The sequence below is a fragment of the Phalacrocorax aristotelis genome, chromosome 4 (genome assembly GCF_949628215.1).
Source record: "Phalacrocorax aristotelis chromosome 4, bGulAri2.1, whole genome shotgun sequence".
Classification (NCBI taxonomy): domain Eukaryota; kingdom Metazoa; phylum Chordata; class Aves; order Suliformes; family Phalacrocoracidae; genus Phalacrocorax; species Phalacrocorax aristotelis.
Genome location: NC_134279.1, coordinates 1,061,148 through 1,177,762, shown reverse-complemented (window position 1 = coordinate 1,177,762; position 116,615 = coordinate 1,061,148). Strand labels below are relative to the sequence as shown.

Genomic DNA, 116,615 nt, shown 5'->3' with positions numbered 1-116,615 from the left:
GACTGTTTGGTTAAACATGATCGAAAGGAAAGTTTGTTTCAAGGCTACAGTTTAGCAGGAGACTTAAGAGTAAAATACTTTTTCCAGTTTGCTTTCTGGTGTAAGGCAGCTTTGAAAGGGCTGCCAGTATAAGTTTGCTGAGAGTTTGCTGCTGCTGGAAGAAAAGCTCAAGCGTGAAACTCTAGATGAGTCTGTGCCATGCAAAATGAGACTTTGTGTAAGGGCAGGATGAGAATAAAATAGAAAGACAAAGATAGGAAGAAGGAAGGAAAAGGAGATCTGTGAGTTATTTTAGTTTTCTAAGCAGTGTCTGGAGGCTTCTGGAAGTCTGTTCCTCTACCTGGGTGCTGTACGCCCTTCGTGCTGAAGCACAACCTCAGACCGGGTTACCAGCTTCTTAGACGTCCGAGGCTGGTGGTACCAACACAGATGACAGCTTTCTCCATCAGTCTGCAGTGTTAACAGGCTGTAGCCCGTGTGAGAGAAGAGTGTTGTCATTGCAGTTTTAAGGGATTTCATCAGGCCCAGGCTGTGTTTGAGGCATCACTGCACAAATGAATCACTCTGCTGTTTGATGCAGTGACCTGGCTGAGAAAGTCTGCATTGCCTCAGATAACTTCGTGGAGTCAGCCGTGCTGAGCCCTGCCTTGATAAGTGACAGATGCTACTGGGCCAGTATGGTGTGTTGGTGCTTACAGGGCTGAATTTCCTGCAGAACTGGCCTGTCAGAGGATCAGGATTATCTTTCCTGGCTCATTTATCAGGCTCAGGCTCCTTCTGTAATGGCATAATTAACAGGGTCAAGCTTCTGCTTCCTATCAGCTGCACGTGCCAAAACCTGTCATTTCAAGAGGAGACCCTGTGTTTGTGTGGCTTTCAGGCAGACCTGCATCAGCTTGGTTGGGGCACCCCCTCAGCAGGGCCAAGAGGAAGGTCTTAAAGACTGGGACATGCTTTTCCGAAGGACAGAGCGCTTGCCCTGCGTATGATTGTGGCTGGTGGAACCACACTGGCTTTTCGTGCAGCGCATCTCTCCAGCCTAGTTGCCCTTAAGCCACCCAGCCCTCCGCCTGTTTCACTGGCACCTGCAGTCACCGTGCAGGTGTACTTTGTTAATGCTTGGCTCCAACTTGAATCCCTCCCCTGAATTCAACACCCATTTTCTACTGAAGCGCATGGGTGGCCTGCAGTTTGCCTGAACCCAGCAAGGTCTGTTGAAAATGACGAGATGCAAGCCTGTGGAAAAGATGACTGTCCTTTCAAAATACTCCTTTTAATCTTGGAAAGAAGTGTAAGGAAGTGTACCTGTTGAATAACAGTGATGCCCGTGGTGGCATAGGGCTGATTCAGCAATCTGAGCTGTGAGGGCAAAGGAGCAGCCAGGCTGCTAGCCCATCTGGTCCGATAGCCAGCCAGTGACTGCAGACAGTGCCAGAGTCTCCTGAAGAAAGTCTTAGAGGCCTGGTGGGAGGCAGGCAGGTAGGAGACAGTTTTCCCTCAGAGAATGTTTTCTCTATTCTCAGTAACCGAGAGTATGTTTTGCATAATAACACAACAGCGTTTCTGGTCGTTCCCACTTCTTATGGCAACCCAGCTTCTTCTAGTGCATATTAAAAGTGAAAAATGGGTATGTGCTCGCATGGCTAGCACAAAGCTAACTAGCCTACGGTCTGAGTGTAACTATGGGGCTGTGTCCTCAGGACTAGCTGTGAAACTGGTTACTTGCTAGTGACTCTGGGCTTTATGAAAAAAAAAAAAAAAAAAAAAAAGACCCAAAAAACCCAAACCAAACAAACAAAAGTCAACCCCCCTGAAACCATATGGCTCTCAGCAAACATTTTTATTTTATAACTTTAAAAATGTTCTAGCTTTGTCATTCTTTACACCCATTATCTGTTTTGTTTAATTTCTGGACCATGACATACACTTTAGCTATAGCTGGAAAAGCGTTCCACAAGGAGAAGGCTAACTTGGCAAAATCATTGATGTAGTAATTAAAGTTCAGAATAGCTTCCATGACTCCTGAATCTTGAAGTCCTTAATGGTTTTGTCTTTAAAGGATCCCAAGGAAGCAAGGCAGTGCTTTGGGGATGGTGTGTTGGGGAGAGCTAGGACAGGGAGGGGTTAACGTCACTTGAAGGAGAGGCATCTAACTTTTCAAACCTGCTCATAGCACTGTAGCCGATAGATTATTCTTCTGCTCCTTGGACTTATTTTAAGAAATTTGTCTGTAGTAGATGGGTAACATGCTAGCGGTACTGAGAGAGGCGAAAGAGGGGGCAGTCGTAGTAAAATGAAAGTTTGATGGCAAACAGCAAGAGTTTCTTTTTCAGTAATTACTTCAACTCTATATTTTTTATTATGTGAGTGCAATTTTTTCTGTTTGAACTTTTGGAGCTATTCAGATAAGTATCCTGACAAAATATTAGTATTTAAAATCAGACAATTTGCATGATATAGCTAAAGAATCTGAAGGCTGTATTCAGTCAACGCCAGCCCATCACAGGGAGAGTCCTCAGTAGCTCTGCTTGTTTCATTAACACTGCATGGAACCGAACAGCTTCATGGCAGTGGGGTAGCTGGATTCAGCCTGTAGAAACAGAAGCTTGAAAAATACGGAGTGGGGAAAAACGCACTGGTTACGGCTTGCATTTGAAGGTATCTCTCCGGTGGCCTGAAGATTCCTGTGTGCACCTTGACCTGCTGAGTGAAAGGCTGAAAGTTTTCTCTGCACAGCTTGGTGCTTTGAGGTCTCTCTGTGTTGCAGGGCTCTGACGGCATCTGCAGTGATGAATGGCTGCTTGTTAGCATCATGTTACCTTGCTGGGAGGAGGGAAAGGCCTGTAGAGGTCCCTGTTGTACAATAAATCCAGGAAATTATTTGGGACTCCTTCTTTAAGACCCAGTTAACAAACAAACAAAAAAAAAGTGCAGGTACTCATTAAAAGCTCAGTTTAAGTAGTCATTAATTATCGTGCCAGCAATAAAATCTTGTACTATGACTAGACTTTGGGCTGCTCCTACTCTCGCTGAATTGAATGGGAGCAAGAGCAGGCGCTGTAAGCAGCAGCTCTTGGCAAGCTGAAGGAGGTGCCACAGGACAGCCAACACCAGAGATTGGTGCAGAAGAGGAAAATGTTTATTGTGCTATTGCTGCGAGCACTGTTATGCCAGGCCCCTTTTGCTGGTTGCTGTGCGGATGGGAAAAGCATGCTGTCACGTGACTGCTGGGGTTAGAAGCTAGGGCATAGGCTGGTTTTGGTCGAGAGTGGAGTTTGACTCAGTATGTAAGGCCATTGCCTGTGTAGGCAGGCCTCTAAATGAGAGGTTAGATAACTACAGGGAGAAGAGGTGAATGCCTCCGTTGTAGGAAGCTGGGTGAAATGATGCAAGAGGAAACATAGGCACAGGAAAGGGCAAGCTGCTTTATCTGAGTCAAATGAAGCCAGTTATTTGTGTAGATTCTGGGCCTTTGGCCTACCCATCCAGGATCTAGGTGACTGCTGGTCTCCTGTTTGCAGACCGACATTTTGCCTGTACGTTTAAAGGAAACAGCAGAGGTCTAAGGCCTAGAAAGATAGCCACGTTGTCGTTGGCTGGATTTGGTGGATTTATTGTTAGTGGAAGGATAGAAATTGGTAGCACCAAGGTCTAAATCTTTTTGTCCATGCTGCTGGAGCTTTGAATTGATAAATGCTCATATAGAAAAGGAAGTCAAAATGTAAGCAGTGAGCGACACACAAAAATCGGCATGATACTCAGGCAACTTCTGTCATGGAGTTTTCAGAGTAGCTGATTTCTTAAAGATCGGTTACGGCCCGTGCCCTGCTATCAAGTCTACACAGAAGCAACAGTTCACATCCCAACATCGAGGCTGTTGTATATAGCCGGTCCAAACCAATTATTAGGTTGTCTGAGTCAAATTAAAATTCTAACCTCAGTTCTTTAAAATATAAACATAAACATAGTCTGTGAGACTAAATGTCACAGACAAATTAGGTTAAAAACTCTTTGAATGCTCATTGACTGGGGCAGCTTAAGATGAGCTGAATTTGGGAGTCAAGACGTGTCTTGCAGAGCCATTTTGGGGGAGTTTCCCATCTGATGGTTTGGGGTGGGTGTGTGCTATTGTGGAAATAAGGCCACCTGTAAAAGTGAGCTGTAACTTGGGGCTCAGTTTTCCACTTCATAAAAAGGGCAGAGGTGTCCAAATACAAGGCTTTGATTCCACGTCTTACATTGAGTCACTTAAATCCAATATGAAGTTTTAGTTAAAAATTAGTGTTTATCTGATGAATGTTGGCAACAAGTTCCCTTGTAAAGATTCCCTAGTGACATTTCTTTTTACAGTGTGTTGGCCTTTAATAAGCAAAAGTATGGTTTGCTGTACTTTGAATATCTGATAATCTAATGTCAAGCTGTGTTTCCTGGTGACGGCTGACCAAAATGCAGCATGGTGGCATTGCTGTTGGCTGATTAGGGACAGGCTGATGGAGAGCCAGCCTGAGGTTCCAGCGTGGGAAAGCTTCCTAGGCAGGGTTTGTCTGTGAGCCCGGAGTTGAGTGCTCACAGCTCCTGCCTCACACCTGAATTGCTCCTGGAAGTCCAGTCTTTGGAGTAGCTGTTGCTGTTTGCAAATTGATTTGCTGTCACCTTCAGCTTCCCAAGCCTAGGAGCCACATTACAGTCAAGGGACGGGAGCGTTAGAGCTTTGTCACTGTCACTCCATGAAATATGTTATGTTCTTTGCTTTTTTCTTTTTGGATTGTTGTTTGAGGTTTTTTTTGGTGGGGGCAGTGCCGTGGGAATGCAAGAACCCTTCCTCTGTTTTCCATGCTCAATACTGGTGTGTAAAGTTGCCTCTCCATAGCTCCATCTGACAAATAGTACAACCAGGGTTGAGACATGAGAGGACAGGACCGTGATTTGCAAGAGCATCTGACTAACTTGGGCAAAGCTAATTTGTTTGACATCATTTCTACACGTAAGACTAAGTCTGTTTGTGTCCCATTGTTATGGCAAACCCCATGATGAACTGTGTTTTATTGACTTCTGCTGGCCATTTGACAGAGCCCAGCAGCAGATTTGAATATGAGCGCAGTTCCAGGAAGCTGTCTTAATAGATACTAATTCAGAATTTAAAGGTTGCGGGGCAACAGATCGGCCTCGCAGGTAGCTGTGACAGCTTTATGTAACAGGGAGGGCCTGGGCACTTCGGCATCCCTGCTTTGCGAGCCTGGCAGCCCAGCAGCCGCCCATTGGGTGGGTGAAGCAGGCTGAGATGAGTCAGCGGCAGGCAGGGACAGCAAGGGGGGATGCTGAGTTACAGGCCATGCCACGTACCTAGAACATGCAGGCTAATAGTTTTGTGCTTTCTCCCCTCTTTTCAAGGCTACAGCATCACATGTTCATGTGTGTTGATCAGAGGGTTGCTCTTCAGGAAGAGAAACACAAGGAGGGCCCCCAACTGGCCTTATCTGTGTTTGTGATTTTTGGAAATTCTTAGCATCTATGGTGTTAACTCTGTTGGGCACAAGTCTTGGTAGCTGTGGCATGACACTCAGTGGACTCTGGCAGCTTAATTTGCCTTCTGTCTTTAGCAGTGCAAGCACTGAAGCTCGCCAAGCTGGGATTTATCATCACTGTAGATATGGGCAGGGGAGGAAGAGGAGCTGCTGGCAAGAGTGGGAAGGCAGATGCTGCATCTGGACTTCTGAACGGGACATTGTCTGCCCTGTCCAGATGAACAGGACTTATGTACGTGTTGGTGCCAATCTTGGGTGCTTTCAACGAATGCAGCCTTATTGATGTTCGGCAACCCTGCTAACAGCTAGAAGTTAAAGCATCGTGTTTTCTCATTTTCCAGCTAGAAGTAATTTTATAGGTTTAGCTGCCCATGGATGACTTCTGTGGTGTCTGCTGCCACTCTCAGAGCAGTACCCTTTCAGGCTGTCAGGTGTACCAGAGTGAACCGGCACACTAAAATGCAGGAAGGATTCCTGAGGAGCTGAAAGACAGGAAATTCTCCTGCCCTTTCCCCTTGCCCTGTTAATACTTCTCTTGACTTTTTTGGTCGCACATTCACGCTTTCTCACGTGCAAATATAATTGAAAGTTCTCCTCCCTCAGGCACTTCTCAGCCATCTCCTGAATTCCTTCCTCCATCGCTAACTACTTTTTCCATCTAGATTACAGAAGCAAAAAATTGTTCTCTATGGGCTAGGTGCTCCCTTGTGCATGAAAAATGTGTGCAGGAGCCAAGATACACCAGGAGTTTTTTCCTGATTGTTCCCAAGAAGAATGGGGAGTGACACAGGCAAAGGGCATGATCTTACATGACGCACATACGCTCTGAGGCCTGCACAGAAATGGCCATGACCTCAGCAAAAGAGTAAGGGGTTTGGGGGTGGTCGGACTGAGTTGTGTGGTCCCTCACGTTCTGCCATTGCCCTTTCCTTCTGGTCCAGGGCAGTTCCTTTCAGGTTTGTCCTTCCTAGCGTCCCCAAAGCAGGTGTTCCCTCTTCCCACCAAAAGCAAGTCCCTAGCTGCAGAAGGAAAATACTTAAGTTTACTCTGTAGTGATGATCCCCTTGAACGGGGCACTGGGGAGAGCTGTGAAGGTGCATTTTAACCCTGGTTCTGAGCTCTGCCAAGGGTTGCTCAGGTTCACCCACTGAGAATGAACTCTGAGAGGCCTCACGGGGTTGGGAGGAAAGATGGAGCCTGCTGTCCTTGCTTTCCCCTCCTGTTACTCAGGGCACATTTGCAGTGGTTTGACCTCCTCGGTTCTTTTAGGCAGAGGGAGGATACCCCCTCCAGTCCAGTGCCCTTTTGTAATTCAGGTGCCATAGTCAAACTGCAGCCTGGAAGGTCTTTAAAGGGGTGTTTAAGATGATTCCAAGTAGGGTTAGTTTGAGTGTTTTTTAAGCCATTAAGTATTCGTGCAATGTAGCAATTGAGTGCCTCCAGTTGAAGGCTTTTCAAGAGAATTCATTGTCAAGTAGGGATCTATGATTTTTCCCAGTTAGCTCTGGCCTAACTCCAAGTGTTGCTGCAGGCTGTAGTAAAACATCTGTTGACTTAAGTGGATGCAGACTTAGGCTGCTTGCACCATCTGAGTCCTTGGGTATTTAGGCACTTCTGTATTTTGGGTGCCGTGGGATTCTTAACAGTTGCCATTTGTGGTGGTTACTTTAGTAAGAAGTACCATGATATACAAGAAGAGCAAGGAAGGAGATACAAGCCAATGTGCTAGTCAGTAACAGCAACTTGTAAATATAAGTGTGCTTTGAATATTACTAGAAGGTTGAAGAACCCTGGGTGGAGGAGAAAACTTGGGGGCACTTGACTCTGCAGGGGCACAGTTTGGATAGAGCCTGTTGAAATCCTGGGTGTTTTTCCATCGACTTCATTAGGCTTTGGAGCAGACTGCGAGGGGCTCGTGGTTCCTGTGACACAGGAGAATCTGGGGGCATCTGTCACGTTTGGGCCCCGGCCTCTCCTCTTAGTGCAGATGAAACTGTAGCAGAATTAACTTTGTCAATTTTGAGCAGTGATTTGTGAAGTAACACTGGCAGCAGTTGGAATTAGACGTTTTGTATTTTCATAGGATTTTTATAACAGCTGTCCACCAGTTCTCAATGCCTGCCACGGGACTTCTGAGACTGCATTATTCATAATTTAAGTGAATTAAAGTGAGAGTGCTTCTTTCCTTCAATACAAATGGTTGTAGCTATTCGTATTGAAAGAAAATACGAGTGGCAGTGATAGGTTAGCGGTTGGACTCGATGATCTTAAGGGTGTTTTCCGACCTTAATGATTCTATGATTCTATGAAAATATGGTGCAGCTAGGAGCCAAACGCCCTTTGTCTTCAAAACATTGAAATAGGTTTGTTGAAGAATGTGCATTGCTTAATTATTTGCTCATTCCCCTTTCAGCACTTTAGCTGTGTGCTGCTACACGCAGAATTTCTGTTATGCCGAATGATATTTTTTGTGATTAATGCCTAGTTCACATCAAAATATATAGTCAAATGTTGATAAAGCTGCCCTGCGCGTAGGATAGACAATCTCTGGCTTCCATGTGCATGCCATACCTCGTGCTGATGCAGAGCTGTGGCTCTGACTTAGATTTCAGGTGTTTTTGTAATGTTGAACAGCAAGTTTGTCTTTTATTTCTCATAAGAATAATCTTCATTAACCTACAACTTGGGTTCATGCAGATCTGTACATGTGCAGAAAGCCCTACAGAAAACATCCCATTGTCCTTGAAAGAACTTGGTTAGGGAAAAACCCAACTAAACAAACCCAAAACCCAGCAATGTGGGTGAGAGTTGGATCCCCTGTGCCTGCTGCTGTGTCCCTCCCGAGCCCCATAGGAGTGTTTGGAGTGGAGGGCTCTGCAGTGGAGCAGTGGCAGATCTGCATGCAAAAAGGTGCAGGTCAGGGCCTGCACGATCTTTATATTCAGCACAAAAATCTTCAGTCTAGTCCCTTCCACTCATTAAGTTCCCCCAAGGTTTACGGTCCTACGCAGAATGCAAAAATGCTATTTAATAGGAATAATGCCAAATTACAATTCCATATGATTTAATGCAAGTCACTGCCAAAGAAATCCAAGCAAAGGTTTCCACATGTCACGAGGAAATAGGTGGTGCAAAAGCAACTTACGTTTGCTTCAGGAGGCCTGTTAGTTCAGAAGCTTGAGCTCAAATACGGGTCTGTCTCATACTGTAGACCTTCTAAATACATCTTTTCTTGTAAAGCAACAAGCTACCTGGTACAAGACATGAGCTAAAAGTTTATTTGGCTTGTGCAAAGTGTGAGGAAGCAGCAACAGGTAAAACGTATGGGCTGATTCGCTGAGACCACTGTGCACCGGATCTGGCATGTCCCTGCTTGCAGAATAAATAGGCCCAAGGGAGAAAGTAGTTGTCACATTTGAACCTGACAGTTTTACCACTGTTGAATATCATTCCCTGGTCAGCTTTAAATTGTCATTCTGTGGCAGGATGGATCGAGGATCAGGAAAAGGAGTCCGGGGACCAGCCAGTGCTGCTCCGTCTCACCGTCCACAGACGAAGCAGTCTGTGAGAAGGGCAGGAGTCTGGATGGCAGGAGGTGCAGGTACGAGTCTGCCTCTGCACGTGCATTTGATAAGTTGCGGATGCTGGACGTGCCTCAGTGCTGCCATCAGAGGAGTATCAGAATAGCTACAGGGATGAAAGCATTACAGGCTGCGAAGGTAGTTCGTAGGTGCTGGGGGATGGTAAACCAATACGTAGTCCTTAAGTAACACCTTGCATCTGTAGACCAAAAACCGGTCTCACCCTCAGCGTGCACTGTGGGGGAAACAGGGAGCATTTCAGCAGCCAGCTGAAATTATACAGAGACTCCCCTGGCCTGTCACACTGCAGAGAAAGGGAAAGCTTCGCCGTCTCTTCTTCAGCTTTTGCCGCTTGCCTCCTTCAGCCGTGCCATCCATAAACAACTGGGGGGAGTTTCGGGTGTTATTAATTTTAATAAAGTGGTTTTAGGAATGCTTTGCCTCTCTGGAGCTTTCATAACATATACTAATAGAGGCTTTTGGCAAAAGCAGTAAAGCAAATTGCTCCCTCCCTCTCTTCGCATGTGGTAAGCAGTCTCTATCCCAGCAGCCACGTGACTGAAAGTCTGAATGCAGCACAGCACCTGGTAAGCTGGGAATGCCCTGGTGAGGCACCCAGGCTACTCTGTCCAGCACAGAAGCGCCAGCCTCTGCCCTCCCACGCTCGCTTTGCCCGTGATCTCTGCCAACTCGTGCAGTTCTCCAGAGCTGCTTATTTTTGAGCCAATGGGGAATGTTCTGTCATTGGGGTTGCACATCCTTGCACCATGGTTGTCTCTAAGCCTTAATTCCCTTTTCTTCTGAGGGCTTGCATCAGACTTTCAGGCACTATTGAACAGAGACATTTGTGTTTATCTGCTTACCTGGTAAGGGAAAGGTAAGCAATTTTTATGCTTTAAATGCCTCTCATATCTCCCCAAGGGCATTTAGTTATCTCATTCCTTTGCTGTAGATACACTTCTAGTGGGTGTAAGTTACAGTTTCCTCCTGCTTTATCTGCAAAGCAATCTGAAGCCCAGCTGGGTTCATAGTGCAGTACACAGTGATTTGCCTTAGAACAAGTAGCGTCAGGACTTCACACAGCTGCCTTTTCCGCATTTTTTTAAAGTAAAGAAAAATTTATAATCATTTTGTTCACAGCGAATGCGTTTTTCGGATGCAGCTGGCTGTGTTCAGGTGGTGCTAATGATGGGTTAGAGGTATGAAAAACAGGCCCGACGTTTCCCACTTGTGGTGGCAGCAGGAATTACACCAGAGCAGCCTGTGCCCCCACATCGGTACAGCCAAGGAAGCTCTTGAAGCCAGAGCAAAGGCTTCTCTCAGTGGCTCGGAGTATGTCAGGAGCAGTGTCTCCTGCCCTCCCGTTCCTTTCACCCAATGGACTGGCACAGGAGAAGAGGAAAGGAAAATGGGGTCCTCTCTAAGAAGGTTTTGGTGACACCGGCCCCACTGAGGGTATCCTGGGAATCAGACTGAAATGCGGCATGTTCGAGCTGTTTCTTGCTTGTGACACAATATATGACTCGTGTCCTTTTTACCAAAGTCTGGGGGAAGTGTGCGTGCGGGGGGAAGACGTGCAGAATGCCAAGGTCATGACACATGGGAAAGATTATCGCAGTCCCCCCTGGAGTTTTGTGCACCATTGACAAGACTAGCAAGTCCAGTGCCTTTTTCTGATAAATACTGAGGACTGTTGGGAAGAAAAACCGTTGCAAGACCACCAGGTGCCAGTGTGTATTTTGTGCTGGGCAACCTTGGCTTTACGCACTGCCATCCTCCCCAGTTGCCGGTGAGGGTTGTGATCAGACAAAGCAGCAACTGAGGGTGATGGCTGAAGGGGACTGGAATGGAGAGATGGGAGGGCATGGAAAGGTGCTGATGACGTAAAAGATTTGGCTGGGAGATGAGCTGTGCAGCATCCAGCTGGAAGCAAAGGGAAGAGAAAGGCTGGGTTTTAGAGCGGACCCAGCTAGTAGCCAGCAAGGATTGCTCCATGCCACATATGCCGGTAGAGGAATGGCACTGCTTTGTGAAGGAAGAGCCCATAAAGCTGGGGAATAAAATACAGCCATATTTCAGGGACAGAGACGTAGCTAAAGGGCTCTCGTGGCCCTTGTAAAGAGGCCAGGATAGTAAGCTGTGTGCACTTTACCTTCAGAATGATCTTCAGTGAGGGCAGTGAGCTGGACTGGCTTGGACATGGCCCTTGTAAAGAGGCCAGGATAGTAAGCTGTGTGCACTTTACCTTCAGAATGATCTTCAGTGAGGGCAGTGAGCTGGACTGGCTTGGACACACAGCTTTTCCTGCACTGCACGGCTTGACTGAGTATCTCTGTGTGGGAGGTAGCATCTCGGTTGGGAGGCCTTGTATGTTCTCTGGTCAAGGGTACGACAGAGGTAGGGGTGTGGTAGCTGGGGGAAATCAGCTTGACTCAGAGAAGCATTGAAGTCCATGGGACAGTGTTAGGATCTGTTAAGTGCAGACCCCGGGGGTTTGGAAAGAAATACTCTTATCTTCAAAGGGCAACAGGTAGCTGAGACAAGATCTCTTTCAGGTGCAACGCATTTGGAGGTAGCAACAGCATATGTTCTTATGAGAACTCTCTCACCTGCCCAAATAGTATTTAAGGTTGGGTCAACTGTTATTTCCTTAATGCTTTGCTGGCATCTGACCTTACGGTAGCACAGTTGTGGTCTGGCATTACACTTCTTGAAGGCGCTTATTTCGGAGCTGAGGACGTACTGTCGGACTGCTTTGCATCAGCACACTCCCAGTAGCGGGGTGTTCACATGTGGATCAGGAATGACACAGCTTGGTGATTCTAATTCTCCTATGCCAAGGGTCCTTACTGTTGTTGTTAGGTTTGCTTGCAAGCTGCAGTTTCCCTCTGCGGGAAGGCAACTCCTTTGTCCCACAGAGCTAGCTACCTAGTCAGTTAAATACATGCCAGCTGGCGTAGGCGTGCATGGCCCTTAATACAGCGTTTACCTTGGAAGGAACTTTTGGCCTCTCTGTAACTCTGCTGAGAGGCTGTGTCCTGAGGTGGACTGCTAAAACATGAGAGGTTAGTGTTACAACTTCTTTTTGAAAGGTATTTTTAGATTTAATGAAGAAAACTTGCAGACTTATAGACAGGTGTCTAATTATTGACCACCAAAACACCCTATTTTGCAACACTGAAGGAATTCCTAAGAAAATTTTAGATTCTTCTGTGTGCGTGTGTCTGTGTGTGCACATGTGTGTTACCATCTTCATTCAGCTGGAGTGGAAGTTTATATGGAAAGAAAAAAAAACTTAGGTAAGAGGTAGCAACAAGAATTCAGAGCAGCGTAATTCCCTTGCTTTCTCTACCCAAATGTGCGCCATGCAGCGTAAGCCTATGGAAAATTATGACAACAGTTACGTATCATTTTCTTTGATTTATAGTTCCCCAGAAAATGCTCCAAAGATGTACCAATTTCACAAACAATTTGTAGCAGTTGTGAAGTAGAAGCATTGGTGCAAACAATTAGAGGTAATTGTTGTGGTCAGTAACAGTTGTGCAATGTTACCAGTGAGGTTTTAGTAGAGAGACTTACTACATATGTAAGACTGGTCTATTGTGAGCTTGCAAGTACAGCTGAGTGATTTCCAACGGGATACTTATAAATTATTAATATCCTGTTTATGAAAACTATGTAAACAAGCAAAGGCCATTGCCCAAAGGCTCCAGTGATATTTATATCTACGCAAAAGACAAGTCCAACATTTGCAAGGCAGTCAGCAACCCGGACGATATGTGACACGGCAATCAAAGTTGCCCCGATGTAATGAAATGCATGCAGCAGTGCGCAGCACGTTGCATAAGAATGCTCTCGGGGAGAGGGGAGAGAGACGTGCTTGGAGACCTTTTTTAGTTTAGTTAACCTATGCGCCCTTTAAAGTGGTGGATTTGGAAAGATGGGTAATTAGCTTTGTGTACAGCAGTCCTTCCTGGAAATCTTTCTCCTGGTTCACATAGGGGAATGTTACAGGAACAAAACGGGGGAAGGGTTGAGAAACTGGGATGGAGACTAAAGAGCAGGGCCATGTTCTGCGTGGGCTCTCGTGCCTGGCATGTTTCACCTAAGGTGGGCCATCTCCTATGCTACCTGAATGGTCTTGGTTGTGGTTGATGTCAGGCTGCTTGTGTGCTTGGTTTGGCAGGGTACCTTCGCCTGGACATGCAGCTGGAATGTGAGTGTGTTACGTGTGAAGGTGTGACTTCTGCTGTAGGCGTGCTGCAAGTCCGTGGCCAAAAGTGCCTCGTCCTGAGCATCTCATGTGCAGCCTTTGTTTGGACTCACAGGAAAAAATAGTTTTCAGGGGTGCCTCTTTCCTTTGCAAGTACTGTGGAGAGACTGTTATTTTGAGGAGTTTAACCAGATTTGGAGATCTAACTGGTCTTTGGCTGCTTTGGCTAATTGACCCTTACCCATAGCCCTTTTTTTCACGTATGAAGGACAAAGACCATGGGTGCAGGAGTATTGATCAAAAACTACCAGCCCTAGCTTGGTGTTGGTTTTAATTTAATAACTGACACCAATCTCATTAAGCACAGCCTTGGCCTTTTTCCTGTCCCACTTGCTTTACACACATGCGCTCCAAGTGTCATAAAGGAAACATTCTCCATCTCTTAAATAACATCAAGCTGCAGGAATGAGGATGAGGGGGTGGATGTGTAGATACCATGCAGAGGTGTTATCTGTGGAAGTGTCGCAGTTGGCTGCCCGGCTGCTGGCGCCTCTCCCCCAGGACACGCAGTTGCAGATTGCCCTCCTCGTACCATCTCCCATGCACGCAGTAGGAGACCAGCACCCTCCCCACCTATGGGTGGAGAGGTAGGGATGATGAGTTCCTGGGGGGTATGCCTAGGCCTTTGCCTCTTCTCGGCCCTCGTGCAAACTGACAGCTCCTTGCTGAGAGAGCAGAGAAATATGCAGGGTCTGAATGCACTTTGTTTTGCTTTTTAGTCAGGGAGGAGTCTGGGCTGTGCTCCTGAGACGGGTTGGGGAACACCGGCTCTGACCAGAAGACTGGGGTCTGTCTCCTTTCCCTGTGGCTGATAGTGGCCAGACCTGCATATGTGGGAGGAAAAATCAATGTTGCAGGCAGACGGTTTCCACCTGTGCGGGAGTTGTGTCTATGCCTGTCTCAGCCCCAGAGAGGCTTACAGTCTTTCCCTGGGGCCCCCGGTTGGTACCCAGGCTGCAGCTAAACTGGCTTATCCATTTCTTAGGTCTATGACCTAGGAACGGTGTCTAGGGAGGCTTGGATACATGAGGTGATGTTCAGACCATGGATGGGAGGAGAAGGTGACTAGAAGATGAGTTCACATAGCCTTGGTCATTCCCAAAACAAACCCTAGAGGTTTCCGCATACCATGTGACTCACGGTTGGCTCTCGGGAATTGGTGGTACTAAATTCACTGGAGATCAAAGAATATGGAGTTTTATAGCAGGTTGGGCCCAGACAGCGAAAACATAGGATGGGAGCATCTTGTTGAGTGTTGTGACCCCCAGGTATTCCTCATCAGCTTCTTTCCCTTCTAGGTGCATCTCAGCAGAAAAGAGAGCATGATACAAACAGCCTGGCTCTGAGCTGATGTGAGCCGGAGGGAGTGCCGTGGCTTATTTTTGCTCAAGTTGTAGGGGAGCTTCATTGTGGACCACAGTGCCCTAGTTTGAAATATGACTAGTGATGAATTGGGCACCCGTGTTTATAGGTTCCCTGGGGCAAGCTGTCTCATCACCTCTGCGTAACAATAGCCAGCACAATAAAGGCCTGATCCTGACAGCTTTTTTTTTGGTCACTTCAGTAATAGTAATGATTAACAGTAATTATCAGAACAGTAATGGGAGTGTCCCATAATGCTAGTGGATGGGGGAATTCCACTAAGTGCATCTGCTTCCATGCCTAGCGCTAGTTACCAGGCCAAACAAATACACCGTGCACCCGTGCCTCTTTCCTAGATTTGGTTTCTGGAATGTGTGCTGGCTAAGCTGGTTTCAGCTGAATTGCTGTTTACTCTATCATCCCTAATGACATATTCTTCGTGGCGAGGGTGCCCCAGCTCCCCGTGCGCATGGCTGGCATGCAGGTGACAGTTACCGCTGAGTCGCAGCCAAAGCGTGGAGTCTGTGGGTGGCTGAAGCCCCAGTGGCCGCACAGGTCCTGATGCACAGGGCGAGCCCCAGCTCAACGCAGCTGCTTCCTATTCAGCAGGCCATGCACAGGAGCTCTGAGGCTGGGAAACAGACCGCAAGTCAGCATTTCCTCTGCTCTTGCCCTCCTTTTATCCCCTTACCCGCTACTGCAGTGGAATGGGCAAAATATGCTTGCAAAAGGGATTGAGGCCGTAGCTGAGGCCTGCGTAACCGCTCAGCTGCCTGCCAAGGTTCCCAATGGAGCAGGCAAAAGGCAGAGGGCTCTGCTGATTACATGCGTGCATCGCGTATTGTTAAGCTTTAGCGCAGGCCTTAGGGGCTGACTGTGCTCCAGCCCAAGGCATGTCTTTCGTTCCCTCTGATAGTGGCTCTCATATACAGAGTGTCTTCGTCTTGTCTTCCCCATGCTAGTGCGAGCTGGCCAGATGGAATATACAGGAGAGTGATGGAAGGTAGCGGTGGAGAGCTTGTAGCTGGGACTGTGAGCTGTGGTGAGGACCAACAGGAGCTGGTGAGTGCCTGCTGAGACACGCCAGTCCCCACAGTGGTGGCTCTTGCTGTCATTGCACTGTCCTGAGACAGATGTTGCTCTCGGGGCAGAGCTATCAAGCAGATGTGCCACATGGTTAGCCACCAGGAACACGCTTTCACATAATGATTTCAGTTATATTGGCCACTGGTCAGGGGTCTAAATGCTGCACCCGTGTGTACACATGGTGAACCATCAGAGAGGGCAGTCTTCATATTTGCATGTGTTCTAGCTGTCAGTGGCTAACTCTTATCTTCCTGGAGAATGAAAAATACTTTATGAACTCAGAGGAGGTGCTGAGGGACAGAACAGCACGCAGGATTGATGGGTAGGGCGCTGTGTTCTCCCAGATTGGTTGCAACCTGCTACGTGCTGTGGGGAAAATCACTTTTCTTCCGCCTTGGTCTTTCTCATATTCTTAACAGATCACTTGGAACACAGAGAAACAACTACCAGATAGATGGGCAATGATATGAGAGGGACAGAGTCCCCTGGGAGGCAGTCCTGAAGGGCAAAGGAAGGCTGGACAGCCTTCAATAAGGAAATCTTAAAGGCACAGGAGGAGCAGGCCGTTACCATGTGCTGAAAGACAGGCTGGCAGGGAAGAAGGCCTGCCTGGCTGAACAGAGAGCTTTGGCTGGAACTCAGGAAAAAAAGGAGTTTATGATCTCTGGAAGAAGGGGCAGGCAATTCAGGAGGACTACAAGGATATTGTGAGGTTATGCAGGGAGAAAATTAGAAGGGCCAAAGCCCAGCTAGAACTTAATCTGGCTACTGCTGTAAAAGACAATAAAAAATGTTTCTATAAATACATTAGAAACAAAAGGAGGGCTAAGGAGAATCTCCATCCTTTACTGGATGCAGGGGGGAAACATAGTGATAAAGGATGAGGAAGAGGCTGAGGTACTTAATGCCTTCCGTGCCTCAGTTCTTAACAGTAAGACCAGTTGTTCTTGGGGTACCCAGCCCCCTGAGCTGAAAGACAGGGAGGGGGAGCAGAATGAAGACCCATAATCCATGGGGAAGTGGACACACAGAAGTCCATGGGGCAGGATGGGATTGATCCAAGGATACTGAGGAGCTGATAGAAGTGCTGACTAAGCCACTTTCCATCCTTTATCGGCAGTCCTGGCTAACCAGGGGGCTCCCAGACAACTGGACGTTAGCAAATCTGATGCCCATCTACAAGGGCTGGAAAGAGGATCTGGGAAACTACAGGCCTGTCAGTCTGACCTCGGTGCTGGGGGAAGTTACGGAGAAGATATTCTTGAGTGCCATCACGTGGCATGTACAGGACACCCAGGTGATTAGGCCTATCCAGCATGGGTTTATGAAATGCAGGTCTTGCCTGACTAACCTGATCTCCTTCTATGACAAGGTGACCCGCTTAGTAAATGAGCAAAAAGCTGTGGATGTTGTCTACCTGGGCTTCAGTAAAGTCTTTTGACACTGCCTCCCATAGCATTCGCCTGGAGAAGCTGGTGGCTCATGGCTTGGACGGGCATACTCTGCTGGGTAAAAACTGGCTGGGTGCCCGGGCCCAAAGCACTGTGGTGAACAGAGCTAAACCCAGCTGGTGGCCGGGCACGAGCAGGGTTCCCCAGGGCTCAGTGTTGGGGCCAGTCTTGTTTGATGTCTTTATCAATGACCTGGATGAGGGGATGGAGTGCGCCCTCCGTAAGCTTGCAGATGACACCAAGCTGGGCGGGAGTGTCGATCTGCTCGAGGGCAGGAAGGCTCTGCAGAGGGGCCTGGACAGGCTGGATCCATGGGCCGAGGCCAGCTGTGTGAGATTTAACAAGGCCAAGTGCCGGGTCCTGCCCTTGGGTCACACCAACCCCAGGCAACGCTGCAGGCCTGGGGCAGAGGGGCTGGAAAGTGCCCGGCAGAGAAGGCCCTGGGGGTGCTGGCTGACAGCCGGCTGGGCATGAGCCAGCAGTGCCCGGGTGGCCAAGGAGGCCACCAGCCCCCGGGCTTGTGTCAGCACTGGTGTGGCCAGCAGGAGCCAGGCAGGGATGGTGCCCTGTGCTCGGCCCTGGTGAGGCCCCACCTCGAATGCCGGGCTCAGGTTTGGGCCCCTTGGGGCAAGAAGGCCCTGGAGGTGCTGGAGCGTGTCCAGAGAAGGGCAACGGAGCTGGGGCAGGGTCTGGAGCACAAGTGTGCTGGGGGGCGGCTGAGGGAGCTGGGGGGGTTTAGCCTGGAGAAGAGGAGGCTGAGTGGAGACCACCTTGCTCTCTGCAGCTGCCTGAGAGGGGCTGGAGTGAGGGGGGGGTTTGGCCTCTTCTCCCAAGTAACACCTGATAGGACGAGCGGAAATGGCCTCAAGCTGCGTTAGGGGAGGTTTAGATCAGATATTAGGAAAAATGTCTTTACTGAAAGGGTTGTCAAGCATTGGAACAGGCTGCCCAGAAGGGTGGTGGAGTCACCATCCCTGGGGGTATTTAAAAGACGTGTAGACATGGTGCTCAGGGACATGGTTTAGGGTGGACTTGCAGTGTTAGCTTCAGAGTTGGACTTGATCTTCGAGGTCGTTTCCAACCTAAACAATTCTGTTCTATGATTCTGTGACTTGGTTGATAACAGCCTTTACAAGGGTACAAATGAAATGCTTGCACAGGTTTGTAGCAGCAAGTGAAGGCAGAAGCCTTGAAAAGACTCCACTAATGAAAAAACCTACAAACCCCTCGGAGGCTAAGAAATCATTTAGCATGGAGCACTGAGCTGTAATTAGGAAAGGGAAAACACCAGCTGAGCATTATGAAGCTCTTCCTGCCAGTGAGATGTGTTGAGCCATTCAGGAGTTGCCCAGGGAGAGTAATGGAAATGTCATACAAGCGAGAAGAATGAAGCTTTAAAAACCGCCCTGTAGGGAGCAATCTGGCATGAACTGGCAGATCTGTCCGCCTTTTCATCTCCCATCTTCTGAGACACATCGAGATGGATGGGAATTAGCTGTTGGTGGTTTTTTTCTTCCGTTTTTAAATTGCTAGTTAGTGCTGACCCAAGAAGTTGGCTAAGAAATCAGTGAATTTGGGGGATTGTTTTTTGTTTTGGTTTTTCTTTTTTTAAAAAAAAAACAGCAAAACATCTGTGTTGTCCTGTAGCTTTGACCTCACCCTGCATTTACAGGAAGATGCATCAGCCACTTTCAGCCTTGGGGACAGTGTTTTGAACTCTGATAGTTTATAGGAAAAGCCTGGTTGTTTAAGAACATTTGACCTAATTCATCCCTCACATACATGGCAGATTTCAAACTGACCTTTATATGGAGTAAGTTTGGCTCAAGGTTTTTTTCTTACTCCATTTTCTCCAGACTATCTCATCTATGCATCCCAGTTAAATACATGCCCTTCTTAGGGCATTTGTGCTCACATGTGAGCCCCATGCTTTTTACCACTCATGATTTTCATACTTGATCTTCTGTAGTTGAAATGAAAATGCTGTCAAAGGAGCTGCACTCCGATTAGCAGTCTGATCTTTTCAGAGTATTTCTTGAGGATCTCTCCAGCTGTGCAATGAAAATAAGAGAGTCTTACACGCATACCGACGTACACACTCGTGCTGTTTTCAAAAATGCTGGCCGATTTTTCCCAAGAACTTATGAAAACGCAGCTTTTTGTTACTTTGTGTGTTTAACAGTGCCAAGTGTTTCAGAGCTAGGCTAGGAATGATTTCCTTCAGTTTCAAAAATGCTTTCTAACAAAAAAATGTTGACTTAGCGAATAGGTCTTATTCTCGACAGACAAAAACAATGCTGATCCATACCCATAAAGGCAATGCGTAAAACTGGATGCAAATCCTACAGAAAGCAGGGAAGATAACTAGGGTAGTCATTTGTCATGTATGGTATTAGCTATGTAGAAACACATACATAAAGTGGCAGTTCGCTGCTTGAACTTCACTAAGTTCGAGCAATGAACTTAATTCATATAATAATCGAATAAGGAAGGTTATTCTCTGAATATCCAATTCATAGAGTAAGGAAGTTCATTGCATGAACACATGTATTCTTCTGCAGCAAATCACCATAAGGAAAAATATTTCTCAAGCACAGAAAAATGTACATTTAACTTGTGTTTTTTCCACTCTAAATTGAAAAGGGTATGAGGTTTGTAGAAAATCCTTTGTGTCGTCAGTGGTAGATAAACTAACAGACAAAGCTCAACCGATACCCTTTAAATGATCACCGCTATCAATCTGTTGCTCCGTCCACAAAGAATAGAGATGACTACCTGTGATATTGAAACAGGATTAAGCACAACATGGTCTCGAGCTGAGCCTGTGTACTTTGTAAATAGAGAATTTCTTTAAAGAGGGTTATTAAGCCATGGCAAAGTAAGAAAAGCAATGAAGTCTTTTGCGTGAGTTCTTAAGGTATTTTCTCGTATTCTTGTTAGACTTTGTAAAGAAGGAAATCCGGAGATGTCAAAGCATTCTGGGGACTAAAGGCTGGTCCAATGCCAAGTGACATGAATCCATTGTTGGCTTGACTTGGGCATGCCACTTCACCCCCGCTGAAATTGAGGCCACTAGCTGAAATGCACCCGTGATTCTCTGTTGCCCAATCAGTGCTCCCTCTCAGCATGTACAGCCGTGTCACTCCCTACTCAGATGTGTGGGGTGCAATCAATTGACCATACAAAGAACCTACCGGTGCAGGAAGGCACTACTCCATGTGAATAGCCTCTTGGAAACTTGGCTTTTAAGGCGTGTGTCAACCTTATTCCAGGAGGCAGCCTCCACGTGGAAGAGATGGTGAAAGCCGCAAGCAGGGATGCCAGATGTGGGATGGCATGCAGTGAGACAAAGAACAATACAGAAAGATGAAACAAAGATGTGTGTATGATACTTGTTTTCCATGTATTCAAATCTGAAAGAGGAAATTCCAATGAACTGCTTCAGTTGTGTCAGTGTTACTTGGTATCTGGATACCGGTACAAGACTATAATTAAATGCTGTCTTTCAGAGGATAAATCATGCAGGAATTTAAGGGTGAAATTAATTATAAAGTGGAAGTTCTATGGTGATGGTGTTTTTTAACGCATCTGCATGCCCACACGCAGAAATGCTTTACTAATCATTGCAATTCCTGCCTTTACTCAATATTATCCTGGAAAGAGCAGCCAATAAAATCCTTTAATTAGGGGGATCAGGCCAAATTAAAGGGGCAACAAAACCAGTCATGTGGCATCAAAAAAAGCTACCATCTGCTAATCTTCAAGTGGTACACTGATGGGGGGGGGGGGGTAAGCCATGACCCTAATGCTAGGGCGGGGCAAAACGGGACGCAGAAAAAGATTCTGGCTATTTTGTGTCCCACTCACTTGTGGAGGACAAACTTCTGAATGCTACTTTCACGCTGATCTTTACTACATTTATTTTGCCAACCCTCATACTGTTTGGATGATTAATAAATGGTGCTGACATACAGTTCTGTAGTAACATGTTGGCTTTTTTCATTTCAGCATTTCCACAGTTCTGTAGACTTGAGAAAACCCTCCCAAAATCAGCAGTATGATTTGTAAGTACCAGGTCTATTCCAGCTCCCTGAGTTAAGGTGTTTATTACTTTTAACTGCAGTCTGAATATGGAGATGTAGTATATCGTATTCTGCAGTATCTTCTACAATTCACTCTCTTGTATCAATAAGCATTTATAAAATGGAAAAACTGTGGGTACTTGAGTCATCAGCTGTTAAACTGCACCTCACTGTCAATATTCAAATTCCTTACGCTGCGAGATAGGCTTATCAGTTCTGCAGTAAATTGGGTATCACCTTGCCTTTTTTGACAATGGAAACTCATAAGGCAGGGGCAGAAGTTTTTTCCTTTAAAAGGAAAAAAAATAACCACTGTTGTTGAGCGGCTTGTTTAGATAAAATACATTTTGTATTTCAAGCAAATGCATGTAGTAGGGATTCAGGGGTGGGGTATCCCTCAGCTATCTGATGATGGGATGTAAGTGCCGAAGGAGGCTTTGCGACACAGTGACGGGGCGCGGGGGTTTCAACAGGAATTTTTTAAAAAGTAGCTGTAACCAGTAAACTGCTGTCCAAGTAACTGGACGATCTGTTGATATCACAGACTGCCCTGCTGCAGGGCTGCGAGAAGGCCAAAGGCCAGAGGGGCAATGTGGCGCAAGCACCCGCTGACCTTGAGACCGTGGCAGCCGGTTCAGGGGCTGGGTGAGGTCCTGGCATTCCTGGGGCCTGTGCTGTAACTTAATAGAGCATTTCTGCCCCTAGCATCGAGGCTTCCTGGTCACAGCACCTCTGCACCGAGGGTCGCTGCAGAAATGCCTGGAGCTGGGAGATGAAGGAAGGCAGCAGGTTTCTGGCTGACCGCCCTGCGGTATTTTGCGAACACTGGTCTACAGGCAAGCAGTGTTCGTGGCACTGCAGTGGCCCAGCTGTCCTTCGTGCGTGGCTGAGCCCACCCGCGCGGCGGTTGGCGCTGGGTCCATGCTTCAGCGGCAAGGTCTCATGCCCGTATGCCTCGCACCGATACGTGGAGGGCAAGCAGAAGGCAGCGGGGCCAGGGCTGTGCAGTCAGCTGTGGGCATCTGTGGGGCAGGCCTGGGCATTGCTGCCTTGCCCAGATTGCTCAGAGGGGATGGGCACTTTTACGACCCCACGTCCTATTTGCACAAATGCTTGCTAACATCAGGAAAAACAAATGTCCCCGGAGAGCGGCCAAGGGCGGGAGATGTTGGGGGGAACGCCTGGGGCCAGGCCGGCCCTTCTCTCCCGGCTGGGCCGGGAGGGCCCCTGCCCCGCCGGGCTCGGCTCGGCTCGGCCGGGGGCGGCGGGGCAGGAAGCGAGGAGGCCGGAGCTGGGCACCTGCCCGAGCCGAGCCCGGGGTTTCATCACCGGCGAGCCGCGCCCCGCCTCCCCGCCGCACCATAAAGTCCGGAGCGGCGCGGCCGGCACCCACACCGCTCCCGCCGCCGCCGCCTCTTCCTCCCCTGCCGCCTCCTCCTCTTCCCGGGGACGCGAGGGCGATGGACGCCGGCTGCCCGCGGGCCCGGAGCTTGTTGCTGTTCCTGGGTGAGTGCCGCCGCCATGCCCCGCGAGTGGGCGACTGTGGGGGGCCAGCGCCCTGCTCCCACGGGCGGGGGCTCCGCGGCAGGCGGGAGGGGATCGGGCGCGGAGGTGGGGGGCTGGCGCCTTCTCTCGCTGCTAGAAAAGCTCTGGCTGTGGCATGAAGCTTAGTCTGCCTTTGAGTGAAGCTGACACGTTTTTTCTCCAAGACGAAGTTGCAGGCAGGGATGCGCGTACTTGGTATGAGTCGAGGAGCAGAGCACACAGATCTTACTCGGTGGTGTGTTGTTATGGGACGCTTTGTTGCTTGTGTGACGCCCAGGTGCTCCCTGTGACTGAGTGAAGGTGAACGTTTGTTCCCCTTCTCCATAACTCTGCTCGCAGGGCGGTCTGCTCGAGGCACAGAATCAGAGTGGTTTAGGGTGAAAAGGACCTTTAAGATCATCGAGTTCAACTGTAAGCCTAACACTGCCAAGCCCACTACTAAACTGTGTCCTGGCAAAAAGGCAATGCTATCTGTTCTCTTCCACCTTGACCTTTCTTGTTTGTAGTCCGGTCCTGCTGCCTTCACATGGGCCATGCTCAGGGTGAGCTCAGCAGGTGAATCCCCACAGCAGCAGAGACTTCCTTATGGTAACAAAACAGGTTGTGGCCTCCTGCTTGACACTTCTCCACTGGGAGTGTGTTACTCTATTGCATGACATAAGCTACCTGAAAGTCCAAAGTGAACACGTGTATCCTCAGAGCATCAAGAGTCCTGGAGCCTGGGTGCGCTGTGAAGCAACAATTCATCCTTGCCACACACCTCCACTGGGCGCTGGCAGTGACAGGCAGCGACTGCCAAGAGCTGACCCTGTGTGGTGACTTGAACTGTGTGGGCAGCAAACGTTTGAGGCAGGATCGCGACCTGGCCCGCTCACACGTCTCTTTAATGACAAGGCATATTCTTGCGCTTGTGATGTTGGGCTCGGGGTCGCAGCTGATGGGGAAGCTCAGTTCCCAAGTCTTCTCTTTTGGGGCAGATGTTCTCTCATCTGGTAAGCCCGCCGCAGCGTGAGTTTCTGTTTCTCATCTTGGCCAGGTGTTTCCATAGCAGCTTATGGATTAGCTGCTGCAAATCATCTTGCTTGCCAGTACAGCGGGCTAAACATTTTGTAGCCTGTGACTCAGCCACGCTTTGCACTAAATTGGCACTGGAAGGAACTGGTATGTCTTCATGGATTTGTATACAGATTTATTTATTTCCGGGGCAGGCACAAAATTCTAATAGTAAGGGGATAGATTAGTCATAGCTGGATGGCATCATAACAAGTGGTACAAGCACTTTACTGCCATTCCCTCCCAGGTCAGTAGTGTAAGCAGAACTCGGTGATACTGGTAGAAGCTGGGCAGACTGTCTGTAGCTGATGTTATGCCAGACTTTAAAAGGTTCCCTGCTGAATGGCTGATGCCTAACTGAAGTGACAGGCTTTGTCAGCTTCATATCCTGGCTATTGTGGTCTTGGTGACTGCACAGCAGAAAGGCAGTGGTGGGAGAGAGCCGTTGCTCACCCCTGAGGACCCACAGTGTCATGCCAGCCACACAGTGATGTGGCAGTGATGGAGCCAATCCCACGCCCTGCCTTTTCCGTGAGTTACTGCAGGAGCCTTGGCACCGGTCTCCTTGCAGTCGCTAATGGCCACTCGGTGGGGAAGGCCGGCCTCGGATCTTCAGGCTCACTGGACAGTTTCAGCAGCTGCTGACATTATGTTTTCCTGCACGTTTTTCTGGCCATCGTCAAGTGGGCTGAACATAAAGGTCACTGAGACAGGAGATGCAAAGGATGTCAGTGGCAAATGTGTCTGGCTGGAAGCAGTAATAGAGTTCTGCTTCTTCTGTGGTGTAGGGACGTCTGGCCCCCATGCCTGTGGTGGAAAGCAGAGTGGCCCAGGCACAGGGGTAGCATGTGAATATGGTCACTGGTGTGTAGGTCTCCTCAGGGGTGGATGCAGCACTGAAATGACTGGATGCACATAGTGCGTAATTACCTGCATTGTCTCTGCTTAGGGGTAAGTCCTGGCACAATGCTGAAGATGATCATGTGGGCCTGTAGCAGTTTTGGAGCTCTAGTTGTCTTGTACAAGCTGTTGTTGCCAGGGCTACCTTAGAGCTGCTCTGGCCTGGTCCTGGGCATCCATGACATTGAGACAGCAGTTGTGAAGTCATGGGTACAAAACGTGAGATGGGGAAGCCTGGATGGTACTTCCCAGAAGCACGTATGGACACTTTTGTTCAGGTGCCCTAAGGGTAATTTATTTGAGCCTATTTTTTCTCATTGCTGTCACATCTGGTGCCTCCATTTGGACAACAGGCCAAACACAGACAGACCACCGTGGCTTGCGGGGTGGAAAGGGCTGATAGCACTTCCTTTACTAGGTGAGAAGAGCAACGTGCACATGTTGTATGTCTCATCTCAGAGAGAGGAGTGTTGGGCACCTGCCCTGATGGGCATGGCCAGGCAAGTAGGCACTAGGTACATCCTACATCAAGGATCATCAAGAAGAAGCCAGATAAAGTACCCTGAGTGCAAGGATGGGTGGGTGTGCTCTGGTCTGAGGTGCTCTGTCTGAGGTGGCTTGCCCTTTCCCAGGAAAAGATGCTCAGCCTGCATGGATAACCTAAACTCTAGAGATGCTGTAGTTGATGTGAGCAAGGGGTGTAGCTGCACAGCCAACTGTTCAGTGAGTAAGCTGTTTGCAAGGCTTTCCTGGCTAACTCTACGTTTTTGTGATCCTCATCTAAAGGACAATCAGCCACCTAGCCTTTATTGCCAGAGGTGCTTGCTTTGTCTGAGGTGGCCTGCAAACGTCTGTGGCTAGCTAGGGAGGTTAGCAGCGGAGAGGCATGGAAGGCGATGCACTAGAGTAAAATGGTGGTAGAGTTAAATGGCAGTAGTAGCGGTGCTCACAAAGCCAATAGGACAATTCCATGTTTTCCACTTAGTCTACAGAAAGAAGGCCTTAGACAGTCAGACGTGTTCTGGGTGTCCAAAACCAGGTGACAGGGATCCACCTTGATCTGTCTCTAGAGTTAAAATGGGCACATCTGTGCTTGGCATTGCTTTGAAAGTGCAACCCATGTGAAAAGTGTAGGCACTACCGCTGTGGCAGAGATGCCAAATGTCAAGTGGCATCATGGGGTCTTCTTCAGATGAACTAGTACAAGACTAGCGACCTCAGTCACAGGCAAAGCCAGCTCAGATGATGACTGGCAGAAACCTGACAATTCCCCTTTAAAATGAGTGTAAATCTTGCAAAGAGACTAATTCTCAGTTACATGTATTCTGTATGTGCATCCTTCATCCTTAGCAGTCATCCTCTAACTGGAAACTATAGCTAGCTTTCAGTGGACAAACTGATAGTTAGCCCTTGTGTGTCATCCCTGATGAAGGCTGCTCGAAGCTAAGGCAGCCAGACTCTGTCCCTCGTTTTCTTTTCGTCCTTCGTGGAAGGACAAGTAAAAGCAGCATTACTCCCATGCCAGTAACAGCCACTGCTGTCAGCGTTAACCTTACAGGAACACCTGCAATACCAGGCGCGTGCATGCTAGTGGCGTAGCGATAAGTGCAGCCCTCACATTCCTGCAAGGCACACGTGAATATCTACCATCTCATTCCTGTTTTCTTGTACTCTGTAGAGTATTTGCTTAGTGAACAGCGAAGGAATAAAATGTAGCTACCTCTCCCAGGTCCTATGTTTGGTATACCTCATCTGATAATTATTCTGGGAAAGGCTCTCCTTTGCCGTTGCGGCGTGTGGGTCCCTTATCCTGCCGCAGGATCCCCCTCCCATTGATGTCAGAGCAGAAATATGTGCATGGGGGAAATGGCAAAATGTAACAGTGGAGAGCAGGAAGAACTTTGCCCTAATGCAGAAAATACTGCTGGGTGTCAGCAAATATTCATACTTGCACTGAAGCGTTTCCAGCCTGTGTGTCTGCAGTCAGGCAGAGGAGGCTATCGGTTGTTGCACATGGCTGGAATGGGGCAAGCCTTTGCTTGGTGTTGTAGAAGGAGGTTATTTCTAATTTGTCCCTCACAGGTGTCTGAGTTCTGGGCTTTCCTCTAGCTGGAAAGCACTGCCTCCTTCCGGAGCAAACAGAAGAGCTGACCCATCTCTTTCACGTACCTAGGTTTGAGTTTCTCAAATACAAAAGCCAGGTTCTGGTAACTCTCAAACTGGGAATGTTAGATTAAAAAGCAACTACTCAGATTACACTCGGATCAAGGAAGTATGCAAGCTGAAACAGAAATATGTAGGCTAAAGGAGATCATCAGCTGGCTTAATCGGTCTACTTACCTAAGTATGAGAGAAGTGGCTATCTCAGGTACCTCTTAGCGTATTTTGACTTGACTTACGTTCGTTACTGTCATAGGGCCCCCAGACCAAATCTTGCCATAGCAAGTCACACAGAGATGATAGCAGTAGTATGTGGGGAACAGGAGGGAGCCTCAGGTCACTAACTCTGACTAGTCTCAGGATTTCAGCATCCTTCTTGCAATGACGTGGTGTATACTTAGTGGGACAGAGCTGTCCTGTGCCACAGCTGCTCCCTGCCGAGGGAGCAGCTTAGTCCATGGAGCACTCCTGAAATGTTCCTCTGCTTCTTGGGAAGGACTGCCTTGGTAAATCTTCTTTTCCCAGCACCATTTGGGATACTGGGTCCCTGGCTCTAGCTCTAAGCCTGCTGTTCTAGCAGTTACTGAGCTGCCACCATTTGTCAGCTGATGGTCCCATCCTTCAAACACTTTAACTTTCTTTAACTTTCTGTCATGGCAATTCAAATTGGCCTTACAGAAGTGTTAAACTGCTTCTCCTGATGAAACCTATAGTGAGCACAGCAGTGTTTAAAAAAAAAAAAGAAACCAAAAAACCAGACATCCCACCCTGAAAGTAAACTTGCTGGTCCTGCCCCACTGGAGTGAAAGGCAGGTCCTGCTGAGTCACACAAGCAGGCACAGATGTCTCCAGCTTACCCTCCTGTACCAGTCAAGATTCTGGCATCGTTGGTCTGTTGCTGTGGCTCTCACTTGGGCACACCTAGTCTTTGTTCTTTCTTCTAAAGCTTGGTGGAAACTTGGTTTATGAGCTTTGCAAGAAGTGTGGCAGGGAGGAAGGCAAGGAGAAGGAATGGTGTTTTTAAAGAAACACAAAGAAACACACAAAACCCCCTGTCCCTCTAAGATGGATGTTCCTGCTGTTCTTGTATTTGTCTGGAATAAAGCTTAAAGGAAGCCTACTATTCACCCAGAAATAGATGAGCTGCAAGAAATCCATAAATCACTACTAGATTTAACTCTGAGATGTAATGAAACTTTCTAATAACTGGAGTTGAATTAGAGTGATCAAGAAATTATGAAGGCACACTCCCTCCATTAGACATGCATGACCTGACAAGTTAATAGAGGCAAACAGCCCAAAGACACAAATTACAGACTTCTGTGGAATGGGGCTGATGACTAAGCAGTTCATGAGCAGGTTAGTTTGTGACCACAGCAGGAGTGTTAGTCAAGTGCATTTGATGGCCAGCTGGGGCAAACATTGGCTGCTCCTCATGGGCTAGCCAGGAAGCTACAAGTACTTGTGTTGGCCTTCAAATCCTGTCTGGAAATGTTCATTTAACTAGCGGAATACCTGAAAGCTGTGCCCATGCAGCGCTACACAGCCCAAAAGCCGTCAAAATGCTTTATAGGCTGAATCTCAGAGAAGAGGGAAGGAGGGCCCTTGCTTCCCAGGGAAATGCAGCCACCACTCCGGTAGCGGAACTCCTCAGCCTGCCTGTTGCAGTCTTCTGTTATGTCTCATACCCACACCAGACCTGCTGAGCTGCAGGTTTTTTTAGTGTGGATAGTGAAGGAAGGACAGAAGTGTACCTGTTTTCTTCTGGGGTTCTGCTGAGATAGGTAACAGTGGCCCAGGATCCTTAAAGTGGTCAGTATCCTCTCCAACCCAGTGACCAGATGAAGAGGGTTTGGTTTCTTGTGTTAGCTGTCTTTGTGAGTGGGCTTTTAACTGAAAAACTCCAACACAAGAGTGGGTGTTAGGGCAGGAACTGTCCAGCCTTTCAGACTGGTTACAGCAAGTAGACAGCTGAGGAGCTCTTTGCTGCTCAGGAGCAGCTTTCGTGTTAAGCCTACCTCGAGCATTATGTGGTCTCTGAATCCAGTGGTGGGGTGCTGAGCCTGGCTCAGCACTGCCCTGGTGTGCTGAGTCACCAGCTGTTGCTGGACTTGCTGAATCCTAGGAAATTCTCTCCCCGTGGTCTGTTGTGACTCAAGGACATCTTGATTTTGATCACCGAAAGAACTCCACTTGCAATGACTGCTGGATTGTTGTGCCTGATTGTGGAACCCCGGCTGTGTCCCTTGCACAGGTGCCATGCTAGACTAGTCAGAAACCTAACATAATCAGAGCTGGCCTAATTTCTGCCTCCCCTGTGTAATCTCTCCAAGCCTGTTCCTGCTCAGTTTCACTCAGAGTGTGAGTGATATGGTGGTCACAGACCCCGGGTTTCTGTTTGATCTCTGTTCTACATTAAAAGTTTTTATTTCAGAGATGTTCCTTTCAGCTGCCTTATATAATTCAGGCAACAGGTCTCTCGGACCTGTGGTTTTTTCCACCTGGTAGTAAAGCACTGGATTTGTTTACTACTAAGATAAAAAGCTTCTGTTCTTCTTGTATTAACTTAACGAGTACACCAGCTGAAATACTTAAGCATACTTGAAAACCGTCTAGTTTTGACTTTTTTGTTTTTTAATTCTCTTATAGGTTACCTATTGCAGGCAGTCCTGGGCACAACAGTGATCCCCTTATGTGCGCCTGGTGAAATGGAGAACTGCACAACGGCACTAAGTAAGTGTACTGCACAGCTTTCTTTGTAAACAGCAAGTCTTAGGTTCCTGTCTTCCTTGGGCTGGCAGCCTCACTGAGGTGCCCTTGCAAACCATTTTTCTGTTAAGCAACATTGCCAACATCCTGCGAAGTGCTCAGTGTTGTTGAGCAAGAGCCATTTTTTTAGCCTCCATTTCCTTTAATATTGCTTCTTCAGCAGAAGAGTTCTGTCTGAGGTGAGAACCCTGCTGTAAAAGCAGAAACAGCTGCTGTAGAGCTCCCGAAGGAAAAGTCTGTATAACTCTGGCCCGGGAAAATCCTCTCCCTGTTGAGAATGGTCGCCTGCTTTAGTGCCTACTGCATTGGAGGTGTTCTGGTAGTGAGAATATGTGTCCTGCTCATCAAGCTTGTACGTTGTTTGGTAAATGCTAAGGGAAAATAAGGCTGATGAGATGCTAACAAGACCTCCTTGCAGTCCAGACAGAGAACAGTCCACGTGTGGCTCAAGTTGGGATAACTAGATGCAAGCCTGAAATGAAAGACTACTGCTTCCATGGACAGTGCATGTACATAGTGGACTTGGATGAGCACTACTGCAGGTATGGACCGGGTGCATTGCATCCTGCAGCCCTCCCTGAGGTGGGCTTTGATCTCACTGCTGTTGACACTTAGGTGGAACGCCAATCGGGCTAAGTATTTAAATGCCCACGAGAACTTGAAGAGGAGCAGTATATCTATAATACACCTCAGCTGCATTTAAGCAAGTGTTAAGCACATGTGCTGGCTCCAGTGAAACCTGGGTGAGAGTCTTAGACACCTGAAATTAGTCACCAACCCAGCTTAAACTTGAGACACACATTCTGATGTGCTTCCCTGTTCATCTGTGTTTATAGTAGTGTGAGATCCTGACCTCAGGCAAAGCAGCAAGGTCTCTCCTTAGATTCAGCCTACAAAATAAAGACCCTCTAGGCATTTTAATGGGTATTTCTCATTTACTTGAAGAACATGTAACGGTTTCTCGGACCATATGGGCTTGATTTACATCAGTTGAAATTGCTTGTCCCTGAGGGAATGGCAGGCCAGCAGTATAGCATGCTTTGCGGACTGCTAAAGTGCAACCACATGGCTATGTCTCTAATTCTGTGTCTCTCATCCTCAGGTGTGACTTGGGCTTCTCTGGTGTCCGATGCGTGCATTCAGAACTTGTCAGACAACCCCTCAGTAAGGAGTACGTGGCACTGACAGTTATTGTGGTTCTGCTTTTCCTCATCGCCATCTCTATTGCAAGCTACTACATCTGCAGAAGGTAAGAAGGATTTTCTTTGTGGCTCAGGAAGGCGCATCAGCTGTATGTGCAGTAAGATGTCCACTAAGTACCTCCAGATAGACTGGGATACCTGCACTCACCTGGCTGCCTGGAGATACTTTGATATACAGACTTGCTAGCCTGCACTTAGCGAAGGGTTCAAAAAACGAAGTATGCTGACTGCATAGCATAACCCAAATTGCAGGCTAGGCAACAGTACCTTCAGATGCCTTTTAGCCCTGACCAAGGGCTGTATGGGTTAGTTCGCGTCTGTCTTAGAGGGTGTATTGAGGTAAAGGAGAGAGCAAACAGGGAATAGGAAAATTCTAGTTCCTTTTCTTGGTCATGCCATTTCCCCAGTCATCAGGAACTGGAGAGCAACTGGATCAACACTGGCTAATTTGTTTATCTCCCGTGTTCTTGTGGTGACTGTGATATCACAAGCATTGCCTTATCAGCTTTACCATGGAGGACAATAGTCTTCTCCATTAACAGACCAACAGGCAGCAGAAATTGTTCTTCAGGATAATAACTAATCGTAAGCAGCTGTCAGAGAGCAGAGAAGGTGGAACAGCCCCCAGAGGGAGAGCTTGGCTTCATAGATCTGATAGCCAGATGGTGACCACTGTAATTCCTCTTCACAACCTGAACGCTCGATGGCGCGTCATCTCAAACAACTGGTTAGGGTACTCAGCCCTATTGCAGGGAAGGATCCAACAGGATTTCTCAAAGACAAACCTAGTATCCGCAGCAAGACCTTAATGCAGATGTGAAATCTTCAGTGAAGAGTTGAGAAATGAGACTGCATGCAAGTTATCTCAGACCTGGAAATGAGCACAGACAGAGCCTAGCTGCTAGAGGTTTAAAACAAACGTGAGGAGGTCATACAGCATTTTTCTTCTTCTTTCACCACCCCCCCTTCACTCCCCAAAAAGCCATTTGGAAGAAGTGGATTTCCAGAACTCACATTTCTCTTCTCTACTTCCAGGTACCAAAGCAAGAAGCGACAAACAAACATCAGGGAATACAAGGAAGTTGGCACCCTGTAGAAGAAACGGTGGCTTCCTTCAGTGTTCTGTTCATCTGGATGGACTCAATGGCTTCCCATCTATTTAAATGTTATTTTTATTAACAATATTTGCAATATTTATATCCTTTTAAAAATTTCAATTGTTTGATGATCCAATCAGTATAGGTCAAGCATTTTATTCAGTGTTTTATTTTTTTATTAAATAATATTTCCTAATGAGAACCCCATCTCAGTGGTTCTGTGGGATAGAGATATATTTTTATAAAAACTCCTCTTACTCTGAAGAGTAATTTTGTATTTATTCTTGTGAATATACTCAAAACAATTCTACTGCTTGAAATAAAAGTTCTAGACAAAGTCAAAATGTCTGTGTGTGTTGATTGAAGTGAAACTTGGCATGGCTTGGCTGAGCAGGGTTTGTTTGAAGCCCCAGCAGTTATTTTTGGACAGAGAAACCATAGTATTGCTAATAATCTACATCAATGCACCTTATTTCCAATGAACATAGCTATTAGCTGGCGTAGTTGGAGGAAGACTTGAAGGAAGAAAGAGCACAGCTCCTACCGCAGCCTATCCAACAGGTACTGCGTGACAGCAGCACGGACCTCGGCTCCTCCGTACCCTCCGGGAGGTGGTGCAGGGTATGTTTTGTATCACAGCAGGGAGGCAGCAGCACAAGTTGGTCGGTCTGTGCAGCTGAATGCAGTAACACGTGGCAGCTCAGGGTATGAGTGTAGATACAGGAAGAAAGCTTCCTCAGAACCGGTACCGGCACTCGAGTCTTGCCCATAGCGTTTCTGCCACAGTGTCCGTTGTACAGCTGGGAGCTGGGGAAAGGAAAGTTTTTGAGTTTGGGCTTACTGTAGGTATCTTGTTGGCCTAAAATAATGATAAAACAGGCCGCTGGGTTTAGCTGCACACCACGTGTGGCCCTCTGTGAACAGGAAGGATTGTTGCAGCATCTGAATTGCCTGTTAATCCCATCACTTCTCACACTTTCAGAAGATGTGAGAAAAAGCGCAAGCTTTACATCGTTTCCGGTCTTTGCCAGAAGTCCGTGGAAGCTGTGTCGGCCTGCATTGCTTGGTGCTTACAGGTGTGAGACCTGTGATTTCTTGTCCTGTGCAACAGTATCTTTGTAAGGAAGAGTGGTGGGACCCGAAAGGTCACAAAGTGAGGGTGCTATTTCAGCTGCCCTCAGGCAGGCAGAGGCCCTTGTGCAGGAGTAAACTGGCTCTTTCCCTCTCTCCTTAAACTGCCCTCCTGTATCAGATGCCCTTGAGATCAAGCAAATGAAAGGAACGATTGTATTATCAAAAGTGACTTTCCCTGCTTTTTTGTTATGTGTTGTCCAGTAACAATTTTCAGCTGAGCTCGTAGGTAGCAGGGCTTAAACCTGCCTTGCATCATCCTGTAGAGTAAAGCCTGCCCATGGCGTGCCATGAAAGGGAACCTGTGAGCTTGTTCACACACACGTACAGCACTCCAGCAGAAGGAGGCTGGTTGTGACAAGTCATTCATCCAACAGCGGTCTTTGGGAGCGTAGCTGTTGGTCTCCTGTCTGGAGAACAGTGGGGCTGTGAATGGGAACTGAGGAGGGTTCCTGTAGCTGGGGCTGGGAGGCAAGGTGGGAAAGGCTCATCCGAGTGCTCTGTCCTGGCCATGAGGTGTATACCCCATTCTTTGGAAAAGATGAGTCATGAGAAATAATAGCTTTGCTTCTTTCCCATCTTGATACTCGCTTCTTGACTTAGACTTACTTTCCCAGCTATCTTTCCTCTGACAAGCACCAACCACAGCAAAGGTGTGGTCAGGCTGACCTGGGGCGCGATGAAAAAGCTCTGTCCGGAATCTGCCAGCTTTTATTGAACTTCTCTCCCCAGTGGGGAGTGCATGAGGTGAGGAGGAGGAGGAAAGATGTCTACTTAGCAAAATGAAGGTGTAATCTGAGCAGACCAACATTACACCTGATAGATCGCTCCAGCAGCGCACAGCAGGAGAGCCCGCATGCTCCAGGGGTGCTGCATGTGAACTCTGGCTGCAAGGCTACAGGCTGGGACTCAGTTCCTTTCTGTGTTGCTCATTCTGCTACGTTCACTACAGACCTTCTACCACACACTACTCTCGTGATCTTTCTCTGGCAGATACACCACCATCTTCTGAATGTTGCAGCCACAAGGTCATTTCTGCCTGCTACAGGCCTGCTGGTAAATGAAGTGCAATCAAGGCTTGCTCAGCCAAAGTAAACAATGCTTTGCTCATCACCACTTCTCAGGAGGAAAGCTTGAGCAAGCAACATGGACCACAGACAAGAAAAACTCCCAGATCAAGTATGGCAACATAGGGGTAGAAGGGACCCTCTTTGCATGCCCTTATGGCTGCAGGCAAGCCGGCTTTTGCTGTTTGACTTGAGGTCTGCCACGGAACAGCCTGTGTTGATCTGACCATGGGATATCTTGCCCGTCTTTTTCAAACACTGCGTTATCTTGTCGGGTTTATGCTTGGTGTGTTGGGTCTGTGCAGGTAGCCTGTGGCTACATTCTGCCATCTTCTGAGACAACTTGAGCTCTCATTTTTGGCAGTGCTACAGACCAGTCCTTATCCAGCCCTCAGTGCAGGTCAGTCGATGTTTAGGATGGATTTGGTTGGTACAAATTTTTCACTGCTCTGCCTGGTCCTTTGTGTCTCCCTTCTGCACCGAGTTAGTCATTCCCAGTTAACTGGGTTAACTCTGTGTCACAGGGCCCTTATTAGCTGCTCTTCAGCTTTTCACTTCCTCTCTCCTTCTCCTGTAATCCAGTTGTCACACAGGAACCTGTTCTGCTGGGTAACTGGTGACAGGTAATGGTAACCCCAGCCACAGCCTCGTTGTTAGTGCAGCCTTTCCCAGTGGGAAGATGGGGCAAAAAATGGATTCTTGGAGCCTCCTTCCATTCCTGCTGTGACACAGTTAAGACACGTGGTGACACATCATTGTTTCCCCCTCAGCCTTAGCCGCCTGTCCATGAACTGCTCTGGCCGGCCCCTGTTCATCCTCCAGAAACTTTTCCTGGACTCCCCAGAGAGACTCAGCCCAGAGGCATGCACAGCCTGGCTGCACTTTTGCTCTGACTCCCACACGCTGCCCTTTCTGCTCCTCTGCTCTGCTTGGCGGGAGCATCACAAAAGGGGACTCTGTCTTCTCACCACACCTTTTGTAAATGATGACCTCACATATTTGAGGTCCCATTGCTAAAGCTCCTGTGGCCAAAAGGCTTCAGACTCAACCCCTGCCCTGCTCGCTGCCAGCCCCTCTATGCCTGAGCAGCCTCAGCAGCTAAAGATGCATCTTTCTGCTGCAGCACTTGGGTCCACATGCCTGTTGCTGCCCTTGCAGAGGTTCTAAATTGCAGTAACAGCAACAGCCTGGGGTTTGTAATGCCTTTAGCTATTTGGGTCAGGCAAATCTAAGAGGAATAGTCCGCTTTCAGGCCTGTGCAGGGTTTGTTTGGTTTCTTCTATCTGTCTTAACTTTTAGCTGACTGTCTTGGTTTGGCTTGGGCTTTCTCCACCTATCCTGTTGCTCATCTCACTCCCAGCCCATAACAGCCCTTCCAGACCCTATGTTTTTCTCACTCCTGCACATGATTGAGCAATTGAAAAGCTTGGGGCCACATACCAGCCTGCCACCTCAACAGCTTGTGCCGACTGGACGTAGATTGCCAGTCCGGCAACCACGCAGCCGAGTCTTGATGACACACCCCAAATAATTTGTCTCAGAGAGTGAACCTCCCTCATTCTTTCCACGGTTTCTGCTGGCACCACCTCTATCCCGCCAGTGCAGCTCTTCCTCACCCGCACCGCCCACCGTCAGAGTCACCTTTGGCTGCAGCTCTCTTTCTGCTGGTGAGAGCGCCTGCAGTGTGCCTCCGAGGCTGCCCTGCCTAAGCCTTCCTTCAAACTGCTTCTCCTCCTGCACAAGAGTTACAGGCTCCTGCCAGGGCAGTTCTCCCATGCCCCTGTCAAACTGCATCACGGCAGAGTAGGTGCATGAAACAGGCAGGGACGGGGACTAGAGACTGGTACTGGAGAGACCCACCTGGTACCGCAGCCATCTGCGTGTCCTCATGGCCACCAGCATATCGCTGTGCAGTTTATTTGCCTGTGACACTTTTGCTGGCAGCTCTCTGGAGGACAGAGCAACAACAGCTCCCATCAGCTGCAGTGGTGCTCCATTTGACACCTCCCTATCATTTTAAAACTTACCCCATCCCAGACCTGCCCTGTCAGTAACCCTGATGTGGAGTTCTTGCCCACAAATCTGTGTATTCTATCCGAAACCCATTCCAGCCTCTTGGGATGCAGGCAGAGGACTACTGGTGCTTGCTTTCAAGCCTGGGGCTGTCTGACCTAGAAATCAATGGCAAGCCCTCCTCCTTTGGTGCTCTGTGGAAGGACGGTGCTTTTTGGAAGTAAGGCTTACTGTAAACTCTCTGAAATGCTATGCTTTTGTGCAAACTTCACTGGTGTTAATATTTCCCCTGGTCACAACATATCTGACTTTTTTTTAAGAGGGCATTAGAAAAAAAACCTTTCCAAAAGCAGCAGCCAGCCACAAAATTGCAAAGAGATCAGAATGGGACTAGTCCCAGAAACTTAAGCCATTCATCACCCTATCACTTCTCGAGGGAGAAGCTTTTTCAGCACCTGTGGTGCGGCCACTGTTACCAAACCTGAAATTACCATTACTACAATGTCCGTGGCTACCGCCGGGGTTACACCCAAACCTCCTTTAGTACACTCTTCATCCGTGGCCCACACTACAGATGACAGGTCAATGCATTTAACTTGGGAGGCTCACCTTTCTCTCTCCAGATGCCGTCTCGCCTGTTGCGTGCTTGACAGTAATGTCACTAGAGGCACTTTGGCAATCTCAAGCCTTTGTGAGTCATGTGTCCCCCTCAGTGGGTTTCCTTGGAGTGCGTCAGCTGGCCATGTCACAAGTTTGCTGAAAGCTGGAGGAAGCCTCCACGATGGTGTTGGGTTACATCACAGAGGCGGAGGATGTTTGGACAACTAGTCCAAGTCCCCGCTGAGGCAAGCCCCAGATTGCACAGTGCATCTGGCATCTCATCTCGGGGCTGCTCGTGAGAAGGGCAGACGTGGAGCACAGGGAGGAGAGAGAGGAGGTTAAGTGGGCTGGGAAGACTTACAAATCACGCACTCGTTGCAAATCTAGGCTGGATCACTAGCAGTCATCCTTTGTGTTCATGATGAAGAAAGGATGGTTGGATGTATGGATGGACCAATGAACAGACGGCAAGAGGGAAGAAAGGATGGATGGAAGGTATTCCATCAGTAAATGTAGAAGTTTGGTCTTGCACAAATAGTCATCATTATTTTAATAAAGCCGGTGCCAAACCTGAATTACTCCAACCCTCCCATTATATAATCCCATCCTGTATGATTAAAAGCTTTCCCAGCAAACTGGGAGATTAAAACAACTGATCAAAAAATATTGAGAAATCTCTCTGCCCTACCCTGATGTCTTCCAGTCGGATCCTTCTGACCCAGTCACCAGAGGGCATCAGCCTCTGGGTAGGAAAATATAGTAGGAATTTGGGAGATGAGCTGAAGTGGACAGGCACCAGCCCCAAAAGGGAACCACCGTTTGTCCATGGACGTTTGTCAGCGGTCCCCACTGGTCCTGTGATGTCCTGAAGGTCCGGTGGCTCTTTCTATTCCAGTTTGTCAGGCTGGTTGTCGATGCCCTTCATTATAACGGGAAGCCAAGGCAGTTGTACAAGCCATGCGAATGAGGAAGAGAAGCCAGTCTAGCTGCCTCTCCCAGAACTGCTGTCATTTAGGCAGTAGAGGCAGGGAAATAGAGGTTAACTTCAGGAGAGAAGGCTGACTGATGGAAGTGGATATCCATCTGGATACACACAGCAGGGGAAAAAGCCTTCAGGTCACTGCTGAGAGGGGGGCAGCGGGAACCGGACTGAAGAGTTGTAATGAGGGGGCAGAAAATCAGAGAAGAATAGGGTTTAGATGAGGGCAAGAAAAGATGGTGAGACTTTTGAATGTAAAAAAGACACAGTATTGAAGCCAGGAGGAAGCAGGAGAACTCACAGAACTCAGAAAATCAGTGTGCCTCTGGCCTCCCAGACATTTGGAGCTCATTCAGGAGGTCCACCTGCTCAGCCCACCCACACCAAGAACAAGCACCGCTGAGACAGCAGAGCAAGGCAAAGCAAGTTTCAGCCCCTGTAGAAGGCTCACCAGGAGGACAGGAGCATTTAAATGAGGAAGGTCAAATATCAGAAATCAGACTGGATTTACGACGACTGGAAAACTGAGCCGGGGAGTCCACGACATCCCCGTGCAGGTAGCCTGACACAGGGAGGCAAGTCAGCCGCTCCACTCGTGGAGATGCAGGGCTCTCTTTATGCAGCAATGTTTCGCTGGGAGTTTTTCCATCCAAAGGATTTTTCTGGTGGAAAATACAGGTTCTGAAACAGACAAGTAATCTGATTTGGGGTTATTTCTTCTCCCAACATATTCAACTATTTATTTAGTTTTCCTTTCCGCTGGGATAACTGAACTGGGCCATTTCATTTCAGTCAGTTCATCACTACTCAAAACGTGTTGGTTTTTTTTCAACTCACCCAAGTTGTTGTGTTCCAATGAGCTCAAATCAAGCAGAGGGGAAGAAAAAATCCATTCACCAGTCAGTATTCCCGCACGGCTCAGTGCCCCACGACATCTCTAGCGCTGGTTTCATTCCCACCTAGTGGTCACCTCGAAGACTACATCCCCCGCTGCCAGATCCTGACTTCTTTGCGTGGGGCATCGCGAGTGCCATCCCGCTCTGGTGTGCGTGGGGCTCAGATATCGGACTCGATGGAGCAGGGACGTAGGGTGGGAGCACAGCCTCCCTGCCACGTCCTGCCATGGGGAGTTAGCTCGGATATTTCCTGTGGAAAAGCAGTGTTTTGTGCTCATCCTCAGAACAGCAGAGAACATCCTGAGCTGACAAAAACTGATATTTTTGTACGCATCAAAAAAATGGAAATTAAGACTTTCAACATTTTCTTAATGCAAAATTTGGAGCATTGCCAACCCCAACATGGAAAAAAAAATTATGGCATTTCTGGTGTAACGCCCTGTTTTGGAACAGAAATGGAAGCTGGAAAGCCAGACTTCCCAGAAGAGGCAGGCACGAGGCTTTGGTCAGTACTGATATGAAATGTACAGCATCCCTACAAGGTTCTCCTTGTTCCTTGTGCATGCTGGCCTCGGAGTGGTTAATCATTTCTGCAAGGCTCAGTTTCCTGATATTTACCAGCAAAATCTTCCTTTCTTTCCAAACGGAAGGCTAGCATCAGCCACCAAAGAGCTATGCAGCCACTGAGAGTATTTTGTCAGCCTTGTCCCTCACAGCCACAGGTACCCTGACCCTCAGCCTGCCTTCGGTGGAGGCTGGAAGTGATGCCAAGTGATATGGTGGATTTTATTCACCCCACAGCTGCCCTTGCTGCAAACTCATCAACTTCGAAATGAGCTGCTCAAGCTCACGGTCTGAGAACGCAAGAGTCACCGTGTCCTCCCAGGGGTTTGGCAGTGACCTTGGCCCTGATGCATTTAGCCCACTGATGGACACCCAGGATGGCAAGATCTCTGATTGCCACGGCGGTAATTTGGCAGTGGTGGGTGGCAAGGAGATGGCACGCGTGCAGTTTGTAGTTCTCATAGCGTGGGGTGTGGAGCTGTGTCAGAGAAGGCTGTCCCTTGGAGTCCCCTCTCTTTACTGATGAAGTGATGCTTTACCTGTCTGTCTCCCTTGCAGATTTTCGCCTGTAGTGCAGCAGGGAGTCACCGTTTCCAGCACCCAAGCTCAGGGGTCGTGGAAAGGCTGCCCTTTATGCCCCAGTTGCTGCACCGAAGGTCTGGCTCCTGGGATCGCCAGGTGAGGGACAGCCGCTTCAGGCCTGCTGTGGAGCACAAGGATGGGAAGATGGGTATGTGGTGCCTGGCAGCCGCAGGCAGCGGTCTGACAGGCAATGCTCCATCAGTCTGAAAAACCTCGCAGAGACCCGGGCACAGGCTTTGGGGAAGGGCTTTGGGGATGGGAGCAACCACCCCAGCAGGGCTAAGGGCACAGGCATGACGGCTCTGCCTCTGTGGGAGCAAGCCAGGAAAATACTGATTTTGCATTTAGCAGTGGGGATGGGACGGAGCCTGTGTGAAAACTGCTTTTGCGGAGGCATTTCTAAAGTTGAGTGCGAGGCCGCTTGTTGTTGTAGTCAGTAGGGCCCAGAGCAGCCTCTGCTCTCCTCCTTTTGGTTCCTTCCAAAACATTTAATATGTTTATTTACTGTGTCACTTAATGTGTAGCACGTAACACCTGTGAAATGAAGAATTTTGCATTCTTAGGGGTCAGGATACTTGAAACGTGACTCTTGAATTGACACTGTACAGTCATTTTTGAGTTTTTGTACAAAGTCTTGTGCATTTTTTTCAGCTCAGCTCCTTCTTTTAAATGCTCTTTACTTTATTTGCCACAGCTCTGCTAATGTGGGGGAAAAATGGCTTTCTGGCTGCAATCCTTAGTGACCTGTTTTGGGCATGTTAAGACAGTATGTTTTTGAATCCTACAATAATTTAAGTGTAGTCAAATGCCATTGATTTTTCTCTCTCTTTTTACACAGAAACACATTAGTTGTGGGCAACTTGAGCAAGCTTGGGAATAACTTTCCAGAGTTAAGAATAAGTGAGATTGTTCATCATCAGTGAAGCAGGTAGAGTCTTGAATAAAGATTTCAGAAGACACTGGGCAGGGGCGGAGGGGCACAAATCCTTTTACCAAAAGCTTGTACATTAAAGGGGTCCCTGGGGCAGATAAATCCTTCCTGCTCCTCTGTAACTCAGAACAGTGTCATGCAGGTAAGAGGGAATAGGGACAACAACCTCTTTCCCTGCCAGGCAGCTGGTTTTGACAGAAATCCCTCTTGCTCCCAGGATCTCCTCTCAGCATCTGCTCTCCGGCACTAGCTCCTGCACTAGTCAGAAACCAGTTTACTTCACCTGCTGTAGCTGAGTTACCTCTCACTGTGGCAAGTGAACAGAGCTGAGCTCTATACTTTGAGGAAAGCCTTGAGTGGTGAGGACCAAAGTGCTCAGCCCTGCATTTTACCTCAGGGTTCCTCCCTCCCCATTCAAAGCAGAGCTCTGCTCCTCCTGAAGTCTCCTGGGTGAAGCCCACAAGGAGAGGAGGAGCCGTGCAGACGCTGGTGCACTGGTGATGTTGAAAAGCCTTTTAGGAGTGGAATGAGATCTCTTGTCAGCAAATCATGGCCTGTGTTAGTGGGATACCGGAGTCCAACTCCAAGCGGAGTCTCAAACTCCACTCAACAACAAACAACAGAACAAACAAAACCTCAGAAGCGGTTTTGCTTCAGAGGGGCAGAGTGTGCCTCCATGCCGTCAGACTTGGGCGGACCCAAACATGCCAGGAGGACGGCGTTGTGGCGTGCCAATGTAAACTGGTTTCTGTCCAAGGACTTCAAGAATAGGGTTTTTCCTATATGAAGGCAAACCTATGTACAGAAGGAAATGAGACTGTGCCTAGGAAACCTCCTTCACAGCGTGAGCGTGCAATCTTTATGCAAATGAGACCTTACTCATACAGTGTGTCTCAGCAGTCCTCTCCTGGGAAAGCACTGGCCCCACGCTCCAGCCTGGTGGGGACACACACAACGCGCAAGGGAAGGGGGGCACGAGGTACACTGCCCGCACAGGTTTTGCTGACGGATGGACATGTGTGACTGGAAGCAGCCTCGCAAAGCACTCTCTCACCGATCCCACTTCAGCGCATTGAAATGAATGCCCAAACTGCCAGGACTGATTTATTGCAGTGGCATCTTTCTAGTTTGCCAAACTTCGTGCTTATTTGCCAGCACCTTGGCAAAATTAAAGGCAGCCAACATCACGAGGGCACAGCGCTTGTAGTCAAAAGCAGGCACTACCAGCGAACGATGGGATTTCCAAGGAAGCATAACAAACATGCCCATGAAATAGAGTGTTCTCCTGAGCTTCTTTGCTTGCTCATGGCCTGTGAAAAAAACAAAATCCAGAGCGATCTACGTAATCATTGTTGTGCGTAGGAAGGCTTGCCTGGGCTTTGTTCTAGGGAAAAAATCTAGCTTTGGCAAAGGTGAGAGGAAAGGAGGTTCTAATTGCTCTAGGCTTCTCTTTGTGATTCATTCTTTCTTCATATAGGAAATGACTTTAAACAGGTAAAGAAAATTCACCTCCTGATGCACTGATGGGAGGACACTAGGCAAAAACTCAGCTGTGGTAAGGCAGTACCAGATGCCCTCCTCTTCCCGATTGTGGGGTGAATCAGAAGGAAAACCATTCACGTCAGGGTCTCGCTTATGCCGAAGACCCTTTGCTCTGCTCCAGCTGCAGGGAGCTCAGCAACACAAACCTGCGCGCATCTTGGACTGGCAGTAAGGGGCCCGCCGACAGCCGGGCAAAGGGCCTTTCGTGGGGAGCAGTGATCAGCCACAGACAAAAGCCATATTGGCCTAGAGGAGGATCAAGTACTTCTTAGTGCCCCATTTCTGCTCAGTTTGCCCCCGCCAGGCCTGAATTTGACCTTTGCCTCATCCTGCCCCTCTTAATCTAAGGTCAGAGAGGGGGCGCTGGAGCCAGTTTTTGTCAGGCAGGAGACAGGCAGGGGATGTGACCCCCCAGTGACCACAGTGGACATGAGAGCAGGGGTATGTGTTTGATTCTCACATCAGACAATAGGACTTGAGCACCGACAAACTAACAAATGCAGCAGAGAGGACAAATAGGCACACAGTGACAAAACTGCAGCCCCTGTCTCATGCCATGGGCTGTATGTGTCTTTGTACAGATGCTGAGGCAAAAAGCATTCAGTTTGGATGGGAGGGAACCCTTCTTGGCTGATGGCATTTGCTCGGGATCCTGCAGGGGATGGATCCAGGCAGCTCACAGCATTTTCCTACTGGAATTAAATCCTTTCACACAGGAGGACATCCACACTCTGTTCATCTGTGCATGTTTACCTGCCTCACCAGCTGCTCAACTTGGGATCCAGGTTGAAAAAAGCATTGTGCAAGGAAGATTATGAAGTAAAAAGCTAAGGCTTTAGCTCTACTTCCAGGAGAAAATCCCCAAACAATCCTCATGTGTCCTTTATTTCTCTATTACTCTGGAGGCTATTGGAAATAACATGCGACACAGAAGAAAAACATCACGGTATTTCTGTCACATGTTTCCAGTTCTCATGTGAGACTGCAATCACTCGAAATGCAGTACCATGTAATTTACTCACATGCTGTGTGCTTTCAAACGAGTTGTGATACACATCTGCAAGGTGACTTCATACCCAAGCCACCAAGGTGAGGAAAGGGATATATTATTCACCCCACTTAACAAACTCAGTTAGTCAAACTACCCACTGCAACTTTCATTGGCACCAACACGCTTTAGGTCAGCCCGACTTACGTGCCAAGATCCTCTTAAGGGAGCCTTAAAGGTAACCCCAAATTGTTGCTGCTCCATCTGTGCGAGACCGTCTCAAGGAAATATGCCTTGCCTTGTGACTGTAAAGGATTGTTCCTCCACTGTTACAACTAGCTGTTCTGTTTGCCCTGACTGTAGTACGCAGTGCTCCTTAAAAAGAAGGCTGCAGTCAGCATGTGGTAATTAAAAACCACCTGTGCCCACAGAAAGTCACTTTATTACAGTAAGGAAAAGAAGTGCTTGTCCAGAATTTGCATGGAGTGAAGAAAACACAGGATTAATAGCTAATGTTCCAGGTATTAGAGGTAACCATGTTTTAGCTTTTAAAACAACCATGTAGTGGCGTTTTGTTTTGTGGAGGTGTTTTGGAATACAAAACTTTCTGCTCTGGCTCATTTTCAGCTCAATCGCTAAGACACCAGAGGAAAAACACCATTTTTCCAACAGCCACACCACACACGTAATTACACACATTCTCAAAGCTGAGTGCATTCTGTGATTGAGTAGCAGTCATGCAGCTTTTCCTACCTTGGGCGCAGCTCCACATTTAAAGATTTTTTTTCTCTTCTTTTTAGAATGAGTACTTTTGGAGCACTTGCAGAATGATCCAGTAGCTGCGTATGCCTTTGGAAAGCGACGAGGTGGGAGTTCTCTGCAGGGACAGTGCTGGCTTGCAGTCCTGGAAACGTTACAGAGAAGAGAGATTTTCAGATGATTCTGCCCATCTAACAATGACGTGGTACTCTGAATATATAAAATAACGTGCAGCGCAGGGGAAACGCCATCATATTGAAGGTAAAGGGCCACAGTAACTTGCTTGGGTACATCAGTGTAATGGCACTGACTACAACAGCTGAGCTATGGCCTCAGTTTCTTTAGGGATTCCCGACGAAAGCACCTAGCCCTTTCTGTCCCCTGGGGAAAGGCAAGCATCATCAGGAGGGTGGTTTTGCATTGGGGTACCGTGGGGAGCCTGCCTTGGGGGGGACGTGGGCAGGGCTGCGGAGGTTTCTGCGAATCGCCCGAGGAAATGGAAGCAAGAGCAGCAATTTTAAGTGCTCTCTGGCATGGCAGGACGTGGTATTAGGGAAGGAGATGGTTAGCTGAGGGCCAGCTCCCCGTTCTAGTGTAAATCCAGTATTGCGTCACCCGGCTTGCGGCTTCAGGTCCTTACAATTACTGCTGGGGTCAGGATCTGCCCCTGAGCATTTGCAAATTGAGCTATTGCACAAAAACGAGTGGGTGAGTGCTGGAGGATGTGTTTGGTCAAACGAGAGCTACTCGGTGCATGCTGTGTGGCAAATAGAGCAGTCGAAGCCCAGGGTAGTGTGCTACCAGCAGGCAGCTTCCCAGAAACCTCCTGGCATGTGGCAGGACTGCTGTCCCAGACAGGCTTGCAACATGTTCCCCACCACCAATGCAAAACTGAACCCAGCCTGTCCTGCTCAGCTGTACCTGGTGCCAGTGAGCAGGCAACAAGAGGAGCCACAGCATGGCCCATGATATTCTGCAAATTATCAGGCCTTGTTCCCCATTGCCCGCCATTTGTGAAAGCCTGTGGAAAGCAAGTGTAGAATCCCACTGCTGCGATTTGGTAGCACTAAACTCCTTAGCACCACTGCATGTTTCATGAGCTTAAGCAGGGATGCTCGGGGTTGCTGGAGTTTCTGTTGGCTGAGAAGGTACCCCTTAGGTTTCCAGGGGGACTGTTTTTCATTCGTATTGGCATAAATGAGATAAAAGCACAGACCGGGTCGTTGTGAGGGCCAGCAGATGCTGTCCTTTTTGTTTTTCTCTTTAGACATGCTCCGAAAGATTTTGCAGTCAAATGCAGAGTGACTGAAAGCACATGGCACCGGGCAGTCTTCCCTAGGGGGAACAGCTGATGCAGTGCAAGTGCATAAATTATTCCCTTTCTGGACAGATTTCACTCATGCAATCACTGCTTCAGCCTAAATCTCAGGGAAAGGAGCAGAGCACAGGGGGAACATCACCATGCTGAGGGCTTTCACGGCAAGGACACACAGCCATCGGAATACCTGCGTATCTCAGAGGCTAGCAAAATCTGTACCGATTTCCCCTTCCCTCCTCGCCAACACCCCGACTACGCATCTACATCCCCTTTATTACAGCAATCTTGATTTACATCAGCAGGAACCGGAGTCACACATGCCTCACTTCAAAGCTCCGTCCCTGCCTACGAGGGAGCTGCTGATAGCAGAAGATACTGCAGATCACAAGTCAAGTGAAAGTCTGGTGAGCTGCCCAGACACTGCTCTGCTTTGAGTCATTACCCTTTTCCACCTGTTCTGAGTTGGATGGATGAGAAGGGATAGCTCATGTTCAAACACCCGGGTCAGCTGTGCCCACCCTTGCAAAATAAACATTTGATATCAGTGAAGTAAATTGATGGGCAGGTATTTCAGATACTTCCTTTCCCTTCACGCATTTCTCGGGGGTTTTTATCAAAAGTAAAGAGAGTGAATAAGGAGATCGCAGCTGGCAGTCTGACTCTTCTGGAAGACACGATGCCCAAGCACGCTCCACCAACGCCAGGCAGCTGTCAGCACTGATGTCGCTTCACCTCCACAAGTCCCTGCCTACGCCCCGAATGCCACGGCATAGCTGGGGAAGGGACGGGCTGTGTACTGGCCACCCCGTCTGGGGTGATGCCAGGTGGCTTTTCACCCTGATCCCTGGGGTCGGAGCACAAGGAAGTATAATCCAAACACTCTGCCAGTCCAGGGGCTCGCAGTGCAAACAGGAGCTGACAACATGCAATTTCACATCCTGGGCACATCCTTCCTTTCTAGTCATCTCAAGGTGACAGTCTGTGGTCAGTGACGACGGCAGGTCCCAGCAGTGGCCAAGCAAAAGGAGAGAGCGCATTAATGTCAAGTCAGCAAAATTTGCTGGGATTCACCACAGAGTGGGAGATGCTGAACCGCTGCCTCAGGACATCAAGTCCTTGCTAGGGTGGCCTTGTGGCCCCAGGGCTGCAGGTAGCCAGGTGATGCGCTGCTCCACAGCAGGAAACACAGCCACAGTCTTCATTGCTGGGACTTTTTCTGGAGGTGAGCCTGGGAGGAGAGAGGCAGACTGACGGGGAGAAACCTCCCTTCTGACGTGGCTGTGGTGCCAGATTCCACAGACACAGCCGGAGACCAGAGGGGAAAAATGTTGGCCACCTGCGCTGGGTGCTGTTGGGTGCTGTCTGAGTCCAGGCTGCGCTGAAGGTTTTCAGGGTTAGCAAAAAGGTGGTCAAGGCAGAGGAAGGAACAGCCCGGCTCCCAAGGCATTCATTTCTGCCTGCAAGAATGGGGCAGCATGCCACCGGCCCATGTCCTCCCGCTGCACCGCTGGACTGTGGAAAACAAGGCCTGGTTCAGGGCATACACCAAGGAAAGACCCTGGCTGTGCCCGTGCGTGCAGCTCCCTGCACAGGCTCCCTGCTAATCTCTGCGGTGCGCCCTATTGGGCTTGCCAGCCTTTGGGGAAGCTCCCTGGCCTCTGGGACTGGCATGATGGACCAGCCGGAGTGGGCAAGGGCACTTTGAGCAGCAGCCCCAGCCTGGGTGTCCTGCTGGAAAACCCCGGGTGCTGCTGGGAGCGATGGCTCAGTAGGTGGCACTCTGCATCCACGCGGAACCAGCACCTTTCCAAAGGTGAGCCCTGCCCTTGCCGGCCCAGCAACCTGCCCCACCGGCTCAGCTGCAGAGGGGCAGCCCACAGGGGTGAACCTTGCAGTCCCCTCCAGGCTTCTCCTCCTTTTACCACTCCTGGGGACATCCTCCTTGGGGTCAGCCTGGGGGCAGAGTCCAAGTGTCCTTCCAGCCCTGGAAGAAGGCCACAGTCAAGCTTAATACCTCCTTCCCGACAGCACGCAGCAGAGCTGGGGCTTGCGGTGGGAACCCACCCTCAGTGTCCTGAAACACGTGGCCTCTGGAGGGTGTCCTCTCGGAGAAGCAGCCAAGCAGGGCTTTGCCAGGACACTACCATTTGGGAAGAGCTCCTGTGAAGTCCCACCTGAGCCTCTCCACGCACAACCGGTGGCCATCAGCACCTTGCTGTATTTTCTGCATGCCGAGGAGCAGTGCTGCGTGATGCCAGGCTGCCCCTTCTTCTTCAAGGAAGCAGGAGTGGCAGGAGGAAGTCGGCAAAATGCCTGACAAATTCAAAGCATGCCGAGCCAAATTCCTCGCTGCTGCCAGGCAGTGAGACAGAGCCATCGGCTGGAGATTGGAGGAGAGAGGGAACGTAGTGAGTCAGGCGCTGGATATGCCATGTTTGGTCTCTAAACAGAGCAGGTAACACGGGCAATTGCACTTGGGTCATTCAACCTTTCCCCCGCTAAGCTTCTCCTTTCAGTTGCTTAGCAGTTCGCCAAGCGTAGCGCACGGGGCTGAAATTTTCAGTGCTCGGTATATTCCTCTGACTGACCTTAAAACAATTAATTGAAAATGTTTCCAGTGAATCTCTGATAAAAAACTGGGAGAAATACTTCATTTTAACACCTGCAAAAAAAGAAAATTCATCAGGGAAGCTGCACTGCCTCGCTGAGGGAACAGGCCTCAAGCGCAACAGGCAGGGGGGAAGGAAAACTCCTGGTTTACAAACCTCCCTTCAGCCGTTCTCACACATCCAACCCCACATTTTGACAGAAGAGACCCCGAAATCTCTGCCTTTGGAGAAACTCCACTCACACGCACTCGGTCTGTGCTAACGTCAGGCCCTGGGACTTAACAGGGGTCTTATGGGAACTCTGGTCTGAGGGGGAAAGGTGGGGCCCCTGTCGAGGCCTCGGCTGCCCCCAGATCATGACTGAGCCATAGCCCGGGTGCGGCTCAGCGACTGCCTGCCAGTGCTGCAGTGGGACTGAGCACTCTGTGTCCCAGGGCTCGGCGGCCAAGCTTTGTCTTTTCTCTGCTATAGACACTATGAGGAAAGGCATGGAAAAACGAGGGGAAACGCAACAATAAAAAAACCCAACAGTAAAGCCGTGAGCTAATGAAAATCAGTTTTATTTGCACTACACACAAAGGGGCTGACGGTTTGCCGCAGCTGTCTGTCACAGGTTAACGCCTGAGTGACTGATTCGGCACCTTCTTTTCCAGAGCTCTTGGGCTTTCTGGGATTGGCGTGACCCAGCAAAGAGGGCACTGGGAGCAACATATCCTCCTTCGGCATGTATGGAAGAGGGGTAAAGGTTTAATGACTGAGCAGCTTGGATCCAAGCCACCTCGAGCAAAGGCTCCGTGAGGTTCCTGAGCCGTGTGTAGCATTCCAGCCAGGCCACCCAGATCCTCCTTTCCTGACCCTTGGCAGCATTGCCTTCACAGAGGCTTTGCGGGCACCGGAGCAGAGGGGTTACCGATCCCTTCGTCCTTGCACCACCTGCAAGCCATTTCTGGGTTCCCCCCGTACAGCAGCACGTTACAATGCTCCGCCCTAGTTTCTTCTCCCCTAAAAAGTAGGTCTACTACAACACTTCCTGATGCAACAGCTCAGGAGCGGCAGCCGTGGTAAGGCGCCCTCCGCTCGGGGCTACCGCGGCCATGCGGAGCCCAAGCACCCCGGAGGAGCGCATTTGCCTCCGCCTGGACGCGTGCCCACCTCTTCTGCACCGGTTACTCAGCCGTTACTCATGGGCCGCTGGAGCAAACCCAGGCGGACCGAGGCTAAGGGCCGTCACGACAGTTACGACCGTGAAAGGCTCCCGCCGCACCTCGTCTGCCTCCTCCCGGCGGAGCGGTAGGGGGGCACAACAAGGAGCGGGGGCACTGCAGAGCCGTAACTGCGTTTAAAGCCCCCCGGCCCGTGGGGCTCCCTACAGCGGGGGGCGGGACCGGGAACGGGAGAGGGAGCGCGCCCCCCGCCCTCACCTGCCGCGCCGCCCCGCCCCGCCCCGCCCCGCCCCGCCGACGCCGCTCCACCTCCGGGCGTGCGAGCGAGCGGCGGCCGCCTATAAAGCGGGCGGCGGCGGCGGGCGGCTCCTCATGGACCGTCGCACACCGCCGCCGCCGCCTGTCGCGACACCCCTCTGGCCGTCGCCGCCCGCGCTCATGCCGATGCCGCCGATGCGCGCCGTGGCGTTGATGGCCGCGCTGGCCGTACTGGCAGGTGCGTGCGGGGGGGCGGGGGGTGAGCGCGCGGCGCGGCCGTTGGTCCGGAGGGGCGGGAGGGAGGGGGTGTCGCGCGGCTGGCGCGCGGGCGGCGGTCGTCTTGTCCCCTTGCCCACGGCGCCATTTTCCTCCGCAGCCTGCCGGCCTGTTGCCGGGTCGTCGCCCAACGCCACGGAGCCGGGGCGGCCCGGGGCGCCCGGGCAGCGGGAGCCCGAGGCCCGCGAGGGCGAGGTTGTGTCGGGTGCCGACTACGAGGAGGATGAGGAGTACGAGGAGGCGCTGCCTGTCCACCAATACATCGTGGACGACTTGATCCGAGGTGAGGCGGCAGCCGGGCCGGCGCCGGGGCCGGGTGTCAGGTGGGCTGGTCAGCTCGGCGGTGCTGGCCTTGAAGGCTGTCTAGGTGTGATCACCCGCTTTTTCTTGACTTGCCTCCCTCGTAAGGGTGCTGCGCGTTGCTCCTAGTGTTTGGAACAAAAGCGTGCTTCTGCTTGAAACTTGAATTAAAAATAGGCTGTCAGGGATGAAAACTTATCATGAGTGTGACTAGAGTGTGTGGAAGCTGCAGGATAGCTGGTTGCCCGCTGTACTGCTCTCCTCTGATAAACATGACAAGAAGGCTGTGATGGGGCAGCTACTGCCTACTTACCATGAAGAAGCCTCAGTGGGGCTTATGGATCCTGGCAGTCTCTAAAGGTGGGGTTTGCATCAGATCGTCTTTGTTGTGGCAAGGAATCCCTCGGTGTTTCCTCATGATGGCGTATTTAGGTTGGAATTGCCTAAAGTTCTTGAGAAAGTAAACACTTAAACCCTGTAAATGGCTACAGGAAAGCTTATTAAGGGTATTTCAGGCGATGTTCTGTCAGTAGGTATTGTGTGAATTGATTGTCATTTGTCCACTCATTTGTAAACTGTGAGGAGATCTGAATAGCCCACCTGACTATGAGGATGGGATGCTTTTGTCAGTTCTGGCCTAAGTGTAACTGTAATACGAGCTGGGTACCTACAAGTGATTAGTACCTCAGATGATGGTAGTAGGCTGGTGCTATTGCCCTCTAGGGTGAATCTGGGTACTATGTTTCCTCAGAAACACGCTAAGACTTGAATGAGACTAAAGGAGCTCTTAGGTGAAGAGGGACTGTGCTCTCTCCAGGTGCTCAGTCAGGGGAATTTGTGGACTCTTGCTTAAGTTTTTCATGAGCTGAAGACTTCCAGGGGAAACAGGAATGTCGGAGTTACTGAGCAGTTCAGCCTGTAAAACTACTGGCTTGGTGACTTAAGTGTTGTATAACTGCACAGGAACCAGAATTGTTACTGAAGGTGGTTGGTTTGTAGACCAGCTCTTCTACTTGGCGTAAGGTTTATCTGTGGAGGCTTCAAGCTGTTATGATTCAACTGCAGATGGCTTTCCTGGCTGTGCAGCTTGCAGACAGGGACATGGAGATCAAACTGAGCATTGAGGAGGGAAGAATGGAAACAGCCTCACTTAGGAAAGTGTGAACCTAAATGTCAAGTTGAACTGGATAGAACAGGGACCTCAGCTGTCAGTAGTATGCTCACACTTCTAGGAACGGGAAACCTTGCTGCAGGAACAGTGTTTGTCGTTTACATACTAATATAGCTTGTACCATTTGAATCAGACTTCTGGTTGCTGAAGGCGTTTTTGCTTTTAAATAACTTCAAGCCAGGCTTGTTGCTCTAGAAGTTAAAAAGATCAGCTGTCTAGACAACAGTGGACTACACCTTGTTTCTTTGTGCAGGCTATTCTCTTGTCACTAGAATTACAGGGTTAGGAAGTAGTTGGGTCAAGTCGCATCCTTTTGTGGTGATTGCATATATGCATAGTGCTCTGGGTAAAATAGTAATACTCTAAAAGTTACTTTGATTAGGTCTGCAGAACCCAATGGGAAAATTGAAGGGTATTGTAAATAGCTCTGCTGTTCTTAAGAACTGTTCAAACTCACCTGATTAACTGTTACCCCTGAACAGGATGATTTTGCACTGAGAAGACTTGGCTTTATGGCTAGCAGTGAAGGGGTGGTTTCTTCAGAGAACCAGTATTTTACCCACTTGCTCTAAACCAATAATACTGAGCTTTGACTGCTGCACAGAGCAGCGACAGAGCTTATGACCCTTAGTCAGTGACTGACTTGAGCTTCTCCCCAGCGAAAGGCTGATGAGTGCCCTTGCTTAAATCCAAAAGCTACCAAGTCACCATCATTTTAAACCACGTTCTTCTAGAGGTTTGTCCTAATTGGGATAATGAGGGGCAACAGTAAGAGCAGAACAAATAGCCTGACTGTTGTGGACTATCCTGCTTTCACTCCTTTGGTGCGCTAAGCATGTCTCCCAAAGTAGGAGAACTGGAAATTAAGTATCTTCTGCTGAAGACAGCACTGCAGGTTATTTGGGAGAAACAAGTATGCTAACTGGGACAGCAAGCTGTCCTGCCTCTGCAAGTGCCCAGGACTATCTAGTGAGTTGTTATAATGCCTTTCATCACTGATGCAAATGGAGAGTTTAGAGTGATGGAGGCAGTTAGTCTTATATCTGAGCTGGCATAAAACCGGTGGATGGCTTGGCGCACTGTGAACTGTTTTCTACAGGTCCTTGCTTGAACCTGTATCGTTTCTGTCAAGTATCTTCCACTGTGAAATGCTGCAGCCCTTCAGCTCTGCTCTTCCCCTCTGGTGGCTCTCAGCTCCTCTGCTTATACTCCTTTTGGCCTGTATTGTACAGACAGGACTTAATGGTGGTGAAGTTGTGCTTAATGAGTTTCTAAGCTTGCTGCCTATGTGCAGGGCATAAAATGCCCACTTGCATCCTATGCTTTGGGCGCAGGCTCTCCTGCTCCTCACCAGATCCTGTAATTCAGTTTTTACAGAATCTAGCTTTTTAACATTGTTAGACTGAGTCATCTTGTCCTTTTTTCAGTTGAACCTGTGGTTAAACCCAAGCCAACAAAGAGAGGGGGTGAGAAGAATGCTGGCAAATCAAGAAGGAAGAAAAACAAAGGGAAAAACAAAAAGAAAGGGACTCCCTGTGAAATGGAATACAAAAACTTTTGCATCCATGGTGAATGTGTATACCTAGAACATCTCCAGATGGTGACCTGCAAGTAAGTCACTTGTACCTTGTCAGTTAGGTGTGATTGGCATGAGCTGGTGGCATATGAGGGCTTGGAGGAAAAATCAGTGTCAACTTGGCGTAGATACATCTCCTGCGGTATTTTGACTGAGAATCTTTCTGCCATTTAAATTAAGTGATGATGGAATCTGAGATGCATAACAAGCCACTGAACTCATCAGTTGGTCATAAACTCAAACCAAAAGAATGAAAAGGCGTGTCTTCCTGGAACATCACGCCCAAACTAATCTCGACTTGTTGAAATGCTGACAAACCTTGTGCTAGAGCAGTGACTGCATTTCATGAACATGCTCTAAAGGGAGAATCCCAAGATTCATGGGAAACTCTGAAGATGGCTAAGTCAGGTTTGAATGTGTGTGGGTGTCCTTGGCTCCAGACAGCACTGGAGCTGATAAGAACTTCTGTTAATGTTTACTTGCAGGTGTCATCAGGATTTTTTTGGTGAGCGCTGTGGTGAACAGTTCATGAAGACTCAAAGGAAGAATGATGTGGCAAACTACTCGAAGACTGTCTTGGTAGTGGTAGCTGTCCTGCTCTCAAGCATCAGCTTCATTACTGTACTTATCATTGTGATAGTGCAGTAAGTATTATACTCTTTGTTCTCTGTCTATCTTAAGTGTGAACAGGGCTTCTGTCCGGTAGCCCTGAAATGTGCATGGCTCATCTGAAATACCTGTGTGGAAAGTGTTCAAAAGGGCTGTGTTCTTATCCCAGCTTGGATATGTCTTGTGCGTGGGAGCAAGGGCTGAGGAGTTCATATGTGACTCATACTCCCTCACCCTCTCTGGCTATTGGCTGTGGGACCTGTGACCCTTGCATTTTTGAAGACGACCTTTCTGCTCTTGCTACCCCCAGAATAGTTAGTGTGGCACAACATCAGCAGGAAATGGAGGAGGAGGAGCATGAATGCTGACACACCAGTGCCTTCCTTAATCCCGGTAGAGAAGCCTGCACACAGTAGTGTAGCAGCCTTGTGCATGGCTATTATCCAACAACTGGGGGCACAGCTGGGGGGAAGGAAATGGTCCTCTAACTGCCCATGTGTTAATGGAGGTTGCTGGGCTTAAATACCTACAGTGGAGGGAAAGCCGATGGGGGAACAAGCGCTGTCAGTTCCAAATACTGTACTGCTTGCTGATAAGATGGAGGCAATGACCATTCCAGCCCAAGCAACTGCTGGCAGTGCAGTGTGATGGGTAATCAGAGTCTGGGGTCCTGTTGTGAATAAATGACAAGAGTTTTTCTGAGTACGTGTGTCAGGTCTTGTATCAAGCTCTTCTTTGTACCCGCTAAAAGCGGTATGCAGCATCTTATGCCTGCCTGTGCCTTTGCATCTTGCCAGTGTGTTTGCCAGGTGTTTGTGCTGAGGTTATGTAGTGAGCATGGGGAGCCTGACTCCAGTGTTTCCTGAGTACGGGAGCAGTCCTCCAGGTCTGACATTGCTGCTCCGCCACTGTAGGGCTTGGGGTATTGTAGGTGAAACTCAGAAGTTGAGACTAATTCTAGATCTTGATGAAGCATGTGAGCTGAATTGGGTACGTGCTGTACCCTTTCCTGCAATTCAGGAAACAAGGTGTGCGTTTGTCATTGCACTGCTGCTTCATATTTAGATCTGAACTTGAGGAATGCTGGGATGAACACTTGTTCTCTGAACACTGCCTCATTACTCCCTGCTCGGAGGGATAACCAGTTCTATAGTGCTGTAAGAGCATGTGATCAATGTTAGCTTCTGGAGTGAGCCACAGAATAGGATTGCATTTGTTTTGTGCCCAGAACCCTCACAGGCTTGAAGCATGAGGTTCATTCATCTGTACCTTCACCCAGAGAAGGTAGATGGTCTGTGTGGAAAGGTTACTAGAGAAGACTGGACAAATTGGGAGAAAATTAATATGCAGCTTAATCTCGGATGTGTTCAAGGGGACAGGGTCTTCAAATACTTGAAGTCCACCAGGCTCTGCTGTGGGGAGCAGGAAGGCAGTCTGGTCTCTGCAGCTGTTTGCTAAAGCCACCCAGAAATCCATACCCTGGAAAGTCTCCTGGTGCTTTGCTCTGTTCTAGCAGTAAACCCTCTTCATCTATCTACCTGTTCGGGCTTTAGCCAGGAAGCCCTGGCACGAGGCAAAGCTGGCAGTGCGTAACTCAGAGGCTTCTTGATGTTACCGTCAGATACTGCTTGATGCCAAATATTTAAAAACTCTCTTGCTTGAAACTTCTTGGCACTGTGGAGTTGCTTGAGGATTCAAAGGACGAGTCCAAATGCTGCAGAGGATGTGGGGGCTGGTAACAACAGCATGTATGTCAGGGTTCAAAATGACCTCTAACATGCCATAATTCCACAGGGTCAGGAAAAAGTGTCCTCAGTATGAAGAGAAAGAAGAAAGGAAAAAACTTCGACAAGAAAACAGAAATGGCCATGTCGGTGTGTAAATGAGGAGAAAGCAGGTATGAAAGCTGACTTCAAACGCCTTTCAGTCCTCCTAGGCTGCAGCTACCATATGGAAATTGCATGCATGTTTTGCAAAGCTAGCATTTCCTTCTAATACTTCAAGTGCCTTGAAACACATAGGTTACATGTGAAAGGCTGGCTTGGTTTTCTGGTTTCTTGAAACCAGCTGGGTTGTGTGTGTTGTTCAGCAGCGCTGTTAGCTTTCTGGCTGCTGTCTTAAAGGGAAAGTCAGGATAGGAAGCTGTACTGTGACAAGTGGACTTAGGAAGAAAAACCCCAAACTAATATCTCGGCAGAGGCAAGTTTAGTGCAAGGAAGCACCGTAGGTTTCCATCATGGAAGGTGGTGCAGCAGCCAAGTGGATCATCACCCCTTGTAAGAGAAGCGCTGAGCGTTTTCATGCCTTCCCTGCAAGGCATCGGGGAGTTCCTGGTGCTTAGAGGCTGTAGACCAGGACAAAGCTGCCAATTCTGTGAGCACCACAGATAGCCTCTCAGTCACGTTTCATACTATCACAGCAACTGAATGCTAAAGCTTCTCGGCCTAGGTGGATCGCTCCTGGGAGAAATGTAGTGGATTTCAATGAGCAAGCAAGTTGGTCTCTTCTGAGCAAAAGCGTGCCTAACAGCAGACTCAAGGAGCCTTATTGAACAGGAGTTATACGACAAGCTGGAGGAGGAAGCTTTAAAGGATAGTCATGAGAAGTTCTGGCAGAACTCAGAAGTTTTGCTTTGCCACATGTCAGCTACAGACGTTGTCCAGGCTTTGTCCAGTGACAGTTAGAACATTTTGCTCAAAGCTTGTTTGAAACTGAGGAGTAGCAGAGTGTCCTCAGGTGTGTGCACACACTTAACCTACCCACCTCAGATGCAGATTTGATGCAGTTTTAGTACAGAGTGCTTGGGTCTTGAGTGGTGATTAATGTGCCTGGTCTGCCCCTTACAGAACAGTTCTGATGTGGCCACTGCCAAGCTGCAGGGTACTTCTGGCTACCTGACACATCCACCGGGACACTGTGGGCTGGAGCTGTTGCCACTAAGCCCTGATTCATCAAGGCAGAGGCTGCTGCAAGCAGATGTCAACATGCCACTTGCTGCTGAATCGCTTGCTCCAAGGACAGTTATCACTACATCTTGGTGCAAGGATGTGGAAGGAGCTGCCACTATGGGGTAGAAGACCTGCTGTCAAGACCTGCTAGAAGCTACTGCTACTGAGCCGGCTCGGTCAGTGCTGGAGCTCCAGTCTCTGCGGTTGTGTGGATGGACTTTCTTCTGTTAGCAAGTCTCCTTTGGCAGCTCTAGCCCTAAGGGAGAGAGCTTCTTTTGGCTTTCAGGAACGAATGGAGGGGAGATTTCCTTCCCTCCCAAAGCTAAAAAGGGAAGAGCTCTGGATGGCTTCTCTCCCCAGACCTCAGTGGATGAAAAACCTTATTCTGCTGTCACTGTGCTCCCTGTTGATATCAGCTTCCAAGAACTTCGTCTCTAGTTCTGACTTGCAGGGCGTTGGTGACAGATCTTTGTCAGCCACACCTGGCTTCTGTTACTGTATGCGTGGAAGGTAATCCCTCTGAATTCAGTAGGACTTGTTGTGTGAGTGGAGCTCTCCATTTGCATGTGTGCTAGCCTGAGTTAAAATTAGTCTCCTCAGGATGCTGACACAGTAAATGCAAGATCTGAAGCTCTGTATCTGAAGGAAAAGATGCATGCTCAAGCAAGCTGATAAGCCTGGACCCATCTGTTATAAACACGAAGCTTCTTCTGTTACCTGTATCCTCGATGCCTCTTTAAGCAGCGCTTAAAGTATAAAATGCTTCACATCAGATCCAGTCAGTTGACCTTGACCAAGAACCTGTTCCTTTGAAGAGGTAAATTCGTGCACTGACACTGCAAGCAATGGTCTCTTGTGCCCTACCTTTCTGGTGTGAAGAATTTGACTTACCTCAAAGTTTTCTGACCCCGGTGTCCTTGGTTTTGTGAACTGTCCATGCAGTCTTGAGCACAGAGTATTATTTGAGTTCAATTTCTTCTTGGAAGAGTGAATGTGTTCTGTATAAGCAGAGCAGAATTCTCCTGGTAGCAGAGAATCACCATTAATTGTCAAGTCATACCTGTAAATGTGTAAATATTTATTACTGTATTTAATATTTAATGTTTCCATAACAAACTTATTTATTTTATAATTAAACTTTTTACATAACCTAATCATGGTAAGATTTTCTTTCTTGCTCTCAGGAGTACATATAAACACTTAAAATTAGAGCTTGGTTTCTCCTCAAAGCAGGAATTTCAACACTGAAGAGCACAAAGCAGGGCTGTGAAGCACTACAACTCTGTGTGAAGTAGGAGCTCGGTGATCTCACAGGAGTGCAAGTTGTTTGTAAACAAAATGTGCAAATGCAAGTACCTGTTTCAGTAGGAAGTCCATTTAATTCAACTACAGAGGAATCTTTTAGTTACTGGATTAGGGAGGGTCTAAGTCACGCCTTGTTGGAAGCAAAATCTCAAACTTCAGTTTGAGCAAATGAGTAGCCCTTTGCTCTGGACTCCAGAGCCAAGAATATTGAAGAGGGGAGAGCCTTTCATCTTTGTGTGGTCAGAGCAAACTTGGACAGCGGCTTGAAACTCCATCTTAAATAAATGAGGAAAAGCAGAATAGCCTCAGGCCAGTGCCTCCCTAAACAGAAAGCGAGCCTTGGCCTCTGCAGTCTACCTTGAATTTCTTTTCTTCCCCAGGTAGTTATTAGTCCAGCTGTATGCTGGTGTCCCCTTTATGTACAAACAGCAGTGCACTGAGGTCTAAGCTCTGAGTTGCCTAAACAAATGAGTGTCAAGGGGATGAGTCTGGCTTTAAAGCCACAGTTTTAAAGAAAATTGAGAATGTTGTTTTGAGGCTTTTCTTTCGAAAGCATCTTCAAGAGGTATTGCTGGCTGTGGCTTAGCTGGGAGCAGAGAAGGGTGAGAAAAAAAAAAACCCACAAACCAATAACCAGTTTCAATTAGGACCCAAGTTATGCACGCAGGGTAGGAGTAGAGCCTAGTCCTGTCCAGAGTAGCTGAGATGCGTTTGTCTTGGCCTCCTGACTTAGCGAAGTAGCTCTGAGTCTGAGAGCGGCCTGTATGGTATGTAGCTGAGGTACAGGTAAATGTATTGCAACATCTTGGGAAGATTGCAAGACTTCATTCCAGGGAACACGCTTCATTACCAGAGTAAACAGCACTTCTCCAAGTGGCTTTTCCACAGACATTTGCTATTAGAGCTCTGGCAAGAAGAGCTGTTTCTGTAAGTCATGCCAAGCTTTTTGCTTTGGAGTAAACAAACTCAATCTCAGTGGTAACTGAGCCGGAGCCTAGTGAGACCGGGGATGCATAACAACTCCCATTTGAAAGTTATAAGACTCTTCTTCCAGAAACTCTTCTAGTTGTCTTTCTGCGGTAAATATCAGGTTTTTCTTCTTGATAGGCTAAACCAATGCTAGCTGAAAAAACTGAGCTGTTCTCCCTCTTCCCCCCAACCTTGAAAGCCTAACAGGAATGAAGCTACTAGTGTAACTTGTAAATTCTGTTGCGTAGCTTTCAAACTCTGATTATGGAGTGGAAGGGAGGGTATTTTCCAAAAACAGGCAGTTAGGAACTGGAGAGGCCCAACTGAGCTATTTCTGGGAGGCTGGACTCTTGAAAATTTGAGCGTTAGCTAGCATTGTTCTGCCTTGGACTTAGCTCATATTAATAATCAGGAAGGAAAATCGTTGCTGATTTTCCTTAGCTGAAGGTTTGAAAACAGTGGAGGGCAGTCTTCATAGAAGATTGGTTCCTCTTCAAGGATTTAGGTCACAGACAGGCTTTCGGAGAGGTAGGCCAGCCAGCAACTCCACTGTAGAGAATACTTTTGCTATGGGTCAGCCACATCCAGCATGCTAGAGTGCTTGCTAGCAAGCAGTAGTACCTTTTTTTCTACTTGAGCTATGGCCTTGACTAATAACAGCTCGCTACCAGCTTCCTAATGTAAACTTGATACACAGCGCTATGAAGACCCACAGGGCCCAGCGGGTTGGTCGCTTAAAAAACAAGACAACTGGTGGGTGGAACTGGATGTCTGGAAGTCTCTTGCTGTCCAAGGATGCTACGCTTGTGTGACAAGCAAATCTGATCTGCTACAGGGCAGGACCAAAGGTAATTTTTATTGTTGATCTTGCACAGCCAGGTCTGCTTTTCAGGATTATATGTTATCTGTCTTTTAACCTGTTTCCCTCACTATGGAGTTACCTTAGTTCCATTAAGCATGCCTGGATTTCTGGTCCCACATCTTATTAGTAAGTTATGACCCCAGATTTTTCTTGACCTTCTGGTGACAATGCTACTTGGACAGGAGAGTTTTTGTGTCCTTGTCACTTTTAGCTGCCTCAGCTGAGACCCGGAAAAGTATCTTGATATTCTTGCACAATTTGCTGCATGCACGGCCGATTTTGCAAGCTATTTTCGATATCCAGATCGGGATCCGGGAATTCTGGTAATGTGAGGGTCATGTCTGCTTGCACAATTCCTTTCTCTTTCCCGAATGTTTTGTTCTCCATGATTATTGTATTTTGTAGAAAAAACCAATAGCTCGTCAAGGTGTTTTTTCTCTCTTGTGCATTTATGAAGCTTTTGAGCATTTTGCAGTCGTCTATGACCAGGGTAGCTCCCCATCTATTTCTGGGCTTTGATGCCCTCCTCCCGCCCTCCTCCCAGCATGCCCCTTTTCCCTCAGAGCAGTAGCAGATGTTACTTTGAATCTTGGCCTACTGGAAATTATAGGAAGGCCAGTTCTACTCTGTCCCAGTGAAAAGGTGTAAGTTTAAGACATTTCCTTTTCCTTGGTAAATCTGGATATACACAGACATCTCTGGAGGTGTTTGTACTGGCAGTGGCTGCAAGTAGATGTTGTGCAGTGGTTTGCCTAAATCCACCTTTCAGCTGTTCCATGCCATTTCCAGTAACTGGTGTAAAGTTTCAAGTTCTTACTATAACTTGGGGCAGTTTTTTGTATCATTATACTTACCTAGCCTGTTAGCCCGACAAGTACTTCAGTAAACTGCCTGAGCAAACATGTCTGAAAGCAAGGTTGTTAACTGGGACAAATGCTTGCCTCTTTTGGAAGAGGTTTTCTTGATGTACTAGCGGTATGTCTTGCTTCAGTGAGCAATTCAGCAATCGCTTGGCTCTCGAGGCATTATCTTTGATAGGGAGTGATGGCTTCGCACTCTTGGTGACAGCTAAATGCAGTGAGTGAGTGTGCTCAAGGAGCAAGGGCCAGTTGTCGGTGTCCATGTTGGAGTCTGTTCACATGAGATAGATCAGCGGACAGAAGGGTCAGATGGCCTTTAATAAGCAAACCTTGATTCCTTCTCATTCTGCGAACAAAGCTGTACATTCCTATCGTTCCTCTGCTGGTTACACCTTCCTTGAGCGAGTAATCCTCATTTACTGCAGGTCTGGCTTTGCCTATGACTCGTGAGTTTGCTCAGTTGAGACAGCTACGCCTGCGATCGTCAGAGGGAAACAGCTATTGTTTGCTTACTGTGGATCAAGGCCCAAAGCCAAGGAAGCAGGGTTTGTGCCTTTTTCAACCAAAGGAGAGCTGTGAGGTGGGACGTCTTAAGTCCAAGGTAAAGAAATGCTTTCAAAATCCATTTTCCTACTAAGGAGAGTAGCAGTTTTTCTTGAGAAAAAACACATTTTTGTTCATGCGCTTTTTCTGTCAGACACCTGATTTTGCATATAATTCAGAAAAAAAAGCCACTGTTCAGCTCAGTGTTTTTTGACTCAAATAATGCAGTCTGTTCTCTTTGCCTTTTGGGACAAAAAGCAAAGCTAAAAAGTCTGAGAGTCTGATCTAATCCAGCATTTCGAATAGGTCTTAGCCTAGATGTCATACCCTCATTCCATCGCCATGCACGCTAGGTCAGGTAACACCATCATTACTTCTGACTGCCTTAGGATTCTTGCCTACCGATGCTTTGGTCCAGACGTTGGAAAACAGCTTCCGCCTTTGAGTCTGATTTTCCTTACGCAGCTGGCAACGAATTTGTATTTGGGTATCAGACAGCAGTCACTTACAGACTGAATTATTTCATGGGTGGTGCTTGGAACCTGCTAGTTTTTCAGAAGATAAAGTACATCAGTTTTAGCATCAGTTTTGTTCTTTTTGCTTGGGAAAGGAAATCTCTTCAGTGCTGCAGGTAAGTAGTTAAAAACTGGTGGAAACGGAAATGACTTTTAGGTGTCTAAAGCAATGACTGTATTTTTAAATGTCTCTATTAGAGCGTCCGCACCTCCTGTCAGTGTAGGGTCTGAGCACCTCAGAAACAATCCAGATTGTGTGATGTGCTGTTAGACCTGCATTCCGCCCCATATTTCACTGCTGGGATGGTGAGGTGGGTTGGTGGTGGTGGAACAAGTGCTGAACCTGGTAGCTGTCCCAAGTTTTAGCCACAAGACTTCCCTTCCTCATGCATCCTTTGCCCTCACATTTCTAAGCAGCGTCATTTATGTTCAGAAATTATTAAGGTGCACACAGAAAATGCAGGTAGAAAGAGTTACAAATGAAACTTTCAAATGTAATTTCCACAGGCACAGAGTTAGTGTGGCTCCCGTTGATATCTGTCTGCACTGCTTTCATACCGTATCTGGCTCCTTCCAGTTAAAAGCTACTTTCCTGTCTTATGCTTCCTGTCTTATGATTACTGTCAGGGATGAAAGGCAGACACCTTTTGGGTGGAGCAGAACGGAACAAAACCAAACCAGGGCTTAGGGCAACAAATGTCCTGTCAGGTCTCAGTCCCTCTCATTTTTGATGAAAGCTTTTCAAGAACATGAACCGTAGCTGCCTGTCTTAATCCTGTTTAGATGTTCTATGCAAGCGCTAGCGTTTTGCCTAAAAAAGACAGTGGCAGCTGGGATTTCAGCTGGAACGGGTATTGAGGTGGAAGGGTAGAGTAGAGGAGTAGAGCAAAATGGGCCAGAATAAGTACAGGATCTTACATTATGACTCCCCAACAAATACCCCTGCCATGGAAAAATAGTAACTGCCCTTTCAGTTTTAAACACTGATCTAGGATAACTCCCGTGATCACTGTTATCACCTATGAAGGAGCTCTTGAGGTGCTAAATTCAACTGATATCTTTCTCATACTGCTACAAATATTAAGGAAGGGCATAGTAAGGAATATTAAGGAATAGCAGGGAATGGCCCCTGTGCTCCATAAGTGCATACCATAGTGCCAGCCTTTCTGTGCTTTTGTAGGCTCAGCAGTAAGCACCTCTTACCTCTCTGCAGGTTTGATGGGGTAGTGACACAGCAATGCATGCTGTGGCGTGGATAAAAACAGAAACCATTTCCAGGCCTTTGAGAAGTTTGTATTAGCAGCAGCAATAAGAAGGAAGGGACCTCCTTATCATGGGTGCACACTTACTTTTCTCGCTCACATTTACCATCTTCAAGTTTATGAGACACCACATAGAAAAGATATGTTGCCATTAGCCACATAGCCATGCCTTTAAATGATAAAGTTGAGATGTGAAAGAACATGAGGTCCACGGACGAAAATGCTCATCGTTTCAAATATCTAATCAGGTGCACAGAAACTGCTGTTGCACATACAAGCTTGGTGATGGCACTTGCAAATAGGTAGCCAGGGGAATTTTGTATTTGGAGTAGTGTCTGCAGATGCGAGGGTAATTCTGCTTGTGGTGGAAGATATCCCATGACTGCTTTTATGCCTGGTCCTTGGTTTTCTATTTTTAAAACAAGAAAAAAACTCAGGATCATTAGCACTTCTCCTCTGTTATATGTCCATCCCAGCAGTGCAGACTGGAATTTAACTGGTTTTTCTGTGGGCTGGAATGATTTACATAAGAAATCACTTACTGCAACGCTAATGAGCAAGCAGTGCAAGACTCAACAGCGTGTGTCTGTTAGCAAAAATATCTCAAGAAAAGTTGGGATGGGGTGGTGAATGCTGATGGTGGGGAGCTTGTTAGCCACCCGTGCTGTCTGATCTCAGTCCCAGTAGCACCAGCATGAGTTTTGTCACGATTTAGCGGGAGCTCAAGGAAGACAGCGTTCAGAAGATCCCATCCTTGTGCTGGGGTCTGAAAAGTTCCGCCTTAAGACATGATTAAAGCATTTCGTAATTCTCTTTGTCGAGATTATCTTGGCTTGTGCTAATAGCTGCTTTCGTTCAGAAGACATACATAGGTAACTGCGGCCTTCCCAGTGCATCTGGAACATAGTTTAAACACATGGTTTGAATTTGCATCTATCTTTCTGCTAAAACCCTGTTTCTGGTTTTACCTGGTTCTGGAGCGTACTTAAGCTGGGCTCACCGTTCAGCTAATTCATCTCCAGGATGCATTGAGGTCCGTGCTCTGCTGCAGAGCGTGTTGCGTAGCTGTTACACACTGATCCCCAAGTGGGAGCAGGAGGAGAGTTGCCACCGAAATAACTCTGTGCTTTACTGCCTCACACTGATGTTGCACAACAGTCTCTAAATGAATCGCACTCACGCATCCTGAGCGATTGGCTACAGTTCCACACTGTGATTCAACATCCACGGTCTCGCAGTGCTGGGGAGATGCTCCACAGAACGGTAAACTCGCAGGAAAAGAAGGCAGCTCGTGTTTTCTTGGGAGGAGCCAATTAATAACAAGCATTATCTTCATCAGCTTTAATGAAGGCCGAAGGCCTTTAGTCCCCTTGCTCAAATTTCGTCATAGCCATCCCTGGCCTGGGCTCAGATGTGAGCCAGACTGGAGGGAGCTCGCTGGAAGGCAGCCAGCAGGTCTGCCAGGAGATTGGATCCAGTTGCATCAGCATGCGAGCAGGAATGCTCCCGGGGCTGGCGGGACCAGTTCTGACTGGTTTTCCAAAAGCTCCTCCCACAGGAGCTCCTACAGGGACATCCACTTAAGGCACCAAAACCTGGGTGATCCGGGGATCCTGAAAGTAGAACAGCTGTTACCTGGCAAAAGCAGGAAAGGGATTAACCCTTCCCTGGGCTTCAAGCCCGGTGACAGAGTGAAATGATAAGAGGAACAGCACCAAAAGTGCTACCAAGCCATGCTATCTTTCACCATCACGGCTACACAACTATCACAGACAAACATCTACCAAAACAAGGATGAGCCAGGCCCTTGTTTAGTGGAAGATGAAATCAATTGGTCTGTGCTGATTAACAGCTGATGATACAGATAACTTTATGGAAAGCACTCTAGCCTTTCAGAAAGGATGTCTCAGACCGACTGCTTTGTGCAACACTTGTGACTTCACTGTGAACCTTTCCATCAGCGATGGTGCTTCAGGGAGGAAACAGTTGTAGTTCTTGGTCTTTTATATTCACAGTGTTTCAGTAGGAAGCTTTGGAGGAGTTAGAAGTATTTTTTACACGTATTTGTACACGTGCACATCAAATCTGAGTATCTACAATTGCCTGGTACTGTGGAGGACTAGAGGAGGCAGTCCCTTCAGGGACCCAGTCCCCTGGAGATGCTTAATGGTGTATTGCACAAAGATCTGGCTCCTGGCATGGAGGCATGGCCTGAGAACCTAAAGTTTCACGTGCCTATTTTGAGCAAGGACATTTATGGCCCCTTGGGCCAGAAGGGGATGAGTTCAGTGTATGCAGTAAATGTTACCCTAAAGGCTTTTGAAAATAGCAAGACTTACTTTATTTTGTCTCCTGATTTTTAGAGTCAACATCATGATTTGGGAGGCCCATCTACCAACTGTAACATGGCTTAAGCTGGCAGCCCGAGTCCATGAGTGAGAAGCCGTCCTCGACCGCAGTAGGTAAGTTTCCATCTCCTATCCGGGCAGCACAGGAGCATGATATGGGTGGACATTCCAGCCCTACTGATCTCAGGTGCTCTGAAGGAAGTAGGGCAGGCAGCAGACAAACCCTCAGGCCACTTAATGAAATATTCCTGTGCAGTAGCTCCCAAAGTGGAGTGTAGGGAGGCTCACACTCAGCAGGGGAGGAGGAAGTAGGGGTGAGGGGGAGGCAGTTTGCGACTAATGCCACAGCCTATGCAAAAAGAAACCTGACAATTGCTTCTTCACCCCCCTGCCTTGCTAATTACTGTTGGAAAAGCTGTCTCCAATGCAAAGCATCTGGGATGACTTCGTGGCAAGAGAACATTGATTAAACAGATGGTATCACCCATGAGCATGGCTAAGCCGGTGACCTTGTACATGTCTTGGGGAGAAACAGGATATGCCACGCGAGAGCGCTTCGCACTGGGTTGCTGTGCCCACACACCTTCTGCCGTGGCCTGGTGTGGCATGTCTGCCTGGCTTCCCAGAGGACACTCACTTGCAGCCCACAGATACGCTGCTGTGGCTCACATGGCTAATTGCAGCTCAGAGGCCTGGCCGATGTGATTGGGGCCACCGAGCACAATGACAGGGCACTGGGCAAGAGACAGCCACTGGACTTGGTTTTGTTCTCCGTGCTGCCCTGCCAGGAATGGTTCATCCTGCCTGGAGTATAGCCTCCTGGTGCCTCTTGTTCCTCCTTGCCGTAGTCTCTGTCCTGTAGGCAGTGTGGAACCACCGCGCGTGTGAATAGCTGTTCCCCCCAAAAGACGTGCCCTTCTGAGCTGTGAGTTGTAGTCTGTGTCCCCAGGAACCCCAACCCTCTGCTTTCCCTTCCTTAGGCAGCTGAGACTGGTGGTGCTTCACGCCTTTAAGCATCCTTTTCTCACCACCTTTCCTCACATCTGTGAGATGTACTATGCCTTCTGAGAGAATCAGCACAGCTAAGTGCGGGATTCATCCCCGGCAAGGAGACAGACCTGACAGTTTCCAGAGACTCAGTTCTCTGCGCACGTTCCTAACTTTTGTGATTCACTTGTGACTGTTAAGGGCCCTGTCAGTGTATTAGCACCACTGTGATGTCCTGGCCCCGCTGCGGTGTGATGGTGATGCCTCCCCTGGGCCTGTTTGCTGTCTCCTTCAGGCTTGTGCTCTCTAAACTCTTCCCTGCATTTTGTCTGAGGCTGTGTGCTCTTGGCTACTGATGTGAGGGCAAGGTTGGCTGGAGGTGTCTGCAAGATGCAGGCACATTCTGCAGTGTCTGGGGTGTTACCTCACCCTGTAGAGCCTACCTTGAAGATATTAAGCAACCAAGACCTCATCACAGTGGTAACAATAGCGTTATGTGACCTCCTTTCAAAGCTGTAGGAAACAAGCAACAGGGCATTGACCATTGCCTCATGCTTCCGTCAGCCTGCACAGCTCCTCAGATGCTAATGTAATTTGTAACTTCCAGTGGATAAATCAGGATTGATCTGTTCTCTGTAAAGAATCTTAGACTGATGCATTCTTGTTCATTGAGACGTAAAGGTTCTTTCAACAAAATCAGAAAACACTAGAAGCACAAGAGTTAGTCTGGAGATTTCAGTCCACTCAGTGCAGCCTCCCGGAAAGGTTTCTCTCCTCCTCTAGCTAGGCAGGAGCAAGGCAGATTCTCCGTTAGTGAGGTGCTCTAAATACACGTTTCTTCTCCACCTCCCAGCTGATGAGGTGTAAGCTACAGCTTACAAAGGGGGCACTGAGCCAGGCTTGGCAAGCCAGCCTCCCTTTTCATATTGGCTTCCTGATGCAATCTCGCACCTGCCTCCCAGTGCTGGTGTAACCAAAGTGTGGCCGCCTGTGCTCACTGCTGGGCCTAAGCCGTATCAGTTACACTCATACGCAGTACTAGCTGTCAGAGTTGAGCCCCCTGAAGAGAGGGCCTGGTTGAAGGTCTCAGTCAGGTCAGGCCTTTCTCAGAAATGTCTGCTGCAGGCCTGTAGGACTTTTGGTGAGTCAGAAAACAGGCAGTAAAGAGAATTTGCTGTGAGAAATGCCATGCAGTCATCTATTCCCAGCCTACCGTTGTGGGTTTGTTTCTTTCTGTGCTACCAGGACAATGTGTAGAGTCTCTATAACTGGTTCTCACCCATCCACTATTTCAGGATCTAGGTGTATCCACTTAGTAGCAAAAATTTATATAGGTTAATTCCCACACTCCCAATGAATGAATCATTAAGGGAACAAAGAAAGGTGCCTCCTTTAAAGTATCACTGCCACCTGCATTATGAACATACGCCCAGGTTTACCTGTGCATATTTAACCCCTTATCAGAGCAAATAAATGACAGTCAGCTCTGGCACTGGCTCCACCTCTGACATGGACGGCAGGAGGAAACACGTTCCTGCACTTGAAAGCGGTGTGCAAAACTCAGAAGAATGCTGAAAAAGAAAACAAAACCCCATATAGTATTAATTTAACTAGGCAGCTAGACCTGGCCAGGGGTATGTCCCACCTCCCACACCCCTCAGTTTCCAGATACGTTGAGGAGAAGCGATACCCTGCAGAAATCCTTGGCGTCTGGAAAAATGGAGCTGGAAAAATGTACCTCCCACCAGGAAAGCTCAAAAGCCGCCTTGCTAGTAATTGATGAGCAGTTTGAGTGGAGGAGCTGATGGTCAAAGCCGAAGGATGCAATAGCTTCCAGGGAGAGCAGATTCTTTCCTCCTGAATGCAAGTAAGAACAGCACCCCCTTCAGCTGAGAACTGCAGATTGGCCTGAATTGCAAGGGGGAGGAAGGGGGTCTGCCGTATCTCCTGTGTGTTTTTCCCACTTGGTTGGGTTGTCAGTATACAGGCTGTGAAGAGGTGTGCCCCAAGGATGTGAAAGGAGATAAGCCACTGAACTGTATTAGCACATGAAAGAAAAAACAGTGGGAGCTTCCAAAGGATGGCAAAGGTTCAAAACCCGCTCACAGAAGCACATAGTTGTGGATGATTACTGCAGCACACTCCTCCAGCCGGAGGTGTGGCAATGTAGTGTGAGATGAGAACGTAGCAGAAAGTGAGTAATGCCAGTGCCATTCTTAGTAAGGAATCCTATTTTTAGTAAGGATTGGCCTGGAATATAAATGGTGTTAAAATCAAAGCGCCAGTGAAAGGAGAACTCCAGTGAAAGGTGCTGACTGCAAAGATAAGAGTAAAGCCTCCCTCTGAGGATGACCCCGAGACACAGGGTGGCAGAAACCGAACCGTGTGGGCTCTTAGGCCCAGTGCTCTGTACTTGCGCTATCTCACTCCCATTTCCTTCAGGCACCATTAGAGGCAGGATCCTGGACTTTTGGTCCCTGCACTCTGTGAGCACCCAGTAAAGTGCAGTGCAGCCAGGGACTCCTCTTCATCCAGCTGGGGAGATATAGGCACGACAAGACATCAGGCAGCAGACCTACACAAAAGGTGGATTGTCATCCTTGTATTGTATCTAGCTTGCCTCCAGAGGAAGGACAGAAATCCCATCTTTAGTTCCCATCAGTGAATTAAATACAGAGAGGAAGCACTGCGGTGAAATTTTCCAACATGCCCAGCACTGGGCACTCTGAAGGGTTCGGTCGCCTCGTACCTGCTGAGTTTCTGGCACTGAAGGGAATATAGTGCCTAACTCCTTTTGCATCCCAAGCTACTCAGAAAACTAATTCATGCAGGAACAGTGGCCGGTGCTGCTATCAAATGATTTGCAATGCTCGGATCGTCATAAGCTAATCGTTGTCCTTTGGTGTCGAGTGTGTTTCACAGGTTGGCTATTTCTGGTGGGGGTGACAGGACGTTTGCCGACACATGTTGTGTTATAAGAGCTGCAGTCTTTGTAAGGCCCAGCTTACTCAAGGCAGGAAAGAGACTGGGAGAAGTGCTGCAAAAGTTTGTTTCTTTCTCTGGGAGAAGAGGTTAGCCTTGGAAAGGCTGTGACATATTCTGTTTCCTGTGGGTGATGGCTGGAAGGGGTCAGCTACCGGCATTGATCCAGCAACAGACACAACTGAGGCTGTTGAATTGTTACTACTATGCAAATACTGTCTGCGTGGAAAGGAATGCCACCACATGCGTTGCTGAAGTGCGATGCCATTAGTCAGGGCTGTGCCAGAGGTAGTTGGGTCAAAGAGCTGTTGCCATCCCGAGTCCTTCTCAACACAGCTGTTAAAAGCCAACTCCAGCAAGCTCCGCTTCCCTCTGCTGCCCCTCTGTGCCTTGCACTCCAGAGCCTTTCTCACTCCCTCCATCACCTCCTCAGCACTGGAGCAGATTGTCCAAAGCCTGGGAGCCCATATTTGCCTGAAATGTCTCTTCAGAGGAGGATCAGAGATTTCAAAATACTCAAAGCTTCTGCTGGTTTGAGACTAACTCCCATGTTTGTAGCATACTGTACAGGCGTGAGTAGCGACCTCTGCGTGTCCCTCTGGGATACCCCAGGACTCCGCAGTGCAGCGAAAGCAAGACATCTCCAAATGCCCTGTGTAGGCGTACATAGACTTTCCACAACTGTGGCAGGATCCCAAGTTAACCAGAGCTTTGAGGTGGCTCTGTCTAGGCCCTCTCTGTATCACCACCTCTCCAAAGGCGGGCAACAAGGCTTTAAAACTCCAAAGCTGGTTATATTAGAACATAAACTAGAATAGTTAACTTATTGAGTAGAACAAAAAAGTACAAAGGGCAGGCTGAAAATAAAGGCTGTTATTGGCAGTAACGCCTCCCCCCGACTCACAATGTCTGTCCTCACAGGGGCTTGCTTTCTGCCAGCCCAGTGGCTCTGGACTGCAGCAAACTGCAGCATCCCTTCTGCCCTACAAGAAAAGCAAAAACTCTCTTTCTTATCTTTGGGATCTAGCTGTGAGGCCAGTCCTCTGGGCAGCCTGCCTTTTTTAAAGAGCACAGCACTCAAATGAGAGCCAAGTAAATAAAACAGATACTGTCTCTCACCGTGACTCAGAAATGGGTAGTCTGGCTGGTGGTCTGTACACGTGTTGCAGACATGGCTGTGATTTCTGGAGATCTAATGCCCTGACTCATCTGTAGGACATCTAGAAAACCTGGGAGAATGTCCAGAGGCCTCACATTCTACCTGGACACCATTTCCCAGCAGAAAAGGAGAAACAAACTAAGAAAACCCTCGTAATTTGTAGGACCTACTGTGTCCTGCACGCAGATCTGACCTGACCGCTGCTCTGGCTGTCACTTTGACTCGGTTAACAGACATAGAGATGTCTTTACCCTTCTGGTTCCTCATAGTCTTTTAGTGTAAACAGGAAAACAAAAATACACTCCCCACTGTCATGAGAGAGTCTCATGTCTGAGATCCAGGGCACCTTTAAGAATGGATTTTGCTTTAAGAGCAGCTGTTTGGATGTTGAAGGTAGAGAGATCTAAGAGGTGGTTGAGAACCACTTTGAAAGCCTGTGGTGGAGAGGGAACAGCTTGGGGGCTTCTGGTTTTGTTTTTCCTTTGCTGTACAATATTAGAGGGTACCATTTGGGATTTCTCTCCTTTTTTGACTGGTGAGACGTGGAGCAAAATTAGGAAGTTTAGTCTGGCTGGGCAGTAAGGAACCATAGCCTGACTGAGACTGTGTGATCAGGAACTTGTTCTTACATGCATAAACTGTATATGGTTATTGCCATTGCTTTTTCACTGACCTCTGCCCTCAGACTTGGGGAGCTTCTCAGAGTGAGGGCTCTCTTTAGGAGTTTGCAAAATGGCAACTGTGACTGTCAACAAGGGATGCTTTGCTCTGGTCTTTGCTGGCCTTCCTTACCCGCCTGCAGTGAGCCCTGTCCCAAGCACAGCCAATGTGATGTGCAGCACTCGGGTTAGCAGCAAAGACCCCGAGTGACCTCCCCACTGTTAGCACCTGCAGCTGCAGGAGATACTAATGTTCATGTGAGAAGGTTCAGGTATGCGAAACAATGGGTGTGATCTGAAGGCTTGTGTGTTTGTTTTAGAGGTAAAGAAACACAGTTTAATACTTCAAGTGCTTTCCTTTGATTAGCATATAATCTTACATGGGGAGACTCTGCAAAGGAAATTCTGCCCTAGGGTCAGCAAAGAGGGTTATTGGTAGAGTGTCTAGCTGCTGATCACTGACTGACATTGCAGGGGGAGGTATTTCGGGGAGCGTACTGCTTTGCTTTCTTCTGATCGGAATGGCTGTCTAGCAGATCCATGAAATTAGTCCATGAAGAAAGGTCTAATTTCACCCTTTTTAATAAAAAAAAATTTTATTTATTCTAAAAATGATCATTCAATTTTTACCAAAATTATTTTTCTCCGTTTATTGTAAAGTGAAGAAATCACTCAAAGAAACAGAATGTTTTGTTCTGAGTAGAAGGTGGCATTTTGTTTGACCTGGAGTTTTGTCTTCAGGTGTGTTTTCATTTGGGTGAGAACGCAGAGGAATATCCACTGTGAGGTGAGGGTTCTCCAGGTTGCCCAGTGGGCACAGAACACAAAATCTGTATGTGCAGGTACCTACCAGCTCATTCACTCGTTGCTGCTGATGATTTAAAGATATCTTTGTTTACAGGAAGGTGGCCTGGGTGTATGGCTTTGTCCTTGCTGCTTATCCACCCAAACACGCCTCAAAGTAAAACACAAGTGACCATAAATAGTTCAGGATCCTTTAAGACAAAATACAGGTGCAGTGTAGCCACATTGTTTGGTCCAAGTTTCACGATGACAGAAGTAGTCCTACTGAAATCTATGGTCAATTTTCAGAAGCCTGGAGCACACCCCGAAGTCGCTAACTGTGATGTTTTCCCGCTGATCTCAACAGGGCAGAGCTGGGCCCGTGCTGAAGACTTCTGAAAATGCTGCTCTGCAATCGTGGATGTGGTCCCATTGCCTCTCGCGAACTCAGTAATCTTCCACCACTGTAAGAGACAGCAAGGTCTGGCAGCTCTACTTGTCTCCAGCGTAAGTGCTTAACAGGTACTGGTTAATAATAAATATACAGCATAATTGCTGCAAATGCCAAAGCTCTTAATAACAAGTATTGTTGAAGATTTATGCAGTTCTTTTTCCTCTACTGGGGAGTCAGGAAAGTACAGGTAGCTGTGCACGTGTTGGGCCAGTGGGGGTTTACCTGGGCAGTTTGCAGTGTACCAAGTCCTAATGTTTGTTTGTCCTTTGTTTCCCCCGTGATTGTGTCCGTGTGCAAATCCCTGGGGCTTTCTTAAGGAGTACTCCAGGAATGAGGTGAGTGAGAGGAGCAAGCCCTGCTGGGAGGGCAGAAGCAGGACACAAATGGGCTCTTGGTTTCAGTAGGAACAGTGAAGAACTGCTGTCGGTCTGGGTGTGGAGGAAATACGTCAAGACTCTGAGCCAGGGCTGCATGGCACTGAAAAGCAGGGAAGGCAGGAACAGAGTTGGTAGGGTCTTGGTGAACCACCTGACAAGTACATCTGAGGTGGAGCAATACCAAGCACTGTAAGGCCAGGCCACAGAAAAGCAATGTGATAGTGGGGAGGTGGAGACTGAAGAGATGGGCAGAGTCAGGAGTGATACCACTCCATGTTAGCGCAAGGCAGCTCTGCTGCTGAGGGCAGATGATTTCGGTCCCAGAAGTTGTGCTTTTGTGCTGTCTCAAGCTTGGAGAAACAGGAGGAGAAGCGTACTTTGGGCACCAGCAAGTTCCACTTGGAGATGCCAAAGTGTTTAGTTTCTGCTGGGCTGATCTGGATGTGGCAGTGTTGCTGTAGTGCTGCCTGACCTTCCTCTGCTCTGAGGGCCGAGCTATGCAGCCAGGCCATGTTTCTTACAGTGCTGCAGCCAGACAGCTACAAGTGGTCTGAGTGTCCCACAAAAAGGAGATCAAAAGCCACTGTGACGGCCCAGCTGCAGGTTGAAATAAGGCTTTGGTTTTGGTCGAGCAAACCATTTCATTTGGCTCAAACCAGCTCCGAACAAATATTCTGGGAATACTAACATTTTCTGAGGCAATGAAGGAATTACTTGGCTTCCTTTTTTCCCTCCCTCCCATGTCTCTTTACAGGGGAAGGTATTACTCAGGAGAAAGGAATGAGGAAAGTGCAAGACATTATCTCCTTATAGGGCCCATCCTGTAGAAAGACTCATGCTCTTCCATCAAGGTGGTTGTGTGGGTCCTGGGAGAATAGGACATGCTGCTAACTGGCTTGGGCTGGGCAAAGAATAAGCTCTGAAACCTCCAGCCCCTTTTTCCGTGAATGGGAGGAACCTAAAATTTTTCAAAAATGATTGAAAAGTGTTGTGAAGTGAGGGGCCAGTGAAAACATGGGTGACAGAGGGGACAGGCCACGTATTCTTGCTTTAATGCAAGCACGTGTACAGGAGGTGGGCTTGGCCTCGCTGCAATTTATCCAAGGCGTGCACAGTACCCATCGTTTCTGAAGGCTAACTCGAGTTTCATGCAAGTCACCATACAGTTTTTTTGTAGATTTACTTCCCCAATCCCCGTAGGTTCTGCACTGGGCAAGGACTCTGCATTTGTCCAGGTTTGGGTTTTTTTTCTCCTTCCAAATCTGCAGTCTGTCTGCAACGGAATTAAGCAGTAGTCTGTGTGTATCTCGGTATGCATGCACACACTGTCACACACATGTATGCAGACATGATTAATCTGCGTTGCAGGCGGAACTGAGTTAAGGAAAGGCCCTGTGTGCACCGTAACGACCTGGATGCTTTCTTGCCCTGTAACGCTTCAGGTCTGCAGAGATGCTCGGGCTTGCTTACAGAGAGAGACAGCAGGGAGGTGCCACCCCCTGAGGATGCCAGTCTTCCTGCGTGCTTGGGGCTGGCTGGCCTCACACCCCCAGAACAGCCCCACCAGAAACCACGCAGAGCTGTTGCTAGCTAGAGCGAGCAGAGTCAGGAACAGGTCCCTTGGTTCCTTTATCCCGGCTTTACTGAGATATTTCAAGCATGCATGATATAATGACAGTGTGCTGCAGCCCAAAGGTGTGGTGGAAAATCTGGTTAAGCATGCTGTCTGAGCTGCTCCATGGATCCTCAGGTGGGACATGCTGTAAGGCACAGCTCAGCACTGTTAGCACAGGAAAGATGAGAGCTGCTTCTCTCCAGCATGAAGAAACTGCATTTTTCCATTTTGATTTTTTTCCATCAGTTCTTGCATCCCTACATAAGCTCTTGCACATGTGTCTGTATTTCTAGCTATTAGATGCTATCTTATATTTTTATTATGATCATGTCTTGAAGCCCCATTTGGGATCAGGAGCGCCTGTTGCACGAACCTGCTCGTTGCCTTCAGATGCAGCTTTTGGAGGCAGGTTATTCTCTCTCAGCTGCACAGCCTCTCCAGCATGTGTCCACAGCCCTGCTCTGGGGTCTTTGGCAAATTGGAGCCCTGCGGTACTGTGAAAGCCCAGAGGGTCTGTCTGCAGGGAAATTTTCGTAGGGTCAGATGTCATACCTGGGGTGTAACATGAGCTGGAGACTCAGAAACCAGAGAGGCGATCAAAATGATGCTAGAAAGATATGATCTGCAGCTGTACCCTCAAAGGACTCTGCAGGCCAACTGCCTTAACATTGGAGGTCAGGATAAACAAGGGTGTCCGGCTCCACAGGGTAAAAAAGGTGCAGCAATTCTTGTCAACACCTATATCAGTCCAGCCCTGTTCAGGCTTCCAGAGACTTAACATGGCATCTTGAGTTGGAGCAAACTGTCCTGGTCCGCTTGGGCCTGTGTGGAGATGTGACTTGGGGAGGATGCTTCAATAAGCACATTTTTCTCCCTCGAAAAAGAATTACATTTTTTCTTGTACCAACCCAAGTCCGACAGCCCCTATTTATTTATTTAACATAGATTTCCAACAGACTATCGCATGGGAAGAATGCAGGGATGCAACTCAGACTACTCCGTCTCGCTTGCACCAACCTGAAATACTTCAGTGCAAGTCAGATCGATATTAAGCTGGATTTTCCCACAGCAGCACATTGCTTCGTGAGCATTCCTCGCCGCCTTGTACCCTCTCTGAACCAAGCCACATGACCACATCAGTCATAAGGTGCCCAAAACCATGTGATGCCCTGCTGTACCATGCAGAGGGAGTCGGCGGTGCACGGGGGGGACGTTGCCCTCAAGGGTGTATACGGCTGATGGGGTTCAAAGAGGGGAAGGATGACCTCATCTATTATCCCAGTAAAACAAAGTCCAGCAGAGAAATCCAGTGGTGTATTTTGCTCTGTTGGTTGAAAGTTCAGAGGGAGAAAAAAATGTTTGCTTTTCCTGAACTAATCAGCTCGTGTTTTCCTTGGAAAAATCGAAACCTGTGAATCTGCAGAAACTGCAATTGCAATAGCGACTGCGAGTTTAGGAATGTACATGTGTAACTGCTAATAATTTTTGAACAAAGGGTTTCCCTTAGGAAACGGAGAGAAGCCAAACTTTGCAGACCTCTTACCTTGGTGTCAGCGTGCAGTCTGACCTAGTGACATTAATGTTTCCATTTGGAGTGACCGCAAGTTCAGCGTGGTTTGGTATTTGATTTGGTCTCTCCCGGTTTGTTCGGCAGCAGGGAGCGAGGGCAGCTGCGCCGAGGCTGCTGTGGCAGGGCACGATACACACCTGTCTGCTTTCCTGCTCCTTGCCTTCCGCTGGCTGGCAGGCGGGGGCTCACCCCCAGAGGACATGGTGGAGGCATGCAGCATCCCCGCAGACAGGGCTGTCTTGGCCCTGCAGCTGTGTGGAGAGATCAGAGGGACTCAGATAAAGATCACAGATGTAGCTGGCTTCATTACCTTCATTAGGCTTCTTCCAAAGACTGCTGGGTCTCTTCGGCTGCGTGTCTCTGGGCTGCACCATTGTCTGGGAGTGAAAAATCCAGGCATCCTCCCTCCTGGGACTTGGGGGAAGTACTTCTTGTTCGTGCTCGTGATTTTCCATGCACTGAAACCCTTCTGGAGGAGAGGAAATGAGACTGCCAGGCCCAGTGGCTGGCATAGGGATTGCTACTCAGGGCAGCAGGCTTCCTTTCAGCTTCTTTTTCTGCCACCTCAGTTTCCCTGTCTGTAAAATAAGATTAATAATCTTTGTCCTGTAATTTCTTTCCTGGAAGAGGAAAAGGATGAGAGTGGAGAGAGGTGTAGGCGCTGGAGCAACACACCTGGTGTTCTTAATTCCTGTGTGCCAAGGAGGCTGTGAACGCACAGAGGCTGTACTGAGAAATGGGAGCAGATTACCTGTGCTTCCAAGTGTTGGTTTCTGATCCGTAGCTGAATTTCTTACCCTTAGAGCTGCCCTTTTTGCTCACTTCCACTGGAGAGACTGTCTCCCGCTCTGTAAACACGCGTAAGTGCTTGCACAGGGGAAAGTGGTCCACATCAGCCTTCCCCACTTTGTGCTCCTTCTTCTGATAAGGCTTCATATTTCTTTACCTTCATCTTCTCAAGCACTTAGGGCTCTTCCCCATCTCTGCACTGTGAGCTGTTCCTGCAAACAATCCCTTCATTCTGGCATGCCTTTACTTAAGTCATCAGAATAAAAACTTGCATGGGTGACAGGAAAAGGGAAATATAACACCAGAGCCATCAAAGGAGGCTTGGAGGAGTACAAATGGCCCGACTTGCTTCAATTCTGAATGCACACAGACCGATTTGTGTTAGGGCAGCGTTACTTGGTACTGGGAATCGAAATTCGTTTGCATTCTCTTTGGCAGATGGAGGGCACACACACCTGAGGCAAGCCTCACAAAGCCCTGTTTTAATCAAAGGGTTTTGGCTCAGGCCTGATTGCAGTGTGTGGCAGGGGCTTAGAGCAGGAAAGGCCAAGGCCAACTGCACCATGCGCAGGCCCAAGATTTGCCTGTACTTGCACCTGGGCAGAAGTTTCTGCTAACGTGAGCAGCCGGGAGGTGCTTAGCAATACCACCCTTTGCAGCTAGAGTCAAGTAGAACAGAAACCCAGAGTCCTCCTGTGGAATTTATGCAGAAGGGGACATTTTCCTTAGCTCAGGAGCTTGGAGCTAGGAATGCGCTTTTAAATCAGCCTCTTGATAAATGGACCACTCAACAACTTCAGCTGTAGCAACTTGGTCTGGAACTCTGAACCCGTGACAAAAATCTTAGAAATTTGCTTGTGTAATGATTACAGGGGTGGACAGACTGATGGCCATCTGCTCATATGTATTCCCTTCCTGAAGTCACGATTCTCTGCTTGTGACAACCATTTCTGTAGCAATGCATAAATGAGAGTTAATAGATTTGCATTAAAACGGAAGAGTATCAACACACAGGTTTTTTAAAAACAAGTCCTGTGAAACAAGTCCTCTGAGCAACCACCAGCAGAAAAGAAATGCAATGGGTGGCTTCCCATTCAGGAGGTGGGATCATAGCTTAGGAGCAACCTTGTTCAGATATATTCAGGCTATTGTGGGTCAAGTTACTCCCTACCAACATACTTGTACTGCAGTGCTCATGATCTAGACGTTTCCTGTGCGAGTTGGGCAAAGTCTTGAGGGAAAAATCTCATTTTGCATGGGTTTTTTTTAGTTGGAGTTTCACTGAGGGAACAATTTCTGGGTGAGACTGCCATGGGATTTCTCCTCCCTTAGCTGTTTGTACAAGGCCTAGGTATGAGACAAGGGAAGACCCACTTGCTGCTTGTGACGAGAGTTTCATTGTGCTATTTACAGATGGGCCAGACACAGGAACTCTTCCGTTGTTTAATTCTAAAACTTGTGTCACTGTTTCCTCTTTGTCCATAATCTCCTTTATTACACCTAAGAATGCAAGTATTAACAGGTCCTGTATTGCTAAGAGGAATAGTTATTAAAATCAGTCATGGAATTATTATAGCCCCAACAAAGTCAATTGTACATGTGCACGGAACACCAATGTAATATTTGCATACAAATGAATTTACATTGTTTATATTGTGTTGCTGTTTACTGTGAGCGACGATAATTGCTGGGCTGGGCAGAAGCTGTATGGGTCATTTTCAGCTTGGATTCTGGAGGAGGTGAGTCTGCACGAGTACATTATCAGCCTCATCATTTGTCAGTCTCCTCTTAATATCTTTTGAAGGCATTGACTAATTTCATCTACATTTGACACAGAGGTAGAGGTTTCTGTGGTGGGGAGATTAAGGGACAAAGGGCAGAGGTACCCTGTGAACGCTCATTAATTCCACTGCTCAAAGAACGGCTTGTTTAGAATTAACCTCAGGAAATGCTCTTTCGCTGGGCCCAAACTTTCCTGCAATTCTGTGGTGATTGTGACAATGTTTTACTTAAATCACGGGAATCATTCTATTTCAGCTTGCCGGACAGGGATGTTTGCATTTACCTTCCAAAACAGGTTTTCACCTACATGTTTGTTAAGTTTTGAAAAGCCAAATCAGATCAAAATTCCTGAGCTGATTCAGAGAGGAGGGACTTTCTTACAAGTGTCACGCTCAGAGGGATTAGAGGGGGGAGATCAGGAAGAACTACTAGTCTGTTCTTTAGAATAATGCAGCCGTATGTAAACACAACTCTGTCTTTAGAAACTGCTGATCCTAAGTGCTCTTAGTAGTTAGACAGAACTTGTATAGGCCCCATCCCTCAAGACTAAATCAGATATTCCTCTTTTTCAGTTTGGAAGATGCGGGTATTCATAAAGCCGTGCTGCAAACCTGTTTCCCGAAATGGCCGTCATGACGGAGAAGGAGGGGACGGAGTGGTTGAGTTACGGGATGGGACATCCACAGTCTGCCTTCCCAGCTGAGGGGACTATGTGTAACCACGCCTTCAGTAAGGTCCATGCCGGCGTAGAGTAGCTGTGACCGCTGCATGGGCAGACCAGCTGAAGTGAGATGCCTTTGAATGTGAGTAGAATAGCCAGAATATGGCAGTTCATGTAGAATAAGAGACTGTTTTTATCGGGTAAGGCTTGCTGGTAGTTTGCAGCTCCTCCAAGGAGGTCCAGATGGCATTGCAGACCAGTTTCTCATCTCAAGGCCGTGAAGTTGTTCGTGACTGTTATCATGACAGTAGGCGATCAGGTCTTGAGGCTTTTTCCCTTTCTGCAGCACTACAGACTCCCAAATTATATGCAACGCAGTTACAGTCATGAAGTGGAAACTAAAGAGAAGTAGTGTGAAGTACTCACATTTGAATGCTAGCGTCACAGGTTTGGAGTGATTTCTTGAAGTTTTTACATGAAGCCCTATATTTCATTGTCATTGCACAAACGTCAGGTGTGTGTCTGCAGGGAATAAAGCAGAGGTTTGACTTCAAATGGCAGGAGCAGTCCACTGGAAAGAGCGCTGCTTGTGAAGTGACAAAAGGTCGCTGCATCCTCCTGTAAGAACAACAGACTCATTTGTACCCAGATGCTGCTTGTGCACAACCACTCCTCAGCCCTATCCCAAGGGCAGAGTGAAGTGAAACTTTACTTGTGATCCCGGTGCGGATGAGAAGGGATCTAGGTGGTCATTGCTTGTGAGCTTGCAGCCTTTAATTTCTCACAAAGTCAGTGTAGTCTCTTTTCTTGCCATTAGAGGTGGAAACCGTCGTTCTGCTGCAGGGTCCTTTCTTTATCTCTCTTCGTCTGTGGATAAGTCAGATAAATGAGATACAGTTCTGTCCGCAATAACTTTAGTAAAAAAGATAACACCTGTAACAAAAAAATACATTTTTTTGAGAAAACTTCTAAGCATACACCTGACATAGGGCTGAATGAGTTTGTTAGAAGAGTCATAGTTGCACTGAATAGTTCAAAGTTGCTTTTTTTCTCTCAGATTCAAAACATAAACTCACTTGACACTTTTTCTGGATTGCTTAATGTCTTTGTCTGAATTTCCAGTATAACCAGAAGTGTTCCTAGATGGAAATAGTAGGAGACCAGAAAAGATTAAAAACAAGGCCAAATGACATAAGGGGAGGAAAGCAAAAGAGGGGAGAACAATAAATGGGGGGGGGAGAAAAGTTGATTTTCTGTCCGTAAAAATATTTCAGTTAAGGGCTTTTCCCCAGCACTTAGACGATGGGAAGCAGAGAAAGGAAGATGCATTTTAAAAGTAAAAAAAAAAAAAAAAAAAGTAAAATAGCTATTATTTATTATCATGCTGCTGCTGCAGCTATTTTTCTGGGTTTCTCAAAGCTGAGATTTGAATGGGGAAATGTAACAAAATTAAACTCTCCCAGAACTGAGCCTTTGCCTTGTGCTTCTCGCCGAATATCATCAGCCTAATTCCACGCAGTGTGAAGGCTGTTATTTGACATTACCTTAAAGGCAAATTTTTATGCCAAATTTGAAATAAAAGGCTGTGATTTTTATTTCCTACTTTTCATCAGAAACAGGGAATGTGCAAATTAAACAGAACTTGCTGTTTCCAACCTTTCAGCAAGTGCATGTTTCGGTTTGTGTTCCTCTCCCATTGCAGAGGGGAAAAAAAAAAAAAGAGATGCACTTGAAAAAGGATGGATCCTTGCCTTCCTATTATGTCTGCAAGCATAAGTATCAAACATGTCTGGACATGACATGATCTTAGTAAGGGCTTTGATTCACAAGTGGGAACACTTTGTATTGGGACAGCTGTTGTTATTCCTGCCCGAGCTCTCTGCTCCAGCCCTCAGAGGATACCGCCTCCGCTGCAGGGGTGTCTCGGTTGGTCATGAAGCAGCTGAACTGCCACAGTTTATAACCAAACAAGTTAAAGTAAAGCCACGCTGGTTTCGCCTACCTCACAATGTGACCAGATGCACGAGAACTCCATTAGTGTCAGATCTTCAGCTCGTGAATATCCCCCTAAGACATCAAGTAGACACAGCTATTCCAGTTATACCAGCTGAGTATCTGGCTTGTGCTGGGTGGCCCACCCGTGAGAAGCAGCACTAGGAACCATGCAGAAATTCATTGGTGTAACTCATAATAGAAGATGAAATTGTAAAAGAATCAGCGTTCTCAGCTCTCTGCTCCTTCTCCGCTGTTGAAGGGACACCATTGTGCTAGGCTTTTATTTTAGAGATGGGTTGCCAGTTAAAGTGCTCTTTGGAAGAGGCGAAGTGCTTGGACACTCAACATTTAAGCCTAGCTGCCTGGTTTTTGGAGTGCACAGAGGCAGAAATACAAAACGTAATGGAGGGGACAAGTCTCACAACAGAAAACAGCACCAAATGTGCCCAGGCACTGTATTCATCATAGCTACTAGAAGTGGTGGAGATAGCTCTACAGAGAGAGTCTTGCAGCAGCTAGGGATCGGCAGTGGCCCTTGGTGCTTGTCTTTTAAGGGGAGCCATAGGCAACGTGCTGCCTCTTGGTTATGTTTACTGTTGTAGTCATCTTTTGACACAGTCCTGAGCTGCAGAATTTCTAAGGCAAAGCAGCCAAGCTCTCTGGTGCACCTGCCTAGCACTAGCCTTTGTGGCATGTGAAGTATCACCACGTGGTGGGTCACACGCGGCGTGTCCCATGGCACTCCCATCCTCCCGCATAGCACTAGAGCAGGCATGGTGGAGGCTGCCCGGCCCAGGATGCCTGCCGCTGCTCCGTGGCCTTTCCAAACTCCGGTGTAACGCCTGAGCTGCCCAGCCAGCTCCGGAAGAGAACTTACCCGTCAGGCTGTGCATTTCGGTGCAGCGATCAGCAGTAGCATGGTTAATAGGCTGGTGTTTAAATGGCTGTAATTAGGCTTCAAAGTAACCATTATGATGAAAGGGGGAAATCTCACATTCCTCTCCGCACTATCATTTCAGGGTGTCTGGCAGCACCCCAGAAAGACAAAACTGCATCACTTGATACCACCAGAGCTACCTGTTTGCAAGGAACATCTCACCTTTGGTTTATAAAGGCTTTTTTTTTCCAGGGCAAAAAAAAAAATCCATGCACTTTTGAATTAAGTATTCTGTTCTCTCCATTCCTGTGGGTTGTTATCTACCCAGTGTGTAAGCATTTTGCAAATATTTGACTGGAAACGACAAGAGATAAGGACAGGTGATAATCTGCTAGTGCTGCAGCAGGCATGCCCCTACCAAGCTGCACGGGAACTGCAAGGGTATTTCTCAGCTTATCGTATCCTAGAATGAGTATGGTCTTTACTGAGAGCCTGCCTCCTGTATTTAGTAATTTATCCACTGCAAATTTCATTTGAATATTGGAAATGCTGACACTTATTTATTGCACTAGTCCTCTTTGTCCCCCACTCCGTGCTTCAGACAAACTGGGTTGCATAGCAGGAGGAGCAATAAGGGTGATGCGGCTACTGTTAAATGCTGGTACTGGCTTAGCACTGGCTTATTCCGGAAGAGGGCCTCTATCTTTCTGAGCCTCTCCGCTTTCGGAGGAGAGCAGGTTGGGGAATCTCCGCTCAAGTGCAGTCCTCTGTGCTGTGCTGTTTGTTCCAACTCCATTTTGAAGGATATTAGCAGTTTCCATCCTCCTCCTAATTCCACTGCCATAAAACATCCTTCTTACTCATGAAGTAGAATACCTAGATCCACCTTCTTGCCTCCTGGCTAATTACTGTCATTATCTGGCTAGACAAACTTGTCACGAGATTAGCATCTCCTCACAAAACAGGGTCATCTCAGGAAGTTCTTGCTATCCGGTTTTGTGTAAATCAGTCACCTCTGCAGCTAAAAGGCAGCTCAGATTCTTGAGAATTCACACGCTCCCAGGAGGGGAGCAGGAGAGCATTTCCACATAGGAGCTGCTTCAAAAGGCACTGGGCGTTCCCACTGACATCAGTGGGGCAAAGAATACGCCTACTCTCTTGCACCTGCTCAAGGAGTTGTCCTTTAAAGATACTGAAAAGTACTAACCACTTGCATCAATTTCATTGCCTGGATGTATCATTAATGTAATAAAGTCATTATATTCTACTTACTGTATCCTTCACCCCGGTGCGTTTGCAGTTTACCTCAGCATAACTCCGCAACAAGCTTAGGCATGCAGGGAGTAAAGGCAGAACCCACAAACCAGGCTGGTCATTTTTTTGTGTTTTTTAAGGCTTCGGGTAATTCCCGCTTAAGATCCCAAACTAAAAAAAGAATTCAAAAACCCATTTAAAACAGAAGCTTATCTTTGCGCTTTTGCGCTGTAGGCACCGGGTGGCTCGCCCTTAACTCTATGGGGCTTTTACACTGTCTCTTTTGGGGCTGGTTGTTTCAGTGTGTTGAGAATGTAGGTCTCCTCGCGCTTAGGCAACTGAAGAGTCAAGCACCTCTTACCTAACTGCCCTCCTAAGTAGGCGAGTAGAAGGAATCCTTCCTCCCATAAACCTTTGGTGACTCCACTTTGCACACTAGCCCACATACAGCCTGCCATGCCAAAGAGCAGTATGTCACTAATACACTAAATAACTGTATTGCGTTTTAACAGGCCTGTGGCATCAAGGAAATTTATATTACCCCACCAATGCTCAGAAACGGAAATGCGTGCAGTTATAGGCTACTGTAACCATAGCTACAGCTAAACAAAACACTCCCTTCCTCAGCTATTGTACTGACCTAAATTATGGATGGTTCCGGCTGTCCTATACATCTGCAATGCTTCGGTGACTCTGCTTGGGCTTAGAGACCTGCCTTGAAAAGATGATTTGACTTCCCAGCTATCTGCTCAACATTGTCTCTGTGCAACAGTGGGTCGTCCAGAATACAAATCCTGGAGGCAGAAAGTTTCCTCATTAGTTTACCTGGGAACAGACAGCCACAGAGAAATGGGCTGTCCTGGAGAAGCCTGGTGAAACTGAGCAGAGACCAAAGTGACTGGGAACAACAGAGCTGAAAGAAGGCACGGGAATAGTGACTGTGAGGTGAAATAGCAAAGGAAAGGTGTGCTGCGTGAGCTGGAAACCCTGCAGCCACGCTTGAGAGAAGGGGGCATCAGCGCCCAGGGTCTGGAGTATAATGAGGCCATCCAGATGTACTAATGCCCGTTTTGCATTTTGTTAATTGACTTTCACCTGCCTGCGCCCTAGTTTCCAGATCAGTAAAGTGAGGATAACAGACATCTCCTTTGCAGAGTGCTTTGAGGTCTCCTGATGGAAAAATGCTAGATTAAAACGTGAGTGGTTTTTATACACCCCTGTGCCAGATTGTGGAAGCAGCTTCTCATTCTCTAGGGAGAGAGACATGGCTGTGGTGGAAAAAGGGTGCTATGAGCCGGCATTTGGTTTAAGTTCTCTCATTTAGCATGTGAGCGTATCCCTAGGCCTTGCTGCAATCCACTATTCAAATTGTACCTTGCAGACGAAACCAATTTTATTCTCGTTGAGCTTTTCTGTGCCCTTCATCCCTATGATACCTGCCTCTTTTGCAAGTGTCTTGTTGAAAAACCCGGAGACGTTGGACCCTATTGTACAGACTAATCTGAGGCTGGTAAATGCTAAGCTTAAAAAAAGGAAGAACATTCTTTCCTTTCGGTGACCAGGTTTCCTGCATTTCTGCAGGACCGGTGCAAGGCTGTGCAGCTGAGCGTTCAGCAAAGGGGTGCATGCACACATCCTTAGTGAGCAACCCTCAAAAATTCCGGTTCGTTACTTTGCTCAGCGGGGCAGGATCGATGCCAAGTCCTCAGGGCAGCAATTGGCTGCCCTAATCCTTTCTCTTCCTGCGGATCCCTGCTTCACTTACACATTATTGTCCAAATTCAGCAGATGTTGAAGCTGGGATGCTACAGACAATAGTCGTCTCCTCTGATTCATCCTCAGAGCAGGCCCTGTCCTGTGTAGGAAAGGAGGCAAAAATAAAATATTACCTCTGTGTGTAATGAGGTTGTTTCATAATGCATACACACAAGGCAGCCAAATGAGGGTTGTACAGACATGCTATTACCAAAGGTACCCAAATAAATAAAGCTTCCTACTTCCTTTATAATGGCCCTATTTGGCCAGATTTGTGACCTAACCGGCTCTGGGGTGAATCCTATTGCTTGGCAGTCTGTACAGCTTGGGAGTGAGTACGGTGGATGAGGGTGGTTGTCTCGGACCGCTGAGCCGTTCTTCAAGTAGTCACACTTCAGTACCTTTGTATAGCGGTGCTGTGACTTGTCCCAGAGGGAAAGGAGAGGGTCAGAACCAAAAAACCCCTGGATGCTAGTCAAAAGGTCTGTCACCTCAGCTTGGCTGGTCCAGGAAGAGGCTTCTTCCAGACCACTGGTTCTTAAATCTAGTTTGCGTGCCCGGATTGTAGCAGCTGTAGCAGAGGATCTTCCTCTGGGTTCTGCACCTCTGCCAGAATGTTGCTTCTGGTGCCTCCAAAACAGTTAACCTCACTTTTTTCATTCTGTCATAGCTGGTCTCCACTGCACCAGCAAGTATGCCAGTACAGCCGAGAGGGAATGGTGTACTCTAGGGAACAGCTGGTAGTTGCAAGGATTGCTGGGCAGCCTTCAAGAAAATGTTCTTAGTGAGGTGCAGACTAAGGCTTCAACTACCTCTCATTCATGCTGAGAACATGCTTATCAGCAGGCTGTTGACCCGGAGGGAGCCAATTCTACCTCTTTTTCTCCCCTTGAAGTGCTTCTACTTTGGTTTCATCAGCTCTTTGTAAGATCTGAGAGATGCTCAGGGTCCCTCCCTAAGCCAATAGCTGCACCATGTGCCCTCAAACCAGGGCCACTCACATCTAAATTCTTACCCGCAGCTCAGCTTCTTGATATTAGTGGAGAGGAACAGTTAGATCAGAGGATACTACTCTGGGCATGCCACATTCGTAAAGAGCAGGTCGTTCCTATCTTCTAGTGAGCTCTGGTGGCAGCCTAGCTCCTGACACCTCTGTTGGACTGTGGAGTCAGAAAGCTAAAATAGACCACTAAACACTTCATGGTCAAGGGCAGCTCCAGCAGAAAAGTCTGAGGGAGAGAGAAAAAGCCCCAGTTTACAGCCCGTTGGTCTAGGCATCTGCCTGAGATAAAGCACTGCTTCAAGTCCCGTTCTGCTGGTTTTGGATCTCAAGCGATTAATTTCTCCCAGAGCTATGTCTCATGGTGATGGAGCTGCTGACCTCCCAGGTTGTGGTCCCCCTTCCTCTGTATCGCCTCCAGCTCTTCTGTTTGGTGCCACGATACCATCAGGGGAGCGAGGGCTTCAGTGCTGGCTTCTGAGACATGTTGCAACTGTTGGGCCCTGTAGGGTGTCGAGGCAGCAGGAGCAGGTATTTCGCTTTGTCCTGACAGGGAGGGAGAGGCCCTCAAACAGTGCACTGAGAGAGGTGATTGCTGCAGTGTGTTTTTACCTGGGGAATGGTTAAACAAAGATTTGTAATCTTTGCTTATGCATGAGGGGAGACAGAACCTTGAACTTTAGTCTCCTATCCTCCTTTAGACTTCTGCTAGCAACATCTCCTTTGCTCTCCATTGTAGCTAAAGAGGGTAAAAAGAGGTAGGATAAGCGCGTGGTGCACTGGTCGGGCTGTTGGGCCAAAAGGAACGCAGAACGACAGGCCAGCTGCCTGCAGAGCAGCATCAGCCTTGCTACCTCCTGCAAGCTACAAAGGACCCCCACTACTAGAGCTTATTCCTCTGGATGGGATAGGAAGAAGGATTTCTTGGTTGCCACTTCTCTTGACCCAGGCACAGCTCTGTATGAGTTGTTCTTACGAGCTGGAAAAATGGGACAAAGCAAGCTGAAACTTGCCTTTTCAGCCTGTACCCTACAGGCATACCTCAAGGGCCAGTTTCTCTCTATTGCTTCTGGAAGTGCTTTAACATCCAGAGTGTAAACAACATGTGTTGACACACATAGCAACCCAAACCCAAGTTGCCTATCAGCTCAATGTGTAGGCTTTGCATTCAAGATGCAGAATAAATTAGACATCAAGCCACTGGTGTTGGATGCACAGTACCCAGATTATCTGTAAAACTTCCTACGTATCCACCGTGATCTCAGCTGTGACTTAGAAATGAAGAGAACAAGAGATCAGTTTGTATTCTGGCATTACCTAGTGTATGCTTGTTTGTGGAGAATTCTCTGTGGCCTTCTGATGAAAACGAAGCAGTTTCTGGTGTCTGCAGACCTGAGCACTCACATTCTGTGGAGAAATGAATAATTTTAGGGTTTGTTGGTTTGTTTTATTGTTCATTAAATGCAAAGTAAAAGCACTGTCTAATCCCCTCCCATTATTTTGGCTAAACAGCCTCACCCTCAGTTCAGAGGCATGAGGTCTTGACAGGAAGGTAGCACCCCTGGCCTGGCTTTCCTTTTCTGTTGTTGACTTTTGTGGAGGGATCGCTGCCTTTTGCAAGCACCATTTGGATTTAGGCTGGGAAGCAGCGCCCCAGCACAGACACCCTGGTACTGCATCCCCTGCTTTTCATCCTCCTGGCCTGCATTTAGGCACCTGCCTCCCAGGAAAACACATATCTTAACGTTTTCTCTTCAGACAGTAGGACCTCACGGTAGAAAACTGAGCTTAATGCTGCAGGGCTTCAGTCACCCTCTGCTACCCTTACAGCCACAGCAGAAACCTCTTGCAAATGCACTGACTGTAGACTTTTCTTCCAGTGTCTGAGTGAAACTGCATGAAGTGCATTCGTCTCACTGATGAGGTATGTCCGCTACATCGAGCTATTGAGGTGGAATAGGCAAGTACATTGTTCACACATTGCAAGTGGTCCTTCACGAATCACACGCATCTGCTTCATGCAGAGAGCTCTTCCCCTCACCCCAATTTCTCTTTCTGCTGTGGAAAAGAACAGCATTAGTTTCCCACACTGCTGCGAACAAAACACTTGAGGGTCTTATAAGGTTTTCTCGTTTTCTGTTATGTTACTTTCTTCTCCTGTCTGGAGGATTTAGAGTTTTGCTCTGGGGCAACTGATCTCCCTGTGCCCTCACCTCTCTCTCTAATCACTTACTACAGCCAGTCCCATCTCAGCAAACCCATGGGAAAGTGATGGGGAGTGAGGGATAGAGAAGAGTTAATGTCACTGCTGTAAAACCACAGTATATTTGAGTGTTTATTTAGTACTTCAGAAACCATGAACCGCTCTGGGAGAGGTGCTGGAAATAGAGATAAATGAATCTGAGTAACTTCACAGCCAGCATTATTGGTTTTGGTGGGTCTTTGAGAGCCCTCTTAGCCACTGGAAGCCATGTTGCCACCTGGTAGATACCAGCTCTCCCTTGGACTGGACACTGGTGTTTTGTATCCTGGACCATTTTTGGTAATGACCACGTCAGTGCAGAGGCAGGGGTCAAATGTTTATTAGTTTATGAGTCCAGGACCAAACATGTTACAGTGACGTGGTCACATGCCTTCCTGGTGATCAGCAGTACTTGAAATCCAAGTTACGGTGACGCACTAAGTTGAAAAATAAGGAAGGATCCAACGAATGAAAACTTGCAACACCCAGGAAACACTTCTGGGGCTGAGCCCAACTTTTTGGGACAATATATTCCCTCAACTTGCTGACGATGCATGGTTCTGCCAAACTTTTTGGTACCTTGAAATCTACTTTATGGAGAAAAACATCTCATCACATCCTAACACCTCATTGTTGGCTCTTAACTATTGTGAAACGTTAATTGCACCCTATGGCTGAAAGGCAAACAAAAGAAACCATCTCTCAAGCCCAGAAGTAACACTGAAAACTTGCATGTCACAGCAAATGGTATATACACTGAAGGAACAGAAGGGGGAAGGCAGGAAAAGAATGAGGAAAAAAGGAAAATAGAAATACTAACATAACGCTCACATCATTATCTTCACTAGACTTCGATGGTCCCTCTTTGAATTCTTTTAGGTAATTTTTTAACCAGTTTATACTTCTGACTTTCACTTCAGGCTGTGGCAATGAGTTCCACAGGTAGAAGATGCACAAAAAATGTGAAAAAGAATGATGGCCCCAGTGAGCCTATTCACGCAGCAGTCTTGGAGCAAGTCACTGTGTGGAAAAGCTCTTCTATATCAGAACTGCAGTGTGATAATTAGAATTATTTTTGCCTGCTTCCTGGGTTTACAGGAAGAAGTGAAAAACCATTCGCTGATCACATTCTGTGCATCACTCTGGAGCTCCAGCATGTTCACCTTCAGTCATCTTTTCAAGTGAGAGAGGCCTAATCTATTTCTTCTCTTCTGTTGCTGAAGCCGTTTTACATCCCTCATCTACGGTATCACCTTAGACCTTCCTAGTTCTGAGGAAAAAAGAGGTCATAGCAATGGGATGACTAAGACTGCAAGTGGATTCGAGATGTTACTGCATTATTAAAGTGCGCTGTGGCATAGCTATTTTTTCTAAACACCTTCTAATATCCTCTGGGCTTTTTTGGCCTCTGTACGGCGGTGTGTAGGAGGAGGAAGACTCGTGCTGCATCCAGGCTGGACAATTTTAGGATGGTCTTTCAGTTTTACTGCCTCAGTCTGATGAGACTGTAAAGAAAGAATAGGCAAAGCTTTTGGCAGCTTGGCGAACAGCGATGTCTAGAGGTGGACAGGATTCTGCTCTAGGAAGACATCTGAGGGAGGTTCACGAGGGGAAGGATGAAAAAACTAAACAAAGCCTCCTTGGTTTGGGCCAAGGTAGGCCTGAACACAAGAGCTAGAACATGAATCAAATGCTTGAGTGTACCTCAGGTTTATCCCGAGACCTTAAATAAAGCTGCTATCCCCAATTGTCCTGTCTAGACTACTGCTGCTGGAGCATGGCTTGGGCCAAAGGGCACTGTGGGATCTGGGACTGCCAGCATATCTCTGGTTGTTGGATCTGCACTGTGGCATGTCCTGCAGGGACCTGACACGTGCAGTCTGACTCCTTTCCTGCAGCTTTAGGAACAAGGGGAAAACAATCCCTCTCATGCTACTTGATGCAGCTCCCTGCAGGGAGGTCAGTGCAAACATTTTTTCCAAGCACTTAAGATACATAAAGCCTGATATTTCTGTTGCTAGAGGATTAGATAAGCTTAAGTAAATTGTCTTGACCACCTTTTCTCCCCAGGTCTGCTCTTTTCAGAGCAGCGGTGTCCTCTGAAATGGGCAACCTGAGCAGAGGAGCTGCTGCTGCGCTGCTTTCACTGTAAGAATTGCTATTGCTCCAGATGTGCTGAATTCCTTTCGGCCTAAATCCTGGAGAGCTAAGAGAAAAAGGAGTGGCTCCCTTCCTGTTAAGAGCTTCTTTTCCTTCCCCTAACAGGTTTCCCTTAAACTGCCCATGCGCAAATGCCTCCTGAAAGTCAGTAATTAAAGTCCGTGGTGTTCCATCGGGATAAGTGAACGCAGTTTCTGATTACTCTGCATTACAGAGCGCATAAAGGGGACGGACATAGTCAGGAGTCTCAAATTGCAAGTTGCATTTGCATTTCTCTGCTTGTAAATAAAGTGTATTTGATATGGAATTGCTGGGACAACAAGCACAGCACTCTTGCCTTCTGTTACCCAGCTCAGTGTAAGTAAACCCTCATACTCAGAAATCACAAGTAGAGCCTGCAAAAAGCTCTTCAGGTTCTTGTAAACTTGATGTGACGTTGTGTTCTAGCCTACATGTAGTGAATTGCATTTATTTGCTAATCATCTTTCAGAAATCAGGGGTCAAGCATTTTAATATCTTTCTGTAAACCTGTGGGCTAGAAAGGTAGTTCTTTTTCCTTTCCTCCTTTAAAATCAGAGGTGGGAATCTTGTATAATTGCAGGAGTTGCAGCTGTGTAAGGGAAAGATAGCTCTTAGATGAAGAGCGCTGTCACCATAGCTGGCGATGGTACAGATTATTTTCCGGGAAGTGCTGGACTAGGCCCCTCCTCAGCCTTCTGGGAAGTCCAAGTTGCTGATTCCTCTTTCCAGTTTTGTTTCACGTGACTTCTCTTTTCTGGTTGAAGCCTGTGTTTGCCACCGCTGAAACCGATGACGATGTCAACCTGAGATCAAGGGCAGCAGCAATAGGCTCCAAGCCGGTAGGCAGACATGCCATTAGACAGCGCCTCGGTCTGTATTCATTAGCTCTGGCTCTCTTCTCTGTCAGCAAGGATGTGTTTTTTCCTGCGGACCCGGCACCCCTTTAACCTGCAACACTTGACATACTTCAAACAAGTATCGTTGCTGTCATTATGATATGACCCTTCAGCCAAATACCCAGGGCAACCATCAGTCTGTCTAGGGCTCTTTCTCTGCAATAAATGAAACTGTGGCTCCATCTCCATCCCAGGACTTCACCCTCCGGGAAGGACAGCTAAAACCTTCCTAGTCATTCAGACAGCTTTCCTCCTACTCCTTACCCCTCCCCAGCTCCACAGTATGAAGAGCTTGTTTTCAGTTCCTCTCTGCACAGCTGGATTTATTAAAAGCTCAGGGTGGAATGAATGGTGTTGTTATCACACCTGCTCAACACACTCTACAAACGGGCAGACAGAGCAGACGGAGGACAAAAAAGAGAGCCTGTCAGCTAGTTTTGGTTCCGACAGACAGACAGACCTGCAGTCTTGCAGAACAAAACCTTTTTCCCTGTCTTCTCAGACAAACCCAACTTCCTCACTCAGCTCGAACCTTTTCTTTTGTACAGTCGGAGTGACCTCTCACCTGGGGCTTGGCTGCCCAATTTGTAAGCCCTTTAATAATGCTAATCCATTATCCTACTTTACACATCAAAACGCACACAGGCTCCTCCCAAACAAGAGAACTTGGCAGATGTACCGTGGGTAAAAAGCACAATCATTTATACAAATGATGCTATTCAAGGGTATCATTTCCCTTTCTCCTCAGCAGACGGAAAAGGTTTCTTTCCCTCCAGATCTTACAGAAGTAGTGTTTATAATTAATCATTGCAGTATTGGGTTTATCTAGTCACAAGATCGCTATGCTGTGGATGTACCATGTCCTAAGGATGCAGCTGGCAAAGCTTCACTGTGTCCCAGTGTCTCTCTAAGACCACTTTGGAGGCGGCCTGGGCGGGGACTGGATCAAAAGTAATCAAAAGGCTTTCCCTTGCTGCAACACAGCGTGTGGTTCTCTCCGCTGCATCATAGCCCTTTATAACTGTCCTAGTTTTTGTCTGGCTCTAAAGGTAACTCGTGCTTTATATGATTATGGAGCATCTAACACAAGAATTCTCTAATTTGAGCTGAGGATTAGCTAAATGTCTGTGGCAAATGCTTCATGGAGGAAATACAATAATCGCAATGTGTTCCGGCTTCTTTTAGGGATGATGGCTTCTGATACCATGCTGGGGTGGGCGGTAGGAAATGGCAGTGAATCTCTACACATCGCAGTCCTCATAAGGCACAAATGATAAATATTAGAGCTCCTTTGCATCCTGGGACTGAAGGAGGGGTTCTGCCCTGATGCAGACAGTGCACGCATCGGATGTGCTGTACTCTGCCAAGGGCTGGAAAGGATTGTTGCTGCAAATACATGGGCCGTTCGGCACCGTCCTTCTTCATTATATCGTGCCACTTCAGTTGACGCAGCTCATCATGCTTGCCATATTGAACCTGTTAGCATCTTTCAGATCTATGTAAATTCTGGTGCTGATGAATTCAGCAGCTTCCTCTTGAAAACCTTTATTGGGTGACTTTCACACTGCCCCCACAGAGCCCTGTTCCTTGAAGTCAATGGGAGATCTGGGTGTGGTGAAAAGTCAAGATCAGACCTGTGAATCAGGTGATAAAGAGAAGTGAATCAGTAGGAAATGCTCTTGGGGAACAACATATTCCTCTCCCATCAATTAAAAGCACAGGGAATGGCTCAGGAATAGCTTCCCTCTGACACGTAAGAGAGTATATTTCAACAGCATAATGGTCTAACAGAGCTTTCTAATAGGTTGAGGACATAAAAGCACACTTGTGCTAGATAAAGTGTTCAGGCCATCTAATCAAATCCATTTCTGAAGAAGAATATGCAAATTTGTGTGTTTGCTCCAAGGATGTTTTCAGACCACTTGTATAGTATTAGCATATCCTGTGGCAGAGACCAGTCCCCAGCAAATTGACATGCAGTGTGCTATGCCCCAAAAATGTTTGATGTGGCTTTTCAGGCTTCAGGTGCTCAGCCCTAGGGAACATATTCTGCTGTGTCCAAATCGCTGAGGTGCTCTGAAAGCCTTCCTTATTCAGTGGCTCCTCCCGAAATATCCGTGTTAGGTCACTGTGGAAATTATGTGCCACTTCTGTCCTTTTGGTTGCTGAGTTTATTTAATTAATGTTATTCCAGCTTTCTTCCTGACTTTCTTCTCCCTTCACTGTTTCACAAGCCAGTGGTACTTAGCCTGTTGTGGGTCATAAGTCATCAAAAGGTTGCCCATGACATCATTGCAAATAAAATAAAAATGCATAAAAGCATGCCCATGCATGCAGAGAACCAAAGTGGAGAGACGGAAATAGTAAATGAAGGTGCAAGTTTTCATTGACAGCAGTCACAACGTTCCTAGTGCTGTTTGCTCATGCGAGCTGCGCTGGCGCAGGCTGATTCAAGATGAGGTGGGCTTCCATTAAAAGAAATGGAAGATTGAGAAATGCCGTTGCCGGCGCTGGATGTCACTGCTCGCGTTGCCAGTGCTCGTAGCATTTCCCATGCTCCTCCCTTGCCCCTGTTACCACAGCTCTGCTTCTGCCACCACCCCATCTTGGGACTTTCTGTATTGCTTATGGGGCAGTGTTTGTGGAGCCAAGTGCCTTTTCATGAGCTGTTTTGTCATGTTGCTTGAATCATGAACAACAGCGGGGCTAATAAAAGAACCTTTGAATGCTCTGCAGATGGAAGATGTCATACTGGGAAAATCAATCCACAGATCTGCTCTTTGATGGAATCTAGCTGCAGGCAGATGCTTTCATGTAGGGCAGCATCTTCCCAGACAGATTATTTCCTTGCTCACGTTGTGTACAGTCGTGCTAGTCCTGGGATAAGCAGCCTCGCACTGCAGCACTTTCTCATCCAGGCTTCTTCCCTTTGGGGGTGTTTTGGGATGGACGAGAGAGAAAACAGACCGGCAGCAACCATCTGACTCCGTAAGCCTCGTCCCTGGATTAACAAGTAGTGATTCCACAGGGGATTGCAGGAGCGACCCGTTCGGCATGGGTGAGCTGCAGTCACCCCTCCACCCAGCCCCCAGCGCAATATGCACTGAGGTAAAAGAGATGATAGAGCAAATATCCAGCATGTCCAGTTGCTCAGAAGAAAAGTCAGGGAGTGTTTTGTCAGCATTTCCATTTAGTTTCCTCAACATTTTTAAAGTTAAAAAAAAAAAAAAAAGTACAGCCACCTCCATTGCTAGGAGTGAAACGATAAGGATCAGATAGGAGCTCTGTTCAGACAGCTGTGCAGAAATGGTCTGGAGTTCTCATCAGAAGACGAGACGCATTGAAACATGTTGTGATACTTTCTTCTCTTACTCATTATTGCATTTGCACCTAGAAACAGCATGAAGCTCACAACAGGCCAAGTGTTACACATGCCAACCTCCCAAGAACCTCCATAAAGAGAGGAAAGGGCATCCCTTTATATATGCAGATCTCATATCACACACTGAAACAATAATAAACCCAACCTGTGAACTTGTAACGTTTTTATGACCCTATATTTTGGGTAGGAGTTTCTTTTTAGTGAGATTTTGTTTGGTATCCATTTCCACCAGCTAAAACTAAAAATAGTAGATTACCACCTAATCTAATCTAGCCTGACTCAGCTACTTTCCTCCAAGTTTATTTGGGTTTTATCTCAGTGTCAGTTATTGGATGTTAACAGCCTTCCACAAGAGAACCTCTAGACAGTGCCAGTCCAGGGGAAACGCAGGAATATACAGTGTAGCGTGAGGGTTTGTGAGCTTTGTTAATGAGGACTAACTCTTGTAGTGGAGATCGCCTCCTAGAGCACCTGCCTTTGTAACCCCCTCCCTTCCACCCATAGCTGTCCTAAACACACCTTGTGGCAACCTGCAAAGGCATTTATTTACATGGGAAAAGCAACACAGGGATAGTGCCAGTGTGCTCTGTCTTTGGTGTGAAAAGCAAGCCAGTTTTGTCCTTTAAAAAAATTTGGTTTATGGTTCTTTTTTTTTTTTTAGCTTTTCTTTCTTTTTCTACTTTTCATCATATGTTTTTCTCCCTGTTTTGCTGCCCACAGCCCTGGAAGCTCGTTTCCACCAGGAGGTGCTGCTGGATATTACCCATAGACTGAGTGGTTGGCTCTGCTCCACATCACGCATGAGAGAGACTTAACAAAGAATGGGCAGAGTGAAATTCCACCCAAGGCGTTTTCATTCAGCCATCCCCAAATTCCCATGTAAGTACTGCTAAAATTTAAACTGGGTATTACTATTTGGCAACTCCAGCTGTGGGGCACAGCACTATATATATATATAGATATAGTATAGTGTATATATAGAGGGAGAGTATATATTAAAAATATATACTACAAAACTATACATATATATATATATAATAGTCTGTGCATCTTCCCTACACAGCACTTCAGTGACTTCCTCATAGCAGTTTGGTCTCTTTATTGCTTTGCTGTTTGTTCTTCCAAAGTGCAGAAAGGTTATTTCACTTCAGATCTCAGAGTTAATGGCAGACAAAAGGAAGTGGGTGTGAAGTAGCTTATATGCGCACTGTGGAAACCTAGTGCCCTTTCTATTTATAGCTCTACTTGAACTTTCATTCATTTAGTTGCTATTTTGGTATGGCAAACATTCCATCTCCTGGGGGAAGTACGTTAGCAGTGCAGGTGAGCAGGAGGGAGAACACACCGGTCATGCAGACAAATATTTAATGGCCTAGAAATCATTGCTGTTCCCAGAAAGCATATATAACCAAAGCGATACTGAAGCTTCCCTTGCACAGTCATTAAGCTAATAAGCAGAGCAATGTTTTGAGGTAAACCCAAACCTTTTTATTGACTTCCTATCTTTTATTAAATTTTAAATCAATGGAAGTTTTAATGTTTCTGTTCTCAGTGAAATAGCTTTGTCTGATGAAATGAATACCTTTGGTCGCTTGTGCCATGCTCTGCCTTCTGGGTAGAGAGCTGGGCAACAAACATTAAAAAGTTACAGGTGGGCTTTTTAGTCCTGGCCAAGGGGGTTTCTTTAGCTGTTCAGTGTCTCCCATCTTTCTGTGATAGTGCAGCCAGGGTCAGCCCGGAGACCAGATCACTGGGCAAGTCCATAGTGATCAGGTGGGTCTGAGGTCCGGCAGGAAGGCGGCCTGTAGGTTGGGGTCGGCACCCAGACCAGTGGAGATTGTTACTTACCTTCTAACATGGCTACGCTGAGGTGGAACAAATTAGGTTCCCACGGGTAGCACGAAGCAGAAAAGCATGGGTTTCCAGTGACCCGTAGCCTTTTCCCAAGAGAGACACCATAACAAGTTCATGCCTGGATGGTCTTACCACAGTGGGCCAGGAGCACACATGGGTGTGAGCTGGCTACCTCCAGCTGCCCCACAGCACTCAGCCCGAACGACCAGGCACCCGACTGCATCTATTTGAAATAAGAGCAGCGTTAGTCTTGAAACAAGCCTCTGAGTCATTGTTAACCAGACCTGTGCTCTAGTAGCCTCTGTGACACTTCTGAAAGTAGGGGATTGTCCCAGTACTGCTTGCTGGCAATGGTGGGACTTCAAAATAAGTGGGTGGTAGGAAATAGGTACTCCAGAGATAAGCTGTCAGCTGTAACTTGATGTCAACTGCATTGCCATCATGTGTTGCAGAAGGCGCAAGAAACTCTGTGAACCCCTTTTGCCAGCGGGTGTGAAATGATCGAAGTTAGAAGTGCTCATAAAAGGGGTTTGGTCTGTGTAAGATAAGCAAGGCAGGTGTCACCCTGGCACAAGCTGTAGCCATAGCCATGCTGCATATGACAGGTGCGGTTGCAATGTCAAAGGGAAGGTCAGAGTTTCACGGCAGGTGGGCTGGTATGAGCCCGCTCTCAGCCTAATAGTCTGTGGGCTGTGTCATTTACTGGTGGAAATCCATCTCTCTGCACCTATGATTTTCTCTGGCCAGAGCTCTAGCATCTTTCAGAGGCTAAAATATGTTTAAGCCCAGCATATTTCTTCAAAGAGAAGACGGATAATTTCAGATGAAGGCCGAATCCTGCCTTTGCGCTGTTGCTGTGTACAGTGGTTGATGATGATGCTGTCACCGGAGTAGGTGGAGAGTTTGCTTGCTGGATCCACTATGCTTAAGGATCTCTCTAATTGAGTATGTTGGGGCTCCCTGGCCATACTTCAGTCATATTTGCAATTAACACCTTCCTCCACATTGTCATTATTTAGCCATCACAGTCATAATGTCTTAGATTATTCCTTTACTCACTCACTAGCTTCTCTAATGGATAGAAGATATTTTAAAGGAACCCAGAACTGTTTGCTCCCACCTCCTTTTTACTTTTTTATGCAATAATAGTTGTACCCACCAATACAGACCTTCTTGCACACTCACGTCCCCTCTGACTGAACACCTTTGTGGACTTGACCGACGTTTACCTGCTGAGCAGGCAGGGCTTCCTTCAGAGAAACAGTCTGGGCCATTGGCTTCAATCGAAGCAAATTCATGAAAGAGAAATCTAGATGTAGTCTCGTGTAGCCCGTACTTCAAGGCCTTACGTGAAGCATGTATGTGAGCAGGCAGAATGAAGCAATAATACTGCAGAGCAAGCTGGGAGAGGGAACTGCAATAGTGTCATCTCACTGGGGCTTGAGGCCAGCTTTTCCAGAGAACCGTTTGCTAGTCCATAACGGGCCAATCTGAACCCCACTGGATTTAGTGAGAAACCAAGAGACTTGGCATGTGGCACTTACTGTGTGATAAGTTACAAATATGTTTAGGATGAGCACATTAGACAGCCAGGCCACATACTTGAAGCTCCTTTTTGTCCAGCAAGAGTTAAAGGTCTTAGTATCTTTCAGGATCTGGCCCTTCTCCCATACTTTGAAGACACCCAGATGTGTTCTAATATAACTTCATGTCTCAAGTTGCAGGAGGCTTCCATATATTTTTTGTGTGTCAGTTATTGTGGAGCTGTTAGGCTGAAAAAAAAAAAAAAAAAGAAATAAAAAGGAGAGAGGAGTAGAAGACTGCTTTCCTAATTTGTTACCTTTACTGTCTCTTCCTTGGTGCACCGAGAAGTTAGTAGAAAAGCATGTGTCCTGGAATTTCCTGGATTGGGGGTGAAGGGTTTGATTCATTGCTAATAAAGACAACCAGGACTTACGAGCCGGCTTACCGATTGAGGGGCTCCTCAGTGCTTCTGGGACAGGTACTAGCATCTGTCGCAAGTGTCTTCCCTTCCTATGGGAGAGGCACCACTTGCCACGTTTTTCTCTCATCTAATCCTGCCTGCTCATACTCACAGGTCTTCGTTTACCAAAGCTGCCTTTACAGCGTTAGATTAATCACTTCAATCAATGTTGTAGCCAGGTTAGAAACCTAGTTGTAACACAAGGCACACTGACTGCTGCTGAAGGTCTCCCTCTAGCTCAGGGGAAAACATTTACTTGAAATGTGAACACCCACCCTGCAACCATTTAACTGTGGTCTTTCTTTCAGCTCAGGGTTTTGCAGGACGTGTGCTGGGCCTGTTGACTGCTTGGTTTCATATTCCTTCCAGAACTTCCCCAGGTGTCATTGGCAGGAGGTTTTAGGTGCCCGCTTCACCTAGAACCTATCTCCAACTTCTACCCCCCATCTATTTCCTTGCGTCTCCTTCAGAATGGGCTCTGCACCTCAGCTGGGACAGGGAGGAATTCACATCAAGCAACTCCCCTCACCCCTCCAACCTAAGCCATGAGTTTGGGCTACAACTGCCAAAATCTGCTACTCAGTGAATTAATTGACTGCTATTTTGATACACATCTTTTCTTCTGGTTACAGATGCAAAATAAGGACTCTTGGCTCATTCCTGGTAGATACTGAGATGCAAAATGCATGTGCTTCAAGCTGTTTGTTGCTTTATAAAAAGAAGTTGAATATACTTGGGGATTTTATGACCGAGAGGACCTCTTTCTATTTAATACAGGGAGGGTCGCCCAGTCGTTATATGGGAGATACTATAGTGGAGCCACTAGTCTCAGTTTGAAGACAACAGAGAACCCGTTACTTCGACCTCCCTCTAATTGCATGTGAGTTTATCTGAAGAGGTGGAAGGTCTTCCACTAGAGGGAATAACAGAGGAGCATTTCATTAATCCTTTTCTGCAGTCGGTTTGCAGAAGCAAACAACTTTGCAGGCACGTTGTTCAACAAGCGTTGCACCTTCTCTCCATTCTGGGGTTAAGATCTGAGGGCAGAAGCAAACATTGAGAAGAGAGCCGTCCTGTGACTAGAAACGAAGATGTGTGTATTGATACTGACATCTCCTATGGCTTGAGCAATCCTGGACATGGGGCGAGGTCATTCACACTTTCATGTGCTAGCCAGCGAGTTGAATTCTCACACCCTTATCTATTATACTGGCTAAGGCGTCGCTCTGTTTTCTCTTCTATCTGCATAACCAGGTGTTGAGCAACTGGAATGTCATTCCAGAAATTCTGACTGGCTTGGGTGTGTGCTCCTTGCAGGAATTACTTCTGGGAATCGCTCAGGAGGGCCAAACAATATGGTTTCCAAAAGTTATGTTACTGTACAGAATGCATTTAAATTAATTGCATAATTTAGCCAAACATGATCCCTCTATTGCAGGGTAGCAGGCTCCCCTGCCTGCTATCCCAGAAAGCGATCCAGCTCCTAGGAGCTGTGTGCTATTTACATAGTTATGATGTTTATTTATAGCATGTATATGTGCCAGCAGGGAATTAGGGTTTATTTAATATTTTCCATTGTTTCAAAGCTGCAGCAGCACTCTTCATCCTCGTACAGCCCCATGTCTTCATAATTCAGCCCCATAATTCATTTCAGTCACCTACAAGCAGGACACATTCCCAAATGGAAGTGACACTGCAACAGGCACAGTTGTTGGGAGAGGGCAACCTTCAACACAGTTAAACACTCCTTTCTGTGGCTCTGGGCAAAACCCTGGCATCTAGAGCAAAAGACTGCATCGTGGTGAGCCAGTGGGCACAGCACACAGAAAGGTTGGCGAGCCAGGGAGCTCTCTTCCTGCTGAGCCCTGATCTCTCTGGGTACGCCTGTGGGGAAATCTCCTGCCAAGAGCTGCTGCAGGGCAGTCCCCAGCCAGCGACAGAGGGCAGAACGAACTGCACATCCCTCCCAGGCACCACAGCGGCATCAGGAGACCCCCAAACTGGCCCAAACAGGCAGAAGGTTAGGAGCAGCCTTGGACAGCTGAGTCTGTTGTCTGTTGTTGCTGCATCACATGGAGTTGCTCTGGCTTTGCCTACACTGCATCAGTGTCTGAAGGCTACATCTCACTCGCTCATCAGCTGTACTGTTTACAAGCTGGCCGGCACTTTGGCTTTCACCTGAAGCAAATCAGCTCACTCTCCAGGGAGGAAAACTCACTCCCCAGAGTAAGAGCTGGTCACGCAGATGCTCCACCCTTACTGGCAGTGTGGCAGTCCTTGGCCATCGGAGCAGCAAAGCCCAGAGTGACAACAGCTGCCAGAAGGCACATGGACGTAGCTTCAGAAAAGCATGGTGAGGAATTCTGCCCTTCTGCTTCACTTGATGGCTTCCCTTTTTAAACTCTTTTTTCTGGTGCTTTAGGGGAAGCCAGGGGATCTGACAAAGCAGCCAAGATAAGCGGGACTCAAAGGAGAGCAAAGCTGAAAACTTTGGGTACCTGTCATCAACTTGCAAGGGCCAGTTTGAGCACTTGCAGCTTGAGGCTCAGGACACAGAGAAGCGCCTCCTGAGGGAATTACCCTGCGTGTTTTTGCTGGCAGGGAGCAGGCGGTAGAGAGGTGTTTGCTATTCAGCGCAACATAGAAACTAAGGGCTCCGTCTGGCTTGTACATACAGAGTTCCATCGGATGTTATCTGATGGCCCTAGGATACAGCTGGCCTTATATTTTAAATATGGTCCAAAGCTTGTTTATCTGAAGACAGTGAAAAGCATTTAAATGAGGCTATGACAAAAGAAGAGAAACATGGCCGTGAAGAGGGCATAGTTAATATTCTCTTAGCAAGCCAACGGGATGAGACAGATGCACTGAGTCATGAGAACTGACCAGATCTGCAGAATATGAAAAAAATTCATTCTGCCCTTGTGTGCAACACACCAGGCTTTAGAAGTTTTTTTGAAGGTTGAGATTTCCATTTTGTTAGCAGGGCTCTGCTTACGCTCATTGGCAGGGCTGACATAAGCGAGGGCTGACGTAACCTCAGCAGCTGGCTCATTGCTTGTGGGGCTTTGGAGACTCCGTCTGAATAGCTACTCACATCACTGCACCTAGGACTCCCTTCAGTCTCTCCCACTTTGAACCTCGGTGCTCAGGGCTCCCTGAGGGTTAAAGGATAACATGCCATCTTTGGTGCTTGAGCTCCGTGTCAGTGAGGTGACCAAGGACCTTCTGGCGGTCTAAATTTTGCTCCTAAGCTTTTGCACACAGAGAGCAATGACGAGGTGAGCTCATACCTCCTTCCAGACTGCGACCAAGCATGCAGCATTTAAGCGGAGGATTATGCTAGGGTTAGTGGCATGACTTTGTGATACCTTGAAACATGGACCCCTTCAGAGCATTTAGAATCAAAGATAAATTCAGCTGTAATGGTAAGGAAAGTTACTTCTTTAAAAACTTTGACTGGCAATCGTACCTCATATAGCTGGGTTATGTTCTTAGCTTACTCCACAACCACATTTCAGCTGTGCATTATGCAACTGCTATTAGCATTAATGAGTTACAAGGGTAATGCACTGATACTGTTCCTAGAAGCAGTCTGTCCGGGAGTGCACTCTTTTGGACTAGTTAGGGGAGTTAGATGGAGCAGAGGGGCCCTGCATACCTTGACACTTCATGGGATACCTGGATCCAAACCCAGACACGGGTCTGGTCTTCAGCTGGGAATTTAAAAAGTGAAATAAAAAAAAAAAAAAGCTGCCTCTGTCCAGGGTCGCATTTGGATTCCTGTTAGGAATAATGTCTCCCAGATGCTGATGAGTTTGATATCCAACCTGATGTGGATCTAGGGGACAAATTTAAAAGCTACTATTTAAAACCTACTAACTAAAGAGCAAAGTAAAAATCACCTGCAGACCATGAAGATAACCTTCCATGGAAATCTCATTTAATCCTTATTTTGAGTCGGATGAAAATAACTGTCAAATGTTAACATTTCTACTACTGGTGTACAGCAATTACACTTACCAGAAGCCTCCTGGCTTAAAAAGATCTGCAAAGGCCATGAGTGTAGCTTCACCCATCTCTAATAGATCACTGATGCTAAGAAATTGGCATTGGTTTCTAGTGACTGAACTTCTTACTTTGGGGCTAGCAAAGTAAACCCCAGTTTTCTGGGTCTGGCAGACATGAAATTGAGGTCTCGGATTTGTATTCTCTCCGAAGGCTGCACTTGCTCTCACCAAGGACTATTTGCATGTCCAGACTAGGCAGTGGTGCAGCTGTGTACTTAGCTGCACAAACCGGTACTGATTCTGCTTGTGCAAAATGCAAATACCCTCAATTACCTGTAGAAAATCCTTGCCAAGGCTTGAGATTTCTGATCTGCTTGGATGTGGCACTTGCTATCATGTGCACCGGCAGCTGCGCAGGTCTTCGTTTGGAGGAGAGCAGGATGGGAGACAAGGGAGAAGATGGTAGTTTTAGTTGAAAGGCAAACGGATCAAAGGCAGGCGATTAGCATCAGAGCCTCTCATCAGGACAGGGTGTCTGAGTGCAGCCTTCGCCTGTATCGCACCCTGTGAGACGGGTCACTCCTTTGTTTGTGGGAAAGCATCTTGGGTAAGGGGCAGCCTGTGCATGGGTCACACATCAAACAAGCACAGGCAGGAGCCCAGACCAGCCACGTGGCTGGGACCAGCAAGATGCAACTGGAGATTCCCAGGACGCTTTCGGCCAAACACGAGACCTGAAAGACTGGTGGGAGGCAGGCAGGTAACCAGAGAATAAAAGATGGGGTTCTTGAGCACGTAAACAATAGAAACCACAAAACAACCACACTTACTCTGGAAAATGGTGCCACACTTTCGGGGCCAAACAGCTGGCCAGATGCTCAGGCTTGAAAGGCAGTGACTCAAACCCCTTACCAGTCTCCGATTCGCTGCCTCGTGCCTAAAAGCCACGGCATCCCCTAAGCTATTGCATAGTGGTGTTGAGGAGAAAATTGCCCCGTCGTATCTCTGTTGTCTGCTTTCATGTTGGAGATATTGCATGACAGGCTGGAGTGCTAAGCCTAATGCTGATCTATGGATATGGATCAGGAAGAGCTTGGCTAAAGCAAACAATTATTCCAGAGTAAGTTGGGAACAAGGAAGAAGTCTGCAGACTTCATTCACATGTTCTCACGCCGTTTGGCAAGCCTGAGCAATCCTGTTTTCCATACCCAGACTGCAGAAGCGCATTTAGCTGTCTGCTCATAACTTTGTCTGCGGCACCCAAGGACCCTGTGCTACTTTGGGGTGTTTATAGAGATTTAAGGGCTAAGAGTTAGCTGGGGGATTTTCTGAAGCACCAGAGTAGGTTGGGCACTCAGGGCTTGATGAAAGGCTGTCTGCCACATCAGTGCTATAGTGGGTGGTGCTTAGAGGAGACTCCCTGAGTATATTCACTGCTTCTCGCCTATTCCCTTTGGGTTAGGGGAAATGTCTTGAAAAAGCCGTGCCTTAAGCACGTCACCCCAGGCCTGCCTTTCTCTAATTACCTCCTTTATGCCTCACAGGGATTATAACCTTTTCCTGGCAGAAATTTAGCTATAAACATGTAGACAGGGTGCTCTGGTGTTAGCCAAATTCTGCCGCCATTGGTGTCACTGACAGCTCCGCTTTAGAGCAGTCAGGACTGGACCTCTGTGAGCACAGAGGGAGCCCTGCCCTTCATCTCTCCACCTAGCCCCTGAGCATTCCTAGGGCGCAGGATCAGGCCACCCCTTCAGCCATCACCTCTGCCAGTCTGCATACATTAGTGTGGCCCCCATAGCTTCATAGTGCACGCCTGGTACCCTAGCATTAGCCGTCAGAAGTCTCTGCTGGTTGTCTGCTGTCAGTGGAAAGGTGGAAGGTTCACCCGGAGGGCAGTTCATTGCCCTGTGTCAGATAACTACCTGAGGACGGTAGTCTGAACTCTGGGAAGATGAGTCTCCCTGAAACAGAGATTGCTGTGTGCGCAGAGGTGGCTGGGGACTTTCCACAAGTACTCTTTTCCTGAGATGTGTAGCGTACACAGTTTTACAAGGTACTCATTGTTCACAAGTGTTTATAGTTTGGAAATACTCTTGTATTTGAATATTGGCAGGGAAAAAATGAGAGAGGACAGTAAAAATGGAGAAAAATCTTTGGTAGGGCTGGGCATGTACCTTTACCTCCCATTTTGAATCTCCACAGCCCTCCATGCTGGGTATGGCTGTGGGAAATATTCCCAGATCTGTGTACTTACGCATAGTCAGCGTATACAGAGCTACATGTGTATGCCCAGCTCCCATTGTCAGCAAAAAGAACACATGCTCAATGTTGTCTTGGGATAGACGTGCTCTGAGGCACATGTCTTTGGCTGGAAGTAAGCTACCTCTCCACAAAAACCTGTCAAAGGAGAGTTTGACATGTAGGTGCCGCAGAAAAACCTCTGTGTTCAGGTGGTTTCATACGCCCATACAGTTACTTTTCAAAGGACTGGGAGAACCTTCACTGCTTCCTGTTCTAAATTTTAGGGGAATCTATTAATTGTGTAAGTGCTAGTAAATAATGGCTTATGGGTGTCAACCTCTAAACTTCTTAAAGCTAGGCAGCTGTTATTTTTGTAAAATGCGAGGAGCAAAACCAGGCACCTAAAATATAAACTCAGCTCAAACCTTACTGAAAGCAACATGTTCTACACAAAAATTTAAAAAGATAAAGCAAGACTCTAAGTTTTTCCTTGGGCTGTGGACAAATTCTATTCTGGAAGGTGCTACCTCACGTGGTCTTCACCAGCCACCCCAGGTGCCTGTCTGTCTGTCGAAGCCTGCAGCCCCACCGGTTCTGATACCGAAGAGGGAAAGGCCTGCCTTCATGGTGGGTGCTTTTGCAACCCCTGTGACCAAAAATGTCAAGAATAGTTCATAGCAGGGGATTAGCATTGTTACTACCATGCTGCCACACATCCATAGAATCGTGGAAGAGGATGCGTATTCCCCACAGGATACACTGACGAAAAGACTGTGCACTGTGCTGAGTCCACTGATGGCCAGAGTTGACTGCAACTGGCAGGGTTTTGCTTGTCTCAGACGGTACCATTTATGGCCTGAAGGCCAGTGGGATGCAGTTTGAAGTCTAGATGTAGGAAGGGAAAGCGGTCAATATGTTCGTCTATTGCCGTCTTGTTCTCAAGCCACTTTTATGACAAGTCAAGCACAGGGGTTTGCACATCTGTGAGCCGGCCCTGTTGTTCACTCGAGTGGAGACATCAGAAAAATTTAACTGATGATTGCCCGAAGCGTAGCAGGAAAGTCTTCTTTCATGGCAAGGACATAGAAGCAATGCCCAGGTCCTTTAGACGCCTGGGTGATTTAGGTGCCTCTGGCCCAAGTGAGTCAGCACAAACTAAGATGCCAGTCTCTTCACAGTAAAACAACCTGATCCCACTCCTTCACAGCCTGTTTTCCTGGTGTCTCCAGGGTCACCTGACCAAACAAGACACAATGCTGTATGGGAAGTCCCGTGCCAAATCTAGATGGCTGCCTGCCTCTTGAAATACGTCTCCACTGAAAATGCCCCATCTGGCATCTGAGAAGGATACACTGCAGCAACTTACTTCTCTCTCTGCTGTGTCAGAAAGGGTCTATTTGCAGGAATGCTGTTCAACAGCTTCCAGAAAGGGGCATCCCTGCTGAAATGGTCTCTCAGTGCAAGGCCACGGGGACAAGCAGATATAGGTGATGGGGAGTGAAGCAGGAGGCAGTCTACATCTGTCAGGGAGTTTGAGCGGAAGCAGCATGGTTACTTACCATCCTCCTGCCGTGTTACATCCCCAGGCATCCCTCATGTTCAGAGATACTTTAGGTTCCAGAAGAATTTACCACAGTGAGCTATTTATTAAAAAGGAAGTATAACCTTGCAAAATTACATACATGCACCGTCTGTATATTCCAGCTCCCATCTGCCAAGAAGCGCATCGTTTCCTTGTGCAGACCAGAATGTGCTTTTTTGTAGTGGGACCAAGACCAGCCCAGAAGGAGCAGGTAAGGTCATGCGATTGTCTCTTTTTCAAGTCATAGAAAGCATGTGTGATTCTCAAATGAGGTGCCTGCCCTTAAAATGCATATGCTTACGCAGCAGGGGGATGCTTCCTGGAGCCTAAAAGCACCCCTAAAACCACACGTCTTTCAGGGCTGCGGGTGGGAGCCCTGGCAGAGCAATGGGGCTGGTGGCTGCCACAGATGTGGTGGGAGTTGGCGTGGGCTGAGTGGGGCCTGCTCTGCTTTGCAGACCATGGCACCGCTCTGTGCACAGATGGCTCCCTTTCCAAGTCGTCTTTGCTTGCTCCAACTGGCCTGCTTCTCAGGTACTACAGACAGGCTCGGTATGGTGTTTCCCAATCCGAGCAGCAGCACATAAATGCTCTACAATGGTGTGTGTCGTATATGCAGAGGAAAAAAGAAATGGCTGAGAGCAGAAAGGGGAAGAGGGATTCTCCTGACATCCAGATGCTTGGTGTTAACACAGTTGTTTGCTTCCTGCCCAATTAGAGCCTGATGCTATTTACTCTTTTCTGTGCCAGTTTTACAGTCTTGGATACAGCCTAAAAATAACTTGGGAAGGAATTATGTTTTTTTTTTTTCCTCGGAGACACAGATGAAGCTTAAAAAATACTTTCTGTGGCTGGTTGCCAAACAGTCACAAACAAAAACCACCCCCAAACTTAGAGGGGAAAGAACCAGCTCTGCCCATCTCTGGTGATAAGCCATTGGCATACTTTTCTCTCATTCCTTCTGCAGGTTGGCTACTGATGCTCTACTCTCTAATTAGGCCCACTCCAGCTTTGTGGAGGAGGTGAGAGCCTGCATATGCAAAACGTGTACACAACAAACCTGTGTCTGCTGCCCTGCTGTGTTCCAGTCCAGAAAGACCGCATTCACTGGCATGCCTCAGTGTCCTTTGTGGAGCTCCTAGGATATAAAAGCGACTCTCTCTGCCAAGTAAGATACTGCAAATGAAATGTGGTTAGCTGCAGTAGCTGGTTACAGTGAAATTCAGCCTACAGGTCCAAGGGATTCAGAGAAGGGGCCACGCTGTGTAGCAGGCTACATTATCTGCCTGATAATTCCTCTGCTCTGCTACACTGTCACTGCAGTGGTGACAGTCAGGGGCCTTTTCTCAGACAAAATTCATCAAAATATTAACGTTTCCTGACACTGGCATACCAAACAAGCAACCGTTACTATGTGACCAGCTCAGCTGCCCTGACCCGCATGGGACATGCCCAATATTGCCACAGTTATCAATATGGATAACAAAACCCCACTATGCCTGCACAGGAAGGATGTAAAACTACATTATCTTATCTGAGGAAGGCCATGGCCAAGCTCTAAATGCAGCAGCTGCTTGGCCATCGGAGCGCCCTGTTTGCATTCCGTATGAAATCCTTGCACAGCTCCAGACACCAGTGACCTTACCAATAATTAACAATGGAAATTTCATTCCCACATGCCCTTGAATAACAGCAATTTAAAGGAGGTGTTTTTCTTAGCCTGTCAAATACCCAACAGGGTGTTGTAAGGCTGGTTAATTTTATGAGTGCTGCGCTTGGGATGAACGCTGTTACCTAAGAGAGGGTTGAAAGCAATTCCAAGCATCCATGATCCTCGGGAGAAACCTTTCCAGACAAACTAGCTCCCTCAAAAATTGCCACTCTGTACTAGTGCCTAACTCAGCAGCTGTAGGGGAAAGTCCATGTTGTTGACCATGTTGCAGGATTGAGCTAGCCCTCCCCGTGGTGCCAGGCGATGCGTTTTGTCCATGCTGGTGCCGACAGGAGTTGGATGTCAGGTGTGCTGGTCACAGAGAAGCAGCATGAGGAAAGGCAGAAATAAGACCTTCATATGTGAGGCCTTTTGTGGGTGGTGTGTGCAGCAATGTCTTAGTGTTATCCATTGGGCAGGTGAAAGGATGGCGTAGTGCTTCCAGGTGGGGCCTGGCATTGGAAAAACAAAGGTTCTCTTTCTTCAGTCAGCTTCTCTTCAGAAACTCTTGAGACACACAGGCGGTGGGGCTTTTCGCCCAGGGATCCAACTGCATATAAAGGGCATGCGAGGGCCTTCTGTATGAACCAGTTCAACCCAGATCTGCCCGTATCACACCACGTTTGGTGCCAGCATTGATATAGCGAATCTGAACTGTACTTTGCTGCACCCAGATGGTCGCGGTGGGGCTGTGAGGCATGTTTTTCGTCAGGTAGTGGGTCATCAAGGAAACACCAGTGTTGTGAGAAAGTGTGCAAGAGCAGATCCATGGATTCTCCAGAACCAACAATCACTGAAGGTGGAAAAAAGCTTGAGGGATTAGTTCTGACGTTCACATTTTAACTGTACCTTCTCTTCCCAGGGCAAACAACTGACACAGAGATGAAGACAGTGTGTCTTTGTGGATGGAGCAGGCAGCGGAAGATGAAAGATGACAGTGAAGGCAAGTGCCCACTTTTATGAAATGTCCTCTAGTAATCCTCACACCACAGCTGGCTCTCTTTGGAATAACTGCAGTAATGAGACTCTCTCTCTTCATACGGGAAAGGGGCAGCGGCACTCAGAGCAGCGGTTCCCAGGCTCGGGAGATGACAGCTTGAAGCAGGCTGTCTTTGTGGTTGTTTCAGATGGGAGTCTGATAATGAAGGAGCAGGAGAGTCTGCCAGAAAGTGCAAGGGCCAGCAAATAGAGCTGGTAGTAGCTGACTGAGAAGGCTTGGGAACTGTTACATCTGACATCACCCCTGTCATTAGTCCTCTTCTGTGAAACTGGGCAGGCCACTTAACCTCTTTGCAGACAAAGTGAGTAGAGTGAAAGTCTCGACTTACGGTCTTTTCTGACCAGTATGTTTTAACTCCCAGTCAATGGACCCCTTACAAAGCTTGTCACCAACGCATTTAGTGAAATCCCAGAGATTTCCATCCCTAACGCTCATGCCGCAGAGCCTGTTCTGAGCTACAGCTTTGAATTTTGCGATCTACGGTGGTCCCAGGAAAGTCCTGCCAACCCCCTTACTTCAGGCAGCGTTTCACAGAAGTCTCCTCCCCAGGCGTTGTCCATGCCTAAATTTGTAGTCTATCACTATCACCACTTTGGGCCCTCAGCAAAGGCCCTTGCATAAACAGCAAATCCCCAGTGACTAAGCAATCAGCTGCAATTCTAGAGTGAAGGTGTTTTGAAGATTAGGACATGTTTGACTACGTGAAACAAAAACAAATGTCTCCTCGCTCGTGGACTTGGCATTTATAGACCTGCATGCGGCAGATTCTTTTGCTTTGTGTCTCTTGTTTTCTCTTTCGTGGTAATAGCTGGGCATGAGTTTGTGGGTTTCCTTGTTTGTTTTTAAAGGCAGTGGATGGAGTTGGAAAAGGTTTTCTGTGCAGAGGGTGTGAGCCTATTGGTTTAGCTCTGAATAAGGGGATTATAGAGTCAGAAACATGGGGAAACCCTGTTCTGGTAGGTCCTGTACACATTCCTTCAAACTGTTTTGGCGTCTCTCCAAAACCAATGGTGATTTATGTAAGGTATTGTGAGAGAATGACAGGAGCGTGAATATAAATCTGCCTCTCGGTAAGAGGAGAAAATATGCTTGCTATTTCGTTCAGGTTTGTTCAGGGGTAGAGAGAAGAGTAGGCAGGCATAATGCTGAGTAGTGAGGTAGGCGTTGCCAGTATCCACTGAGGAAATCAGGATGGTTTCTCACATTAGTGATGGCTCCTCCTCCATTTTCAGGTGAACAGTTCGAAAAAATTCAGCTCAACAGTGCCTGAAACTTTAAGAGCTTTGGGGAGGGGGTCCAGTATTGTAGTTCAAATCAAAACTACAATGGTTAGGAACACCTTGGGTTGAAAGGACGTGAAGGGTGAGGCTGGGGTAAGCTCGGCCATTGTAGCTGCAGCTGAACCATGTAAAGAGGCTTCTGCCCCTATTGCTCAGCACTGTCCCGCCCAGGTGGAGGATGTTGCCCCCCACCAAACTGATCCCTCGGGGCTGGTCCCTGATCCTGGCTCCAGAAGGAGGCAGGCTCAAGGAAGCAATTTCATTCTCCAGCAGCAGCCTGTCTTGCCTCTTTTGTGGCCAGACCCAATCCCCCCACTTTCTTGTTCCACCTTCTTTGAGGAATGAATGTTGACTTGCATCGTGAAAGCATTGCCCTCTTCATGGGTGTGTGAGTTACATCCTGCATAAAGCTCAGCTAAGTTCTCTTTGCTCCCCAAACCATCCCTTTCCCAAAACACAGCTCGCATGGGCTCCACTTTCTTCCCTGCAGCAAATTTCCAAAAAAAAACTAGGGAAAACCTACGCTGCTCCCTCCTCCTGCTTACCATATGAATGAGCAGTGATCCTGCTGATCCAAACCTCTCCCAAAGTGCCAAACCCATCCAGTTTGTCTTTTTAATTGTATTGGTTGTACATAAAGATCCTTTGGAGCGCACAGGGGTCAGAGATGCTGGCAGTACCTCCTGGGCTCTAAATCTCAGCCAGCCCACCAGGCCACTTGTTGTCCAGGTCAGTTGTTGTAGCACTTTGTCATTGGCCTCTTCACATCCCGGGGTGAAGTCTCACAGCTGGCTTTGACCAGGCTCTGCACTTTGTGCCAGGAGAGGGGTGCCTTTTTCCCCAGTGCTCAGCATTCTCCCAGCACCTTCCACAGGGTGACAACTCCTTGCAAAGTCAAGGTGAAGGCTGCCACCTACTGAGTCACCAGAGCTGCCTCTAGTGACACCTGAGCATGCCTTTTGGGGTTTCTACGCAGACGGGCAAGCGCACCATGGCACGGTGCTGGGGGGAAGGATCTCAGTCAGTGCAGGGTTCAGCAGGACCCTTCGATCTGAAAAGCAGCATCAATCTCTTGCGCTATGTTTATATTTAGACACATTTCGTTTGTGTAGAAGGACGCTGGTATGAGTTTGCTCCATGCAGTCTTGCTTTTTAAGGAAGAATCATCTTCAAAACCACCCCAGGGACGTTACTTCATGTTACCTGTTCATAACACGGGGCTCCCACAGGAGCTATTAAAAACTGCTGCTGAGTTACAGCCCAGATGAAATACTGGGGAAGCCAACTGCAGAGTAAATCAGGTAAACACTCCTGAGCCTTAAGTGCTGATGTTCTGACTAAAGTGATGCTTGACGATTCGAAAGGATCAGAAAAGAAGGGCTTTTTCCCCCCCTCTCAAAATCTGGAGACTAAAAGCCTTTGGTCTCTAGGAACTCTGATTGATCCCTGTCAGTACACACACATGCATGGAAATAGAGTAATTCCTCTGTCCCCAGCTCTGCCAAGTAAGTTTTTAACTCTGTGAGGAATTTATTCTGCTTGGAAAGTGCCTCCTCAGGGCTGCATGCTGCCTGGTCTGGTCGTGCAGATCATTAATTGCATGGCTGCTGAAATTTGCAGATTTCCATTTCAGTCCCATGCATACTCACAGGACTTTGTACCAGTCAGGCAAATGATACTGGTCTCCCCGCTTGGAGACTTCTTCCACAGTGTTAGGATGAGGCATCAGTCCCCTTGCACTTCTCACATCAAATCCTATGCTGAAGCAACCTTCTGTTTATTCTCATATTTGGGTCCCTGTGCACATAAGGTGGCTTTATTGTAAGCAACTTCAGTAGTCTATAAGTTAAGCATCTCATGCCTATCCTCCTTCATAGCCAATAGAAAGAAACATCTCCAGTGGATCATTCTGCTGGATTATTTTAGGTATCTCAGTTTAAATTAATTTCCCTGTAGGAATGCTTCTCCTTCACTGACTTTGGTTTGGTACCTCTCCACACAGTGGGTAAACACAGGGTGGGTAAACACAGAATTGGTTTCTACAGATAATTCAATACTTTAGAGCCCACAGAAGTGAAAAAGACCACACAGGATAGACTGACTGTGTATAGCAGCGGAGATGTAGCAACTGAAGTCTTTAACATGAGTGGTACTAGAGGCCAGATTTACTAGAATCATATTCTTAAAGCAATTAAGATCCGATTGTATAATGAATGAATTGGAGATCACCGCAAAGCTATGAGTTTCCCACCCTTGTTTCAAGTTGCAAAGACCTGGGATCATCTCATTTAAGCATCTGTTGCAAGTACAATTTATTGTGCTGTTGCTGGGAGGATTATGATAAGGGAACAAAGCTGCAGAGTTAATTAATTAATGGAAGTCAGCAGTGGGTGGGGAGCACTGCGAGGCTACAGGGTTCTCCGGTTCTCGTACCTCTCGCAGGGCTCTGTTACCCTGGAATGTGCTCATGGCTGCTGCCGTGCGTTGGGATTGACTTTGATCTGCCGACAGTCACAGGCCTGCTTACAGCCAGTGGGTGTGTTACTACTATTCTGTCAGGCCTGATGGAAGGAGCAATTAAACCCCATTTATGTAGGAGATAGCCTCAAAAACGAGAGAAGCCGACACCCCAAAAATCACATGACGTGGCCTGCACAAAGCTAGGCTATACGGGTGGCTGTAAGGGTCTTGCTCTTCAGCTTACATTCTCTGGGGGAAAATATACGGTTGCTGTTTATATTAAGCAAACTTGTTCAGGAAAAGATTGTTTTCCTTGTTTTTTCCAATGCCTGTTCTTAATCAATAATTGAGTAAGCCTAGATGTGTTTAAGGTGTAGCTGAGTGGGTCTGTAGTCTGACTATCTGCTGACAGAGGCAAGGCTGAAACGCTCTGAGTGACAGCACTGAAAAGGGAATGATAGCAAGGTACTGCCTTCAGAAACTTCAAACACATCACTTTTATCAAAGCATGATTCAATACATCACTCAGCAAGTTGCTACAGACGTAAGTTATCATCTGAGTACCAAGCACATTCCAATAACTGCCTCTGAAATGAGGAGAGCGAGTGCATTTCTTACTCAATATTGGTCAATGTTACATCCTTCTCCTTTTGAACAGATGTGAGAAGAACTTTTTTTTCCTAGCAGAAACGACAGGCCTGGGATCCTCTGCAAGTTCTGGGAACTAGCAAAAGCTTCTAGCAAGAATATTTTTAAAATGTGCCTAGTTGTTTACAAAAAAACCCAAAGAATATTTGCAAAAGCCACGGCATTCCAGTGAGGAGCCTGGACTTTCAGAGAAAGAGAGGAACCATGGGAGCTGCCTCACTACATGCACGTATGGACTGGTTTGCACTCTCCTCTCCCTGCAAGAGCGGTCTCCCCAGGTTCAAACCTGAACTGACCAGAGAGGGAACCAAGGGCTGGAAATGCCCTTTGTTTCTCTGCATGGATTATTGTGCAGTGAGTCACAGTGCGAGGAGAAAGGAGCTATGAAGGGCACAAGGGATGGACAGCCTGTCGCGGGCACAGTTCTATCCTGACCTACGCTGCCCTGCACTCTGCCCACCGTGGGCAGGAGACATGATCGTGAAGACCACCCTTACACACCTTCCTCCCCTCTTTGGAGAGAGAGCTGCCTGAAGCTCTCGTGCCAAAGTGCTTTGCGGTACAGAAACCTCACGTTACTCAGTGAAGCCACAGAAGGCCTGCCACAATGCTGCATCGCAGTGTGGTATCTTTAGCTTATTTTCCTAAGGAAATGAGTCTTAGCTATGCGTGCGTAGCGTGTCTCTCTCAGTCCTCCTCTAACAACAGGCCAAATTCAGACACACATCAGGGATTTCAAGGGCTTGATGTTCGTGTCTGTGTCGTAAATACAGCTCACTGGAGAAAGAACAAAATCCCCCAGTGCCTCCACTAAGTAGAAACTGGCAGTGCGAGCTCACCTCAAATCGCTCGCAGGGTCCAGCTCTAGACATCAATGCAAAGGAAATCTGGGATTATCAGTCCCTGGGGAGCAAATCTAAACAGGCAGTGCAGGGACAGGCAGAGGAGTGAAGATAAGAAAACTGTAGGAAAAAGCCTTTCTGAAGCTCTAGGCCATCCTTCCTTCATTCTTGCTCTGATCACAGTGTTTATGCAAAAAATTTTATAAGCCTTAAGAAGTGGAACTGGTTGGCTGTCCGCTTAAGCAGTTCTAAGCTCACTGGCTGAGGGCACCTGCTGGTCTGGCAGGATGAAAGGTGAGTGTGCAACTAAGGTCTGGTTTAACACTCCTGACCTGTGTTGGCAACACAAACCAGAAGGTCAGGAGAACTTCTCCCGTCACCTTTCTCGCTGACACCAAGCCACTGTCTTATTTACAAGGCTCCGGCAGCTCATCTCCTTAGTCGCAAAGCACAGTTGAAAGTGGTCAAAAGAGCATTCAGCTACATCTGTATGTTACATACCACATCAAGCATGTAATAAATAAATGACGGGGCCTCATAACCTTGATACTGCATAGACACTGTATTATTCTCACAAAAATATGTATTACACTTTCTTATTTGCCAACTGATTTCTCAGCTGAAATGAAAAACCTCAGCAGCGCATGAAAACATGCTACTGAAATCATGTTTTCAATTTTTTTTGTTAACAGCCCTGAGGGAGTGAAACCTGTTTTAAAGAAAAAAACAGAGATTCTGATGTCATTAAGAAAACCCCATCTTCTGGGGTCTTAAGGAGCATGCAAAATATTGCCTAGCAACTAGCAGGAACTGGCAATTCTTAGTCTAATATGTCAGAGCAGTTTGCCTGGATTGCGCATACATGTAGTTATGCTATGCCAAGCATTTGGTCTCCTGGACTGCTTGAAATTTACCTGCTGCCTGGAATAAAGTTGCCTGCTCATCTCAAGAGAAGCAGCTGCAGACATGGAGATGGAGTCCTGGGCATCTAAGGCCTGTGAAGCCCTGAGCAAAATCCTCCAGCTGTAGAAATAGACTGGTATGAAGCACTTCACTCTACATACTGCACGGGATTCAAGGTAGTGCAAGCAATGCACAGAGCCAGCAGTAACCTGAGGTGAGCTGCACTCTGTGTGAGTGGCCTGTGTGGCTGGGGATCGCATTCGCTCAATGCACAAGCAAAGAGCAGGGACAATGTCTGAGCTGCCAGGGTCCTGGGTGATTGTTTGTCAAATACATTTTAGTCCTATTAAACTTGGCAGCCTTACATATCTCATCAGCAGTCTCCTCCCTCCTCCACTCGGGGACCGGTTGCCTTTAAACAGTGGACAAGATTCAAAATAAGAAGCACCGGAAAACCATACTCTCACTAAATGTGCTAAATGGGACTCTATGGACAGGTCACAAATCCAACTGTGCGTGCTTCAATGAGCTTCTTTAGAGAAGATAAGTCTTCTGGATCAAGGCCCTGTCTGTTCTCCTCCTAATTTATGAATAGCAGAAAGCAACAGCATCCTAGCTATGCACTTGGTGGGTGTAAAAGAATGACTCATTAGCTTAATGGAGAGTTATCTGGGCAATAAATGCATGAATAAGAATATGGGACAATGAGTCACCATTTGATTGTATGCCTGGGTGGAACAGATGCAGGTACCATTTTGCTAGGGATTGGTGTAGGGCAGAGTTCAAGATGGGTTCAGGCAAGGTAAGATGCTTTTTTTTTATAGCTTAACTAAAGACCTTTAGCTGTAAGATACAGTTTCCAATCTTCCCTGAGTTCACTTCACTAGCAGTATCACCAAACAGGGTCAGTCTTGCTGGAGGGAAAGGTCTCAGAGCTACTTAGCTACATTTCCGTGCAGGAACTACCTGCAGGGCCTCACAAAGAAAGCCCAGTCTTGTCCAACGCGTGTCTGAAACAGGAACCAGCTCTGACTATCAGCAGGCCGATTTGGTACAAGCTGTGTGGAAGTACTGAACCACCAAACTCCCCTGCATATTACTGCACCTCAGGCCGAGCAGCAAGCCCACCCCGGGATTGCTGAGGCTGTAGGCCGGAGATGGCAGGTTGCCATGCAGTGTGATTGCAGTCCCCTGCGTACAATCCATAAGCTGGGGAGGTGACCGTTGTGCCCCCGCACCGTGGCAGACTCTCCAGTTTGCTCATGGCCCCCCGTTGCGCTTACACTCCTGATTGCCAGCTGGCAAACATGCACCGAGCTTCTCCTTGCCACCTTGCTGACAGTCTTGCTTAGCCCCTTCAGCCCTACTGGTGGTCTCCTGAAACAAATATATAAATACAGAGGCCTCCCAGTCCTTCCCTCCTTACCCAACAGGCAGCAGCAGTTCAGCTAATGCTTGCCAGTTGCCCACAGCGTGCAGAACAGCCGCCTGATGCAAGAAGAGAGATAATAAGCTGATAGGAAACACCACGACCAGACTTACTCCTCAGAGGCAAGGAGCCACGCTCGTCAAAGCAGACCCGTGGGACCACAAATCTGACTCAGCAGGCAGGCCAGTGCCAGTGTAGGGCAACAGGCGCCCCCTTGCCATGCTGTTTTTGATGAAGG

General features: G+C 47.6%; 2 protein-coding genes and 2 long non-coding RNA genes across 5 annotated transcripts; 3 read left to right on the top strand and 1 right to left on the bottom strand.

The window, feature by feature from the left end:
- The first annotated feature begins 19,396 nt into the window (after positions 1-19,396).
- EREG (epiregulin) lies at positions 19,397-32,430 on the top strand. 2 transcript variants are annotated; one of them, XM_075089943.1, is made up of 5 exons: positions 19,397-21,342; positions 29,668-29,751; positions 30,206-30,329; positions 30,890-31,036; positions 32,025-32,430. In XM_075089943.1, exons 1-5 carry the CDS (start codon positions 21,336-21,338, stop codon positions 32,083-32,085), a joined length of 423 nt encoding a protein of 140 aa, XP_074946044.1. In that variant the 5' UTR covers positions 19,397-21,335; the 3' UTR covers positions 32,086-32,430. The 2 variants fall into 2 exon arrangements, with proteins under 2 accessions (XP_074946044.1, XP_074946043.1); XM_075089942.1 differs by lacking the exon at positions 19,397-21,342 and adding an exon at positions 22,717-22,866.
- Positions 32,431-37,430: 5,000 nt separating this feature from the next.
- Positions 37,431-47,881, bottom strand: LOC142055914 (uncharacterized). Its single transcript, XR_012660126.1, has 3 exons — positions 45,899-47,881; positions 44,133-44,283; positions 37,431-40,039 (listed from the first exon to the last, which is right to left on the bottom strand). It is a non-coding gene; the product is annotated as an uncharacterized LOC142055914 (long non-coding RNA).
- A 1,697-nt stretch (positions 47,882-49,578) lies between these two features.
- On the top strand, positions 49,579-57,520 carry AREG (amphiregulin). Its single transcript, XM_075089936.1, has 6 exons — positions 49,579-49,724; positions 49,863-50,045; positions 52,661-52,844; positions 53,295-53,453; positions 55,213-55,315; positions 56,265-57,520. Exons 1-5 carry the CDS (start codon positions 49,601-49,603, stop codon positions 55,298-55,300), a joined length of 738 nt encoding a protein of 245 aa, XP_074946037.1. The 5' UTR covers positions 49,579-49,600; the 3' UTR covers positions 55,301-55,315; positions 56,265-57,520.
- Positions 57,521-71,971: 14,451 nt separating this feature from the next.
- LOC142055912 (uncharacterized) lies at positions 71,972-108,759 on the top strand. Its single transcript, XR_012660125.1, has 6 exons — positions 71,972-72,107; positions 78,760-78,990; positions 95,151-95,309; positions 106,227-106,315; positions 107,072-107,272; positions 108,678-108,759. It is a non-coding gene; the product is annotated as an uncharacterized LOC142055912 (long non-coding RNA).
- The last annotated feature ends 7,856 nt before the right edge of the window (positions 108,760-116,615 follow it).

Excerpts from the sequence above, each read along its gene's own strand:
- EREG (XM_075089942.1), top strand. The coding sequence starts at position 22,821 with ATGGACGCCGGCTGCCCGCGGGCCCGGAGCTTGTTGCTGTTCCTGG. Across the intron at positions 29,752-30,205 it reads GAACTGCACAACGGCACTAA|TCCAGACAGAGAACAGTCCA; the intron begins GTAAGTGTACTG and ends ACCTCCTTGCAG. Across the intron at positions 31,037-32,024 it reads AGCTACTACATCTGCAGAAG|GTACCAAAGCAAGAAGCGAC; the intron begins GTAAGAAGGATT and ends CTCTACTTCCAG.
- AREG (XM_075089936.1), top strand. The coding sequence starts at position 49,601 with ATGGACCGTCGCACACCGCCGCCGCCGCCTGTCGCGACACCCCTCTGG. Across the intron at positions 50,046-52,660 it reads CGTGGACGACTTGATCCGAG|TTGAACCTGTGGTTAAACCC; the intron begins GTGAGGCGGCAG and ends TCCTTTTTTCAG. Across the intron at positions 52,845-53,294 it reads CTCCAGATGGTGACCTGCAA|GTGTCATCAGGATTTTTTTG; the intron begins GTAAGTCACTTG and ends GTTTACTTGCAG.